Source organism: Callithrix jacchus, chromosome Y, assembly GCF_049354715.1.
Source record: "Callithrix jacchus isolate 240 chromosome Y, calJac240_pri, whole genome shotgun sequence".
Taxonomy (NCBI): domain Eukaryota; kingdom Metazoa; phylum Chordata; class Mammalia; order Primates; family Cebidae; genus Callithrix; species Callithrix jacchus.
The window spans coordinates 7,945,960-8,079,765 of NC_133525.1; the positions used below are offsets into that span (position 1 = coordinate 7,945,960).

General features: G+C 46.0%; 2 protein-coding genes, 1 long non-coding RNA gene and 3 pseudogenes across 4 annotated transcripts; all 6 read right to left on the minus strand.

Moving 5' to 3' along the window:
- Positions 1-30,062: 30,062 nt before the first annotated feature.
- LOC144581264 (short stature homeobox protein-like) lies at positions 30,063-45,409 on the minus strand (annotated as a pseudogene).
- A 24,045-nt stretch (positions 45,410-69,454) lies between these two features.
- RBMY (RNA-binding motif protein, Y chromosome, family 1 member B-like) lies at positions 69,455-83,273 on the minus strand. Its single transcript, NM_001267757.1, is given in 12 exon segments — positions 69,455-69,847; positions 70,238-70,326; positions 70,411-70,521; positions 71,381-71,498; positions 72,174-72,262; positions 72,359-72,469; positions 73,335-73,449; positions 75,418-75,570; positions 77,178-77,355; positions 79,703-79,806; positions 80,973-81,085; positions 83,159-83,273. Coding segments are annotated over 11 exon segments (1,464 nt in total). The 5' UTR covers positions 81,079-81,085; positions 83,159-83,273; the 3' UTR covers positions 69,455-69,557.
- A 7,149-nt stretch (positions 83,274-90,422) lies between these two features.
- Positions 90,423-93,397, minus strand: LOC144581318 (testis-specific Y-encoded protein 3-like). 2 transcript variants are annotated; one of them, XM_078364502.1, is made up of 6 exons: positions 93,033-93,397; positions 92,324-92,401; positions 92,084-92,195; positions 91,831-91,949; positions 91,642-91,723; positions 90,423-90,636 (listed from the first exon to the last, which is right to left on the minus strand). In XM_078364502.1, exons 1-6 carry the CDS (start codon positions 93,297-93,299, stop codon positions 90,614-90,616), a joined length of 681 nt encoding a protein of 226 aa, XP_078220628.1. In that variant the 5' UTR covers positions 93,300-93,397; the 3' UTR covers positions 90,423-90,613. The 2 variants fall into 2 exon arrangements, with proteins under 2 accessions (XP_078220628.1, XP_078220627.1); XM_078364501.1 differs by having other exon boundaries at positions 91,831-91,976.
- Positions 93,398-104,338: 10,941 nt separating this feature from the next.
- On the minus strand, positions 104,339-108,363 carry LOC144576533 (uncharacterized; annotated as a pseudogene).
- A 1,948-nt stretch (positions 108,364-110,311) lies between these two features.
- On the minus strand, positions 110,312-112,149 carry LOC144581317 (uncharacterized; annotated as a pseudogene).
- Positions 112,150-116,993: 4,844 nt separating this feature from the next.
- On the minus strand, positions 116,994-120,279 carry LOC144581319 (uncharacterized). The gene is made up of 4 exons (XR_013531935.1): positions 120,175-120,279; positions 119,733-119,884; positions 117,620-117,725; positions 116,994-117,071 (listed from the first exon to the last, which is right to left on the minus strand). It is a non-coding gene; the product is annotated as an uncharacterized LOC144581319 (long non-coding RNA).
- Between the last annotated feature and the right edge of the window lie 13,527 nt (positions 120,280-133,806).

Below are 133,806 nucleotides of genomic sequence, written 5' to 3' on the forward strand. Positions count from 1 at the left end.
AATTATAACAATGATATTAATGTTTCTTTTCTTATCTGCACATGAATTCAGAGGCCACAGAATCTGCATATAATTATAACAATGTATCAATGTTTCTTTTCTTATCTGTACATGAACTAAGAGCCCACAGAATCTGCATATAATTATGACAATATATTGATGTTTCTTTTGTTATCTGCACACGAATTTAGAGGCCACAGTATCTGCATATAATTATAACAATAATATTAGTGTTGCTTTTCTTATCTGCACAGGAATTCAGAGGCCACAGAATCTGCATATAATTACAACAATGTATTAATCTTTCTTTTCTTATGTGCATGTGAATTCACAGGCCACAGAATCTGCATATAATTATAACAATGATATTAATGTTTCTTTTCTTATCTGCACGTGAATTCAGAAGCCACCATATCTGCACATAATTATAACAATGATTTTAATGTTTCTTTTCTTATCTTCACAGGAATTCAGAGGCCACAGAATCTACATATAATTATAACAATGATATTAGTGTTTCTTTTCTTATCTGCATGTGAATTCAGAAGCCACCGTATCTGCACATAATTATAACAATGATTTTAATGTTTCTTTTCTTATCTGCACAGGAATTCAGAGGCCACAGTGTCTGCATATAATAATACCTCTACTATTGAAGCAAGCACCGTTATGTCAAGAAAAATGCGTTTTGACCCAACCATGGGGGCTCTGGCCGGAATGCGTGTAGCACAACAGAGAGACCAGAATCGCTCAGTGCAAATGACTTCCCGTGCCATGAATTTGCAATCGTCGAACGAAAACCTGTGTACGCACTTTGTAAATCAACGCTCTCCTGCCCACAGCACAGACCTTTTCAAAACACCTCGGTAATTAATCAAATCCAGAGTGGAACAGAGCCGGGGTTTTAAAAAAAGAAAAAAAAATTTACAACTTACATCAAGAAAGAAAAAGAAAAGCTTCTGGGTTCTCTTAGTGGGAAGGGTACAGGGGCCCTTTGGAAGGTCCGGCTTCCTCCACCCTGCGTCATTCTAAAGAATCGAAGGTAAAACATTTTTTTTTCATTGAGAGAAAGTCTCACTGTGTCTCCCAGGCTGGAGTGCAGTGACACGATCTCTGCTCACTGCAACCTCCACCTCCCGGGTTCAAGTGAGTCTCCTGCCACAGCCTCCCGAGTAGCTGGGATTACAGGCACCTGCCACCATGCCCGGCTAATTTTTGTATTTTTAGTAGAGACGGGGTTTAACCATGTTGGCCACGCTGGTCTCGAACTCCTGACCTCAGGTCATCCCCCAACCTCGGCCTCCCAAAGTGCTGGGATTACAGGCGTGAGCCACCGCACCTGGCCACATAGTACCTTATAAAAGGGCCAGAGAGTTACCTTGTTCCTTCCAACAGGTGAGGGCCCGCCATGCCTTCATCTGGGACTTGCAGCCAGCAGAAACATGAAACTAACTTTCTGCTGTTTTTTATTTAATTTAATTTTATTTTTTTGAGACGGGGTTTCGCTCTTGTGACCCAGGCTGGAGTGCAATGATGCGATCTCGGCTCACCGCAACCTCCGCCTCCTGGGTTCAGGCAATTCTCCTGCCTCAGTCTCCCCAGTAGCTGGGATTACAGGCACGCGCCACCGTGCCCAGCTAATTTTTTGTATTTTTAGTAGAGACGGGGTTTCACCATATTGACCGGGATGGTCTCGATCTCTTGAACTCGTGATCCACCCCCCTCGGCCTCCCAAAGTTGTACTTTAGGTTCTGGGGTCCATGTGCAGAACATGCACACATGACAAGGTGCTTTGCTGCCTCCATCCCCCTGTCACCTATATCTGGCATTTCTCCCTGTGTTATCCCTCCCCAACCTCCACACCCCCCCCGCTGTCCTTCCCCTACCCTTCCCAGAACACACCCTGTAGTGTGAAGCTCCCCTCCCTGTGTCCCTGTGTTCTCATAGTTCAACACCCACCGAAGAGTCTGTCTGAGAATGATGGTTTGCAGATTTGCCCACGTTCCTAGAAAGGACGGGAACTCATCCTTTTTCGGGGCTGCATAGTATTCCATGGCGTGCATGTGCCACATTTTCTGTGTCATCGATGGGCATTTGGGTTGGTTCCAGGTGTTTGCTATTGTAAACAGTGCTGCAATGAACATTAGTTTGCATGTGTCCTTATAGTAGAATGATTTATAGTCCTTTGGGTATATACCCAGTGATGGGATTGCCGGGTTAGATGGAATGTCTATTTCTACACCAAAAGCATTGGCAACAAAAGCCAAAATAGACAAATAAATAGACGAGACGGTCTTGACCCAGTAGATGTGAGACAGAGGAGGAGACCTGGGGCCGTGTTTATGTCCACGGACATAAAACCATCATGTCCGTGAACGGCCTTTTCTTCGTGGGTACCCGGTGTTCCCACAGTGGGAAGGCAGGTGGGCACAGACTTCCAGGCTTCAGTCCATCTTTCCGGTGCACACAGGACCAGGTGTCCCTGTGGAGACACAGCCGGGGGGTTGTGGGTGAACCCAGGGCTCAGGGTGCACGACCGGGGGGGTCCTTCCTCCTTATCTCTCTTTCTCTTTTTCTTTTTTGTTTTGAGATGGGGTTTCACTCTTGTCACCCAGGCTGCAGAGCAATGGCACGATCTCGGTTCACTGCACCCTCCACCTCCTGGGTTCAGGCAATTCTCCTGCCTCAGTCTCCCCAGTAGCTGGGACTACAGGCACACGCCATCGTGCCCAGCTAATATTTTGTATTTTTTAGTAGAGACGGGGTTTCACCATGTTGCTCAGGCTGGCCTTGAACTCACGACCTCAGGTGATCCACCCACCTCGGCCTCCCAAAGTGCTGGGATTGCAGGCACGAACCCCCGTGCCCGGCCCTCTCTTTGTTTGTTTCCTGCTCTCTCTTTCTTTTTTTCTTTGTTTCTTTCTCTCCTTCCTTCTCAGCACTTGGGTCCCAAACCCTCCAAGCTCCACACACACACCCCAGCCTCTCCACACTTCTGTGCCATTACAAGAGACACCTTTTCCCTGCCTTGGTGCCCGACCCCCATGGGCTCCCCCAGCTCCCACGTTCCCTGACTCCCTAAGGGGCCCAGCCCGAAGCTCCGTGTATTGTCCTCTTTATAAAACCCAGCCGTTGAAACGTCATGTTGAAAACCTGCGTCTGTGTTCACTTTGGGACTCGGGAAGGAGGTCCCCGGGGCCTGGCGTGGCCGTCCTCACACCTCTGGGGCCTCAGGAAACACTGGATCGAATTCCAGCCGGTCTTTGGATGCTTTGTAAGGAGGGGCCGCTTCACAGAAAGAGAGTGAGTCCCCCCAAAGCCCCCGACACATCATCGTAAAAGAAGAAAACGCTTCCAGATGCTGGAAGGGCCCCACGCGGGGGTCACGGTCCCCCAGAACAAAGCGGCCTGTGAGAAGCCGGCCAGCTGAGGCACCACGTCCCCCCTAAATTCAGCCTCACGAAGTATCATATGACAGTAAAGAATGGGCTTCCCCAGGTGGAGCTGGGAAGGGGCTGTCGGGACACACAGCCTAATGGGCTCTTGGGAAGCAGGGCTCTGTGGCTGCACACACACACGCACGTGGACACGCACACGGACACACACACAGGCACACACGGGCTGTGTGTCTACACACAGACACACACACGACCATTGACACGGACACACACAGGCACACATGGGCTCTGTGTCTACACACATTCACACACACTCATACGCACACAGGCTCTGTCTACACACATGCACATGGACACACACAGGCTCTGTGACTGCACACACACACGCATGTGGACACACACACGGACACACACACAGGCACACATGGGCTGTGTGTCTACACACAGACACACACATGCACATTGACATGCACACGGACACACACACAGGCACACATGGGCTCTGTATCTACACACAGACACACACACATGGACACAGACACACACAGGCACACATGGGCTGTGTGTCTACACACAGACACACACGCACATTGACATGCACACCGACATGCACACAGGCACACACGGGCTCTGTGTCTACACACAGACACACACAAGCAAATTGACATGGACACACACAGGCACACATACACAAGCACAGACGGGCTCTGTGTCTACACACATGCACACACACACATACGCACACAGGCTCTGTCTATACACACGCACACGGACACACACAGGCACACATGGGCTCTGTGTCAACACACACACGCACATTGACACGGACACACACACAGGCACACACACAGGCACACACGAGCTCTGTGTCTACACACATGCACACACATATGCACACAGGCTCTGTCTACACACACACGAGCACACACAGGCACACACGGGCTCTGTGTCTACACACACACACAGGCACACACAGGCTCTGTGTCTACACACATGCATACACACACATACACACACAGGCTCTGTGTAAACACACGCACACGAACACACACAGGCACACATGCTCTGTGTCTACACACACAGGCTCACATGGGCTCTGTGTCTACACACACAAGCACATTGACACAGACACACACACAGGCACACATGGGCTCTGTGTCTACACACACACAGGCACACACAGGCTCTGTGTCTACACACATGCACACACAAACACACACACAGGCTCTGTGTACACACACGCACACGAACACACACAGGCACACACAGGCTCTGTGTCTACACACACACACGGAGACAGAAACACACAGGCACACACGGGCTCTGTGTCTACACACACACACAGGCACACACAGGCTCTGTGTCTACACACATGCACACACACACATACACACACAGGCTCTGTGTACACACACGCACACAAACACACACAGGCACACACAGGCTCTGTGTCTACACACACACACAGGCACACATAGGCTCTGTGTCTACACACATGCACACACACACATACACACACAGGCTCTGTCTACATACACGCACACGAACACACACAGGCACACACAGGCGCTGTGTCTACACACACACACACACATGGACACAGACACACACAGGCACACACAGGCTCTGTGTCTACACACACATGCACATTGACACAGACACACACACAGGCACACATGGGCTCTGTGTCTACACACACACACAGGCACACACAAGCTCTGTGTCTACACACATGCACACACACATACACACAGGTTCTGTCTACACACACACACGAACACACACAGGCACACACAGGCTCTGTGTCTACACACACACACACGGCCACAGACACAGACAGGCACACATGGGCTCTGTGTCTACACACACACACATTGACACAGACACACACACAGGCACACACAGGCTCTGTGTCTACACACACACACACGGCCACAGACACAGACAGGCACACATGGGCTCTGTGTCTACACACACACACATTGACACAGACACACACACAGGCACACACGGGCTCTGTGTCTACATACACACAGGCACACACGGGCTCTGTGTCTACACACATGCACACACACACATACACACACAGGCTCTGTCTACACACATGCACATGGACACACACACAGGCACACACAGGCTCTGTGTCTATACACACACACACATGGCCACAGACACAGACAGGCACACATGGGCTCTGTGTCTACACACACACACATTGACACAGACACACACACAGGCACACACGGGCTCTGTGTCTACACACACACAGGCACACATGGGCTCTGTGTCTACACACATGCACACACACACATACACACACAGGCTCTGTCTACAAACATGCACATGGACACACACACAGGCACACACAGGCTCTGTGTCTATACACAGACGCACATTGACATGGACACACACAGGCACACACAAGCTCTGTGTCTGCACACACACACGCACGTGGACACACACACGGACATACACACAGGCACACATGGCCTCTGGGTCTGCACACACACATGCACATTGACACAGACACACACACAGGCTCAGGTGGGCTGTGTCTACACACAGACACACACACACACATGGACACAGACACACACAGGTACACATGGGCTCTGTCCACACACCCGCACATTGACACAGACACACACACAGGCACACATGGGCTCTGTGTCTACACAGACACACACACATGGACATGGACACACAGAGGCACACGCAGGCTCTGTTTCTACACACACACACATGCACACAGACACACAGGAACACACAGGCTCTGTGTCTACACACACACACATGCACATGGACATGGACACACAGGCACACACAGGCTCTGTGTCTACACACACACACTGGCACAGACACACACAGGCACACATGGGCTCTGTGTCTACACACAGACACGCACATGTACACGGACACACACAGGCACACAGGCTCTACACACACACAGACGAACACAGACACACGGGCACACACAGTCTCTGTGTCTACACACACACGCACACATGGACACAGACACAGGCACACACGGGTTCTGTGTCTACACACACACACACCCGGACACAGACACACACAGGCACACACTGGCTCTGTGTCTACACACATGCATACACACACATATGCACACAGGCTCTCTCTACACACATGCACATTGACACACACAGGCACATGGGCTCTGTGTCTACACACATGAACACATGCTCTGTGCCTGCACACACACACACAGACACACACAGACACACAGAGGCTCTGTCTACACACACATGCACATAGACACACACACAGGCACACTTGCTCTGTGTCTACACACACAAGCAAACAGACACACACACACAGGCTCTGTGTCTACACACCTACATACCTGCAGGATGTCCACAGGCACTCACAGACCCACAGGATGGCCACAGACACCCACACACCCTCAGGATGTCCACAGACAGCCACAGACCCACAGGACGGCCACAGACACCCACACACCCTCAGGACGTCCACAGACAGCCACAGACCCACAGGACGGCCACAGACACCGACACACCCTCAGGACGTCCACAGACAGCCACAGACCCACAGGACGGCCACAGACACCCACAGACCCGCACAACGTCCACAAACACTCACACATGAGACTGTTACTGTGGTTCTCTGTGACTCAAGGAAGTGTTTAAAGAATCTCAAATGCCGGCCGGGCGCCGTGACTCATGCCTGTACTCCCAGCACTTTGGGAGGCCGAGACGGATGGATCACGAGGCCACCAGTTCAAGACCAGCCTGACCAACATGGTGAAACCCCGTCTCTACTTAAAAAAAAAAAAAAGAAAAAAGAAAAAAAAGGGCCAGGCACGGTGGCTTAAGACTGTAATCCCAGCACTTTGGGAGGCCGAGGCGTGTGGATCACGAGGTCAAGAGATCGAGACCATCCTGGTCAACATGGTGAAACCCCGTCTCTACTAAAAATACAAAAATTAGATGGGCATGGTGGCACATGCCTGTGATCCCAGGTACTCGGGAGGCTGAGGCAGGAGAGTCGCTTGAACCCGGGAGGCAGAGGCTGCGGTGAGCCGAGATCAGGCCGTCGCACTCCAGCCTGGGGGACAGAGCGAGACTCTCTCTCAAAAAAAAAACAAAAGGAGAAAAACAGAAGGAATTTGGCAAGGATTTTAGGGCATTTTATTGTGCTTCCCAATGGGTTCTTAAAGGGGGGAATGGGCCCCCCGCGGTGTTTGCTTTTTGGGGGCTGGGGCCAGGCCTAGGGGCAGTGCTGATTGCTTTGCATTTGGAGCCGTGAGAAAGACATCAAAGAAACCCTCCTGATTGTCTGCGTTTTCCTTCCCCCGCCGGCTTCAGCGTTTATAACCATTATTTAATGAATTTTTATTGGAAAAGCATGACCGTACTTATGAATTTTTTTTTCTCCCCCTGCAAAAGCAGGAGGTGGGTGTGTTTTCACTGGCATTAGTCTCTGTGTGTTTTAATCACAGGTTCTAAGGAGGTTCCCTGCAGCCCCGAGCTCACCAAAGGGAAACTCTCCGGGAGAGGAAATACTAGACCCCACTCTGGGGCACGGGTGGTGAGGCGGGGGGCTCCCTTTGAAGTGAAAACAGGAAATGGAAACCTGGCTGCCCGGGTCCCCAGGGACCCCGGACGCACTTCCTCCCACTTCACACCCTTGCCCAGGTTTGGGGAAGACAACAAGGAAATCTCGGTGTGAGCTTGACACCTTCTTTTTTTCTATTTTCCTCCCTGCGGAAGGGTTAAAACACAGACGCTGACAGGGATCTGTTTTTAAAGTGAACTTTCTGTTTCTATCCATGCATAATCCATCTATCCATCCATCCATACATACATCCATAATTCATCTATCCACCCATCTATCTATTCATCCATCCATCCATCCATCCATCTATGCATCCATTTATCCATCAACCCATCCATCCGTCCATCCATCCATCCATAATCCATCTATCCATCCATAATCCATTTAGCCATCCATCCATCTATCCATCAACCCATCCATCCATCCGTCTATCCATTCATCCATCCATCTATCCATCCATCCATCTATCCATCCATCCATCCATCCATAATCCATCCATCCATCTATTCATCCATCCATCCATCCATCTATTCATCCATCCATTCATCTATGCAACCATCTATCCATCCATCCATCCATTTATTCATCCATCCATCCATCTATGCATCCATCTATCCATCAACCCATCCATCCATCTATCCATCCATCCATCTACGCATCCATCCATCCATCTATGCATCTATGTATCCAGCCATGCATCTATCCATCCATCCATCCATAATCCATCCATCCATCCATCCATCCATCCATCCATCCATCCATCCATCCATCCATCCATCTATGCAACCATCTATCCATCCATCCATCCATCCATCCATCAACCCATCCATCCATCTATGCATCCATCCATCCATCTATGCATCTATGTATCCATCCAGGCATCTATCCGTCCATCCATCCATAATCCATCCATCCATCCATCCATTTATTCATCTATCCATCCATCTATGCAACCATCTATCCATCCATCCATCCATCCATCCATCCATCCATCCATCAATCTATCCATCCATCCATCTATGCATCCATCCATCCATCCATCTATGCATCTATGTACCCATCCATGCATCTATCCATCCATCCATCCATAATCCATCCATCCATCCATCCACCTATGCATCCATCTATCCATCAACCCATCCATCCATTTATCCATCCATCCATCCATAATCCATCTATCCATCCATCCATGTATTCATCCATCCATCCATCTATGTATCCATCCATCCATCTATTCATCCATCCATCCATCTATCCATCCATCTATTCACCTATCCATCCATCCATCTATCGATCCATCCATCCATCCATCCATCCATCCATCCATCCATCCATCTATCGATCCATCCATCCATCCATCCATCCATCCATCCATCCATCCGTCCATCTATAAAAATAAAAATAAATGCTGTTTTTCAAGAAAACAAGCAGAAAGAAGGCCTTGTGTGGCCGGGATTAAAAACTGAGAAATTTGGACCCTGATTTCAGATGCCAGAAGCAGGTAAGAGGTTGTCAGACTTCAGTGGCCAGTTCACGACTCCCCAGACACGCGTACGGTTTTGGGTGGATGGTGACGCGCTGTCTCTGTGTCAGAAAGATAAAGACTCCATTTCCCTTTTAATTTGTAATTTTAAGACTCCAGAGCAAAAAGTACTTGGGAAAGGGGGGTGGAAATCTATTCAAGCCAAAAAAAATTGGAAAGAACTGAAAACCATCAGTCATAACCGAAACGTGGCCAGAGCTGTGATTCCACGGGCAGCCGAAGGACACTTTTCCACCATTCTCCCTGGGGATAAAAACGCTTTCCCAGCAGGACTCTGCCTTAGAGGCACCCACAAGGTGAGTGTTTTCCTTGCTGCGACTCCACGAGGTGACCTAACTTCTCTGCCCCGTTACTGTCCATAAGAGTCACACTGAGATACCATCTCATGCCAGTTAGAACGGCCATCATTAAAAAATCTGGGGACAACAGATGCTGGAGAGGATGTGGGGACATAGGGACACTTTTACACTGTTGGTGGGAGTGTAAATTAGTCCAACCATCGTGGAAGACAGTGTGGCGATTCCTCAAGGCCTTAGAAATAGAAATTCCATTTGACCCAGCAATCCCATTACTGGGTATATATCCAAAAGACTATAAATAGTTCTACTATAAGGACACATGCACACGAATGTTCATTGCAGCAATGTTTACGGTAGCAAAGACCTGTAACTAACCCAAATGCCCATCGATGATAGACTGGATGGGAAAATGTGGCACATATACACCATGGAATATTATGCAGCCATGAAAAAGGATGAGTTCGTGTCCTTTGTAGGGACATGGATGAACCCGGAGAACGTCATTCTCAGCAAACTGACACAAGAACAGAAAATGAAACACCGCATGTTCTCGCTCATAGGCGGGCGATGAAAAATGAGAAGACGTGGACACAGGGAGGGTAGCATCACACACTGGGGTCTATAGGGGGGAATAGGGGAGGGACAGTGCGGGGGGGGAGATGGGGTGGGATAGCCTGGGGAGAAATGCCACATGTGGGTGCAGGGGAGGAAGGCAGCAAATCACACTGCCACGTGGGCACCTACACAACTATGTCGCATGTTCTGCACATCGACCCCCCAAAACCTAAAATGCAGTTAAAAAAAAGAAAAATAAATAAATAAATAAATAATTTGGGGGAAAAAAAAGAGTGTGAACTCCACGGGGTGCCAGGTGTCCTTGGCTTGTGGGCGCGACAATCCCGCCTCTGCCTCCGTCTGCACGTGGCCTTCTCCTTGTGTCTGTGTTTCCTCTTCCATCCCTTACAAGGTCACCTGTCATTGGATTTCAGACTCACTCCCATCCAAGATGACCCCCTTTCAAGATCTGTCCCTTCGTAACCCGTGCAGAGACCTTGTTGGTACAGAGGGTCCCATTGGCAGGTTCTGGGGTCAGGAAGTGCACAGATCATTTGTGGGGGGAGGGGGGCCCCCATTCACACCACAACAGACCAGAACATTACGGTCTTCACCCCGTTCCCGTCGTAGAATTTTGCTGGATGTTTGAGACGTATTTTGGGAAACGCTTATGGTGATGGATTCACACACTCACAGTAGAAGGACCCAGAATCTTCCACTGGGGCCAAGTTTATTTTTTTGTTTTAATTGTATTTATTTTTTATTTTTTTTATTGCAATTTTGGTTCTGGGGCACATGTGCGGATCACGCAGGGTCGTTGCATACGTGCATGCCTGGCAAGGTGGTTTGCTGCCGCCACCCCCCCATCACCTATATCTGGCATTTCTCCCCATGTTATCCCTCCCCATCTCTCCCCCCCACTGTCCCTCCCGTTTTCCCACCAATACACCCCAGTGTGTGATGGTCCCCTCCCTGTGTCCATGTGTTCTCATTTTTCATCACCCGCCTATGAGTGAGAACCTGCGGTGTTTCATTTTCTGTTCTTCTGTCAGTTTGCTGAGAATGATGTTCTCCAGATTCATCCATGTCCCTACAAAGGACACGAACTCATCCTTTTTCATGGCTGCATAGTATTCCACGGTGTCCATGTGCCAAACATGTTCCCCGTCCAGTCCATCATCGATGGGCGTTTGGGTTGGTTCCAGGTCTTTGCTGTGGTAAGCAGTGCTGCAAAGAACATACGTGTGCATGTGTCTTTATAATAGAATGATTTATACTCCTTTGGATATAAACCCAGTCATGGGATTGGGGGGTCAAATGGAATTTCTATTTCTAGGTCCTTGAGGAAGCGGCACACTGTCTTCCACAATGGTTGGACTAATTCACACTGCCTGTTTTATAACAAGACAAGAGGAAGGAGGAGGGGAGGAAAGGGAAGACGGAGGAGGGGAGAGAGGGAAGAAGGAGGAGGGGGGAGGGAGAAGAAGGAGGAGGGGGGAGAGGGAAGAAGGAGGGGGGTAGAGGGAAGAAGTAGGAGTTGGGAGGGGGAAGAAGGAGGAGGGAAGAGAGGGAAGAAGGAGGAGGGCGAGGGGCAAGAATGAGGACTGGGGAGGGGAAAAAAGGAGGAAGGGGAAGGAAAGAAGGAGGAGGGAAGAGAAGGAAGAAGGAGGAGGTGGGAGGGGAAGAAGGAGGAGGGGGAAGAAGAATGAGTGGGGAGGGGGAAGAAGGAGGAGGGTGGAGGGGGAAAAAGGAGGAGGGGGAAGGGGGAAGAAAAATGAGTGGGGAGGGGGAAGAAGGAGGAGGGAGGAGGGGGAAGAAGAATGAATGGGGAGGGGGAAGAAGCAGGAGGGAGGAGGGGGAAGAAAGAGGAGGGAGAAGGGGGAAAAAGAATGAGTGGGGAGGGGGAAGAAGGAGGAGGGGTGAGGGGGAAGAAGGAGAAGGGCGGAGGGTAAGAAGGAGGAGGGGGAGGGAGGAGATGTGCTGGAGGCAGGCCGGGTGCTGTGGCTGAGTCTGTCATCCCTGCATTTTGTGAGGCCGAGGCGGGGGGTGGGGGGGATCATCTGAGGCCCCGGGCTCAGGTACCGACAGATGGGAAGCAGGTTCCCGGCCGAGCAGCGTAACTGGAGAAACCTGAGAGTGTTTCCCGGGCGGGCAGAGCGTTTCTTGTCACACTGATAAAAACGATCTGGACTGTGTCACAGTCGATAAGGTTGCACCCGGTCTCAAATATCCTGAGAGCCCCCTTGTCACGGTTCAGTAGGGTGTGTGAACGCTCCAGTGGGGTGTGTGAACGCTCCAGTGGGGTGTGTGAACGGTTCAGTGGGGTGTGTGAACGCTCCAGTAGGGTGTGTGAACGCTCCAGTAGGGTATGTGTATGCTCCAGTAGGGTATGTGAACGCTCCAGGAGGGTATGTGAATGCTTCAGTAGGGTATGTGAACAGCTCAGTGGGGTATGTGAACGCTCCAGTAGCGTATGTGAACAGCTCAGTGGGGTGTGTGAACAGTTCAGTAGGGTATGTGAACGCTCCAGTAGGGTGTGTGAACAGCTCAGTTTGGGTGTGTGAACACTCCAGTAGGGTGTGTGAGCAGCTCAGTAGGGTGTGTGAATACTCCAGTAGGGTATGTGAACGCTCCAGTAGGATATGTGAACAGCTCAGTGGGGTGTGTGAACGCTCCAGTAGGGTATGTGAACACTCCAGTAGGGTATATGAACGGTTTAGTCCAGTAGGGTATGTGAACAGTCTAGTAGGGTATGTGAACGCTCCAGTAGGGTGTCCAATTTATATCACCGCAGAAAAACAAAATAAGAAAAACAAATTAAAACACTTTTCTAAAGATCAGGGGAGGCCTCTGTGCCTGGGAGTGCAAGAAATCAGGTCATTAGCACGTGTGAGTCTAGAATTCTCCGTGACGACAAAAATCACCCAGAAAACGCCTCTCGTGTTTCCCTGTCCGTGTTGAGAAACGGGATATTCTGGAAACCGCTGAAGCTTCTGAGCAGATGCAGGTAAAACCCACACTGAGCACACGGGACACCCGAGTCACCACACGGACCTGGGAGGATTAGAAAGCAGGGACCCCCACATATCCATGCCATTTCCCCACCAGCCACAGCCCCAGAACCTCAACTTCTGGGAGCCCCAGACACCCAAAATGCAGTCAAGTAGGTGTAAGAGAAACGTCATATGCCATTGAGTTTTGCAGAGAACGTTAAGTTTGCTTTTTAAAAATTCTTCTCCAAGGAAATAAATATACATTTGGGGCCTGGGTCTGACTTTTGTATTTTCCTTTTTTCTTTTGTCTTACTTTCTTCTTTCTTTCTTTCTTTCTTTCTTTCTTTCTTTCTTTCTTTCTCCTTCCTTTCTTTCTCTGTTTCTTTCCTTCCTTTCCTTTTTTCTTTCTCTGTCTCTTTATTTCATTTCTCTTTTTCTTTATTTTCTTTCTTTCTTTCTTTCTTTCTTTCTTTCTTTCTTTCTTTCTTTCTTTCTTTCTTTCTTTCCTTCCTTCCTTTCCTTCTTTCTTTTATTTCTCTCTCCCTCTTTCTCTATTTCCCTCTTTTTTCCTTCCTATTTTTTTTTTGTTTTTAAACGAAGTCTCGGCCGGGAGCGTTGGCTCAAGCCTGTCATCCCAGCCCTTTGGGAGGCCGAGGAGGGTGGATCACGAGGTCAAGAGATCAAGACCATCCCGGTCAACATGGTGAAACCCCGTCTCTACTAAAAATACAAACAATTAGCTGGGCATGGTGGCGCGTGCCTGTAGTCCCAGCTACTGGGGAAACTGAGGCAGGAGAATCGCCTGAACCCAGGAGGCAGAGGTTGCAGTGAACCGAAATCACGCCATTTCCCTCCAGCCTGGGTAACAACAGCCAAACTCCATCTCAAAAAAAAAAAAAAAAAAAAACGAAGTCTCACTGTCACCCAGGCTGGAGAGCAGTGAGGAGATCTCCGCTCACTGCAACATCCTCCACCTCCCGGGTTCAAGCGATTCTCCTGCCTCAGCCTCCCCAGTGCCTGGAATTACAGGTGCCCGCCACCACGGCCGGCTCGTTTTGTATTTTTAGTAGAGACGAAGTTTCTCCATTTGGTGAGGCTGGTCTCGAACTCCTCACCTAATTAGCTGCCCACCTCGGCCTCCCAAAGTGCTGCGATGACGGGGGTGACCCCGTTTTTTTTTTTCTCTTGTTTTTCTGAGACAGGGTTTTGCTGTGTCATTCCGGCCGGAGGGCAGGGGCCCAATCATGGCTCACTGCAGCCTCTACCTCCCAGCCTCAAGCAATCCTCCCACCTCAGCCTCCTGAAAAGCCGGGGCTACAGACACGCACCTGCAAGAGATTGGGTATCTCTTGTAGAAATAGGGTCTTGCTATGTTGCCCCGGTTGGTCTTGACTTCCTAGTCTCAATCGATCTTCCCACCTCAGCCTCCCGAAGCATGAGCCACTGTGCGCGGCCCAGAACTTTCTTTTCTATCGGACTGTGTGAAATACTCATGACGCAGAAGTGGGCAGTTTGGCTGTATGTGGAGCAGTGATAGGTTTACCTGAGACTATGTGGTGAGCCTGTCTGTCGCTTCTTTTTATGGGCCTGGAATAAGCCAGTGAGAATCCCCGCAGCTGCGGGTGAGCTGCTGCAGGTGAGATACAGGTGAGATACAGGTGAGCTGCTGTACATAAGCTATGGGTGAGCTGCTACATGTGAGCTGTGGGTGAGCTTCTGTAGGTGCTACAGGTGAACTGCAGCGGAGCTGCATCCGGTAAGCTACAGGTGAACTGTAGGTGACCTTCTGCAGGTGCTACAGGTGAACTATAGGTGAGCTTCTGCAGGTGAGCTACAGGTGAACTATAGGTGAGCTGCACCAGGTGAGCTACAGGTGAAGTAAAGGTGAGCTTCTGCAGGTGCTACAGGTGAACTATAGGTGAGCTGCATCAGATGAGCTACAGGTGAACTATAGGTGAGCTGCATCAGGTGAACTACAGGTGAACTATAGGGGAGCTGTTGCAGGTGAGCTACAGGTGAACTATAGGTGAGCTTCTGCAGCTGAGGTAAAGGTGAACTATTGATGAGCTTCTGCAGGTGACCTACAGGTGAACTGTAGGTGAGCTTCTGCAGATGAGGTTACAGTGAACTGCAGGTGAGCTGCATGTGAGCTACCAGTGAACTATAGGTGAGCTTCTGCAGGTGCCACAGGTGAACTATAGGTGAGCTTCTGCAGGTGCCACAGGTGAACTATAGGTGACCTTCTGCAGGTGGCACAGGTGAACTATAGGTGAGCTTCTGCAGCTGAGGTACAGGTGAACTATTGCTGAGCTTCTGCAGGTGACCTACAGGTGAACTGTAGGTGAGCTTCTGCAGATGAGGTTACAGAGAACTGCAGGTGAGCTGCAGGTGAGCTACCAGTGAACTATAGGTGATCTTCTGCAGGTGCCACAGGTGAACTATAGGTGAGCTTCTGCAGGTGCCACAGGTGAACTATAGGTGACCTTCTGCAGGTGGCACAGGTGAACTATAGGTGAGCTTCTGCAGCTGAGGTACAGGTGAACTATTGCTGAGCTTCTGCAGGTGACCTACAGGTGAACTGTAGGTGAGCTTCTGGAGATGAGGTTACAGAGAACTGCAGGTGAGCTGCAGGTGAGCTACTAGTGAACTATAGGTGAGCTTCTGCAGCTGAGGTACAGGTGAACTATTGCTGAGCTTCTGCAGGTGAACTACAGGTGAGCTGCTGCAGCCGAGTCACAGGGTATCTCTAATAGGCAGTTGGCCTCTTGCTCCAGCGTAGTTTCCAAAGACCATCACCTGTATTTACGTTACAATAGAGGAAGCAATATGGATGCTGCACATGTGAGGTGCCAGGGTTGGCATGGCTGGCACAGCTGTGGCCGATGTGCCATCTCCACTCAGAGTAAAACACTGTGGTCCCCAATGATTCCTTAACATGAAACACACAAACATCTCCACGTCTTTCTTTCTGTAACATCGATATTCTGGGCAGGGCACGATAGCTCACGCCTGTAATCCCAGCACTTTGGGAGGCCGAGGCAGGCGGACCACCTGAGGTCGGGAGTTCGAGACCAGCCTGGCCAACATGGCGAAACCCCGTCTCTACTAAAAATGCAAAAATTAGCCAGACGTGGTGGCGCGTGCCTGTAATCCCAGCTACTCGGGAGGCTGAGGCGGGAGAATCCCTTGAACCCAGGAGGCGGAGGTTGCGGTGAGCCGAGATAGTGCCATTGCACTCCAGCCTGGGTGACAAGAGCGAAACTCCATCTCAAAAATAAATAAATAAAAATAAAAATATAGGAGCTAGCCAGGCATGGTGGCACGCACCTGTAATCCCAGCTACTTGGGAGGCTGGGGCACGAGAATCGCTTGAACCCGGGAGGCGGAGGTTGCATTGAGCTGAGATCATGCCATTGCACTCCAGCCTGGGTGCAGAGCGAGACTGTGTCTCAAAAAAAGTTTTAAACTAAAGTTAAACAAAAAACAAAGGGTCCTCTTGCCCCAGCTTGCTGAGTAGCTGGGACTTCAGGCGTGCACCACCATGTCTGGCTAATTATTTTATTTTTTGCAGACATAGCGGAGGTCGGGGGGGGTCTCACTATGTTGCCCAGGCTGGTCTCAACCACCCAGGCTCAAGAGATCTGCCCACCTCGGCCTCCCAACATGCTTGGATTAGGGGTGTGAGCCACGTCGCCGAGCCTGTATTTCTCTTATTAGTCTGGTGCCAAAGTAATGATGGTTTTGGCCATTACTTCTCACCGCAGACATTTAACTTTTAACTCTGAGAATCTCTAAGTTTAAACAAAAGAAATCAAACTACGTGGGTTTTGGAAAATGCGTGGAACAGACGACCTACATTATTTTTCTCTGTGTTACATCTTATTAGTTCTATATAAGCATGCTTGTGAAGTTTAAAACAACTTTATAATTATTATTATTTTTATTAATTTTTTTTTTTTTGGAGGCAGTGTTTCACTCTTGTCACCCAGGCTGGAGTGCAATGGCGTGATCTCAGCTCATTGCAACCTCCACCTCCCGGGGTCAGGCAATTCTCCTGCCTCAGCCTCCCCAGTAGCTGGGATTACAGGCACGCGCCACCACGCCCAGCTAATTTTTTGTATTTTTAGTAGAGATGGGGTTTCACCATTTTGACCAGGGTGGTCTTGATCTCTTGACCTCATGCTCCACCCACCTCGGCCTCACAAAGTGCTGGGATAACAGGCGTGAGCCACCGCGCCCGGCCCCCATTAAATGCATTTTGAATTTGAATTTGAATTTATTTTTGGAGACGAGAGTCTCGCTCTATCCCACCAGGCTGGAGCTCAGTGGCACAGTCCCAGCTCACGGCAACCTCTGCCTCCCGGGTTCAAGTGATTCTTCTGCCTCAGCCTCCTGAGTAGCTGGGATGACAGGCCCCATGCACTCTAAAAATACAAAAATTAGCCACCCACCACCACACCCGGCTAATTTTCCTATTTTTAGTACAGATGGGGTCTCACCACGTTGACCAGGGTGGTCTCGATCTCTTGACCTCGTGGTCCACCCGCCTCCGCCTCCCAAAGTGCTGGGATGACAGGCTTCAGAAAGCTTCTCTATGCGTTTTCAGTCGGTGTTTTTGCTTCGTCTGCATTTTTCTTCAAATCCCCGCATTTTCAGTTATTAAACTCGAAAGTCTTCAAATCCCCGCATTTTCAGTTATTAAACTCGAAAGTCTTAAAGCCACAGGAGCCTCCCACACAGAAGGACAGGTTTGCAGGAGGCAAAGTAGACGTGTCTAATTCCGGAATCTGAGAATTCCTCATAAGAACCTGCTAACCTAGAACTGAAAGGTCTCATTCATCTTGAAACTGTGTCCATTTTAACAAGTTAAAAAATATATATATATATATATATATTTTTTAAAGTGGTCAAATCCAGAGCAGTCTGCAGAAAAACCCATGAAAAAATCAGAAAGAAATTCTGGGCTGAGACACTGACTTTTCAGGTTGAATTCTACCCAAAAAAGCACTAAGAACATCTGGAAGAGACATTCCAGGAGATCGGGTTCATTTCTGAAAGAGCTTCCTTACCATTTGCAACCCACTATCTGTTTCTAAGGAAACAATCTCTGGGAAATCAACGGATTTCCTGGACAAGGAGGGTCTGGATTTTAATTTTCTATGGAACCCTTTATATAAAATGACATTAAAATGATTTTATAAAATGTACTGGATCTTTGACCCAATAAAAGTATGGAATTGTTTATTGTTAACAAACAAAAAAAAAAGTTGAGCATTTTACTTTATTTTATGATGTTATTTGTTTATTTATTTATTTATTTTTGAAACGGAATCTGGCTCTGTCGCCCGGGCTGGGGTGCAATGGCAAGATCTAGGCTCACCGCAACCTCCGCCTCCGGGGTTCAAGTGATTCTCCGGCCTCAGCCTCCCGAGTAGCTGGAATTAGAGGCTCCCGCCAGCACGCCCAGGTAATTTTTTGTATTTTTGGTAGAGACGGGGATTCACCATGTAGGCCGGGCTGGTCTCGAACTGCCAACCTCAGGCACCAGTCACTACGCCCGGCGAATTTTTTTTTATCTTTAGCAGACACTGGGGTTTCGCCGTGTTGGCAAGGGTGGTCTCGAACTGCCGACCTCAGGTGATCCACCTGCCTCGGCCTCCCAAGATCCTGGGATTCCTGCCGTGAGCCAGCAGTCAGCCAAAAGTGAAACATTTTAGACGTGGAATAACTGTGCGTATTAACGTTTTCACTGAGGCCCTGAGTCTGAAAAAGGCTGAACCTGCCTGCATTTGCCAATTTAAACAAACAAACAAACAAACAAAGGTTGGAAAAGGGCAGGGAGTGACATAAGGTGGTCAGCTATGGACACCCCTTCACGGCTTCCTCTGGGGGTGTCCACAGCTTGGCCAAGGCCCCCGCCTGCTACACCCAGAAAACACGGCTGGGTGCACAGAGCTCTGACCTTCAGACATATTTGGCACCACATAGATACAAAAAAAAAAAAAAAAAAAAGACTTGCAAGTTGGAGTTTGCAGCCTGGCGTGGGACTGTGGCCTCTGAGAAGCCCTTCTGTGGCCCGTGTGTCAGGAGGGACGAGGGATCCTCCAGAAAGGCATCAGCCTAGAGTCGGGGCTCGTGGTGACTGCCGGAGACGCTCACCTGTTGGTGGGTCCTGCGTCCCTTGCGAATGAAGGGGCCCCCAGCCCTGTGCACACCCCCCTGGTAACTGCACTGAGAAAACTCTGTGTGAGTGGCTTCACCCTCCCCCACTTCCCTCCAGCTGACATCTATTTCTTATCACAGCTGGGAACCAGTCAGGCCGGGCAAATCCCATCATAAACTTTTCCTTCACATAAAGACAGAAAAAAAAAAAAAAAACCTAGGCCAGAAGCAAAAAAAATGTTTTTTTTTTTTTTTTTAAGTCCATTTCTTTTTCCATTGATTTCCTCCGTCTCTTTTTTCTATTTTATTTTATTGATTTATTTATTTTTATGTGCTCTCCCAAAATGACTGAATCCTCATTGCAACCACGTCCTGGAGGATTCGTGCCATCCGTTAAAAAGTGAAAGAAAAATACAAAAGAAAAGGGACAAAAGCGGTGGGGTGCAGTGGCTCCGGCCCCGTCACCCCAGCACTTCAGGAGACTGAGGCAGGCGTATCCCCTGAGGTCGGGAGTTCGAGACCGGCCTGGTCAACACGGTGAAACCGCGTCTCTCTCTCTCTACTAAAAATACAAAAATGAGCCGTAATTACAGTTGGGCACCTCTTATCCCAGCTACTGAAGAGGCTGAGAGGCAGGAGAATGTCTTGAACCCGGGAGGCGGACCTCGCGGTGAGCCCAGATCTCGCCACTGAAGTCCAGCCTGGGTGACGAGAGCCAGACTCCGTCTCAAATACAAAAATTGGGGGGGACAAAGCCGAAGGGCTTGTCTTGATTCAAATTAGAGGTTTTCCTGTTCCTTTTTCCCACCTTCTGGGGGAATGTGGCCGAGAAGCCTCAAGGTCCCTTTCAATAAAAGTAGGATGTGTTTTCCCACTGAAACTCAAAGATGCCTCCCAGCTCTGGGGGTTCACGCCGGGTGCCCCCCAGAAACGCAGGGAGCACCCCAGTCCACTGCTGGGAAAAAGAACTGAGCCGTGTTTTCAGCTGTGGCCGGGCCTGTCCTCCGGGGAGAGGCGAGAGGTTTCTTTTCTTTTTTTTTTTTTTTAACACTTGAATACAAATATTTATAAGTTTATTTATACCTCATTTTCACAAGATGTATATTCATCCTACAGGGCCTCACAAAACACAGTCTGTGGCTGCAAGTCCACGTAAGGCCGTTAAAACCTTAGGAGCCTGAACGGTCCCCAGAGAAACACCAACCAGGATGCTCCTGCTTCTTTCCCTGGACACCCCCTCCCACCCAAAACTCCAAGAATATCAGAGGGACACACGTTTTAACAAATGTGGGTTTGGGAAACCGTGTGGGATTTCGTGCCATTGGAAGCAATGCTTGAAAAACACTCCACACACAGATGTGTCTTGTGTGTGTAACCCAGAGGCGGCCGTGGCCACGACGGGGTGAATCCCACCAGGCCTCTCACGGCTTGAAAAAGAAAAGGGGGATAAAAAAAGAGAGAAACAGCAACAGCCTGAAGAAATAGAAAAATAAACGCGAGACGGTGTCACATTTACACTCCACATAATTAAAATAATACATATTTATGCATTGGCCACGGAGGAAAAAATAATAAATAACAGCCACAGACAACTTTCCCGGGGAAGGTGTCATCCGTGGAAATCCTCCCATTTGAATAAATAGGACATTTCATCACTTTGAAACCCTGATAAGTCTCTACCATCCTTCGGCCAGTTCTCATTAAATAGCAAATGTTGAAAAACTCGGCCTATCCACTGAGCTGATTCTTCTTCCTAAATTAGGTTTTTCTTTCGAAAGGTCAAACGCATCCTATGAAAACCTCTGTCCTCACCCCAGACCTCCCCAGAAACCGGGAAGAGAGAGGCGGCTTTCAGCAAAGAGCCTTTGAATAAAAAAAAAAAAAAAAAAAAAAAAAAAAAAAAAAACGCTGGAATTAAAGTAAAACGGACACTTCTGTTTATTCGGTATTTTTTGACAAAGAGTCTCCCTCTGTCACCCAGGCTGGAGTTCAGTGGTACGATCTGGGCTCACCGCAACCTCTGCCTCCCGGGTTCAAGCGGTACTCCTGCCTCAGCCTCCCAAGTAGCGGGGACCACAGACTCCCACTGACACGTCTGGCCATTTTTTTTGTATTTTTAGTAGAGACGGGGTTTGTCCATGTTGGCCGGGCTGGTCTCGAACTCCTGACCTCAGGTGATTCTCCTGCCTCAGCCTCCCGAGTAGCTGGGACCACAGGCACCCGCTGACACGTCTGGCTAATTTTTATGTATTTTAGGGGATGTCATCCCAGCACTTTGGGAGGCCGAGGCAGGCGGATCACAAGGTCAGGAGTTCAAGACCAGCCTGGCCAACATAGTGAAGCCCTGTCTCTATTAAAATACAAAAAAAAAAAAAAAATTTTAGCTGGGAGTGATGGCAGAAAGCCTGTAATCCCAGCTACTCAGGAGGCTGAGGCAGGAGAACTGCTTGAACCCGGGAGGCGGAGGTTGTGGTGAGCTGCGATCGCGCCATTGCACTCCACCCTCAGTGACAGAGCGAGACTCTCTCTCAAAAAAAAAAAAAACGCACAAAAGCAAAGCATGATACTAACTAGAAAACGCCAAGCCCGTCACACTAACTTTATAATTGGAAAAACGGGTGTTGGATATTTTTATTATACGTATAAATCGCACAGGCACGGAATGTCTCCCACCTCCCTGTTCATCCACACTGTAGAGACCCTGGCATCAGGGATGCTTAACTCACACCCTTCTCCCCTCCCCACGCCCACCAGAGAAGGTGCATTTTTCTAAGTCTCGGCAATTTCAAGGGGCCAACGTTTTCTTTTCCTTTCTTTTCTTTTCTTTTCTTTTCTGTTCTTTTCTTTTCTTTTTTGAGACAGAGTTTTGCTCTTGTTACCCAGGCCGGAGTGCAATGGTGCGATCTCCGCTCACAGCAGCCTCCAGCTCATGGGTTCAGGCAATTCTCCTGCCTCAGCCTCCCGAGTAGCTGGGATCACAGGCACGTGCCACCATGCCCGGCTAATTTTTTGTATTTTTAGTAGAGACGGGGTTTCACCATGTGGACCACGTTGGTCTCGAACTCATGACCTCATGATACACCTACCTCAGCCTCCCGAAGTCCTGGGATGACAGGTGTGAGCCACAGCACCCGGCCCTGGAAACACTTTTGAGCAAACGACACTCTAAACTAGAGAAGCGTTTCCAAGCTAATTTTTTGTATTTTTAGTAGACATGGGGTTTCACCATGTTGACCGGGATGGTCTCGATCTCTCGACCTCGTGATCCACCCGCCTCAGCCTCTCAAAGTGCTGGGATGACAGTGGGCCGGCGTTTTCAAAGACACAGAAAAGAGACACAGACGTGGGTATGTCAGAAAGAGACTTCAACAGCCTAACGAACAAAGAGGTGGCTTTTTCTCAACCGGGTGGAGTGAAACTTCCGTGGGCTCTTTGGCAACTTCTCGGGGGAAGGGGTGGCGTAAAAAGAGAAAAAAGTCCATGTCTTAGGAGTGAACCCAACGTCTTTAAGTTCAGCCAGTAACGAATTCCTAAGAACACGCTGAGGCTGGAGGGTTCACAGGCATCTGGCAAACCAAGTCTGCTTGGCTTTCAGGGGGTATGCTCGGCTTGGCTTTCAGGGGGTATGCTCGGCTTTGCTTTCAGGGGGGGTATGCTCGGCTTTGCTTTCAGGGGGGTATGCTCGCCTTTGCTTTCAGAAGGGTGTCTTCGGCCTTGCTTTCAGGGGGATATGCTCGGCTTTGCTTTCAGAGGGGTATGCTCGGCTTTGCTTTCAGGGGGGTATGCTCGGCTTGGCTTTCAGGGGGTATGCTCGGCTTTGCTTTCAGGGGGGGTATGCTCGGCTTTGCTTTCAGGGGGGTATGCTCGCCTTTGCTTTCAGAAGGGTGTCTTCGGCCTTGCTTTCAGGGGGATATACTCGGCTTTGCTTACAGGGGGTATGCTCGCCTTTGCTTCTCGGCTTTGCTTTCAGGGGGTATGTTCTCCTTTGCTTTCAGGGGAGTATGCTCGGCTTTACTTTCAGAGGGGTATGCTCGGCTTTGCTTTCAGGGGGGTATGCTCGGGTTTTGCTTTCGGGGGGTATGCTCGGCTTTGCTTTCAGGGGGGTATGTTCGCCTTTGCTTTCAGGGGGGTATGTTCTGCTCTGCCAGCAAGCTGCCCCCCTAACGCTGTTGGGAAAGCAGCGTGACTCTGAAAAGCACGTTGTTTTCAGCAGAAAGCACCAGGAGCCGCCGACGTGTGCCCACCCGATCAGTTTTATTTCTCATATCCTTTGGGGAGGAAAGGTGCCATTTCCACATAAAACGTGCATGCCACCGTGTCTCTGCAGGGACTTCCCAGAAACCAAACCCACACACATCACATTCAGACGTCCTCGTCTCCCCATTCCGTCTTAAATATCCCATTAAAAATTAAAGAAAGAAAGAAAAGAAAAGAGAAAGGAGGCCGGGCACGGTGGCTCACGTCTATCATCCCAGCACTTCGGGAGGCCGAGGTGGGCAGATCGTCTCACATCAGGCGTTCGAGACCAGCCTGGCCAACGTGGCGAAACCCCGTCTCTACTGCAAAATACAGAAATTAGCCAGGTTTGGTGGCGGGAGCCTGTAGTCCCATCTAGTCAGGAGGGTGAGGCACGAAGAGTTGGTTCGACCCGGGAGGAAGAGGTTACAGGGCACAGCCAGCATCGTACCACGGTTCACCAGCCTGGGTGACAGCAAGACAGACGGAGAGAAAGAAGGAAAGAGAGAGAGAGAGAGAGACAGAGACAGAGAGAGAGAGACACAGAGACAGAGAGAGATGCAGAGAGAGATACAGAGACAAAGAAGAGGAAGAAAGAGAAAGAACGAATGAAAGAGAAAGAAGAAAAGAGAGAAAGGGACAAGTAAAGGACAAGAGAGAAAGAATGAAAGAAAGGGGAGAGAGAGAGAAAGAAATAGAGAAAGAAGGAAAAGAAATAGGAAGAGAAAGGAAAGAGGGAAAGAATAAAAGAAACAGAAAGAGGAAGGAGGAAAAGAGAAAGAGGGAGAAAGGAAGGAAGGAAAGAAGAAAGGAAGGAATAAGAGAGAAAAGAGAGGAAAAAACAAGGAAGCAGAAAAGAAAGAAATAGAAAGATTGAAGGAAGAAAAGAAAGAAAGAGACAGGACAGAGAGAAAGAAGGAAAGAAAGGAGACAGAGAGAAAAACAAAGAGAAAGAAGGAAAAAGAAGAAAGAAAAAGAATAAACAAAGAGAAAGAAGGAAAGAAAAAAGAAACAGAAAGAAAAAGAGATAGAAAAGAAAGAGAAAGAGAAGGAAGGAAAGAAAGAGAAGCAGAAAGAGAGAGAGAAAAAAAGAGAGAGAAAGAAAGAAAGAAAGAAAGAAGAGAGAAAGAAAGAAGAGAGAAAGAAGCAGAGGCTGTTGGTAGCAAGAGCTGCCCCCAGCCCAAGCTGAAAAACCTCATTTCCCTCCGTCCCGGAGCTTCAGGGAGAAAGCAGCAGGCGCCACACACACGTACCCCACACTCATTCGGGGACCGCCCATCAACACTACAGAGAGTCACCCCACTTCTCTGCCGGCAGAAAAGCAGAAGACCCCCCGGTCTCCACAGAAACCAGCACCCCACGCACACAGTTCTCTGGGCTGCATCTGTCTCAGGGGGGACCCATTTTCGAGGGGGAAGCCTGCCTCTGTCTCCCACATGAAATCAAACCTAAGCAAGAATATCCTCCTGGCAGGTCTGGGGACTCAACCATTCCAGCCGAGGTGACAATAAACAGCTCTTTAAAAAAAAAAAGACAGGGTTTTACCATGTTGGTCAGGCTGGTCTTGAACTCCCGACCTCAGGTGATCCGCCCGCCAGGGTTCAAGCGATTCTCCTGCCTCAGCCTCCCAAACAGCTGGGATTTCAGGCACCCACAACCACACCCGGCTGATTTTTGTATTTTTAGTAAATACGGGGTTTCACCATCTTGGCCAGGCTGGTCTTGAACTGGTGACCTCATGATCCACCCGCCTGGGCCTCCCAAAGGGGTGGAATTACAGGCATAAGCCACAGTACCTGGCTCAGTTAAGTCTATTTTAAAAGTTCAGATTCAGGACATATGCAGCAGCTCACACCTGTCATTTCAGCACTTTGGGAGGCCGAGGTGGGCAAATCCGGAGGTCAGGAGTTTGAGACCAGCCTGGTCAACATGGCGAAATACTATCTCTTTAAAAATACAAAAATAAATAAATAAATAAATAAATACCCAGGCACGGTGGTGGGTGCCTGTGATCCCACCTACTAGGGAGGTTGAGGCAGGATGAGAACCTGGGAGGCGGAGGTTGCAGTGAGCTGAGTCCAGCCCCGGGGGACAAGAGCGAAACTCCATCTCAAAAAGAAAAAAAGCTTAAAAAACAAAGATCCGATTCTACAGACACCAGGCGTATGTCTTTCTACTCACGTGGAGTGAGCTTCTAGCTGAGGGGAAATTATGATAGACGGTTATGTTTCCATTTTTCAAAACTAAGCTGTTTTGGGGAGAAAAAAAATTATATATTTAAATATATATATATATTAAATATATATATATTTAATTTATATATATAAATATTATATAAATATATAATATATATTTAATTTATATATATAAATATATTATATATATTTAAATATATATTTAATATTATATATAAATATATATATTTAAATATATAGATAGATATAGATGAACACAAGCCTATATAAGCGTTTTTCCCAAGTGTTTCAGACTCTGATGAATGAAGCTCCGTCTCAAAGATCCAAAATGCAATTCTTCTTTTAAAGAAAAATCTCAGCTTAACGGTAAAACCCTCTCTTTCTCTGCCTTTTTTTAATTTTTTAATTCCTAGGTTTTTAAAAAGAAAACTGTTTGAATGAGGCAAACTCTCGAACGCCCGGGTTAAGAGAAGCAGCAGGCGATTTAAAAACACTGTGCGTTGTCTTTCTCTCTCTCTCTGTTATTTTACAGCTGTCCTAATTTTTTTTAATTTAGAAAAATGGTGAAGGGGGTTTTTGGTTTTGTTTTCTTTTGTTTTGAGATAAAATATCACCACAAAAAAAAAAAAAAAAAAAAAAAAAAAACAGTTATCAGAAGATACAAATGACCCAGGTCCAAGTGTAGCCGCGTTTCAGCCCAGTGAGAAGGTGGAGAGTCTTCTCTGAGGCCTGGCACAGTGGCTCGCGCCTGTAATCCCAGCACTTTGGGAAGCCGAGGCGGGCGGATGACCTGAGGTCGGGAGGTCGAGACCGACCTGAGCGACATGCCGGAAAACCCGTCTCTACCAAAAAATAACAAAAATTAGACGGGCGTGGTGGCAAGTGCCTGCTACCTGAACTATTTTGGAGGTTGAGGCAGGAGAATGGCTTGAACCCCGGTGGGGGGTGGGGGGGCGGAGGTTGCAGTGACCCGAGCTGGTCCCACTGCATTCCAGCCTGGGTGACAGAGCCAGACTCCATCTCCAAAAAAAAAAAAAAAAAAAAAGAAAATGTGTTATCTTCTGTGGGAGGAAAAAAGCTTGGTCAGGGAAACGCATCTAAATGAGAATCTGGGACAGGAAAATTTCAAGGCTGAATCCGGGAAGGTGCAGCCATCATTGACCACTGAATATTAGTCAAATTTGGCTGCGAAGAAGAGAAACGTTGTTTCTCTCTTTAAAAGTCCCGGGTAACTAACTAACGTTAAAACATGCAGATAAATCTTGGAGTTCATGAAGCCCCTTTTTGTGTTCCCAGAAAACCAATGAGAACATGCGATGTGGATCTCCCAAAACCTGGCTGCAGAAACCTGAATATTTTGGGTCAGCTCATTTCTTTCTTTTCTTTATTTATTTTTGAGATGGAGTTTCGCTCTTGTTACCCAGGCTGGAGGGCAATGGCGCCATCTCGGCTCACCGCACCCTCAACCTCCCGGGTTCAGGCAATTCTCCTGCCTCAGTCTCCCCAGTAGCTGGGACTACAGGCACTCGTCACCGTGTCTGGCTAATTTTTTGTACTTTTAGCAGAGACGGGGTTTCACCATGTTGACCGGGATGGTCTCGATCTCTTGACCTCGTGATCCACCTGCCTCGGTTTCCCAAAGTGCTGGGATTACAGGCTTGAGCCACCGCCCACGGTGTTGGGTCAGGTCATTTCAAGTGAGTGTCCACTCCATGCCAGCTACAATGGCAGGTTACTATTCACCGTTTATAAAACAGGGGCCATACTGGGAGGCCGAGGCGGGCCCATCACCTGAGGTCAGGAGTTCGAGACCAGCCTGTCCAACAGGGTGAAACCCCGTCTCTCCTAAAAATACAAAAAAAAAAAAAATTAGCCAGGCGTGGTGGGACATACCTGTCACCCCAGCTACTCAGGAGGCCGAGGCAGGAGAATCACTTGAACCCGAGAGGCAGAGGTTTCTGTGAGCCCATATCTCACCACTGCACTCCAGCCTGGCCTATGTAGCAAGTCTCTGTGTCAAAAAAAATAAAAAATAAAAAAAACAGAAAGAAAAAGCTAGGAAGGAAGAAAAGCTGAACGTCAAAGTTGGAAACACACACATCTCCAAAAACCTTCAAACCCTGTGGATCTGTCTCTAGCTTTTACCCTTCCCAAGCAGAAGAAACAGGTCCTGTGCCAAACTCACAGCCCAGCAGCCCCTGCTCTGTTTTATCCCCTTCGGAGAGTCGGCCACGCTTCCACAGCGCCCAGGGCCACGTCCACACCGTGATTTCTGCGACGGCCCCGAGTGGCCGGGCCACCAGCACTTCGAGAAGAGGCAATGCCTATTTTTTTTGAGATGGAGTTTCACTCTTGTTACCCAGGCTGGAGTGCAATGGCGCGATCCTGGCTCACCGCAGCCTCCGTCTCCTGGGTTCAGGCAATTCTCCTGCCTCAGCCTCCCCAGTAGCTGGGATTACAGGCACGTGCCACCGTGCCCAGCTAATTTTTTGTATATTTAGTGGAGACAGGGTTTCACCATGTTGACCAGGGTGGTCTCGATCTCTTGACCTCGTGATCCACCCGCCTCAGCCTCCCAAAGTGCTGGGATGACAGGCCTGAGCCACCGCGCCCGGCCACAGTAATGTCATCACCTCTCAGACGCTGATGGGGTCCAGAGTGCACCTGCTATTATTTTTTTTTCTTTTAAATCTATAATATTTATAATATTGCACGTTATTCCATTCCACTCAAGTCAATGCTGCATCACTATTAAAACTTAAAACCACGCCGCATCCGTCCGTCCATGTCTCGGGCAAGTCATTTGCGTAAAATTCCGAATTCTGTAAATCAGCAAAAAAAAAAAAAAAAAAAAAAAAAAAAAAAAAAACCCAAACCGAAAATCGCACTCGACGTGGGATTCAAATACTGGAAAAACTTGTCAAGTCGCCTCTTCTGTGCCACAAGAGACCCCGACCCGTTCCCGCGCTGTGGGGCCCGCTGTGTTGGCTGAGAGTTCACGCTCCTCATTCAGGTCCCCAGAAGGTGGGAGACTCGCAACGTGGGAGGTTCGAGTCTTTCTCCCCTCCCCTTCCAAGCCAAGTTCACGTCCTCAGCCTCAGCCAGAGAACTGTTTCCTTATTGCTGTCTGGGCGGATGAGGGGTGGTGGAGGGGAACCCAGCCCCTGCCTCCTGGGGTTCCAAAGTCCACATTCAGATCCACACCGGTTCTGCAGTTCCTTGGATGAGGGAGTGTGTAGGAAATCCTTGGCAACGAAGAAATGGCGTTTCCATCGGAGACCAGCCCCGGGACCTTTGCAGTTTCCTCGACGGTAGGATCTTCCAAACGTGTGTACTTAGCCGCATGCATAGAGGGTGTTTAGCGCAGGAGGACGCAGCCAGGTGGGTGCGGGGTTCCCCCTCTCCAGGGTCCCAGGACGCACGAGGGGCCTTGGAGAGGGGCCGGGCAGGGCGCACGGCGGCTCACCCCCTCCACCTCCTGCACCATCTCCGTTCATGGACCGTCCCAGAAGCCCCCTCCCCAGGTCTCTTGCGGGAACCCCCCAGGCTTGGAGGAGCAGGTGGGTGCCAGTGCACTGAGGAGTCCCCGGGGTGCAGGAGCACTGAGGAGCCCTCCCCCACGTTTCAGAAGCACCGAGGAACCCCCCCTGGTTGCAGGAGCACGAGGGTGCCAGTGCACTGAGGCGCCCCCAGGGTGCAGGAGCCCCTGGGGTGCAGATGCAGTGAGGAGCCCCTGGGGTGCAGAAGCAGTGAAGAGCCCCTGCAGTGCAGGAACACTGAGGAGCCCCCCAGGTTTCAGAAGCACAGAGGAGCCCCCGGGGTGCAGGAGAACGAGGGTGCCGGTGCAATGAGGAGCTTTCAGGGTGCAGGAGCACCCAGGTTATAGGAGCACGCAGGATCCCCCGGGGTGCACGAGCACTGAGGAACCCCCAGGTTTCAGGAGCATTGAGGAGCCCCCGAGGTGCAGGAGCACTGCGGACCGTGGGAGGAGCTCGAAGGGGAGTTGGAGTGCAGGACGTGGTGCAGGCCGGGTGCGCGGGGCCCCAGAGTCTGCAGGCGCGCAAGGCGGGGAGGATGGCGTGCTGGGGTCAGAGCACCAGGGCCTCCGCGTGCTTGCTGCCTTGAGCCGCAGGTCGGCGATGCTGGAGTTTTTGCTGTTGCTCTTCGCGGCGGCTGCGACCACGGCGGCGGCCGAGGCGGACTCCGCCAGCGACGCGATGGGCAGCCCGAAGGGTGGCGGGGGGAACATCAGGTAGGGCGCGTGCGCCGCCAGGTGCGGGTGCAGGTGCGGGTGCGCGTGGGCCACGCCTTCCAGCTGCAGCTGAGCCTGGACCTGCGGAGCGGACCGGGGCGGGATGAGAGCGCAGGATTGGGGATTGGGGGACCCTCCCCGCCCCCACTGCAAATCCCCCAACGCGTCTCCTCTCCCTTGCGGAGCGTCACCCCTTCTCCCACTCTGCAAACCACCCACCCCATCCGACTGTCCTCTTTCCCACGGCCCAGAGCTGGCGCTGCCTTCGAGACTAGCCGGGGCCAGGGGAATCCAAACAGCTCCCCGAAAAGCGCATCGGAGTCGGGTTCACAACGGGGCGCCCATCAGGGAGTTCAAGTTGAGTTCTGTTTCCCGGGATTCAGGGTCTGGACAGCGGCTCATCCCACCGCCCCCAAGTAGGGAACACCAGCTCCCCAAGCCTCTCCCGGGGACACCAGCTCCCCAAACCTCTCCTGGCAACATCAGGTCCCCAAGTCTCTCCCACGGACACCAGCTCCCCAACCCTCTACCTGGAGACAGCAGGTCCCCAAGCCTGGGAATTGGGGGGACACCAGCTCCCCAACCTTCTCCCGAGAGATAGCAGGTCCCCAAGTCTCTCCCTGCGGACACCAGCTCCCCAAGACTCTTCCAGGGAAACCAGGTCCCCAATCCTCTCCCCGAGGGACATCAGGTCCCCAAGTGTCTCCCCGGGGACATCAGCTGCCCCAAGCCTCTCCCAGGGACACCCGCTCCCCAAGCCTGGTCCAGGGAAACCAGGTCCCCAAGCCTCTCCCCCAGGGACACCACGTCCCCAAGGTTCCATTGCGCAAAGCCAGGCAGGCCTGCGGGCTCCAGCGGCCACATTTCACCCGGTCCTGCGTCCCAGAGACTGTGTGAGAGGTGGACTCTGTCCCCAGCCTGGAGGCCACGTGCCCAGGAGGGGAGAACAGGAGGGACGCCGACCCCTCTTCTTCGGGCCTGAGCCGTGGAGACTTGGAGAGCTCCCGCTCGGGCTCCATTTCTGAATTGTTCATTTACGATTTACAGCTTTATACCTGCAGCTCCCAGCGCCACCCCAATCGCCCTCCACCCTCAGCCAGCAGAGGCGGAGGCCAGACGTCTGGGACCTGACGCCCTTCCGCAAACGAATGGGCGAATAAAAAACGCCAACTTGTCCCCTTGGAATAAAACGGTCAAGAATGGAGACCACGCGTCCCCGCTGTGTGCCCCCGGCCCCGTTCCACCCAGGCTTGCAGTCTCGACCCCCAAATTGGAGACCAAAGCGGCCGTGCTGCGTCCAGCCAGGGCGCACGTGGGCACCGTCCCAAAACCCTGCACCTCCTTCCACGCAGTTCCCAAATCCCCCACACACACACCCAATCCCAAGCCGGCTGGGAGCTGAGCAGGGTGTCACCAGCTCAGGGGTGCACAGCCCAGGATGGAGGTGGGTGGGGGGCAGAAGGAGCTGGGCAGATGCCCCAGGCCTTCGGGCACTTGAGGGATTAGTAAAAAGGACATGAGTTTCTCCAGGGGACGCCAGCTCCCCAATCCTGTCTCCCAGAACACCAGCTTCCCAAGCCTCTTTCTGGGACTCCAGCTCCCAAATCCTGTCTCCCGGGAACACCTGCTCCCCAAGCCTCTTTCTGGGACACCAGCTCCCCAATCCTGTCTTCTGGGAACACCAGCTCCCCAAGCCTCTTTCTGGGACTCCAGCTCCCCAATCCTGTCTCCCGGGAACACCAGCTCCCCAAGCCTCTTTCTGGGATACCGGCTCCCCAATCCTGTCTCCCGGGAAAACCAGCTCCCCAAGCCTCTTTCTGGGACTCCAGCTCCCCAATGCTGTCTCCCCAGAACACCAGCTTCCCAAGCCTCTTTCTGGGACACCAGCTCTCCAATCCTGTCTCCCGGGAACACCAGCTCCCCAAGCCTCTTTCTGGGACACCAGCTCTCCAATCCTGTCTCCCGGGAACACCAGGTCCCCAAGTCTCTTTCTGGGACTCCAGCTCCCCAATCCTGTCTCCCGGGAACACCAGCTCCCCAAGCCTCTTTCTGGGATACCGGCTCCCCAATCCTGTCTCCCGGGAACACCAGCTCCCCAAGCCTCTTTCTGGGACTCCAGCTCCCCAATGCTGTCTCCCCAGAACACCAGCTTCCCAAGCCTCTTTCTGGGACTCCAGCTCCCCAATGCTGTCTCCCCAGAACACCAGCTTCCCAAGCCTCTTTCTGGGACTCCAGCTCCCCAATGCTGTCTCCCCAGAACACCAGCTTCCCAAGCCTCTTTCTGGGACTCCAGCTCCCCAATGCTGTCTCCCCAGAACACCAGCTTCCCAAGCCTCTTTCTGGGACGCCAGCTCTCCAATCCTGTCTCCCGGGAACACTAGCTCCCCAAGCCTCTTTCTGGGACACCAGCTCCCCAATCCTGTCTCCAGGGAACACCACCTCCCCAAGTCTCTTTCTGGGACTCCAGCTCCCCAATCCTGTCTCCCCAGAACACCAGGTCCCCAAGGCTCTATCCCATCTCTGATCCTCAGGCCCAGGCATCCCACCTTTCTTAACCAGGCAGACAGCCAGGTGGGGTTGTGGGGGGCGATGCCTGTTGGGTGGGATTTCTCCCCACTCTGATTTTTGTAAGATTTCTGCTGAAGCTTGCATATGTCCACCTTTCCAAAGTAGGCCGTTGGAGTTTAAAGCCTGATATATCTATTTTTTTTCTTTTTTTAAGACACAGTCTCAAACTCCTGACGTCAGGTGGTCCGCCTGCCTCGGCCTCCCAAAGTGCTGGGATGACAGACACGAGCCACCGCGCCCGGTCCAGCCTGATTTAATATGTGCCAAGGCACCTGTAAATGCTCCCTTGGAAAAGCCACTGCCTCCCGCTCCCCAGGGCTAGCCAAGGAGCCTGGAGTGTTAGGATTTGGGAGCCAGTGGGGGGCGGGGGCCGGGCAGCAGAGGAGGAGGCGACGGGTCCCTGGGGTTCTTCAGAGGAAGAAAAATCAGCTACCTGTTGGAAACGCATCCGCAAAGCTCCCATATTCACGTAGTGTGCCACTCGGCAGGCGTCTAGGTGGTTGGCCGTGCCCAGGATAACACCTGAGGTGAAACGGAAGAGGTGTGAGTGTGGGGGGTCCCCCCAGGAAGGCCCCCCACCCCCACCAGCTTCAGGGTCCCACCCCCAAGCCCCGACACCCACCTTTATGCATCTGATTCTCCTGTTTCCTGCACTTGGCTCTTCGATTCTGGAACCACACCTTCGTGGGAAGGCAGACAGAGTTTGCACAAGGGTCTCAGGATTCAGCCCTGGTCCTGGACAGGGAGCACCCTCCCTGCCAGGCTGCACGGAGCACTTTTGCACCTCTGGGAGCCCAGAGGTAACCAATGGGGGATGGGGGTGCCAGCCCCTTACGGACCCTCTGTATCCACCCATGCACAGCTGCCTACCTAGAACTAGAATTTATGGGGATTTTCTTTTAATGTTTATTTGTTTTCATGGTTTTTATTTTATTTTATTTTATTTTGACACAGAGTCTCGCTCTGTCGCCCAGTGCAATGGCCGATCTCTGCTCACTGCAAACTCCGCCTCCCGGGTTCAAGTGATTCTCTTGCCTCAGCCTCCCGAGTAGCTGGGATCACAGACGCCCCACACCACGCCCGGCTAATTTATTTATTTTTATTTATTTTTTCCTATTTTTAGAGGAGACGGGATTTCTCCATGTTAGCCAGGCTGGTTTCGAACTCCCGACCTCAACTGATCTGCCCGCCTCAGCCTCCCAAAGTGCTGGGATGACAGGCGTGGGCCACTGAGGTTGGCCTCGAACCCTCTCTGCCCCAAGTCACTGACACGTGTGAGTCAATACTGATTAATTTAAGATGAAAAGGTGTATTCTGAGACATGAAACATGCACTCTGCAACTTCGCAGCGTTCTGGGTGGGCACCCGGACCCCTGATGCCTGGAGACCCTGAGAAAAACCCCGGCTTTCGACCTTCACACTTTACCCAGCAAGGCAGTGGGTGAGCAGATGGCTTAAGTGTCCCCGGAGCCCAGAAAACGTGTTTCCCTTCCCCATGGCCTCCTAGGAAGCCCTGGGGAGCTGAAGGGACTCCATTCATATTATGGGACTCGTGAACATCCTGGAGAGGTTTCCCCCCCTCCCCAGGAATAGCAGGTTGTGGCAATAGGGGCATTGTGCTCCTGTTACGCCTTCGGAGTCTCGGGGGAAGCCTCGACAGAGTGTGGTGCAGCAGAACAGGGGACCCCCCCGAGGAGCCTGGGGAAAATCACAGGCCTCATGTCAAGACATGAGTGCAGATTCCACCCCCTGGCCTGCAACAGGCTCGGAATTCAGAGTCCCCTCTGCCCCAGGCTGACCAGCTGGGAAAGGTGGGGAACTTAGGCTCCCCCTGGCGCCCCCCACAGCACCCCCTTGGCAGTGTCAGTACCTGGATTCCGTTTCACAGGTTTTTTGTGACAGCCCGACCTTCACTCAGACCCACACTCCAGTGCCCAAGAGAAATTATTTGTGCAGAGACGGGGACCCTCAGCCAAGGCAGGTGAGCTTCCCAGTGGCTCCAGCTGTTGTGGGCAAAAACCAGCAGCCACCGCTCCTGGCCCTGCAGAGCTGGGGGCCGGCGCCCCCTCTAAATCGAACCTCAGAAAACCCTGGGAGTTTGGAAGCAAAACAACCTGATCTCGAACCCAGGACCGAACCTCCCTCAGCGGTTTCAGAATAACATTTTCAGTCCATAAGTGGGTCCCGTTGGGAAAAAAACGTTATCCTTTTGCCCAGCAAATCCTCCTGACACCCCCATCAAAAAAAAAAAAAAAAAAAAAAAAACCCCAGCCTGGGGCTATAACATTGAAATTCACCCAACGTTGAACTGTTTCCAAGTCCCGCCTTGACACCCCAAAGCACACTGTCCCTGCACCCTGCAGCAAGGAACCCGGGGCCACCCAGAAGCCCCAGGAAGGCCATTCAAAAAAAAAAAAATCCTCCTGAAATCTGGAAATCCTGGTTGCGTCTCCCTTTCCCAGAGTGGCGGGGGGGGGGGGGGGGGAAGAAAATAATGATTCTGAAAAATAAACGTGATGAATTAGGTGCTTGGCGAGATGCTCATAAATCAGGGCTGCAGTGAGTGATTCGGGATCAATTCCAATTAGGCCCGAATATGGTAAAGCGAAGTGTGTTACACTGTTTTAGAGACTTATTTCTTCATTAAGAGGCAGTCACGGATTCCTTCCACAAACACCAGTAAAGCGATTTCCTTTTGATTTCCATTAGAGACAGTAAATAATGACATTTAATTTAGCCATGCGCCATAAACCCGGAGGTGGCTGTTTGTAATGAAATCACGGGCTGGCCACTCACCGCGCTCTCATAACTTTCCATTACAACGCTGACAGCTGGGCGATATGAGTTTCCAAAGACCCCCCCGCCCACCAACACCCACCACTAAAAATAAAAGGTTAATGACGACCCGCGAAGTCCCACACTCCATTGAAACTCTATCGGCTGAGAGCGGGGGACACGCTGTACCCAGAGAGGGGACCCAAGTACTCTGAGATCCCTGGGACTAAAATATCCCTCCTCGTCCCAGCGCTTTGGGAGGCCCGAGGCGGGTGGATCACGAGGTCAAGAGATCGAGACCATCCAGGCCAACTTGGTGAAACCCCGTCTCTACTAAAAATACAAAAAAAATTAGTCGGGCATGGCGGTGGCTGTGATCCCAGCTACTGGGGGAACTGAGGCAGGAGAATTGCCTGAACTCAGGAGGCAGAGGTTGCAGTGAGCCGACATCGCGCCATTGCACTCCAGCCTGGGTAACAAGAGCAAAACTCCGTCTCAAAAACAAACAAAAAAAAGTAGTTTTCACCTGTGTAAAGTAACTACTTATTGTCGCTTTTTAAAAATTGCAAGCAGGCAAATGAAAAAGGTGCTGGGCAGGTGCCATGGCTCACGTGTGTTATCCCAGCACTTTCGGAGGCCGATGTGGGTGGATCACAAGGTCAGGAGTTCGAGACCAGCTCAACCAACATGGTGAAAACCCGTCTCTACTAAAAATACACAAAATTAGCTGGGAACAGTGGCGCGTGCCCGTAATCCCAGCTACTGGGGAGACCAAGGCAGGAAAATTCCCTGGGCCCAGGAGGCGGAGGTTGTGGTGAGCCGAGATCGCGCCATTGCAGTCCAGCCAGGGTGACAAGACCGAAACTCCGTCTCCAAAACATAAATAAATAAAAATAAAATAAAATATCCCTCCTGGACCCGGTCCCTTCCACCCTTGACACCTTCCACTGTGTGGGTTGGGGGGGGAGTGATATCCCTGTTTGAACCAATTGATTTTTTCCAGGAGGACCTGAACCCTGCTGGCCAACGTTTATGACTGGACAGTTCTCCCTGCGGGCCACGGAGAATGATGCCTTTCATTCCATTCCCATATCTGTTACTATTATTATTATGATTATTTACCAGGGTTAAATTTCCCTGGACCTCCAGGATCGATAGCCCTGGGCTGTCTCCCCCCGAAGTGTGTTTATTTTACGGGGTGGAAGGGGGGTGCAGACACACCCCACTGTCACCAATTTTGTGCCACAGTTGTAAGGTAATAGACTACGGAAAGAAATAGTGTGGAATTAAATTACGAGTAATTTATTTTTATAGAAACCGTCCATCAACAGCCGGGGACGTACGAGAGGTCCCAGGCAGACAGACACACCGGGACGTGACATACATGGGACAGCCCCCCAAACCCCCAACCCCGTCACCCAAACTTTAATCTTTTCATTAACTTATCCGGGGCCGTCCAATCCATCTTCTGGGAGAGGGCTGGGGGGTGACGAAAGCTTCCTTCCCTCCTGGAGGCCACAGAGATTCTGACCAGGATCTCCCGGACCTGGACAGAAGCGTTTCTTGTGGGGGGACTACAGCTGTCACCTACACGACAGCGCCTGGAAGTCTTTATTTCACGCTCAGGATTCTGAGAAAGGCTTTTCAAGGCAGCCACTGGGGAAGACACAAGGGACCCAGGGAATCGGGGGCCAAAATATATTTTTTAAATGAAACATCTCAAAAGAGTCTCTGCAGCTAACTCATCTGTGTCCTCATCCCCTAAGCAACATGGAGGGAAACTTGTGCTTGACAATAATGTACCCCAGAGAAACGGAAAGAAATTAGCAGTTACAAACACACACACACACACAGAAATATAGACACACATGTACATACACACACAGACACACATATATATACAAACAGAGACATATATATATATACACACTGACACAGAGACATATATATACACACAGACACACACAGACATATAGACACACACAGACATATAGACACACAGAGAAATATATATACATGCACACACGAACATATATATACACACACACAGATATATACACACACAGACATATATATATATACAGACAAATATATATACACACAGACATATATACATACAGACACATATATACACACAGACAGATATATAGACACACAGAAACACAGACACACACAGACATATATATATACACAAATACATACATACAGACACACGCACACAGTCATATAGACACACACACAGAGACAGACACACACAGACATAGACACACACACAGACATATATACACACACATACAGACACACAGACATACACACACACAGACACACATATACAGACACACAGACATATATATACCCACATACATATATACACACACACAGACATACACACACAGAGACAAATATATACACACCCACAGCCATATATATACACACACATATATACACACAGACATATACACACACACATATACACACACAGACATACATACACACACACACATATATATACTGTTTTACAAGATCTTTTATTAACAATATATATTTAATTTAATTTATATATATTTTTTAATGAAACTTCTGGGAACACCTGCATGTAACACACATATGTATAAACATATGTATTTAATTTCATGTATATACATATACATTTTATATATATATGCATTTTAATGAAAGATCTTGTAAAACGCTCCCCCCATCTCTGGCTAAGCACTTTGCTTTGAATGGATGCCTCCCCAGTGGGCAATCTTAATTTCATTTATTTTCCAAGGGGTTCCCCCAGGCCCGGGGATCCCAACCCTGTCACTCTCCCGCTCTCTCCCTCTCTCTGGCTCCCTTCTGTCCTGTGCAGAACCAGGAGGAGTTTGGCTGCCAGGGGGCTGAGCTTGGAACCTGCTCTCCCACCAGCACCCAGGAAATAAACTCATACATTTAACTCAATGTGTGCAAAACCGAGGAAGCCTCTGCCCCCCCTACATGCCCATGCTCCTGGTCCCCAGGAAATAAATTTATACATTTAAGTGAATGCCACGCTCCTGGTACCCTGTGCCTGCTCAGATGGGCACTGTGGATTGGCACGTGCCTCTGGGAGACCCCCAGGCCTGGCCTAATGGTCTCCTCTCATCCAGATGCCAAAAGTGTCCTTCATTCTCCCCAGAGCTCCCGGGAGCAGGAGGGAGGAGGGGTCCTGGGGAAGGGAGGAGGGAGATGGAGGAAAGACAGGACCCTATTTCTGACCACCTAGGGTCACACTGCACCCCTCTTATTTGGATCCTAAGCATGCTGAGGAGCCTGGTAGGATTCCTGAGGACACTAAATGCAGTCGGCAGGGAAGACAGAACGGAATCAGGGGCCAAGATACATGTTTTTAAATGAAAGAGCTTGTAAACACTCTGCTTCAAAACCTATCTGTATCTATCTTCACGTCCTAAGCAAAATCGAGGGAAAACTGTGTTTGAATGGACGGACCCCACAGAAACCGAAAGTAATCACGGGTCAAAATATATAAACATTTATAGAAACAAATATATATTTACAAAAACAAATATATAAATATATATTTTCTAAACAAATACATAAATATATATTTTCTAAATAAATATATATGATATATATACAAATAAATAAATATACAAATATGCATATTTGCACAAAGAAATGTATATACAAATATGCATGTTTGTATAAAAAATATATACAAATATATATAAACAAATATATATATCGTTGTTTGCCCTTATATATATGTGTATATGTATATTTTTGCCTTTATATATATAAATATATATATTTATACGCCTTTATATATATATATATATGTCTCTACACAAATGCATTTTCCTTTATATATAAATATATCTACAAATGAATATACATAATATGTGTTTATGTATATATAAAAAGTATATCTACAAATAAATAGAAACAAATGTTTGACTTTATATATATAAATATATGTATATTTTATATGCTTTATATATATAAAACTATCTCATATACTTATATATATATATATTTTATACGCATTTATTTATACATATGTCATATGCCTTTATATATATAAATATATACATTGTATGCCTTTATATATATAAACTATTTTGTATGCCTTTATATATATAAATATATATTTTATATGCCTTTATGTATATATAACTATGTTGTATGCCTTTATATATATATACACAGATATTTTTAAATGCCTTTATATATATATATATATATATATATATAACTGTGGTATGACTTCATATATATAAATAGATATTTTACACGCCTTTATATATATATCACTACGGTGTATGCATTTACATATATAAACATACATGTAAAAGCAAACAAATATATGTATATACACATATACAAACATACAAGAGACACATACCCAAATCACAAGGCAAACATGCGTAGGCATACAGAAACATAACATACATATATGTGCGTATGCGTGTATTTGTTGGAGCTTCGCGCAGACAAACCCCGGGATACGCCACCCCACAGGCCGCAGGCGTCTCCCCAAGGCCGCGCACCACACGCACCCCGCGCGCCCCAGCTCCGCGCGCTCTGGGCAGGGCCCCCGGCGGTGACCAGGGCGCAGTTGGCGCAGCCGGTGCGCCCCGCGGGTCCCCCCCGCCAACCCTGGGGTTCCTACCTGCACGCGCGCCTCCCAGAGCCCCAGGCGCTGGCTAAGCTCCTAGCTCATGAAGGCATCGAGATAGTTCGTCTCATCGAACAGCCGCTCCAGCTCATTGAGCTGCTCCGGCGTGAAGTTGGTGCGGCTGCGCCTCTGCTTCAGCTTGGCCTGCGGGTCCTCGTCCTCCGACTTCACGTCGTCGCGTTTGTCTTTGCATTCGTAAATCCCTGCGTGGCGGCGGGGGGCGCGGCACTGAGGCGGGGGGGCACCTCTCCAAACCCTCCCGGGGGTCCCCTCCGCGAGCGCGAGCACGCGCGCGCCCAACCCCCACCCCAAGCTCCAGCGAGCAGACGACGTGGCACCGGACGCGCATCGCGGGGTGGGGTGGGGGGGTGTTATTTCCACGCCAGGAGTGTCCCGCGGTGGACACGGGGTACCCCGAAAACCCGATGCGCCTTTACGCAGGGCCCGCATATCCCCCACGCGGCAAAAGCCGCTTTTTAGGATAAGAACCTTGTTTCCTTGGCCTCCTCTCCTCCAAATCGTTTCCTCAATTATCCACTTCTAGTGTGTTGACATAACCTAACTTTTTTTTAATTATTATTATTTTAAAGGAGACTGGGGTGTCAAATCCTACTTTTAAAGAAAATTATTATTACTATTATTATTTTTTTTTTTGGAACAGTTGACGACTGTGGGGTCCCCGGCGGGGCGCCCGGGAACTGGACAGGCAGGTTGCGGATTCTAGGTCCGCGGAGAGACGGTATCCCCCTTTGCAGCGCAGCTGGGCTTCGGGGTGCGGGGTCCCTCCTGGGTCTGGCCGAGCTAGAAAAGCCCCCTCCTCACGGAAACTGTCACCAGAACAGCTGAACACCACCGCCCATGGGGAACGCACCGCCGCAACCTGGGACTCGAACCCCGTTCGAAGAAATCCCTCTTTCCCAGGTACGTGCTGTCGGTCGCGCACCCACCCCACCAGGGTGCCAGAAATGGCCCTGCATCCCCTCCAAAACAAAAAAAAAGGTGACCTGCTTTTATTTGCTGCAGGACAGGGAAGGGCATGAAAAGTCCGCTGTCGGGTGTTTCCAGCTAGAAAGCGTTTTCTTCCTAAGGTTACACATCCAGAGCCTTGCCATGCCCTTCATCGACCCAGCGCTGGTGAAAGCGGCTCCTCTGGCGCCCGTCTGTTCCCATCTCCGGGCATGCTGGGAGCAGAGGAAGAGCCCCACGTGGCCCAGGCTGGTGTCAAGGGTAAGACGTTGCCATTTGCAAGTTGAGCCTTGAAACAGTCTCAGAGGCCCCCGGTCACCCACAAACTTGCAAACCTCACAAATCCCACCTGCGTCAAGGGGAACCTGGTAAAGGCCGGCGCCGCGTTCTGTGTCTTCCTTCCACCACCCACCCCAGGGCCTCCCGCGAGATGGAATTCAGCGCCGGCCCCTCTTTCCAGCGTGGACTTCAAATTCCCTTTGGCCCCCTAAAACGCACGTGCTTCCAAGAACACGGCGTTCCTTTCCCACCCGGAATCCTTTTCCCTGGAGCTGGCCCTGGAGCTTCCTCCTTCATTTCTCTTATGAACACCAGTGATGGAGGTCAGCTGGGAAACTGGGCTTCGGAGGCTCCAAGCACCCTCCTGCGGGCTTTGCAAAAGCCACGGGATTCCACGGGTGGGTGCCCGGGACTGCTCCCCCGATTCTCCAACCTCCATTTACCTCCAGCACGGGACACAGAGCTGGTGGGGTCTTGTCCCTGCCCAGTCAAGGAGAAAGGGGAGGGGGGCACTCACTGCCTGTCCTCTCCTGGGTCCCTGAATCCTTATTTTCCGCTTTCAAAAGGCCTGGAGTACACTTCGCTGTGGTGCCATGTGGGAAAGAAGACAGAGGCCAGAGGAGGAAATTGGCTCACGCCCGTCATCCCAGCACTTTGGGAAGCCGAGACGGATAGATCATGAGGTCAAGAGATCGAGACCATCCCGGTCAACACGGTGAAACCCCGTCTCTACTAAAAATACAAAAAATCAGCTGGGCATGGTGGCGCGTGCCTGTAATCCCAGCTACTGGGGAGACTGAGGCAGGAGAATTGCCTGAACCCAGGAGGCGGAGGTTGCGGTGAGCCGAGATCGCGCCATTGCACTCCAGCCTGGGTAACAAGAGCGATACTCCGTCTAAAAAAAAAAAAAAAAGTAATCACGCAGAACGGGCCGCCGGACCCAGCGAAACGTCTGACATGGATCTCAGGCCCTAAAACTCTGAAGCTCAGCAACTGCTGAGTAAGCCGGGCCGGCTCGGCCCACGTGGCCTCCCAGCGACCGACGACTGATTTATAATTCATAAACAGCGTTCTGCGTTCACAAGCTCAAGGCCTGGGGACCCAGTCTGGTCACCCTGGACGGCGGCGAGGCCACCGATCCCCCCACAAAACTCTGCCACCCGCACTCGAAATGTAGGCCCCAGCAGAGCAGGTAGCCCCAAACTCTTCGGAGAAATTACCTTTGGGGGAAATTCACCCTCCCCTCCAACCTCTGAGAATCCATCAGCGGAGATTAGATTCCCTCTCCCTCTCTCTCTCTCTCTCTCTCTCTCTCTCTCTCTCTCTCTCTCTCTGTCTCTCTCTCTCTCTCTCTGTAATGAAAAATAATAGCTCTCAATGGTCCGCTGCAGTTGTGACCCTGACACTTTGCGCTCGTTTCCTTCTTGAGGTTTACAGAGACCAGTGGGTGTGTTTGTGGAGGGGCATGTGGGGTAGACACGGCCTCTCCCAACCCGGTTTCCACCACGGGGAGATCTCCCACGGAGGTTTCTGGAACAACAGCTGGAGGGGAGCCCTTCCCCCGCCCCCCCCAGGGCCCGCCGGGCTGCCTGAAACCCGACTGCGCGCTGAGAGCCTGGAGTAGGACGGGGCCTCGAATCCACCAGCTTCCCGGGGGCACCCTCACGCCCCATCCAGATCCCGGCCACCTGCGGGCACCAGACTGGTGTTAATTTAGACAGCAGCTTTCACCGAGATCCAGCCTCAAGGATCAAAGAAAAAAAGAAGAAAGAACAAAAGAAAGGAGAAGAAGAGAAGGAGAAGGAGAAAGGAGAAAGGAGAAAGGAGAAAGGAGAAGGAGAAGGAGAAGGAGAAGGAGAAGGAGAAGGAGGAGAAGAAGGAGAAATTGTTCCTTAAAGGAAAGGGAAGGAGGCAGATAGATGGGGGCCTTTTTGTCTGTTTCCCCCATGTAGCCTGGAGTCTAACCCGGTGTCCTGGGTGGGCACAGAGGTCCTCTTTCCGCGTGGGTGACGTTAGATGCAGGCCACAGACACAGGGACACTGAGACAGAAACCCACACCCTTATAGACGCCAGCCCCTCGGCTGTGCTGGGAGCAGCTCAACCCTGGAACCCTAACACTTTGCGAGGCGAGGCGGGCTGATCACTTGAGGTCAGGAGTTCGAGGCCAGCCTGGCAAACATGGTAAAACCCGGTCTCTACTAAAAACACAGAAAAACTAGCTGGGCGTGGTGGTGGGTGCCTGGGATCCCAGCTACTCCGGAGGCTGTGGCAGGAGAATCGCTTTAACCCGGGAGGCGGAGGTTGCCGTGAGCCGAGATCGTGCCACTGCGCTCCAGCCTGGGCGACAGGCTGCCTCAAAAATACGTATATGTTTGTGTTCATAGTAGGCCCCATGGCCGCCAGGATCCACCCCAGCCCCGTGTCTGCGCCCAGGATGCGAGGCGGTTCGAGTCTGCGGCGGGCAGCCCGCGGCCCCAGCTGCCATCCTCCTTGCACCCGGGCCTCCCACCGTGGAGACCTCCCAGCTTTTCCAACGGGCTCCAGTCCTGCCTTCGTTTCTTTCTTAGGAAAATCCTGGCCTCGGGGCCTTCTCCTCCGACCCGGGGAGCTGTAAATGTGCGTAGCGCCGCGCCCGCCAGCCGATTCCGTGGGGCGAAGCGGCTCCGAACCCCGGGAAGGGGATCTGGGGGAAGCCGCGGGGCGCGCGGAGGAGCTTACCTTCCACCACGCGCGCGGTGCCAAATTCCTTGAGCTTCTCCTTCTCGTTGTCTACGTGCTCCTTGAACAAATGCACGGTGCAGTGGCCGGTGCCCTCCGTGAAGTCCTGGAGGCTGGAATCCGACGTCCCCAGCTCCCGCGAGCGCCAGTCCGGTCTCCAAAACTTCGCGGTAGGTGATGCAATTCTTTTTCCCGCCGCAGCGGCCGCCTCCTCCGCCTCCCGCGTTCCTGTCCTTGCTCTTCTGGTCGAAAGATTTGGATACAAAGGCCGTGAGCTCTTCCAGGGCTGAGTCCGGCGGGGAGGAATCTGCGCGGGGAGGACTCCGGGAAGCTTTGGAGGCGCGGGAGCCGGTGGGTGAGCGCTTGTCCCCGCGTAGAGGAGGGACGAAGGCGGCCCGTTCGCGCGCGGGTGGATCTCCAGCGCTGTTATTTACGCCTTTCCATTGGAAATCTCGCTATTTAGACGCGCCGCCCTCGCCCAGCCCCCGGCGCGCCGCCTGTCTAGAGCAATTACGGGTGTCTCGGCCCTGCAGCGGACGCACACAGGGACGGCGGTGTCTCCCCCACCCTCCCCAAGGCCGGCAATTGGGCTTCTTGTCATTTCATCACCGTTTGGCGTCCGCTCAGAGGTGCGAAGAGGTAAAGATCCCGGTTTTGTTTCGTTTTTTTTGGCAGGGAGAGCGCGCGCACCGCCAGCGTCCCCCAAGACCGGTCCCCGCGTTTCTCTTTCCTCCGTGGCTGCGGCGCAAAAGCAAAGTGGACCAAGACTTCGCGGGGCTGGAGAGAGGAAGGTCCCAGCAGTTCCGCGGCCCCCGCCCCCGCCCCCCCCGCATCGTCTATTCCAGGGGAGGAGCGCAGAGCCCAGCGCCTGGACCTTTCCAGGAACCGCCCTCCCCCCACCTTTCCGAAGGCGGAGAGGGAGAGCGGACCGGGGCGCGCCGGGACCCGTGATTTGGGAAGTTGGAGGCTGCTGCACGTGTTTTGATGGAGGGATGGAGACCCGGGCGGAGGCCCCTCGGAGCCGGATGGAGGAGCACGGGGAGCGCGGGTGAGATGGAAAGCGTCCGAAGTACCCGCCCGAAGTGAGAAGAAGGTTCCCGGTGTCCCCAAACCTGGACGCGAGCGCTGAGGATCCGCGCGGCCGCCTCCCGGGTCTGCAGCGCCAGCAGAAGGAGCTCGGGTCCCCAGGAGGAGCGCTTCGTGCAGACCGGGTCATTTCTGCACGCGCCAGACCCCGGCAAACCCCGGATTGAGGCCGCCGTCCCCCACTTAGCGCCGCGCTGACACCCCGGCGTGTAGGATATTTACTGGGGAGAACATTTTATATATATATACTTGGTGTTTTCGGCTTTCCTGGCGGGGTTACCCTGCAGTGGAAGCCGAGGTTCGCCTCCGTGAGCTGAAATTCCTTTTCCAAGTCCTGGAAACCAAATAAAGTTGAGTTTTTTCCCCTCTCTTTTTCCCTTTCTTTTCTTCTTCTTCTTCTTTTTTTTTTTTTACCCTGTAAAATGCCCTCATTTTCCCCACTCGCCCTTCGCGTTTGGAGCTGGGGAGGGTCCCGGGGAAGGTGAAACTTTTTTGGGGGTGGGGGGGGAGAAGCTCTTTTGCGGGTTTCCGGGAGACACCCGTTCGAGGCGCGCAGCGTTGGCGCCTGGGAGTCGGGCCCTGGTCTCCTGCAGCGGAAAGAAAGGGGGCCGTGTTTCCCCGACCCCAGGGCGCAGGGAAGGGGTTCCCAGCAGCGCCGGTCAGATTGAGGTGGGGGTGCACCGTAAACGGGGAGTGGCGCGCGCTGAGGGGAGGAGGAGGAGCTGAGGAGCTGGAGAAATAACCGTCCTTATTCCCCCCTTCCATCCTCCATCCTCCATCCCTCCCTCCATCTTTCTCCTCCTGTTTCTTTTCTCCCTCCCTTCCTCATTCCTTCTTTCCTTCATTTCTTCATTCCTTCCTCCCTTCCTCCCTCCCCGTCTTCCTCCCTTTATTCCACAGGGAGAGACACAGAGATGCAGAGACAGAGACACAGAGACAGAGAAGCAGAGAAAGACAGACAAAAAGACACATGGAGATGTAGAGAGACATAGAGACAGCAGAGACAGAGACACAGAGACAGAAGGAGAGAAAGAGAGGCAGTGGGAGAGACAGGGATATGCTGAGACAGAGACACAGAGACAGAAGGAGAGACAGAGACAATGAGAGAGACTAGGATATGCTGAGACAGAGAAACAGAGACAGACGGAGGGAGAGACAGGGAGAGACACAGAGACAGCAGAGACAGAGACTCAGAGACAGAAGGAGAGAAAGAGAGACAGTGAGAGAGACAGGGATATGCTGAGACAGAGACAGAAGGAGGGAAAGAGAGACAGGGAGATGCAGAGAAAGACAGACAGCAGAGACAGAGACACAGAGACAGAAGGAGCGAGAGACAGGCAGAGACACGGAGATGCAGAGACAACAGAGAGAGAGAGAGATCCAGAGAACAGTCTCTGCGCTACAGCCACCTTCCGGGGTCCCCCGAGCCCAGATAACTTTTCTGCTCCCGAAGGCGTCCCCGCGTCTCTGCCTGCTGCGAAGCTGGGTCCCCAGGGATGGCACAGGGAGCCCCTCACAGCTGCGCTCTGGCTGCCTCCCAAAAACTCTCCCTCCTCCCAGCTCAGGGGCCTCCTGCGACTCCCAGGACCCGACTTTCCTGGGGGTCCGGTGGGTCCCTGGCCTTCCCAGGCCCGAGGTCCCTCAGCAGGGGATGGCCTGCAGCCCAGACCCACTACCCCCAAGGAAACTCCACCGTGCCAGGGTCTCCCTCCGGGAAGGACGCCGGGGATGCTGCCACACAGGAGCTGTGGCTCTTCAGACATCTAAGAACATCCTCAGAGAAAAAGCAAACCCCCTCTTTCCTTGGGACCCCGACTATTAAGTCCCACGGCGGACGAACGGCTTTGAAATAAATCGTGTCCAACGCGGGAGCCGTTTTCATCTATGCCAAAGACACTGTGTTTGCTGAGAGTTTCTGGGTGGGAAATGGAGGTGGTTCTTCTGTAAAAACCGGACTCTGTCTCGGGGACAGGCTAAGTGGGGGGCCCCACTCACCCCTGCCCCCCAAAAGCGCTCTCCCGTCTCTTACCAGAAGCTTAAACTAAATTATAACTGTGACTTTAAATTCAACTACAGGGAAACAGAGACCGAGAGACAGACGTAGAGAAAGAGAGACAGGGACAGAGATACAGAGACACAGGAAAAGAGAGAGAGACAGAGATACAGAGGAGGAGGAGAGCGAGAGGGACAGAAGGAAGCAGGGAAAGATGGACACACAGGGACAGACAGAGACACACAGAGACACAGAGAAAAAAGACAGCAGAGACAGACATGCAGAGACACACAGAGACACAGGAAATAGAGACATTGGAGACAGACATGCAGAGATACAGAGACAAAGGGAGACAGGGGAGACACATATAGAGAGAAAAAGAGAGAGACAGCAGAGACAGAGATGCAGAGACACACAGAGACAGAGAAAAAGAGAGACAGTGAAGACAGACACACAGAGACACAGAGAAAAAGAGACAGACAGACAGTGGAGACAGACGCAGAGACACACAGAGACAGAAAAAGACAGTGGAGACAGACATACAGAGACACACAGAGACACAGTGGACACAGAGACACAAAGAAAAAGAGAGAGTGGAGACAGCCACTCAGAGACACAGAGAAAAAGAGAGACAGCAGAGACAGACACACAGAGACAGAGAAAACGAGAGAGATATTGGAGACAGACACACAGCGACACATATAGAGAGAAGACAGAGAGAGCAGAGACAGAGATGCAGAGAACACACAGAGACAGAAAAAAGAGACAGACAGTGGAGACAGAGACAGAGGATAAAACAGAGAGACAGTGGAGACAGCCACAGAGACACAGAGAAAAAGGACAGACAGTGGAGACAGAGATGGAGAGATACACAGAGACACAGGAAAAAGGAGAGAGACAGTGGAGACAGACACGCAGGGACACAGAGAAAAAAGAAACAGTGGAGACAGAGATGCACAGAGACACAGGAAAAAAGAGACACAGTGGAGACAGACACAGAGAGACACAGAGAAAAAAGAGAGAGACAGTGGAGACAGAGATGCAGTGACACACAGAGACACAAGGAAAAAGAGAGACAGTGGAGACACACATACAGAGACACAGAGAAAAAAGGGAGAGACAGTAGAGACAGAGGTGAAGAGACACAGGAAGAAAAAGAGAGATAGTGGAGACAGACATACAGAGAAACACAGAGACACAGAGAAAAAAGAGACAGTGGAGACAGACACACAGAGACACAGGAGAAAAGAGGGAGACAGTGGAGACAGACACAGAGACACAGAGAAAAAAGAGACAGTGGACACAGAGATGCAGAGACACAGGAAAAAAGAGACACAGTGGAGACAGATCCCCCCACCCCCTTCTAACCTCCCCAATCCCCCCACGCCCTGCTATCCCTCCCCAATCTCCCCATCCCCTGCTCTTTCTCCCCAATCCCCCTAACCCCTGCTATCCCTCCCCAGCCCCCCACCCCCTGCTCTCCCTCCCCAGTTCCTTCACCCCCTGGTACCTCTCCCCTAGAACTCCACCCCTCAACAGGCCCCAGTGTGTGATGCTCCCCTCCCTGGGTCTGTTTGTTCTCATTATTCAACTCCCCCTTCGGTGTTTGATTTTCTGTTCTTGTGTCAGTTTTCTGAGAATGATGGTTTCCAGCTTCCTCCATGTCCCCGCAAAGGACATGAACTCATTCTTTTTCATGGCTGCATAGTATTCCATGGCATCTACATGCCCAATTTTCTTTGTCCAGTCTCATCGATGGGTATTCGGGTTGGTTCCATGTCTTTGCTATTGTGAACAGTGCCGCTAGAAACATACGTGGGCACGTGTGTTTATAGTACCATGATTTGCAGTCTTCCGGATCATATACCCAGTCATGGGATTGCCGGATCAAATGGTATCTGTCATTCTAGATCCTTAAGGAATCGACACACTGCGTTTTTTAAAAGAAAAGATTAAAATTTACAATCGGTCACATGGAAAAAGATCCTGACAAGTTAATACATATTTAGTCATTATTTATTTTGAAGACAGAGTCTTTTGTTGACAGGAGAACTTACACCGTGGTAACTTGGTTTCCCCAGAGCAAGGGCAGAGAAAAAGAGAATGAGAGAGAGGATTAAAAGACAGATTGAGGCAGGGAGATGCGAGAGAGAGAGAGGCAGAGACTGAGGGAGAGTAGCTGAGAAAGACATTGAGAATGAGATGGAGAGAGACTGAGTGAGAGAAAGGATAACACGGAGATTGAGAGAAAAGTTGATAGACGAGAGAGAGAGAGAACAAGAGGAGCAGGGGATAACTGGACGCCATGCCGACACGTTGCTTTAGAGGTGGGATCTCACTGTGTTGCCCAGGCTGGTCTTGAACTGCTGGCCTCAAGGAATCCTCTCACCTCTACTGACTAGCTGGGAACACAGGAGTGCACCACCAGGCCGACATATATATACTTATTTATGTAATGTGTATTTATTACCATATTTATATGTATTTATATAATACATATAAAATATAGTTCATATAATATAATACAACATATACTATATTATATTTTAAATATTTTATATAAATATATATTTATATATATTTATATTTCTATATTATATATATTTCTATTTCTATATTATATATGTTTATATTTATATTTATATATAGTATAATATTTATATATATATATATATTTTCCATAGAGATAGGGTCTTGCTATGTTGCCCAAGCAGGTCTTAAACGCCCGACCTCAAGCAACTGTCTCACCATTCCTAACAAGCTGGGACCACTGACATGCACCACCCAGCCCAGATACAAACAGTTATTTATATAATGTGAATTTATTAACATATTTACATGTATTTATTTATATAACACTTATATAAATATACTTATATACTTATATCCTATACTTATAATATATATACTTATATACTTATATAATATATTTGACATAATATGATATGTATAATATATATTATACAATACACATATACTATATGTAGTATATATAATATATAAATATATATAATAAATATATATTATATAATATGTACTTATATAATATATGATATATTATATGCTATTTGTGACATAATATATCATATATTATTATATTATGTACATATATATACATATATTATGTATGGTTTAATATATTTACATTATATTATATATGGTATATTTTATATCATATTATATTGTATATAATATATATAATTTACTATAATATATATAATATAAATAATTTACTATATTATATACGATATAATATATATGATTTAATATATCATAACGATATATTATATATAATCCAGTATATTATATATGATATATTATATTATATATTATTTAATATACTATATGTGATTTAAAATATGATATGTTATATATGATTTAATATGTTATTTATATGTTATTTATAATTTAATATATTATATATAATATATATAATTTAATATATTATATATAATATATATAATTTAATATATTATATATATGTTATATTTTATATAATGTAATATGTTATGTATATGTTATATATGATTTAATACATTATATATGATTTAATATATCATATATAATTTAATATATTATATATGATATATTATATCATGTATAATGAAATATGTTATATATATGTTATCTATGATTAATATATTTTATATAATATACTATATATAATTTAATACATTATATGATGTATTATATATAATTTAATATGTTATGTGTGCGTTATATATTATTTGATATATTATATATAATTTAATATATTATATATATGTTATATCATGTATAATGTAATATGTTATATATGATATGTTATATATGATTTCATATATTATAGGGTATATTAAATCATATATAATATAGCATATGGTAAATTATATATGATTTTATATAACATATAGATTCATATTATATTATATATATAATTATTATTTTTGTAGAGTTAAGCTGTTGCTATGTTGCCAGGTGGTCTTGAACTCCTGACCTGGAATCACAGGTGCACACCACGATCCCCATATACCTATGTATATATGTATGTCACATATATTTATTGCTATAATTATATACATTATGTCCTTTGATATCATGATCATATGTGATATAATTTTGCTTGAATTCTAGAGGCAGAGGTTGCAGTGAGCCGAGATCACGCCACTGCACTCCAGCCTGGGTGACAGAGCAAGACTCCCTTTCAGAAAATATTAGTGCGGCCGGGCGCGGGGGCTCACGCCTGTCATCCCAGCACTTTGGGAGGTCGAGGCAGGCGGATCAGGACGTCAAGAGATCAAGACAATCCTGGTCAACATGGTGAAATGCTGGCTCTACTAAAAATACAAAAAGTCAGCCAGGTGTAATTGCACGTGCCTGTAGTACCAACTACTCAGGAGGCTGAGGTGGGAGGATCGCTTGAACCCTGGAGGTGGAGGCTGCAGTGAGCTGAGATGGCACCACTGCACTCCAGGCTGGGGGACAGAGCGAGACTCTAATCTCAAAGTGAATTAATAAGACCAAGACTGGGCCTTAAAATAAGTAAATAAAGCAATAATTTTATTTATTTTTGAGACAGAGTCTCACTCCATCACCAGGCACCAGGCTAAAGTGCAATGGTGCGATCTTGGCTCACCACAACCTCCGCCTCCTGGGTTCAGGCAATTCTCCTGCCTCAGCCTGCCCAGTAGCTGGGATTACAGGTACGAGTCACCATTCCCAGCTAATTTTTTGTATTTTTAGTAAAGACGGGGTTTCACCATGTCGGCCAGGATGGTCTCGATCTCTTGACGTCATGATCTGCCCACCTTGGCCTCCCAAGTGCTGGGATGACAGTCATGAGCCACCGCGCCCCAGCCCAGCAATAGTATGAATAACTTAAACCTTGTAGGATTTCTTCTGTTCACAGAGTCTGCCTCACCCTCACGGTGAATTTTAGGATATCTTTATCAGCCCACAAGAAACCGAGTTCCCATCATCAGATACCCCCTCCGCATTTCCCCAATCGTGGTCCCCCCTCCCGCCCATCCTAAGCAACCACTGATCCATCTTGTTTTATCTTGAACTATTTCCCTGTTGGAAATAGACACTCGGTGCTGCAAAGAAAAAAATCAGGCCTGAGACAAAGGAAGTTTCAGCAATGCAGTTTTTACCTCCTGGGCTGCAGGGAGGGGACCCTAACTAGCCATCGTGCCACGAGAGTACAATGAACCAAGGAAAACACATACATGTATCCCTGAGGCACGTGGGGTCGTCCTTCCTACCGTGCCTGAGCTCCGTGGGCCAGAGCCAGACTCACCATGTAAACTAAAACCTGACTGGCTGACAACTTAAAACTTTTCTAATCAGGTGACAGCCACGGAGAGCCGGGACCCGCCTGTGAGCACGTCCAGCTCTGATATCTCAGTGAAAGTACAAGGACGTGGAATGTCCTACGTGCCTGTAAGCTCGGCGTGTCTAACAGCCATGTAGGATTACTATGGAATACTAAGCAGCCATAAAAAGGATGAGCTCAGCGTGTCTAACAGCTACATAGGATGGGGCCTCACAGAGAGTTACTGGCACAGTTATGATTTTTTTTCAATTGTACTTTAGGTTCTGGGGTACATGTGCAGATCATGCAGGATTGTTGCATAGGTACACACATGGCTAGGTGGTTTGCTGCCTCCATCCCCCTCAACTATATCTGCCATTTCTCCCCATGTTATCCCTCCCCAAACTTCCCACTCCCAGCTACCCATTGCCTAGCCCCCTCACCACAACAGACCCCAGTGTGGGTCCCTGTGTCCATGTGTTCTCATTTTTCAACACCCACCTATGAGTGAGAACATGAGGTGTTTGCTTTTCTGTTCTTGTGTCCGTTTGCCGATAATGATGGTCTCCAGATTCATCCATGTCCCTACAAAGGACACGAACTCATCCTTTTTCATGGCTGCATAGTATTCCACGCTGTCCCTGTGCCACATTTTCCCTGTCCTGTGTATCATCGATGGGCGTTTGGGTCAGTTCCAGGTCTTTACTCTTGTCAACAGAGACACTTTCCTGAGAGCACCCACGGGCCACCTGCTGCCAGGAGGATTTACATCACTTAATGGGGTCTTCCATTAGGCCTTTTCTACCTGTAATGACCCTCCTTGACGCTTTCTGCATATTCTCCGGGGCACGTTTGACAGCGTAACACACCCTCCGATTTTTCCATCATTCCTGCACATCTCTCGACCCCCATTCTCCTGGGACTTTACAATTCCCACAAAATCTCAGCCACACATAATTCCCAGGAAGTATCACGTCCATTCGGTTGATTAATTACCTTTCTCTCTGGCAACTGGGTCACCGGAGAAGCTTAAACAGGGGGCTTCTGGGGTCAGGGTGGCAGGAGGGGACACATATTCCATCCGAAGAGAATTCCTCTCCCGGCTGCTCCCTGCAACAGCCTGTTCATTTTGGCTTAGGCAGAGGACAGGACTTTCTCTCAGACACATGGGAGAGCTTTTCTGGGTGAAGGAGGAGACAAATTCTCTTTATTTCATACTTCCTCAGCCCCCAAGAGACACTCAAACTGGGAAGATGAAGAATAGAAATAGAGGCAGGGTGCGGTGGCTCAGGCCTGTCATCCCAGCACTTTCGGAGGCCGAGGAGGGCGGATCACAGGGTCAGGAGATCGAGACCAGTCTGCCCAACATGGTGAAACCCCGTCTCTACTAAAAATACAAAAACTTAGCTGGGCACGGTGGCGTGTGTCTGTTACCCCAGCTACTCGGGAGGCTGAGGCAGGAGAATTGCCTGAACCCGGGAGGCGGAGGTTGCAGTGAGCCGAGATTGAGCCACTGTACTCCAGCCTGGGCAGCACAACAAGACCCCTTCTCAAAAATTAAAAAAAAAAAAATAAATAAAAGCAAAGGCATACATAGGAAATGCTTCTATCTAGCCTAGAGCCTACGGACATGGCTAAACTATTTTCCCCAAATTGGTGCAAAGTCACTTTCTCATCAGGAGCATCAGAGTCAGCTTCCTCAGAATTTTAACAAGTACAATAGTTTAAATAACCAGCAAATGTGCAGCAGCCAATGTCTCTAAACACACAAGAGGTTGGGTGACCAGGGGGATAGGGGAGGACATTTCTTTCTTTTCCTTATTCTTTTTTTTTTTTGAGACGAAGTTTTGTTCTTGTTACCCAGGCTGGAGTGCAATGGCGCGATCTTGGTTCACCGCAACCTCCACCTCTCAGGTTTAGGCAATTCTCCTGACTCAGCCTCCCGAGTAGCTGGAATTACAGGCACATACCATCATGCCCAGCTGATTTTTTGTATTTTTAGTAGAGATGAGGTTTCACCTTGTTGTGCAGACTGGTCTCGAACTCCTGACCCTGTGATCCACCCTCCTCGGCCTCCGAAAGTGCTGGGATTACAGGCCTGAGCCGCCGCACCCGTCCCATCCCCATTACTTCTTAAATTCTATTTCTATTTATTCTATTCTATTCTATTCTATTCTATTCTATTCTATTCTATTCTATTCTATTCTATTCTATTCTATTCTAATTTATTTGAGACACAGTTTTGCTCTTGTTACCCAGGCTAGAGTGCAATGGCATGATCTCGGCTCACCACAACCTCCGCCTCCTGGGTTCAGGCAATTCTCCTGCCTCAGCCTCCTGAGTAGCTGAGATTACAGGCACCTTCCATTATCCCCAGTTAATTTCTTGTATTTTTAGTAGAGACTAGGGTTTCTCCATGTTGGCCAGGCTGGTCTCGAACTCCCAACCTCAGGTGATCCTCCCGCCTCGGCCTCTCAAAGTGCTGGGATGACAAGTGTTAGCCACAGAAACATCTGAGTCACTGTCTGAGGGCTCTGCCTGACCCTTGGGGACTGGGACCCACCTCTCTGTAGACCTACCTCCCCGCAGCACATGACCCAGCCCTCCCCCACGACCCCCTTTTCAACATCTTCCCAGTGTGGATGAACTGCAGAGATAATCGCCAAGAGCAGAGTCAGAGGGTTGGGGGAGGACGGGGGAGAGAGAATGAGACAAAGAGAGAGAGAGAGAGACAGAGAGAGAAAGAGAGAGAGAGAATCAAGACTCAAAATTACCTATCACTGCTGGCTTGTGACAGGTGACCTGCATCTGCTAATTAATTCCACACTCGGGCCAGACACGGATTTTTTTTTCCTCTGTCTCTCTCTCTCGACAGCAAAGACCCGGGTGTCTCTTCATCCTGTTTCTAGGACGTCCTGGAAAATTCCAGAAGCGGGAGGCTTCGACCCCTAATCTCCAAGCACCTGTGGACTCCCTAAGTTCACCAGGGAATTCAGACGGGGTTTCACCATGTCATGCAGTCTTGTCTCGAACTCCCGACCTCAGGCGATCCACTTTCCTCAGCCTTCCAAGTAGCTGGAGTTAGAGGTACCTCCCACCGCACCTGGCTAATTTTCTTTTCTTTTCTTTTTAGTAGAGACGGGGTTTCACCACGTCATCCAGGCTGGTCTCAAACTCCCGACCTCAGCCGATCCCCCTGCCTCAACCTCCCAAAGCTCTGGGATGGCAGATGGGAGCCACCTTCCCTGCCCACCTGCCCAGATTCCGGCTGCATCCTGAAAAAGCTGCCAGACAAAGGGCCCCACAGTAAATTAATAAAAAATAACGCTTGGTGGAGACCGCCCTCCTACAAGGATGTCGGCTGCATCCCAGGGACAGGTTTCCAGGGTAACTGTTTTCCTTACCTGACATGTTGCTGAAGCCCGGGGGGGGGGGTCTGGGCTGGACCAGCTGGTGCTGAGGCTGAACACCCCATGCCCAGGATACCCTCCCACGTCAGCTGCGCCTCCTGAAATGTGTCAGAAAACATTACATCAGGAGGGAAAGGCCGGTGTTTGTGGATTCCCACAGATTTCTAGATAATCAGGTCCTCAGTGGCAGCCTGATGGCAGAGACGGGTGGAAGAGGTGTGATTGTTGGGGGGTGGGGGGTGTGGGGGTCAGTGACCTGGGCTTGGTGGGGAGAGGAGGAGGCTGAGATTCCCATACACACATGGAAGGTTTATTGGGCTAAAATATATGCAAAATTAGCCGAGTGTGCGGATGGGCGCCTGTAATGCCAGCTTCTCGGGAGGCTGAGGCCGGAGAATCGCTTGAACCCGGGAGGCAGAGGTCGCAGTGAGCCACGATCATGGCACTGCCCTCCAGCCTGGACAACACAGTGAGGTGACGTCTCAAAATACATAGGTAAATACATAAATAAAGAGGTAGATAGACACATAGAGAAATAGGTAGGTAGATTTTTACATGGATACATACATACATACATAGACATGAAGATAGATAGATAGATACATAGAAAGACACATAGATAGATGATAGATAGATAAATAGACAGACACATAGATAGATACATTTATACATATATAGACATGTAGATAGATGATAGACATATAGATGAACAGATAGATACATAGATAAATACATAGACAAACATATAGATAGATACATAGACAGATACATACATAGACGTGTAGATAGATGATCGATACATAGATAGACACACAGATGGATAGATAGGTAGACACGTAGATGGACAGATAGATACATAGATAGATAAATAGACACGTGGATAGATACATAGATAGATGGATAGATAGATACATACATACATATATAGACACGTATGTATATATACACATATGTATATAGATAGACACATAGATAGATAGATAGATAGATAGATAGATAGATAGATACATAAATAGATACATAGATAGATACATAGATAGATGGATGGATTCCTTTTAGTTGATTTTTATTTCAGGTGGAATGTCTATGAATTGAGGTACTCTAATTTCTTTTTAAATTTATTTATTATTCTTCGAGTTCTGGGGCACATGTGCAGAGCATGCAGAATTGTTACACAGGTAGACACATGCCAGGGTGGTTTGCTGCACCCATCAACGCGTCATCTACATTAGATAGGTCTCCTAATGCTGCCCCTCCACAATCCCCCCACCCCCTGCTGTCCCTTTCCTAGCCCCCCACCCCCTGCTGTACCTCCCCTAGCTCCCCACACCCTGCTATCCCTCCCATAGCTCCCCACCCCCTGCTTTCCTTCCCCAATCTCCCCACCCCTGCTGTCCTTCCCCAATCTCCCCACCCCTGCTACTCCTCCCCTAACCCCAACCCCACACAGGCCCGAGTTTGTGATGTTCCCCTCCCTGTGTCCATGTGTTCTAATTGTCCAACGCTTACTTATGAGTGAGAACATGTGGTGTTTGGTTTTCTGTTCTTGTGTCCATTTGTTGAGAATGATGGTTTCCAGCTGCATCCATGTCCCTGCAAAGGACAGGAACTCATCCTTTTTCATGGCTGCATAGTATTCCATGGTGTGTAGGTGCCACATTTTCCCGGTCCAGTCTATCATCAATGGGCATTTGGGTTGGTTCCAGGTCTTTGCTATTGTAAACAGTGCTTCAATGAACATGCGTGTGCACGTTTTGTAACCTTGACCCTCTGCTGACCTGTAAACCATGCTGGAGGTGAAAAAGCGTCGAATTTCAAATACCGGCTCAGGAGGACGAGAGTTACATAGGAACCTTTATAACAAATACACGTCTACTGGGCCTGGTGGCTCCGTAATCCCAGTCCTTTCGGAGGCAGAGTCAGGAGGAACGCTTGAGGCCAGGAGTTGAAGACCAGCCTCACCAACAGCAGAAAACCCCCATCTCTATAAAAGAAGAAAAATACAAAACTGATTGGTCCGACGCACTTGGGAGGCTGAGGTAGGAGGATCGCTGGAGCCTGGGAGGTGGAGGCTGCGGTGAGCTCAGATTGCACCACTGAACTCCAGCCTGGGCGACAGAGCAAGACCTTGTTGAAATAAACATATTTTTGTTTCTTCTTGAGACGGAGTCTCACGCTGTCACCCAGGCTGGAGCACACTGGTGTGATCTCGGCTCACTGCAGCCTCCACCTCCCGGGTTCAAGCAATTCTCCCACCTCACCCTCCTGAATACCTAAGACCACAGGCACGCACCACCTCACCCAGGTAATTTTTGTATTTTTAGAAGAGATGGGGTTTCACTGTGTTGGCCAGGCTGGTCTCGAACTCCTGAACTTGTGATCCGACCGCCTCGGCCTCCCAAAATGCTGGGATCACAGGCTGCAGTCATCTCGCCCGGCCAGAAATAAATAAACGAATTGAACGAACACTCCTCTGTCATCACCGTCACACCCCAAAAAGCATGTCTCTAGGGCCAGGCGCGGTGGCTCACAGCTGGCATCCCAGTACTTTGGGAGACTGAGGCGGGTGGATCACGAGGTCAAGAGATCGAGACCATCCCGGTCAACACGGTGAAACCCAATCTCTACTAAAAATACAAAACATTAGCTGGGCATGGTGGCGCATGCCTGTAATCCCAGCTACTGGGGAGACTGAGGCAGGAGAATTGCCTGAACCCAGGAGGCGGAGGGTGCGGTGAGTTGAGATCACGCCATTGCACTCCAGTGTGGGTGACAAGAGCGAAACTCCGTCTCAAAAAAGAAAAACCTGTATGATCATAAATCCCAGCTATAGAGTTTGACCGTCCACCATGACCGGCTAATTTTTGTATTTTTAGTAGAGACCGGGTTTCACCATGTTGGCCAGGCTGGTCTCGAACTCCCGACCTCAGGGGATCCTCCAGCCTCGGCCTCCCAAAGTGCTGGGATGACTCTATTTCCATGTAACGTCCGATTCACAGGTGCGCAGTGGGATTTGTGTTTTCCGGGGCCACCGGTGTGAATGGTCCCAGGTGTCCTCCCCCGCAAAAACACCCCTGGATGGTCCTACCCGATTTCAACACCATGAAATAACAGACTCACTGCTGGCAACTCGACCCACCCATCACCACCACGGTCCTGCCAGGATGATGATTTTTCCAGAGGCACCCTGGGCACCATCTGTGCTCACTGTTTTGGGGCGCAGGCCGCCAGGGCGAGACCAAGGACACGCAGGTCTCCATCCTGGTGACATCTTGGCCCGAAAGTGCAGTGAGGACTCAGGGCACAGTTCTCTTGGATTCCAGAGGCGGGTGGTATGGTGGGGGGTGGTCAAAGGCATTTCCTGTCCACACAGCAGGTGTCCATGGGCGCGTGGCATACAACGCATGGTTCTTAGGGGAGTCTGCCTGGCTCAGACCCTGACTTCTGCTTTTGGGGATGTTCTGCCTCCCATGAGAAGTTGGCCCCAGTGAGAACATGTGGGGAAGGATGGGGGTGCCATGGGGGTGCCATTAGTTGGCCGGAGGTGGGGGCCACGGAGAGTGCAGGGACAGGGCTGTCCGGGGGTCCAGACCCCTCCGGGACCCCGAGGCATGGTCTGCTGGTTTGCGGGGGGGGGGAACAGAGCGTAACGGCCCAGGGCTCCTTCTGCCCTGGGTCAGCACACATGGTTTCCATTACCCCGGAGCTTGTCAGAAAGAAGCAATTTCCTCTCCACTGCGGCGTCTACGCTGGGACGGCGGGTCCTGCCCTGTCTCAGGCTTTTCTCCTACCCTTGCCGTCTGCTGCGTATTCCTCTTTGTGTCTCTGACTCTCTCCTGTTCTCCTTCTGTTCTTCTTTCTCTCTCCCTCTTTCTCTTTTCTCCCTCTGACTCTGTCTGTGTTCCCTTCTCCTTCCTTCTCTGTCTTTGTTATTTTTTCTTTCTTTCTCTCTCTCTGTCTTCTCTCTGTCTCTCTCTGTCTGTCTTTGTCTCTCTCTGTCTCTTTCTCTCTCTGTGTGTCTCTCTCTCTTCTCTCCTGTCTCTTTCTCTTTCTGTTTCTCTGTCTGTCTGTCTCTGTCTCTGTCTCTCTCTCTCTTTCTCTCTTTATCTCTCTGTCTCTCTCTTTCTCTCTTTCTGTCTCCCTCTTCCTCTCTTTCTCTCTTTCTGTCTCGCTCTCTTCCTGTCTCGCTCTCTTTCTCTCTCTCTTTCTCTCTCTCTCCTTACCTCTTTCTTTCTTCTCCTTTCTCAATCTCCATTTCTGTTTTTATCTGTATCTCTATCTGTATCTCCATTTCTATTATTATTTCTGTCTCTAAGTTGACCTTCTCTATCTCCATCTCTGTATCTATCTCTATCTCTGTTATTATTTCTATTGAAGGTCCTTGACACTTGTGAATTAGACACTTTTAAACATCCAGAAATATTCATTTAAGTTTACGTGACTCATACAAATATTTAATAGATAAAAGTAGTTTAAAATTGTTCAATACAAAAACTTACATGGTACTCAGAGAGGAGACCCTCTCCACTCCTCCAGCTTCCTGGCCTCAACCTCCTCCTTCTGCCCTCTGGATGGAATGTTGGGTGAGAAAATAAATAAAATTCCAAACAGTTGGTAAAATGACTCCCTTTATAGTTCACAGAGTCTCTGCTATCCGTAAGCATTGAAAGATTTGCAAATGAATGTTATCTGTCATGGCTGAAGCCCAGCACTGGGTCACCACCACCACCACATCTGCACGGTCCAGTCTCCAACCTGGAAACACCCCTGCCAACTAATAATTTGCTGGTCTTTTCTCTCTAAGCCCCCTCCCCTGCGTGTTCATGCTCAAGCTGCATATGAATTAGGAAATCAGTGAAGCCAAAAGTTTGTACGGTTGGATATTCAGTAAATACCCCGTGACATAGTTTCCCCTTTAGCGTTGTAAGCCTGTAAAGGAAGAGACAAGCTACTTCTCGAGGAGTTTAGTGAATGAGGCTGTAGCGCCCCACAGCTCCCAGCCAAATAAAAAGCCACTTCATTTTTCAGTTCAATGTTCAAGAGGCTTCTTCCTCATCACTCCTGCTTCATTTTGGTACCCTGACCTCACAGGAGGCAGAAGAGGACACGCAGACACAGAGGAGAGGGTCCTGTGGAGATGGAGGCAGAGAATGAAGTGATGGGGCCACAAGCCTTCTGACTAGCTGGGAGTACAGGTGTGTAGTCCCACAGGTACTAGGACTAGAGGCTCTTTCTACTATCTTTTTGTTTTTTTCTTTTTTAAGAAATGTGGTTGTTGCTATATTCCTTAAGCTTCTTTTGGACTCCTGGCTTTAAGATCTTTCTGTCATGGCCCTGCAAAGTGCTGGAATTAGGCGAGAGCCAGTGCATCCGGCTAGAGCCTCATATTTTTTGGTAGTATCAGCGTGGTTTGCTTTGAGAAGCAAACCCCACTTTCAGAAGAAAACCCCACTGGAGAGGTGTTACACATTCTGATAGAGTCAGCTTTGAAAGGTCCATTTGTCTCTTACTTCGCTTCCTGATATGTGGAAGGGCAGCAAATCCTGTCCGTAAAATTTACACTTACTGAAGCCTGCCACATGAAGGTAACAGAGCACATGATGACCTCTTTGTACGGTGCATCTGAAAGAAAACTCAAAAATGTGTCTGGGTGTGGTGGCTGACACCTGTAGTCCCAGCAGGTTGAGAGGACGGGGCAGGTGGATTATTGAAGTCAGGTGTTCGAGGCCAGCCAGCACCCCTGGACAAACCCTGTGTCCAATAAAAATACAAACATTAGAGGCTGGGTGTGTTGGATCCCTCTTGTAACCCCAGCACTTTGGGAGGCTGAGGTGGGTGGATCACCGGAGGTCAGGAGTTTGAGACAAGGCTGACCAACAAGGTGAAACCCTGTCTCTACTAAAAACACAAAAATTAGCCGGCCGTAGTGGTGAGTCCCTGTAATTCCGGCTCCTTCACACGCTGAGGCAGGAGAACGCTTGAAGCAGGGAAGAAGATGTTGCAGTGAGCCGAGATTGTATCTCAGAGGTTATTTTCTGTTTCCCATTCTATTAAATTCTTATGAACGACTTTCACATGGAGATGATTTAGGAAAAATATTCCTATGGTCAGGGTATCATAGACACTATTTGTATAAACCGCGTCTCACTTGTCTCTGAAAATAACATGCAGTGGAGCGAGCTAGCAAGCTCACTGCAGACTGGTCCTCATCTCCTTAAGCTACATCCCAAAAAGTAGGAGGTACACTGACGCACAATGTCAGGCAGCACCGGGTTGGCTTCCAGCCTCCTGGAACAGGGCATGTGGGGAAGGAGAGCCCAGAGGCAGGACCAGAGTGTCAGGACGGTGAGGGGGTAATGGGTGCGGGATACGGAGGGGAACTGAGGCCAGGATCCTCTAGAGAGGAGGGCAGCTGGCTTGCCAGTGCCGTGAGAGCAGATGGTCCAGGCCAGGAGACAAGTACAGCACTCGCAAGGGAGAACAGCAGTGCCAAGGATGCTTCATGGCCAGCAGAGAGTCCAAGGGCACATTTCGCTGACAAAGGAGTAATGGGAGTCCACATGCCCATGCCAGCCCCTGAACCACCCCTGTTCCCTGTGCCTGTTTCCAGCAAACTCACCACAAAAACGCAAGTGACTCAGGACACAGGTTTACCGTGCACAAGGCTGCTGTCCTCTGTCAGTGCTGCACACAAAGCGGGGTAGGCCCAGAACAGTATCAGCTCCCTCTGTTGCACCCATGTGAGCCCAGTGGGGAGCACCGGACACAGCCCTGCAGTCCCTGCGACCCACAGCGGTTCCCTCCTGGGGAAATGCCCACCCCTAAGGGAGACCAGGAGAAGAGGACATGGCATACCCAGACGGCAGCAGAGCCTGTCTGGCACACAGCAATTCAGGGGCCACCTGCAGGTCAGGAATGCTGAGGAAGCAGCAGCCTTACAACAGACAACACCACCCCCACTACCTGCTGTCCACTTATTCTGCGCCCTGCCCCTGGTCAGTGCAGGCTCTCTCAGCCTGGCTCCATCAGCCCCCAAAACCACCACAGCCATGACGGTGTTCCCCAACACAGGGCAGAGGCAGAGGACCAGCATGGGAAGGTGCCAGGCCAAAGGGCTGGAGGATAGCCCTGCCCCACACTCTCCAGCTCTTGCAAAGCTCCAGGGTGTTTGCTGGCACGCCCACCACCCAATCATCTGGAGGCTCCTTGGCCAGAGGCAGACTGTGCAGCACACCCAGATGTCAACCTGCATCAGAAACCATGATGAATTCCTGCACAGCTGCATGCTGGGTTTGCAGGTCCAGTAGGGGGAGCCTGTTTCTGGGGGAGGGGTCCGAGCTCTGGGTCCCATTGAGGTTCCCCTGGTTGGATGGCGGGCGGGTTCAGCGGGAGAGCTGGGAATGGGGGAACACATGCTTCGCTCTGGCTAGTGGGCCACCTCAGCCCAGCTTGGTGGGCGAAATGGGCCCTTTGAGTCCCACTTCTTTCTCTTCCTTGGCCAGGTAGGTGGAGAAACTCAACCACCCCAGGTGCCGGCGCCAGAACAAAGTTTTCCATTTGTCACAAACTTTCCTTCCACAGGGAAGTAATCATTAAGGAGTATGGCATTGGCAACCATGGTAATGAGTGCCTCCGGCCTGGTAGGGGAGGTGGTGTGAGGGAGGTCAGGCCTCCCATGAGCCTTGCCGACTCCTCTCCCTCCTGGATACAAGGTATCTAGTTCCACTTCAGTCCAGTGCTTCTTGGGTCATGAAGCTCAAGCCCCCACCTGCAGGCAGGACATCGCCTGTGTGAGCTTCTTCAGCTGTTTGGCTGACTGTGACTGCCCAGGGTCTGGAGGGATTTCTCAGGTGGGGCCACCGTGAGGCATCATGGGAAAGCACCTTGCTGGTTGGTCACTCTTTGGCCCCTGGGGAATTGGCTTTCCACCATGACCCCACCTGTCCTGGACCCATTTCTGCAGTCCCCCAAATCATCAGTCAGGGCCTGGGGCTCAATCCCCTACTGCACTACCTGAGGCATTTAGACCCTCAGAGAGAGGCAACAGGGAGGAGGCCAGGTGAGCTCCCCAGGGCTCTGCTCTGAGAGGCCAAAAAATGGGTCAAAGAGAACTATGGCTAAGGTGACCTTTATGTCAATCAGCTAAACACTAATAATACAAAAATCTTTGGGGCATGGTAGTGCACCCTCGTCATGCTGGCTCCTCAGGAGGCTGAGGCAGGAGAATCTCTAGAACCCAAAGGACCGAGAAAGCAGAGAGCCAATATCCTGACACTGGACTCCAACCTGGAGTGAGACTACATCCCAAAATAAATAAAGACGTGAGAAGAAAGAAAGAAAGAGAAAGAAAGAAGGAAGGAAGGAAGGAAGGAAGGAAGGAAGGAAGGAAGGAAGGAGAAAGAAAGAAAGAAAGAAAAAAAGAAAGAAAGGAAGAAAGAAAGAAAGAAAGAAAAAAAGAAACTGTGTCACAAAGAATTGGAGCCAAGCAAGGTGACCATTATCTAAACCTGTCCTTGATTTCGTCCTGGGGGTTCATTCTTGTAGACTCATCAAATGGAGAGGCCGTCGCAGGTGGATCACCTGAGTTGAAGATTTCACGACCAGCATGGACACCATGGTGAAACCTCATCTGTACTAAGAAAAAAAAAATTACCTGGGTGTGGTGGTGGGCACCTGAGATCTCAGCTGCCCAGGAGACTGAGGCATCAGAATCACCTGAACTTGAAAGGCAGAGACTGCAGTGAGCCGAGATTGGGCCACTGCACTCCTGCCTGGATGACACAGCCAGACACTGTCCCAAACTAACAGACGAAAAACGTGAGTGGCTAGAATTTATTCTCAGAGTCATGGTACCTGATCTTATGCCCCTCTGAACGCTGAGCAGATGGAAATACCATAGTGGAAGGTGCCTGTAATCCCAGATACTCTGAAGGCTGAGGTGAGAGAATCCCTTGAGCCCAGGAGATTCAGGCTGCAGTGAGCCGAGATTGCACTACTGCACTCCAGCCTGCATGACAGAGTGAGACCCCGCCTCAAAAAATAAATAAATTAATTAAAATTCCATTTGAGGGAGAAGTTAATTAAAGTCCACACTTCAGCTTTGAAATTACTTCAAAATCCTTTTTATTTTATGATTTGGGACAGTGTCTGGCTCTGTCACCCAAGCTGGTGTGCAGTGCCTTTATCTAGGCTCTCTGCAAATCCACTGCCTCCTAAAGAAGATTCTCTTGCTTCTGCCTGTAGAGTAGCTGTCATTATTCGTTCCTGGCAACACACACGGTTAATTTCTGTAGTCTTTTAGGAGAAATGCGGTTTCGCCACGTTGAGCAGGTTGGCCTCGAACTCCTGACCTCAAGTAATCTGGCTGCCTTGGCCTCCCAAAGTGCTGGGATTATAGGTGTGAGCCACTGCGCCCGGCCTCCAGTTGGCATATCTTGCTGTTAGGTTTGAGCCTGAATGAGCCCAATTTGACAATAAAGGATGGCAGTATCTCTTTCCAGATGCAGAGAGTGTCACAAATGAATTGAAATTGATCTTCAGTATTCTAGGCAGTCGAATGTATTCTGGTTTTCAATTTTGACTAATCTGGTACGTTTGACTAATCTTTTTGTTTTTTAGATAAAATCGCAATTGCACATCTCACGAGTGCCAAAGAAAATGCATGTTTAATATTTTCCAACAAATTATGACATTTTTGTGGTAGAAGTATCATGTACCAGAAAATCAAACCTTTGTAAAATCTCAAATGCATATTATAGTTAGCATACATGCCCATTGCTGTCCAGTCATGAGGTAATTGACGTTGATTCAAGTTCAGTCTCTAAGAATGTGTAACAGCTGTTCAGCGGGTTTTACTTTTTCAGGTAATTGTATTTATTTATTTATTTTTGGAGACAGAAGGTTCTCACTCTCACCCAGGCAGAAGTGCATTGGTGTGAACTGAAGCCTCATTGCAGCCTCAGACTCCCGGACCGAAACAATTCTCTTGCCACAGCCTCCTGAGTACCTGGGAGTACAGGTGTGTAGTCTCACAGGTACTAGGACTAGACGCTATGTCTAATTTTCTTTGATTGTTATTGGTTTTATTTTTTAAAGAAAGGTGGTTGTTGCTATATTGCTTAGGCTTCTTTTGAACTTCTGGCTTTGAGATCTTTCGGTCTCGGCCCCCCAGAGTGCCGGAATCAGGCGAGAGCCAGTGCATCTGGCTAGAACTTCCTATTTTTTTGGTAATATCAGCGTGGTTTGCTTCTCAAAGCAAACCCCACTTTCAGAAGGAAACCCCCACTGGAGAGGTGTTACACATTGTTGGAGAGTCAGCTTTGAAAGGTCCATTTATCTCTTTCTTCAACTTACAGATATGCGGAAATGCAGCAAATCCTGTCCGTATAATTTACACTTACTGATGACTTCCAAGTGAAGGTATCAGAGCACATGATGAGTTCCTTGTACAGTGCATCTGAAAAAAAACTCAAAAATGTGGTTGGGTGAGTTAGCTGATGACTGTAGTCCCAGGAGGTTGGGAGGCAGAGGCAGGTGGATTATTGGGGTCAGGCGTTCGAGGCCAGCCAGGACCCCGAGAAGAAACCCTGTCTCCTCTAAAAATACAAACATTAGAGGCCGGGTGCGTTGGATCACTCTTGTAACCCCAGCACTTTGGGAGGCTGAGGTGGATGGATCGCCTGAGGTCAGGAGTTTGAGACCAGGCTGACCAACATGGTGAAAGCCTGTCTCTACTAAAAATACAAAAATTAGCCGGCCGTAGTGGTGAGTCCCTGTAATTCCGGCTACTTCACACGCTGAGGCAGGAGAACGCTTGAAGCAGGGAAGAAGATGTTGCAGTGAGCCGAGATTGTATCTCACAGGTTATTTTCTGTTTCCCATTCTATTAAATTCCTATGAACGAATTTCACATGGAGATGGTTTAGGAAAAATACTCCTATGGTCAGAGTATCATAGACACTTTTTGTTTAAAACGTGTCTCCCTGGCCTCTGAAAATAACCTGCAGTGGAGCGGGCTAGTAAGCTCACTGCAGACTGGTCCTCATCTCTTTAAGATATCCTGCTGCCTTAGCATCCAAAAAAGAGGAGGTACACTGATGCACAATTAAATGCAGCCATTTCTGCCTATTTCCTAGAGACTCTATTTGTCCATGTCGCCCAGCCTTTGTCTCAAATGCCTCAGGTGAAGCGCAATGCCTGCCTCAGCCTTGCAAAGTGCTGCCATTAAGGACCCGAGTTACCACACCTGGACAGACACTATATCTTGATTTGCCACTGTGAAGACACACAAGACTAGGGAGTTTTATCATTTTATTTAATCTTCAGATTTCTACGCTGTATGTGAACGAAAATGCAACATCATAACATGAATAACCCACCCGAAGGTCAAAGGTGCTAACTTCTCTCTTCTGAAATTATTTGCACATTTTTACCCTAAAAAACAAATCTGGTCCAATTTTCTCATGAAAATACTTCCTTCCACAGATTAGTTTGTTACCTCTAAACACTACGGATTATAAGAGTTCTGTTTCAATGGAAAACTAAAGAGCACTCACGTAAGCATTCTTACATGTTTAGTAGTTATTTGTATCTTTGAATAGCATATTCATCCATTAATTAGATTTTTATTCATTATATATTCCATTTCGTCAGGCGGTGTGATCCAGTAAATTAATTGGTTTACCTACTGGGGTCCAAATCTTTTTATCTGATAGCATCATTGGGTTTCTCCACCACCATTTTTATTTTGATTACCAGATAATTTCTTGAACCTTTAAGCAATCTGGACTCTGAAACTTTATGCCGATTTATTGTACACTTAACTGTCCCAAAGTGACGACTTTTAAAGCACTCCTGTCCATAGTAAATTAAACCCGATAGGCTGAGCATAGGGGAAAGCTGACAGGCTTTGCATGCTGGCTTATGCCTGTATTAATAGCACTTTGGGAGACAGAAGAGGGTGGATCCTGATTGAAGGGAAGACCATTCCCAACAGGGTGAAATGGTCTCTGTACAAATTACAAAATACTAGCCAGCTGACAGACACCTGAAATCCCACTTACTAAAGATGCAGAGGGAGAAACATAGCTTGAAAACAATACGTGGAGATGGCAATGAGCTAAGTTCAAGCCACTGCACCCTAGCTTCAGTGACAATGCTAGTCTGCGTCACAAAAGAAATATATGAACAAGTCAATAAAATAAAAATAACTTCACAAAACACCAGCCCTTCTGGATCATACGTATTTGTGAGAATGTATTGCTACACACTTATTTATAACCATTGCAAGTATTTCAAGAAATAATTAATGTTAGTTCATGAAAGACATTGATTTTCCAATTTTTCGGAACGATTAATATCATTAAGCTATGTATTTAGGAAATTTAGCTGGCTCACTTTTGAGTAAGGTGGAAATAGTTTTTCATAACCATTGTGCCCTCTAGTCACAGAATGCTACAAGAAGAATGTTCTGGGTACCTTCAACTTCAGCAACAAAACCCACCTAATGCTTTCCTTTATCCTTTAGTATCCCTTAAAGGGCAAATCGTTTAGTTTGAGATTAGTTCAGTAGTCTTTCTGAAGCCTTCTGAAAATTAACCTTTTGATGTGTCCAATGTGTTGGGGTTACAGGAGTGAGCCACCTGGCCTGGCCAAAACCGCTACATTTTTCTTTGAGACACATTCTCACCCTGTCCCCCAGGTGGAAGTGCAGCAGTGTAATCCTAGCTCACTGCAACGTCCGCCTCCTGAGTTCAAGCAGTTCTCCTGACTCGGCCTCCAGAGTAGCTGCGACTACAGCCATGTGCCACCATGCCTGCCTAATTTTCTGTATTTTTATTAGAGACTGGCTTTCACTCTGTAAGCGAGGATGGTTTCAATCCCCTGATCTTGTGGTCCACTTGCTTAGGCCTCCCAAAGAGGTGGGCCGCCTGCTGAGTTCAAGCAGTTCTCCTGACTCAGCCTCCAGAGTAGCTGCGACTACAGCCGTGTGCCACCATGCCTGCCTAGTTTTCTGTATTTTTATTAGAGACTGGCTTTCACCCTGTAAGCGAGGATGGTTTCAATCTCCTGACCTTGTGGTCCACTTGCTTAGGCCTCCCAAAGTGCTGGGAATACAGGGATAAACTAAAGAAACACAGCCCAGGTAGGAAACCTGTACACATTCCAACGGAATCTGGACAGAGATGCCTAGTCTTGTTTCAGCTTAGGTGCAAACAAATGAAGAAATCTCTCAACACCGCAGTTTACTCTCCTCCGTCATTTGCGTTTAAGCATGTGTAGCAATAAAATCAGGCATTTTATATTACATGGAAAATTTTATTCCGGAAATGTTAAAACGGACATTACATCAAAGCAGAATAGTTTTCAATTCAGTTGGCACTAACAGTTGTAAAATTACTTGCAAAAAATAAGCTTTTAGCTTAATACCTCAAAAACATTCATGAAGGAAGTATCTCCCCTTCCTCCCCAAAACAACCTATTTCTTATAGTGATACTCAGGTAATAATGCAGAAACCACATATTGATTTGCCATTCAACAGCAAGGTCTGGTATGCAATAATCATGATTTTTAGCAGCACCTTCAGTCTCCTTTTTCAGATCGCCTTCCCCCATCCTCTCCCTTAGGTGTCCCATCTCTTGAGCTCCCATGTGCTTCAGGAGAAGCACGGTTCATTCTCTCCACAGACGGTGGACACGTTGGTTCTTTTCTGCCACAATGCTCAGCATCAGTGGAAGAGAAATCACCATGGCTCCTTGAGTACTTCTCCCGACTTCTGCCATACCTATCTCGCGCATTGTTATCATCAGGGAAACTGCTTCCACCATAAGTCTTCCGAGGCCCCTGTGCAGGTGCTGCACCACGAGACGTCCCTGTGGGGTTAATAAAATTACGGAACTTATGTTAAAATACATGTAAACATTTTTACTGGCATCACTAAAGCATGAATCAGATAAAGTACTATTTGGAAACATTAGCATTCATCTGTCTTTATTGACAGGAGACTCTTTATTTCTGCATTGTTCACAAGGCTCTACTGAAAAGAGCCGTAAGAGCAGTATTTCCAAGTTCAAGGAATTTCATTCTGAACCGGCCCTCAATTAAAACTGAGGTTTTAAGCTTCGTACCGTTCTCTAAGCTTTCTACTGTTCAGAACGCTCAATATTTAAACATGTTGTACGTTTCCTTTATACTTTCTCGTTTAAAAACTCTGGTCTATTCAATATAATTCTGTAACTGGAAAATCAAACGTGGAGTCTTACTATGTATCTGATATGACGCTCTGTTAGAACTGCTACTACGACGTTCAAAATGATCTCTACCACCATGCCTTCCGTGGCCATCATGATCACTAGATTAAACAAAAAAAGTTTGACACTGTCAGAATGAACAATTTAAGACATCTATTGGACAAAACCGAAAAATGTTATAATACCTGTATCCTCTAGTGGAACCTTTATCCTGTCTAGAAGGAGCGTGATCACGGTATGCATTGTGTCTACTCATCGAAGCATATTCCATGGTGTCTCGGAAACTTGGATTATTTCTGATTGCAAAAGTTGAAGAACAAATTTTAAGTTGTCAACTTCTAGTATCAAAAACACAACTTATCTACAGGTTAAATACAATAAAGGCCAGACATATATAAAGGCCTAGTCACTTCTCCAAGTACAACATGCGAATACCCAAAAGACAGGTGGAACTGATACCCATAATTGGTTATTCTCAAAATGCATTTCAAAACCCAAGAGATATCGTATTTCAGCCATACTAAAATGGCTATACATTTTAAAATGCTAGGAACACCAAGACTGTCAGAGAATGCAGATAAACTGGAATCCTGATACAATGCTTGCCGGAACGGAAAATGATGCTGCTACTACGGAGAAATGTGGTGGGGCCTCAAAACAAAAAAATTAACATCAGACCAAGAATTATCCCTCGTACATACCCAGCACTGAGTAAGTGTACTAAGACAAACGTGTGTATAAAAGTAGTGTGGAGGAAACACACAAACAAAAGAATGGCTTAACAGCCTGTGAAACAAGGGAAGTGCTATGATGTGAATGAAAGTTCAGGACATGAGGCAGAAAGAAAAGAGATACCAAAGTCGAGTCGTGTTTGAGCCCAATACCATGAAGCAGGCAGAACAGGTCAGTTCACGAACAAAACAGACTGGAGTTTTTTAGCAGCTGAGGGAAAACAGAAGATGAAAGGGACTGCTTAACTGGCAAGGGAGTTGCAGTGCGGAGTGATGAAGAGGTTCTGGAACTAGAGGGACGTGGCTGTCGCACAACGCAGCGTGTAATAAATGCCACTTAATGGTTTACCTAAAAGTGTTCAATTTCCTTACGTGAATTTCATCACTAAAACCACAACACACTAGTTTTTCATTTTTCTGTTACCTAGTCTTAGTTGCATAACCATCATCTTTTCCTGACACACGGTCACGTCTCCAGGAAGAGACTGACATTCCGCGTGAAGGGCCTCCTCCGTAAAACTCTCTTCCACGTGATGGGGGACCTGCAAATTTAACATGATTAAACGTTACGGAAACAGCAGAGAACCTGAAACACTATTACCTGTTCACTGAGACAACTGTTATATTTCTTCAAGGAATCAATTCTTCTTTCCCTAAGTCGCCAGAAATGCATGACATCATGAATACTTTTTACGGCTCTGAATTATCCCTTGATTCCTACAAGGCCAGTTCTTACAAACTTAAGCCACACGCTAATACTTGGGTAGAGGTTCACTTTCTATGGCTTATAACTATTAGTTATCATTTTCCTTCTCATATGAATCGCCCACGTCTATTAATGACACAGGCAAAACACGTAAAACCATCAACGTCTTCGCTGATTGTAAACATTCCACGTTCGTGCTTTCTCGGCTCAAGAAAGGAAATTTACCCATGTTGTTCAGTGCATCTCACTCACACACATACTGCAACCCTCGAATGGCTGCATGCTATGATTCCAACTGAATGCTCTCCTTGGTCTCTACGTGGTTGCCCCTATCTTAAAGGTGGAAAAACTAAAATGTACTACTGCAGTTTCGTAAAACTCTCTAAGCCTTCTACTGTTCAAAACTCTCGGTGTTTAAACATGTTATATTTTTCCTTTATCCTTTCCCTTTTACAGACTCAGGTCTATTCAATATGATTCTGTAATTGAAAAATCAAACGTGGAGACTTACTATATGTCTGATATGACGCTCCGTTAGGACTGCTACCAGGACGTTCAAAATGATCTCTACCACCATGCCTTCCGTAGCCATCATGACCACTAAATTAAAAAAAAAAAAAAAAAAAAAAAGATTGACACTGTCAGAATGAAAAATTTAAGAAATCTGTTGGACAAAAGCGAAAAATGTTATAATACCTATATCCTCTGGTGGGACCTTTATCCTGTCTAGAACGAGCGTGATCACGGTATGCACGGTGTCTGCGAATCGAAGCATATTCCTTGGTGTCTCGGAAACTTGGATTACTTCTGATTGCATAAGTTGAAGAAACAAATTTTAAGTTGTCAGATTCTAGTATCAAAAACATAACTTATTTGCAGCTTAAATGAAATAAAGGCCAGACATATACAAAGGCCTGGGCACTTCTCTAAATGCAACATGGAAATACCCAAAAGACAGGTGGAACTGACACTCATCAATAGTTATTGAGAAAATTCACTTGAAATTCCAAGTATGAGATCATATTTCAGCCATACTAAAATGGCTATACATTTCAAAATGCTCGGAACACCAAGACTGTGAGCGAATGCGGATAAACTGGAATCCTGATACAATGCTTGCCGGAACGGAAAATGATGCAGCTACTACGGAGTGCATCAGTGGTGGGGCCTCAAAACAGAAAAGATTAACAGTAGACCAAGAATTATCACTGGTACATACCCGGCACTGAGTAAGTGTACTCAAACAAACGTTTGCATAAGAATAGTGTGGCGGAAACACGCAAACAAAAGAATGGGTTAACAGCTTGTGAAACAACTGAAGTGCTATGTATGATGTGAATGAAACTTCAGGACATGAGGCAGAAAGAAAACAGATACAAAAGTCGAGTCGTGTTTCAGCCCATGACCACGAAGCAGGCAGAACACGTCAGTTCACAAACAAAACAGACTGGAGTTTATTAGCAGCTGAGGGAAAACAGAAGATGACAGGGACTGCTTAACTGGCAAGGGAGTTGCAGTGCGGAGCGATGAAGAGGTTTTGGAACTAGACGGAGGTGGTTGTTGCACAACACAGCATGTAAACCACTCGACGGTTTACCTTAAAATGTTCAATTTCCTTACGTGAATTTCATCACTAAAACCGCAACAGACTAGTTTTTCATTTTTCCTTTACCTATTCTTAGTTGCATAACCACCATGTTTTGGTGACATACGGTCACGTCTCCAGGAAGAGACTGACATTCCGTGTGAAGGACCTCGGTAATTCCCTCTTCCACGTGATGGGGAACCTGCAAATTTAACATGATTAAATGTCATGTAACCAGCACAAAACCTGAAACACTGTTACTTGGTTTCTATGACAACTGTTACAAGATATTTCTCCAATGACTCAGTTCTTCTTTCTCTAGGTCGCCAGAAATTCATGACACCATGAATACCTTCTTACGGCTGTGAATTATCTCTTCATTCCTGCAAGGCCAGTTCTTACACACTTAAGCCCTACACTAATACTGAGGTAAAGATTCACTTTCAATGGCTTATAACCCTTAGTTATTATTTTCCTTCTCACACGAATCGCCTACGTCTAGTAATGACACAGGCAAAACCTGTAAAACCATCAAAGTCTTCGCTGATTGTAAAGTTTCCACGTTTGTGCTTTCTCGGCTCAAGAAAGGAAACTTACCCATGTTGGTCAGTGTATCTCACTCGCACAAACACTGCAACCCTCGAATGGCTGCATGGTATGATTCCACCTAAGTGTTCTCCTTGCTGTCTAAGTGACTGTCCCCATCATAGAGGTTGAAAAATTAAAATGTACTAGTGCAGGTTTTCTAATGATGGCCAAGAATTCTTCTCCTGGCAATAAGCAGTACTATTACAGTGCTAATTACATCATTATGCTGCTCTCAAAATAGAAAAAGCCTCTTTAATATACTCTTCATGTGCAGATTCTTAGAGGTCAGCCTTCTACCTATGATGTGTCCGGTGGCTAAAGTTTTAAAGAAAATGTGCTGACTTGTGCATGTTGAGGTCGGCAGATACCTAACTTCACTGATCCTCCACTACAAAAGATAAAGTTGAAAATGCAATGTTTTCATTTTCTCCATATTATCATGGAGGGCTAAGAGTAAGAATTTTAATGTGTTCTGCCTAAAATTCTCTGCTGAGAGCTGTTACTTTGCTTAATGAGTTCTTTGCTGAGAGCTGTTACTTTATTGTCTGGTTTTCTTCTGTTCGCTCTGAAAACTTACACTTCTCCTTCGCACAACTATTACTTCTATTCAACCCTACTGCTTGCCTCACGTTGCTTAGTTCGGAAATCTCCCCTCAAACAACTTCAAGTCCTACACTAAGTATCTTGTGTTAATGTTTAAACATCCCTGTACCGTCTTAATTGACAGCCCTTCCTATATTTCACAACTCTGCACTTCTGTGACATGCACATAGCTCAAAATGTCGGACACGCTCTTGTCCAACATGCATGTCTGAGGATGCTCTTAGCATCCTAAAAACCGGTCAGAATGCCTCTCACATAAGCATTGCTGGGGTCTCAGAATCTGGATGGCCAGGCACAATGGCTCACAGCGTGGGCCAGTGTGGGAGACTGAGGCAAGTCGACTGCTTGAGCTCAGGGATTTAATGTCAACTAGGACAAGGTAGTGAGATCCTGTCTCTACCAAAATATGTATTTAAAAAACAATTTCATAGGTGTGCTGGTGCATGCCACTAGCTGCAGCAACAGCAGGCAGCTTATGGAGAGTAACCGCTTGAGACCCAGAATGTGAGGCATCAATGAGCCATCATCTGGCCAGTGCACTCTGGCCTGGTGAAGGCAGTACTTCAACCCAACAAAGAAACTGAACATACAATTTGGACATCGGAACACCAGTGGTCCAATGCAAAGGAACCTAGGAAATGGAAGAATTGATAGAATTAAGAAGATGACCTCAAAGTATACTACCAGGAACTTCAAGAAAAATTAAAAGGCATTCTCTAGCGAATACAGCGTTAAAAGGAGTGTTGCCCTCACTGTAATCCCTTTTTTATGTGACATTTGAAGCTCAAGTGTTTCTTCACCATAAAGCTGTAACTTAGGCAGTGAGATGGAAAGTGTTATATCAAAGTGTTCAAACAGTAAATATGCCAATGTATGTGTCACATCTGTTTTGTTTCTCGAACTTTAAGTTAAGCCTTCAGTTCAAAGGGCTCATTTTCAGTCATACAAAAATGACGGAATTCCATCAGGTGGCATTTACCTCGACCTCCCATCCCACTATTGCTTCTAGCCACAGTAAAAGGAGCAGATCTTTTAGGATGAGGACCTCCGCTCGCTGAAGATGGACGGCTCTCGACTGGAAAAGTTCCCCTGAAAGAACTCACGTTGAGATCACGAGTGGATTCACCACCATCTGTATTTCAAAGAAAATCTTGTCAGTTCAGTAACACCAACATTTCTTAAATGGCTGAGCAGGAGATACTTCTAAATCTTCCCTACGTATTGTAATCTTAAACATTCACGTTGGTCTATGCTAAGGAATGTAGAATTGGTATACCAAATCAGTGCAGTTTCAAAATATCAAAATCCATTTAAACATCTATAAAATAAACACTCAAGGAACACTGTATATTGGTGTGAGAAAGACAAGTGGGATAAGTGGAGAGGGAGCTCACAGCAGAAGCCTATTGCCTAAATACAAAAATATAATCAAACAAAAAAAAAGTTAGGAGATCAACGATAAATTACTGTTCATATCCTTCTGATATTATGAAACCATTTTCAAATCATATAATAAACATAAACCTAACTACACTCAAGGAATCTCAGTTATATATACAACGATACAGTGACACCTCAGAAAGATATGTCATCTGCAAATTTATGAACGTAACACAGAATTCTTATAGTTCTTTATAACATACCACTTTTACTCTTAGCCCATGATCAGTTTTAATAATCTTTAAGAATCACGTATTAAATAATAATATTCTTTTACGTATCTACAAACAAGTGTGAGGCATATTCCAATTCCTTGGTGGTGTCACATGTAAAAATATACACGTTCTCATGCATGCACAGTATTAATAATCTTCACCCTCGAGATTAATTGCAATCAAAAATGACAAAAAGACCTGCCTCTTAAAATGAAGTGAACACCGCAGTTTCAAATTTAGAAAATATCTCTCCCATATATTACATGGCTAGCAATTAAAATTCCAAACTAAATATTAGATCTTTGATGGTTGGTTAATTGATAAAACAAGTTAACCAACAGGTATTTTCTCAATACATGGTTTCTTTTTCTAAGTAAAAATTAAGCCCTCTGTCCTACTGAGTAAACCAATCTTAAATACCATTTTCAGAAGCTCTTCCTCCAGCAAAGAAAGACACATACGTATCTGTGAAGCCACGGTTTCTGGCATTTCTGAGTCACAGAATCATTTGAGACGTTGCAGTTCTATACTCCATGAATGGAAAATGCTTTATGGCAGGCCTATTTACACATTCTCCGTATCAAAACCGAAACGGTTCTGTATTGTGTACATGTTTACACACACACAAACGCGCGCGCACGCACGCACACTCACACACACAAACAAATATTGTTAAGTAAGTCCTCTACTGCGCAGTTACTAATGTCCCATTGGAAGGGCTTCTAGGTTTCATGGTATTTGGATAACACAACCCACATGAAATTCTGAGACCCAAAATAAGAAACTCTAAAGTACAACTAATGGAAACGTGTTGAGTGGAAAATCTGTGGAGAACATGTAATCAAGATTCATAAACTCCATTCAATTTGAAACGTGTCTTACTTCGATGCAAAGTAATTCGGAGTTTAGAACCAGTTTCAGATATTAGTTTAATCATTCCACTTTTAGTATTCATCAATAATGTTGCTCATTAACAGTTAGTTTTCTGTTCATAAAGGATATAAATAAATTTCAGAAATTTCCACGTTTTCAAGCTTTTTGTCTTTCAGTCCTGTGCTTCCGACTTTATATTTTATAACGTTACCCAAGCGTTCTCCACGTGAGGGATGCCGACGTCTCGTCTGTCCTCTACTTCCACTTGCAGATCTCTGCTCTCCTGTGGGTCTCCTCTTTCTTGAAAAACGCAGTGTTCCCTGCCTGCCACCACTTTGAAAAAACGGTTCCTTGGCTTGTTCTACTTTCATTGTTTTTCCATCCACAAACTGAAAGGATTAAGTATACCATCAGCAACAGTGCCACATTTGAACTAATCATATTTTACAGACGTTTTTACATCAACTGTATTAACATTCTAGATGTCGTCTCCTAAACAAACACAAACTTTCTTTTTCCTGAAATGCCCACATTGCGAACACTGCAAAACCTGCAACAATCACTGGGACCATGCATTCTGTTAAGAAATGAACACCAATTCCATTATTCGATTCCCTCGAAAAGGCCTCCGCTACTAAAAACTGCACCTAGAAAAGTTAAACCATGACAAATTGTACGGGACAATGTCGCCCATCTCTTCTTCACAATACAGAATCTCTTTCACCTTTGCACTCACATCACATATTTAAAAGCCTCGGTGTCTGGAGCCCATACGAAAGGATGTGTCATTTGAAAACATAAGGTTATTTATTCAAAGTGATCAGTCACATTATACATTATGAATACTTTCTTGATCCTGCTGCTGTCAATCACACAAAATGTCCCAATATGATTTACAGTTCTGTATCTACTCTAGTTCTTTCTCAATAAACGTGATCCCTGTTTAGTCTCATTCATATTTTCTGCCTTACTCATTTCTTACTTTGCCTAGAGGTGTCCTTAAAACAAGACCCTTAATGTAGTACTTCATGCTATTTCTGAGAAATGGTTTACTGTCCTAATTAAATTCACAAAAACTTTCTTCAGTTCCATCTTTTCTGTAGGCCCAAGTAATGTTTGACCGAGTTCTGCTAATAACTCTATTTGAACGTTACATGGCTTTTGTTATTTGGGAAAAGATCTTAAACTCCGTCCAAGACTTGCTGCATCCAAATCAGCAGTTCTTCCTATCTTGAGACATCTTGTGTTATTTCTCGGCCCAGAATAATTTCCCCAGTTTTGCGCATGGTCGCTTCCTTCCCAGTGTTCCAAGTCAGACACAATTTCTTAAACTGCAAGCTCCCTGTGAAAACTCTATAGGATCTTCTTTATTTCCCTTCTCAACGTTTGTCTGCATATGACATTTATATTAACTTTTCCATTATAAAATATGTGAGACAGGTAATTTGGAAAAGATATCTACACAGATGAACTCTGCTTGAGCACGAAACCTGGGGGGAAATACCAAAATATTACGATACCTAGGTCAAAACTGTCCCCATACCAAGCATGAAACCACGAACCGAAGCAACTATCAGGTTGTACCACACCTTAAAATATGAGAGGATATGGGTGAATAGAGATAAGTTAGTGATCAAGTGATTAATACCTAATACAGTGAGCACAAAATTTCTGTAACAGACACTGAGGGAGAACACAGGAAACCTAACTTGTTCTTAAAGGATAAACTGCCATTTGCGCAACATTTACGTGGAAGAGTAATACTCAAGAGGTCCAGGAAAACATACTGGGAATGGCATCCATATAGCAGGAACTAAAAACCGATTGGGATAACGTTGTAAAATAAAAAAGCTCCAGGGCATCTCCAAGGGAATGATCCTGAATGCAACGTAAAGGAATTCAGTAGGTAAGAGACTTGCATAAAAGTTTAAAGCTGTAACAAATACAGAGTCCCTAGAATTTAAGACTCCACAGGACGTGATGCACTGTTCGGACCGAAGCAAGTGCTGGAACACACTGGAAGAGTTAGCAACAAGGTATGCATGTTACCTAGTGACGAGGTATGCATGTCACCCCGGTTACAGAAGGAAAAAAAAAAAAGTTCTCAGGAGAAGGGCGCAAGGATGGGCAAACATGTCAGTTGCTTGTTGTGTTATCCGGCTTCAATGTTCTCGCATTATTTTCTATTTTCAAGTACCTAACACTTCCTTAAATGTAACGGTCTTGTTTAAATGAACTTTCTCAAGAATGTATTTTCAGAAAATGGCAGAGAATCGTTACTTCTTGTGAGAGTCTGTCTAGACGTCGATCTACAAAAGACTTATATTTTCTACGTCTGTCTAGATGTCGATCCACCGTTTCTCTGTGCTATAGACGTTTCCCTACGAGTTGGACGTGTGATTCCTTTAGCAGCCATTTAATAAACTTGACTGATGTTTCTTATTTTCGTCAGAGTTCCTTCTAAGTTTTAAAGCTGTTCAAAAGCTTTCAAACCCTATTTACACTCAGACTGAAATAAAAACATAGAAACTGGATTACCATAACGCAATTTATATAATGTTCCTTCCAATAGCCTTCCAACTACACTTGCATTGATATGTCCAAGAAAGAGGATAGCTAATCCATTTCCATTCATACGTCATTATATTATTTTCAAAGTGTACTGGTACTGAAAAGACCTAGATATGCTGTTAATTGAAGAACAGGCTTAGAATAGCACTAATAAGGGAAACTTACCTTTCCATTCAACTCGCTGGCAGCAAGTTCAGCATCTGCAGGGTTCTCAAAAGTAATGAACCCGAAGCCTCTGCACTTCATGCTTCCATCTTTCTTCAAGAGAACTAAAATATATGAAAACCTTTTCATTTATAGAATGGACCTACTACGATAGTACTAACTATCTGAATGTTACATCAAGAAACAAGAAAATTCCAATTCACATCCTTCCTGTGATTCTTCACACTGAGTCACCCCTATCAACAGCCTATTTTCTTCCATTTTCCTAACTGACTCCATCTTAGCTGTGAGCCTGACATGCTCCATTTAGCTTCTCCCTCCCTGCCTCGGCCCCCTAGAGGTGCATTCCTAGGTCACACTGCATTCAAAGCTACTCCCAGTACCTGTAACCACTGTAACCACATCCTGTTTGGCAAGTCTACCTGCTACTCTCAATACCCTCCTCGGGGTTTGAGCCTATGAAAAGTTCCCCCTGCTACCTCCTCCATGCTTGGATGCAAATACCCTTAGCAACCAACCATCCTGGGAACCTCCTGCCCCCTGGGTACCAGGTTCCTTATCTAACTTGCTTGTTCTGCGTCTGTAAAATTCTGCTTCAGCTAGGCTCCACCTCCCCTACCTAACGCAAGGCATAAAGGGAAATCAAGCCCCTTCGTCTGGCCTGAGAGATTATCAGGGTGAGCTGTCTCTCAGACAAATAATGGGCTCTTAATTTGGAACTCAGAGTCTCCTTCTCCTTCTCCCTCCTCATCCTCCCCCTCCCCCTCCCCCTCCTCCTCCTTCTTCTTCTTCTTCTTCTTCTTTTTGAGACTGAGTGTCTCTCCTTACCCAGGCCGAAGTGCAATGGCCCCATCTGGGCTCACCGCAACCTCCGCCTCCTGGGTTCAGGCAATTCCACTGCCTCAGCCTCCTGAGTAGCTGGGATTACAGACATGTGCCACCGTGCCCAGCTAATTTTTGTATTTTTAGTAGAGACGGGGTTTCACCGTGTTGACTAGGATGGTCTCGATCTCTTGACCTCGTGATCCACCCGCCTCGGCCTCCCAAAGTGCTGGGATTACAGGCGTGAGCCACCGCGCCCCACTGGCCGTACTATGCAGGTGAACTTTACCACAGACCCTTCACCTGCTGCCATGAGAATATCCTGAATACCGAATAGAAACTTCAAAACAAGAGCTTAAAAACAAACAGAAAATTAAGTAAACTATTACAGATATTAAGTATATGTTTACTTTGGGGACAAAACCTGTATGTTGGCTTTAAGGGTTACCTTCAGAAACGGGACCATGTCTCTCAAATACTGCTTTTAGCGTCTCTTCCGTGGCTTCTCTAGTGAGCCCACCAACGAACAGCTGGCCAAGGCAACCTGCTTCCATAATTTTGCTGTAAATGGTAAAAAAATAAATCTATATTTAGATAACAATAACAAGGTGAAAATATTAAATATTTTTACATCCTGTGTTGAAAACTGATGTGAAATTCCCTTAACGGGGCTGTCCTATTTTAATGTATCTTACTTCCTATACCGGTAACATAAAGAGCACAAGGGGGAATGGCTTCATGGCTTAATGGTACATTTCACTGCATACCTGAGAAAATCTCTTTAGTAAAACCAGAAAAGGGAAGCTATTCTAATTTTACAAAGTGGAAATACACAGGATTCCCCAATTTAAATAGTTTTCGTTGAAAATTGTAGCTTTTATGAAGTACAATCGTTGTAAAGAGGTAAGATTCCTGATGCCAATGTGCACTGCTCCCTGCAGCCTCCTCCGGCCAGCCTCAAGTGATCCTGTCACATGTCAGCTTCCCAAGTAGCTGGGACTACAGTGGCCTGCTACCAGAGGTGGGGTGTGCGTGTGTGCGTGTGTGTTTTCAACATAGATCCAGGTGGCCCCATGTAGCTAACAGAGCTGTGTAGGTGTGTTTGTGTGTGTATGTGTGCAGGGGTGCGTGCAGGGATGTGTGTGTGTGTGTGTGTGTGTGCACGCGCGCGCGTGTGTGTCTTTAAATAGACCCAGGTTGTCCCATGCTGACAACCTTTGAATCTTCTGGGCTCAAGTGATATGCCAGCAAGAAGCTACCAAGGTGATGGTTTCTTTAAGGGGGAACTGCCACAGGAAACCACCTGATATCTTGATAAATGATTTAATGACACGCTTAACCTACATGCTTTCTTCGGGGAGAACATTTTAAATATTGTACAATCTTTTGGTGATTGGAAATATACACGAGATCGGGTATCTACAAACTCTGGCTTTCTGCCATAAATATCTTTGGCCTTTCAGGGACCGGGCTGCAAATTAAGGGGTGAAGCACTCTAAGTCTCTGAGCCCCGCCTCCGTGAGGTCGGCAGAGGCTAGGAGCAGTACTCTGGCCTAGGCACGCGAGAAATCTCAGTGGCCATCTCCTTATGAGAAGGTAGCATCTGAGAATGACGTGAGGTGCCACAGCTGCATGACACCATCCACCCTATCACCATGCTGTCACACACTGCACTCCATTCCACCCCGCTGCCGCCAAAACTGCCCCATCACGCCGTTCTGAGCAGAAGCCCCGCCGCACCCCGTGCCCCTTGGCAAGCGGCCGACTCTCCGCTCGGCAGCATGTCCACTCGCCGCCTTCTTCCCCCTACCAACCCCTCGTCTGTGAAAAAGCTGCCTTCCTCCAAACCGGTCCCTGGTGCCTGAATGGCAACAGGTTATAGGACCCCCGTTATGTTACTCAGGCTACTCTCCAACTCGTGACCTCGTCATTCTTACATCTTCACTTCCGAAAATGTTGGGATTACAGGAGTAGGTCAGTTTGCCAGGTTAATACAAAACCTTAAGCACATCTCTTTGTTTCCGTTTTCGGCTATCTACCGCCATTTATCTCCCTTACAAACACGTCTTCCATTTAAATTACTTACGGTAGCAGAGATACATGAAAAGCCTTTCAAATACTGTCATCGATTACACGTTTAAAAGAGGCAAATTTAAACTGATTATTCATGGTTCCAGACTTGTACATACCCGAGAGTAATGCAATTTATGTGAAAATTTGCTAAGTCCTGTGAAGAAAATCAGAAATTTGCAATGTGCTAGGTAAAAGTACAGGTTGTTTGTTTGTTTGTTTTTCTGATCACAGTGCTTAAGTACACTGCCTGTGCATTTGACTTATGACCGCATTCACAGAGAATAACCGTTTCCATAAAAAGTGCACGGGACAACAATGGCGCCCGAGGTCCGTCTCCCACACCTTGCCCCCACATCGGACTTGTCCAACCGTAAAGGGAAGAATCCTCAAGAAACATCAATGAGTTTAACCAACATGAGTTTCTCACGAGCACTAAGGACGACCCCCTCTCTACCGTCTCCTCCCATATTTCAACACCCACACACTGAAAACCACAGCAGCCCCTTTCACTGAAGACGTCCGAACACCTCGCTGCGTTTGTATTCTTGCCGAGAGACCAACCTGAGCGGAGAAACAAAACCACAGGTGCTTCTCAGTAGGACAAACAGCCTCTGGGTCACCGGGCCCTCAGGGTGCTGGCACCTGGCTCTGGAACGCCTCTAGCCCCGCTGCCGTGTGAGACGCCTGGAACCGGACTGCGCGGGAAAGAGCCCCCGGCAGCCCAGCGGAAGAAGCGGAAACTGCGCCTCTCCGCAGCAGCCAATCAGTGCGACGGTGGGTGGGACGCGGTGGGGCGCGGTGGGGCGGGGCGGGGCCGCATCCGGGTGTCCTGCAGCTCCACCCTCCTCGGGCAAGCCACGTGTGACGAGCTGTCAGAGTTTCCGCCCAGTGGCGCTGGGTTCACGCGCAGGCCTGGCGGGCAGGGAGCCCTTTGGAATTGCGGGCATGGAAGTCCCACGGCCTAACTGCCATCATGAGTGTGGCAGGCCACTGACCCACAGCCAACACATGAAACATCTCACTTCATTAGGCAGGCCAGGCAGATGGTACTGAATGTTGCAATTCCAGAGGAGAGGGGGAGGGACCAGCGCGGGCTGCCGGGGCAAGGGCGGCAGCGGAGCAGGCTTGGGGGAAGTGGGGCGGGGCAGGCCCCTGGGAGGAAAGCCGCCTGGAACCTCGTTGGGGTGGAGTTTGTCTGCACCCCTGGCAGGTCTAGGCGAGTGCCATGCTTCCTCCCTAAGGATGCTGGACTCCTGGAAGCATTCCGCTCGTGCTGGGTCCTAAGCACACCTGAGGCCAGCTGCCAGGGTCACCCATGGATGCACTGTGTACACACTGTGGCATGCAAGATACTGCATTACCGACCCAGAGGTTCCCGCCAGCGGGCAACAGCAGCGTGCACTTCTGCCATCAGGGCTTTGCAAGTCCAGGGCCTGGCCCTGTGTACTCTGGGCTGCTGGGCATAGCTGATCCCGCTGTGGCCCAGGACCCCGAGGTGCGTGCGTGGGACTGCAGCCCAGTGGGGCCTCCCAGGTGCCCTGGGTCCACGTAGATTTAGCAATGGTTTCTCAGTCCATGTGTTTTTCAAGGACTGCTCCCCACAGTGTAGGGGTTCCCTGGCGTGTGTCCAGCAGCAGAGGCAGGTGTCTTTGGGATGCCAGAGGAGGCCATTGTGTTCAGCCTGCAGGTATGGGAGGGTGACTAGTGTACAGAGTCAGGGGGCGGCCTTGTGGTGGGAGGTGCTGCTGGCGGTGGACGACGTAATGGCGGTAGTGGATGTGGTGGCTGTCAAAGGCGGAGGCTGACATGCGGCAGCAGGAGGGCCAGTGGGCACAGCATGGCCCCGGCCCCAGCACTCCTGGGCCAGATGCAAACTCGCTGAAGCCACTTGACTTGAAGATGTGCTCTGGGGATTTTGGACCAGAGCAGTCTCCTTGCAACTGCCCATGTGGGATGGCTGGCAGCAGAGGGTGAGCTCAGGCTTCCCAAGGCAGGCTTTGGTGGGGCCAGGCCAAAGGTGCAAGAGTTCCGCCGCAAGCCCGGGTGGGGGGGCGGCGGGGGGGGGAACCAGAGGGGGGCCATTGCTAGAGTCCGGTAGGTAGGATGGCAGCTTGTTTTTGCCCGCCTGAGAGCACAGGGTAGGGACGGGGAGCCAAGCTCATCCCTAACAAGGGGGAGTAGCCTCATCAGGAAGCCTTCACCCCCAGCCGAAAGTTCAAGGACACATTTCTCTGGCAAAGCCCCTGGAGGAAAGGAAGTCTGGTTGCCTATGGCAACCTCTCAACTACCCCTGCTCCCCATGCCTGTTTCCAGTATGCTCACCTCAGAAAGCCAAGGTAGTCCAGACTGTTCATGCTGCACGGGGCTGCTGTCCTCTGCAAGGCAGGCACCGGCACCCCGCACGCATTTTATTCCCTCCGGCACACTTTTTCTGTGCTGCACCTAAAGGGGTGCAGGCCCTGAACACGTGTGACCTCCGTTGCACTCCTCAGGGAGGCCGGGAGAACAGGACACTGCACGCCCGGACAGCAGCAACACCCGTGCAGCTCAGGAACCCTTAGGAAGCAGCTACCTCACACCAGGCCACCGCGCCCACTCACTTTTTCTGTGCCTGGCTGCCTGTTAGTATAGGCTTTCTCGGTCATGCTCCACCTGCCCCCAAGACCACCACAGCCACATCAGTGCCCCAACTCCGGACAGTGAGAGAGGACCACCACGAAAGGGTTCCAGGTCAGAGTTCTGGGGATAGCCCTGCCCTACACTCTTGGTGCTCCGGCAAAGTTGGAGCACCAACCTTGGACGCACCAACAAAACTTCTGTTTTGTGGCACGCCCAGCCAATCGTATGGAAGCTCCTTAACTCCAGGCAGATTGTGCAGCCCACCCAGATCCTGATGCTTCCCGCATCAGGAAGCACAATGAAGTCTTGCTTAGCTACATGATGCATTTGCAGGTCAGGCAATGGGGACTGGGTCTTGGTGAGGGCTCATGTGTCTGGGTCAGGGTGGGGTCCCCCTGAGGCCCCAGCATATGTCAGGGGAGAGCTGGGAAGGCGAAACACATGTGCCACCTCAGTCCAACTAGATGGTATGGTCCCTTTGAGTCTGTCCCCTTTCTCCTCAGCCATGCAGGCTGAGGAACTCAGACATCTCCAGTAATGGGCCACAGGATGAGGGGTTTTCTTCTCCTTACAGCCTTTACCTCCACAGTGAAGTGATCATTAAGGATTATCCTGTTGCACTTTCAGTAAGGAGTGCCTCCCGGCATGGTATAGGAGGTGGTATGTGGCAGGATATGCCTGGCATGGGCCATCCCGACTCCTCTTTCTCCAGGGTACAGGGTTTCTCATTCCACTGCAGTCCAGTGGTTCTGGGGTCATGGAGGTAAAGCCCCCAGCTGTAGGCGGAATACCGCCTACCTCAGCTTCGTCAGCTGGTTGGTGCACCATGACTGCCCAGGGTCGGGCAGGATTGCTGAGGTGGGGCCACTGTGGGGATCCTGGGAGAGGACCTTGCCGATTAATCCCAGGCCTCTGGAGAATTGGCTTCGAACCACGGCCCGATCTGTCCCCCAAAATTTCCCCAGTAGCCCAGATCATCAGCCAGGGCCTGTGTCTCAATCCACTGCAGTACCACCCAAGGGAGTTTGGCCATCTGAGATGGAACAGAAAAAAATGTCAGGTGAGCAGTCCAGGTCTCAGGGCGCATCTGAGGTCAGAAGTTTGAGACCAGGCTGACCAACACGGTGAAACCCCATCTCTACTACAGATAGAAAACTTAGCCGGCCGTAGTGGTGGGTGCCTGTAATCACAGCTACTTGGCAGGCTGAGGCAGGAGAATCGCTTGAACCAGGGAAGCAGAGGTTGCAGTGACATGAGATCCTGCCATTGTACTCCAGCCTGGGTGGCAGAGTGAGACTCCATCTCAAATATACAAACATATATATATAATATGTATAAAATATACTATATATAAAATATACTATATATTATATGTTAGTATATATATATATATATACTAAATATATATATAATATATATAAAATATACTAAACAAATATATAATATATATAAAATATACTATATATAAAATATACTATATATATAAAACATATGTATATATGTTTTAAATGTTGGGCAATGTTCACTGTTGCCAGCTAAATGCTATCCTTTTCCACAAAGAAAGCATCTTTTCCTGTCAATAGCAATAAAATTTTTCAACATTGTGGTAGAGCACAGATAATGTGATGCCTATCATTTCAGCCAGTTTACAGTCCAAGTCACTGGTAATAAGTACCTTGAAATAATTATGCAACCATCATCACCATCGCCTTCCATCTTCCCAATCAGAAACTCCGTCCACAGTAAGCACCAATTTCCAGGCCGGGCAAGGAGGCTCAGGCCTGTAACCCCAGCAGATCAGGAGGTCAAGAGGTCAAGACCATTCTGGCCAACAGGTGAAACCCTGTCTCTACTAAAATGCGAAAATCAGCTGAGCGTGGTGGCACGCACCTGTAATTCCAAGCTACTCGTGAGGCTGAGGCAGAGAATTGCCAATTTCCAGGCCGGGAGACGGAGGCTGCACTGAGCCAAGATGGAGCCACTGTACTCCAGTCTGGGTGACAGGGCGAGACTGCCTCTCAAACAAAGAGAAAGAAAGAAAAGAAGAGAAACACCAATTCCCCATTCCACCTTCCTAGTCCCTGCCACTCAAGAGTTCTAGTTTCTGTCTCTGTGAAATCTGTGGCTGTTCTAGACATTTTAGATAAATGAAGTCATATGCTATGTGGCCTTTCATGTCTGTCGTCTCTCACTGAGCCTGCTGTCTTCAAGGTTCATCCACACTGCCACCTGTGTTTGAGCCTCATCCCTTTTCCTGGCTGTATAGTATTCCACGATGGAATGTGCACAGAGCCCATTCCATTCACCTGTTCATCCATGGATTGACACGTGGCCTACTTCCATCTTTGGGCCGTTGTCAATCATGCTGCTATGTATGTGGGTGTAGCAGTGTGCTCTGTCTTTCTAGGAAAGCCTGGAGAAATACGTGCACACATGACACCATGTCCTTTGCGAAGACGTCTGTGGAGCTGGAAACCCTCATTCTCGGCAAACTAACACAGGAACGGAAAGCCAAACACCGCATGTTCTCACTCCTAAGTGGGAGCTGAAAGATGAGAACACATGGGCACAGGGACAACAATATCACACACCAGCACCTCTCAGGGTAAGTAGTGGGAGGAAGAGCATCAGGAGCCATAGCTAAATCGTGGTGGCCTTAATACCTAGGTGATGGTTTGGCAGCTGCACCAAACCGCCGTGACACACTTTTACCTATGTAACCAAGCTGCACACATGTCCGTGTTCCCCAGAGCTTAAAATACATTCTTTTTTAGATGGGGTTTCAGCCTTGCTGCCCAGGCGGAGTGCAGTGCTGTGATCTCGGCTCACCTCAACGTCCTCCTCCAAGGTTTCAAGTGATTCTCCTGCCTCAGCCTTCCGAGTACCTGGGATTTCAGGCATGCACCACCACGCCTGGCCAATTTTCTGTTTTTAGTAGAGATTGGGTTTCTCCGTGTTGGTCAGTCTGGCCTCGAACTACAGATCTCGGCTGATCTACACACCTTGGCCTCCCAAAGTGTTGGGATTGAAGGTGTGGGCAGCACACTGGCCAAAGTAATATTTTCCAAAAGTTTACATAGCACCAAGAAAAGATGTCTGATTGTTTTTATTAGACCGATGGTACAGTTGAGCACTTTCTCTGATAAGACATTATGACTTCGGGACCCATGTGAAATCACTAGACTGAATTGCAAGCAGGAGTCGAAGAAGGCCAGTCAGCTGCATTCACTTTGAGGGGTGGCCAATATGCCTGAGGCACCAGGCCCTGGCACTCCCGTCCACAGGGACAGTTGCTGGTTTACTCTCTTCCCTGGGGCAAGGTCTTCCCCTACCACCACTTTACAACAGACCAATCCCAAAACAAGTCCTGGGATTTACTTATGATCTTCTCGTTACGTAGCTCCCTCCTAGAAAAATCATGGCAAGACCCTTTCCTCACTTTTTTCTCAGGCACTAAGGTTGGGGCAAGACCCTTCGTGATGTCCTGGTAACAGGCAAGTCCCTAGACATTTCCCAGTCTGAGCTGCCCTGAGTGTACACACCAATCTGCTGCCGACTCCCACCGTCGGGCTACTCTATTGTGCAGGAGTGTCCTTTGACCAGCACAGGGAAGCATAGAGGACAGCTTGAGGGAGCCAAAGAGTTCCCGCTGTTTACAGAGTAAGTTGCTGAGAAAACCCGTTTCTCCTGCCTTGGTGGGTCATGGGGACAGCAGTCAGAGGAGGCCAACGCTCTCACTCAGGAGCCTCAGCTGTCTGCATGGGAACAGGGGCAAAACTGGGCTATGGATTTTCAAAGCTCAACTGCTGATACCCAGCAGGAGGTCCGTAATGCATATGGAAGGCAGCACAAAAACTGCAAGAACTTTGACTGTTCAAACCCTCTTCCCTGAGACAGCACAGCTCTTCTCACAGAAGCTGTGGTGACCAGAGTCCGTACGGCACAGGAACCTTAGCACTCCCTTAGTGCCTCGCCAACGCGGATGCTCCTGTTGGAACTGTTTTATCTGAGATCGGAGAAGCAAGTTCTGGACCCGCCACTGAAATCCCCCTCCCCCTCTGCGGCAGAGACAACTCCTTGTCCTGTGCATGGACGCAGATGTTCCTGGCTACCAGTCACTCACTCCGGAATGAAGGCTGTTATGTTTTGTCCTCCTGCGTGAGGCCTGTAACACATGATCTGCCACTTCGGGTTCCTTCTCTTTACATTATTAACCTTCTGCAAAGTACGCTGGAAAAAAAAAAGCATGCCCACAGAAAGTAAAAGGGCCCTGGGCTCCAGAAACAATATACAGTGCCCTGCATTAGCGAGAAGAGATCCTCACTATACTTGGCAAGGAACAAAATGCACCCGCAATGTGTTAGTTACAAACAATATTGACTCCTGACCTAATAATCTTGGAGAAAAGCTTAATCCATCTGAAGATGTAAACATCAACAACACTGTCCATATCCTGGGTCATCAAGGGACAGAGAGTCCATGCATGGACCCGCTGGCATTCTTGTATTTCATGGATCCACCCCCATTACCCTCACCTCTGCATGTCTGTGTTTTCCCTTAGTCATCTATGCTGGAAAAAAAAAAAAAAAAACAAACAGAAATTAAAAAGAGAAAGGCATATCCCAAATGCCTTCCCACATGCGTCTGTATCCTTTCTCACAGTCCCTACACACACCTCACATGCGCATTTCTTACCATGTTGCTGGGACCCGAGAGGATGATTGTCCCAGAAAATCACCAGAGAGGTGATTATGCATTCACCAATAAAACAAGAACATGTGAACTCAACGCACAAGTGAACTTCAAGATTCCCATCATCCTTGTCTAGCTTAATGTGTCTTATGATACCCCAAACAAAGGACTGTGGAGGTACCTCCGCCCAGCAAACTGGGCCCTGGATATCTTGGTGCGCACTATCCCCTTTCCTTGAACCACTGCTGCTTTTGCAGCACAAAGCAAGCCTCCAACTGCACTTCCTTTGCTTTCTTTTGCCTCTCCAACTCTGGCTTCTAGGAAGAATCCCAAAATGCGCCACACCCAGTCACTCTATAACTTTAGCGGCCCGTCTCCACTGCAGATGATGCAGAGAATGAAACACATGGAATCCACTGGGTACACACACACACACACACACACACACACACACACAGACCCACACAACCCTCCCCCCCCGCCCACAGACACACACACACAAGAGTCACACGTCCTTGACAGTGTTTATTTTCACTCCATGAAATCCAAGTTTACCCCCTCTTCCTATCTGCATTTTTCTATGACAGGATCTGTCTTTCTTTTGCTTCCTGTGCATAAGACCATGTTGAGTACTGACATCCTGAATAATGTAGTAACTTTTCAGGAGTTCTGCCGTTTCAGGTGAAGTCCAACGCACCATCATATTCAACCCGAAAAATGGGAGTCCCCTAAAGAAACACAACTGCGTGTCAAAATGCATTTCCTCTGAGCAATAGTTTTAAATGCTTTAATTTTAGGGCCCGCCCAGAAAAGACTACCCCTTCCCCGTTTGTGATCTCCTAAACTTCCTCCTACCATATGTTACCAGCTGTTCTCTGTCATACCTGCCCCACTGCCAGCATTTTCTCCCTGTGACGGAAGTCAGCTAACAACAGTGACTGGGTGTGGCGCAATCTGGGATTCTTCCAAGAGGACAGAGTTGGAGAGGCAAAAGAAAGCAAAGACAGTGCAGCTGGAGGCTTGCTTTGTGCTGCAGAAGCAGCAGTGGTTCAAGGAAAGGGGATAATGTGCACTAAGATATCCAGGGCCCAGTGTGCTGGGATGAGGTACCTCCACAGTCCTTTGTTTGGGGTATCATAAGACACATTAAGCACATTAAGCTAGACAAGGATGATGGAAATCTTGACGTTCACTTATGCGTTGAGTTCACATGTTCTTCTTTTATAGGTGAATGCATAATCACCTCTCTGGTGATTTTCTGGGACAGTAAGAGCACACAGAAATCTGATCGGGCTATAGTATAAGAACAGCAGTCTAAACAGTCATTGTGGTTTGTGGCAAGGAGGCATATCCAGGGAGCCCAATCTTAAGGGGCTGGTAGGATGACTGCCAGTGGGGTTGGCAGCCATGGAAACAAGTGCCACAAATTGAAGGTAATGATTCAGCTTCACTTCTCAGTGAGTCTGGACAGCGACTATGCTTGGCTGGGCTTAAGACTCCCCAGCTCTAACCTGCCTTGCAGTGCCGTCTCTGATGTGCCTCTTTGAGCCCAAATGCCCTGGATGTACTGGATTCTGTCACTCTCTGTCTCCCTGTCGAGGTATTCCTACGTGTATGAAAGGAGCCTCAATTTCTACATTTCCGAATGCAGCGTCCAGGCTCCCTGCATACAGGCATGTCCACCTTCCTCATCCTGAGGATCAGTCAGCTCTAGCTCCAACTGAACGGCTTACCTGAAATCTCTGTTCCCTCTTCGGGTGGCCTGGTCCTCGTGTAGTATTGCAGGGGATTGCGCCACAGGTCCTTACTTAGGATCTATCACAGGAATCAATTGGGAAAGGCCTCATCAGGGCTGAGACTGGTGAGCCAAGCAGCTGGGAACACACCGGGGTCATTCCTGATGTTTTCCAGCGAGGACCCACCTCAGCGATCCTGTTAGATCCTGCGAAGTTGTGGTCAGAAAACCAGTTGAAGAAGTTAAGGCTGCTGTTCTGGTGTCTGCGGCGGTAGGCCACACGTTCATAACGCTGATGCCACTGAACTGGAGTGGAATGAGAAGGCCTGTATTCTACAGAGAGGGGATTTTGTGGGAAGTGGGCTGGATCACGTTGGCAATGATCCATCCACCTACCCACCACCTTCCTTCCACTGCCCCTCCTGGGAGCCACCAGTCACCTGTGAGGTTCACGAGATACTCCTTGGTAACCACGTTATTCTGGAAGTAGGGGTTGCTCCGAAAGAACAACATGATCTTGCAGACGTGAATAGGTTGCTTTGTTTCTTTCACCTGTCAGGACAAAGTGGAGAAAGCTTACGTATCTTTCCAGGTGAGGTGCCCACTGTTGCTGACAGCAAGGAGTTGCTTCCCTTCCCCCTCCCCACTAAACCTTCTAGCCTCAGTCCTCGTGGCCTCACCTCCAAGTTGATCATGTAGCTAAGCATGCGTACATCTTGGTCAGTGATCAGGGCTGACATCTGGGGGTGGTTTGCAATCTGAATTAGGTCAAAGAGCCTTTACAGGGATGGAAGGAAGAGGTACAAGCAACAGGGAAGCAGGTCTAAGAGCCAGAAGGAACACGGAAGAAGCTCTAAGGCTGGGGTACGGGATTTCTGAGATCTGCTTCAGTGTGTGACCTTCATTTCCCCACCCCCTGCCCGGAATTAAGGCCTCGTGGGTTCTCGGAGCGTGTATAATTCTGAGGCTGACTGGGGCAATCTGCAGAGGGCTGCTGGCGTCTCAGGAGGGGCAGAGCCAGCTTATACCCGAAAATGTCCTGTCCCAGATCTGACTGGCAAGGGGGAGCGATCACACTCCCTTATCAGTAGCTTGATTCTCCGAAAAAGAAACTCTGCTGGGGAGAACTCGCTTCTGCTCTTCAAAAGGATGACTCAACCACCTGCTGCTCGGCATCTCGAAGGGTTTCTGTGCCGCCCGCAGGCAGGAAAACAGTACCTGCGACCGCTCCGGCCTTCTAAAGCCAGACTTTCACGCCGCAACTCGCATCTCGCAACTCACCGTTGTTTCCAGAATAGACATATCCATGCTGAGCTGCCCCTAAGTTATTTACAGTTCCCCTAGAGCATCTTTCAACCGGACGAACAGAAAAAGTGCTGAAAAGGATACGACATTGGCCCAGAAGCCGGGGATGCCCCGGATGATGGCGCCTCTGCGATCCAGGTGGGGCTTGCGCCTGCGCTCCAGCTTTTCCCTCTGCTGAGAAAAGGCCCTCCTGGCTCGGGCGTTAACAGGCTCCAGCTCCACCTGAACAGCCCGGAGCTCGTCCAGTGCGGACTCTGGCGTCAGGGGCCCAGGCCCCGGCTGTGCCCCTTTGTCCTGCCGCTCCCGCTCGACATCGGCTTCCTCCTCGGCCGCCGCTTCCACTTCCGCCATTATGTCGTCCTCCACCACCAGCACCGCCTCCTCCTCCTCCTCCCTCAAGGCGTCCTACTTGCTCTGCTTCCCTTACTGGAGCCTGCGGGTGGCTTGGCGGACGCCCAGGGCGCATGCGCGGGACTTCCAGGCGCCGCCGGGCCCCCCGCCGCCAACCCGTTACTCTGCCGCGCTTACGGGAGCCTGGGCGTGGCTTGGCGGACCCCCAGCGCGCATGCGCAGGACTTTCCGGGCGAACCCGTGGCCAACTGCCTCCAAATGGGTGGCCGAGCTGGAAGCAGGCTGTAGGCCTCTCCCGGCGGCCAGTCAGTGCCAGGGCGGTGGGCGTGTCCATGGAAGCCACGCCCCCGGCTGGGCCTGCAGCCGCAGCCTCCTCGGGTAAGCCTGGGTGAGAAGCCCTGGGAGCTCGCGGCAGGCGGCGGTGTGTGCGGGCACACGCGGGCTGCCCGCCCTTTGGAATTGTGGGCATGGAAGCCCTGTGCCCTAACTGCCATCATGAGTGTGGCAGGCCATTGATCCACAGGGAACACATGAAGCATCTCAGTTCGTTCGGCAGGCCAGGTAGATGGTACTGAGTATTCCAAGATCCAAGATCGAGAGGAGAGAGAGAGGCACCAGCGCTGGCTGCTGGGGCGAGGGCTGCGGAGAGGCTTGAGGAAGTGGGGCGGGGCAGGCGCCTGGAAGGAAAGTTGCCTAATATCTTGCTGGAGTGGAATTTGTCTGCTCCAGAGGTGGAAACTCTCGCTCGGACTCCTGCAGGTCTAGGCGCATACAGGCTCCGAGTACCTTGCTTCCTCCCTGAGGATGCTGGACTCGCAGGAGCATTCCAAAGCACCTGGCGTCCAGTGCCCTGGACACACCTTGTGGACCCAGAGGCTACCGCAAGCGCAGCAGCGGCCGTGGTACCTGCTGGCTGGGCTCTGTAAGACCAGGGCCTCCGCCTCCTGCTCCTGGGCCCCGGTTGGGGACCTGGCTCCTGTTGGGGACCTGGGCCCCACGGCAAGTGCCTAGGGCAGCCAGCCGGGTGGGGCTCCCCAGGAACCCTGGGTCCAGGTAGGCACGGCACGGGGTTCTCAGCAGGGGAGTCTAGGGCTGCCGGGGTCTTGGGGAGGACGCCGCAGGGCATGGTCTGTGAGCGCCCCCAGGAGGGGCCGAGTTCAGGCTGGAGGCTCTGCAAGGGTGGGCGGCTGGGGCGAGGAGCTAGGAGGCAGCCGTGCGGGAGGAGGCAGTGCTGGTGGTGGACGACGTGGTGGTGGACGACGTAATGGTGGACGTGGACGCGGTGGCCGAGGAGGGGGCTAACACCGAGGAGCGGCAGCAGGTGGACCAGCGGGCCCAGCCTAGCCCTGGCCCCAGCAAGCACTGGCTGGCAACGGACTCGCCGGAGGTCCTTCAATCGGAGCTGGGCTCCGTTAATGCCCCAGATGGCAGGGCATCTCCGGCTTCTGGGGAGACCCATATCCTTGCAGGTTTCAAGACTCGGGTTCCTGGGACACGGGGCTGCCCTCCTCTGCAAGGCAGGCACCAGCTCCCCAGACACGCTCTCCTCCCTTTTGCTGGCCCTGCCCCCAAAGGGGTGTCGTAGGCCCCTTGGGAGCATAGATAACCTCCGCCGCACCCACGAGAGCCCCTTGGGGAGCACCAGGCACAGCCCTGCAGCCCCTTCTACCCTCAGCGGTTTCCTCATGGGGAGTCATCCACCCCTCAGGGAGTTCGGGAGAGGAGAACACCATACAGCCAGAGAGCATCAGACCCTGTTCAGCAGCCAGCACACGAGGGCCTCGTGCGGCTCCGGAATCCTGAGGAAGCAGCCGCCTCATACCACCCAGCCCGCCCCCTAACCTCCTGACCACTTCTTCCGTGGGTGGCCCCTGGACAGCGTAGGCTTTCTCGGCCTCGTTCCACCCACGCCCAAGTCCACCACAGCCGTGAAGTGCCCCCACGCCGGACACAGTCAGAGGACCACCAAGAAAGGGTGCCAGGCCCAAGGTCTGCCGGAGACCCCTGCCCCACACTCTCTGCCCTCTTGCAGAGTTCCACTGTGTTTTATGGGACATTCACTCAATCATCTGGAGGCTCTTTGAGCAGAGGCAGATTGTGCAGCACAGCCAGATATTTCCCCCCCAGATCGCAAGCCACCATACAGTCTGGCTTACTTGCTTAGCTACATGATGGATTTGCAGGTCAGGCTGGGAAGCCTAGGTCTGGGGGAGAGGTCAGGACTCAGGGGTCGGCCTGGATCCGGGTGCGGGGGTGGGGTTTCTGGGGGGAGGGGCGAGCTGGGTGGAGGAAATGCCTGCTTCTCTCCAGCAGCTGGCAGGCCGCTTCAGCCCAGGTAGCTGAAATGGTCTCTTTGTGGCCCTACTCCTTCTCCCTTCGTCACCAGGCAGGTGGAGGAACTCAGCCATCCCAGGTACCAGCAGCAGGATGAAGTTCTCCTTTCCTCACAACCTTTACTTCGTCCGTGTGGTGATCATTAAGGAGTATCCCCTTGGTGTCCTAGGTAAGTAGTGCCTCCAGGCTCCCCAGGGGAAGTGGTGCGTGAGAGGCTAGGCCTGGCATGAGCCTTCCCCACTCCCCTCTCTCCAGGATACAGGGTGGTTGATTCCACTGCACTCCAGTGGCTCTAGGTTCATGAAGGTGAAGCCCCCATCTGCAGGCAGGCGGGACACCAACAACCTGAGCTTCTTCAGCTGCTTGGCTGATAATATGATAATATAGGGAAATAGACTCAAGAAAAGTTTTGAGTGACCTTCAGATTCCTTTAGAGTACTTACTTGTACATTTTTAACTTCTTTCCCCTGTGGCTCTGTTTATTATTTGTGATGTATATTTGTTTTCTTACTTGCCTCTTGTGGAATGTTTGTTTCAAAGGATTTTTTTAAAATTTTCCTGTTGGATATGTGAGTTTGCCTGTGAGCACTTTTTCGTGAACAGAATATGAACTTATGTTTATTTTTTCAGATGGAGTCTCACTCTGTTGCTCAGGCTGGCTGGAGTGTAGTGGTGTGATCTCAGCTCACTGCAACGTCCCCCTCCCAGCTTCAAGCAATTCCCCTGCCTCAGCCCGCTGAGGAGCTGGGATTACGGGTGCGTGCCACCATGCCCAGCTAATTTTTGTCATTTTAGTCAAGATGGGGTTTCACTATGTTTGGCAGGCTGGTCTCGAACCCCTGACCTCAAGTGATCCACCCACCTGGGCCTCCCAAAATGCCGGGATTTAAAGGCATGAGCCACCATGCCCGGCCTCATTTGTTTGTTTACGTATTTTAACTCTTGTTCTGTATTCTTCACGTACACATATTGTAGAGTGATTGTAATATTTTATCTATTGACTCACTACTTTAGTAGGATTTGAAAAGCAATGTTTTCATTCACTGAATACAGTGCTGCAAATAGGTTGAACCTTGCTTGGGTAGCACTGTCATTCTTTCCTTCATAAATTCTTCAGGAACTCTGATACTATTTTCCCCCACCTGAGGAGAACGTGCAGATATGAAAATTCGTGTGAGTGAGTAGGTGTGAAAATATAATCTGAAAGACCAGTGAAGTTCAGAAGTACAATTTCGCAGTGTTTGCATTTTTAATTCACATCGTTTTGAAAACGCTATTTGCAGAGAAATGAAATCCTGTATTCACGTTCATGTTAAAGACACACTCGTGAATCGTTTTCAAGAATGAAATGGAAACAATCCAAGGCCATGCGTTAGTTTAGGAAGTAATAACACGGCAGTTGTTATGAAGAAACACCATATTTATTGAATGTATGTTTAGAGAGATTTTAGAAGGCTTAAGTCAATATTTTAGCTTTTGTTGCTCTGGGGTTTTATCAGACTGTGACCAGACTGTAGCGTGACTAGTTATAGTCGCTAGGCTACCAAAGTCTCTGGGCTGCAGTAATTATTGCTGAAGAAAGTGGCAATGAGTTTGGCTGTTTAAGGAGAGTAGATGAATGAGCAGTTTCTACCCGAGGCCTGGCTTACTGGGTGGCCTTCTTTTGCTGACGTAGATAAGATCCAGGGAGCTGTGGACTCACTATAGTAGCTAGGGCTTTGAGACTGGCGAAGCCTATTTGCCTCCAACTGCCATAGCCAGTTATTGGCCTGCACATAATGGCACTTCCTGGACTCACCGACTCCTGTGAATTCAAACACAGAATTTGGATTTAAACTCTATCCCAACTTCTAAAACTTAGATTTAAATTTAAGTGGATAATAAGGATCTATTCAGAAGAAAGGGAGACATCAGTTAAGTGCATAGGTAAATTATCCTGATCAAATACATTCAAAAATATCACTGACAACTAATCCTTAAAACGTTATTTTCACTAGGGAAACGGAAAATGTTAAGCTCACCTTAAGCTCTGAGGTATAAAGATAGAATTATTAGAATAAGGGAATTATGTAAAATATCTATTTTGTTTGAAGAGCAGCATACTAGTGATTTAGCATGGCTAGAGATTAACAACCCATGTAAGAAAACTCAGATATTAACAAAGGTTTTTTTCAGAAAGTTTGTTCTGTAATTAAAGAATTTGAAAATTTATTCCTACTGATCAATGATTCATTTGTACTTCTCATTTAGGCATAGGCTCTATATCCATTTATACAGAAACAAAGTGATAGTTTCTAACCTGTTAAAAGACAAAAAGAATGACCGCATACCACATTTGCATCAGAGTCTTTGGCCTGAGTGATGAAGCAAAGGACAGAACTGCCTATGTCAGGGTACAGATGGGCACAACTTGAAGCTTCCATCACTTGCATCTTTAACATCCTGGACTCTCATCGGTCTCTCCTAGAAAGACAAATGGACTATAACTATCCCAAAGAACATACGTTACATGTAAACACTAAGCATTGAGATGAGACCACGATTTGTCTTATTCCTAATGTCCTGTAAACACATTTGCATCTGTAACTTATACAAAGAAATTCAGTTTATTTTATCATTATTATTTTATACCCTACATTAATGTATTTCATTCTTTTTCTAGTCTTTTTTTTTTTTTTTTTTTTTTTTTGAGATTGAGTACTGCTCTGTCACCCAAGCTGGAGTGCAGTGGCGTGATCTCAGCTCACTGCAACCTCCACTTCCTGGGTTCAAACAATTCTCCTGCCTTAACCTTCTGAGTAGCGGAGATTACAGGAACACACCACCGTACCTGACTAATTTTGTATTTTTAGTAGAGATGGGTTTTCCCCCATGTTGGTCAGACTGGTCTCGAACTTTTGACCTTAGGGGATCCACCCGCCTCACCCTCCCAAATTGTTGGCACCACGCCTGGCACTTTTTCTTGCTTTTTTTTGAGATAAGTTCTTGCTTTTACACCCAGGTTGGAGTGGATTGGCATAGTCTTGGCTCACTGCAGCCTTGACCTCCTGGGTGCAAGCTATCCACCTGCCTCAGCTTCCCACATAGCCACATAGCTGTGCAACATCATCCCTGATTATTTTCCTTAGGTGAAGTCTTCCTATATCTCCCAAGATGGTATCAAACTCCTGGGCTGAAAGGCTCCTCCTAGTTAAATCTGCCACAGTGCTGGAACTATCCATAGCTCAGCCACTGCGGACAGCCTACTCACATTTTCATCGCTTTATAGATGCCACTCTTCAAAATTAACAAGTCAAGTTTAAATTATGCAATTTGAAATTCCGAGTGAAGTTCCACTTCATTTTCATGTAAAGGTAAAAAGAAACAAAATAACAAAACTCCTGTTTTTCCTTTGTCCAAAAGTTGGCCGAGTTGGGAATCAAATCATCTCTACTTTGGTTTATAAAACTTGACTGTACAGAGAAAGATTTTCATATAATTTTTTTCAGATCTGAATTCCTGTGACGTTATCATCACTATCATCGTCGTATAAAACATATACAAATTTCCTAGTGGGTATCTGATGAGGATTAAATGTATTATAGTTAATAATGAATACAGTTGTACTCATAGTTATTCTCTGAACCATAATATTAAGAATATGAACCTCATGTCTTTGAGCTACTACCCTAATGAGAAAAGTAACCGCTGACCTGGAATAAGATTTCGTGGCCCAGCGAGCCAGCATTCTGCACCATTCAGGTTCTTCAGATAGCCCAAGGGTGCTAAGAGCTGAGTGGGAGTCTGGACCTCTTGAAGGAGAAGTAATGCCAGGTCATTCCTTGCTGCCCCACTCCCCATCCGGAATCTCTCATGCAGTTAAATGGTAGACACCTTAACAAGTCTCAGGGATGCTCCTGGGTACCTCAGGCCCAGTGTCACAGCAGTGCCTTCAAGATTCCTGTGTATGTAGGCAAAGGTAATTAAAGTACATCCACTGGAAAACCTGAACCCTTCAAGACGACACCAGGATTTCCAGCATATATTTTTAGCCATGATACAGTAGGCAGGTTCCGAGTTCATCAGAGAAATCGGAAGTTTATGAATGGAGAGTCCACACACAATGGGATTGCAGAGGAATTAACCAACAGAAGTACCAATTAGCCAAACACAGAGAGGCAATTTATTTTTAGCCTAAAACAAGAAAGTTTTCTGTGTAAGTGAGATGGACCACTTGAACCAGGGCCGGGGCTTGTGAGATTTTTCTCAGAAAAACAATCAAGAAAGAGTTTTATTATTTCCACATTTCGATGTGAAAAAAGCCCGCGAGGTCGTGTGAATCAGATGAAGTTCAAGTAAGCACTCATGTACAAATAGCAGTTTCGCACTACGGAAGTTAATTTGCACGGAGAATCCTTCAGCAATATAATTAAGGGATAATGAATTATAGGGTATAGGAAGAGGCGCACAAACCTACATGTTCCGGACACAGTGGGCAGCTGTGAGAACCCAAGAGCTACTAATTGTGGAACCACTGCAGATCTGACTGCCACAGCTGATGATCACAGCCTGCCAAGGCATGGCATATCACAGAGAAATGTGATTTGCCAAAACTGAGGGGAAAAATAAGCACAGTTAATCTGTAGACCATTTTTTAAAGTTTTCCATCCCTCCTTGTAGGAATTCACTCAGGGTGGTGGCACAAATACTAAGCGAAAATATTTAGAGAAAGTTATTGAATAGTGTCGCAAACCCCTTTGGAAGACCTAAGGGTTTTTCTTTTTTCTGTAGTTTTTGGCTGAAAGCAGCCTAAATTCTTTTAAAATTTATTTAATAAGCAAAGCAAATAGCTAAGGTTTAATGGGGCAGTTTAGTTAATATCTTGTTTACTCATGTGGTTTTAAAAGTAACTTCTGAGCTGGATGGCCCTCTCAAGGAGAGGTCGACCAGGAAGATTACCATGTAATGCTGTTTACTGTGGGCATCAAAACCTGCACTTTTAACATATGGTGGTGTTGACTCAAGTTTAATTTGTCAATTAAACTTTACTAACTAAAAGTGAGTCTCACTGGCTGGTGGGAGTGTGGGGCGACAGTTGCAACTGTTATAGTGCTCTCCAGGGAGTCTTTAAGAGGCCATGGACCCTTAGCCAAACTGGCAAGACATAATATCTATGTGTCAGTATACTTCAGTCATCCATGGCTGAGTCAGGTCAGCAGGACAGACCCCGCGGATGGTAACCCCAACAGTAGTGCACAAATATCGGGCAACTCTGACACCTCCTATTTCTGCAAAACCAGGTAAGCATCTTTAAATATGACTAGCAAAAAACGAATGTCTGCCTATTTTTGGTTAGTGCATATTTCTTGAAAAAAAAAGTGTTCCTCTTACTCTTTTTCCAAGTTTATAATTTCTTTATGTCTTAGCTTACATTTGTTTAGCTGAAATGTTAGGAGTCATTCCACCTTTCTCCCCCACTGCAACATTTATGTAAGTACGTGAAAGTTCTTGAAGTAGGTAGACCACAAAAAAATAATTAAATTTGAAGAAATTAGAAACGTGAAAAATTTGGAGATAAGTCACCTTTCCCCCAATTGGAGGGGGTTTGTCTTACTAAACTGATAATCTTAGGGAGATATCAGACCAAGACTTTAAGTGAAAATTCAAGTTTGAGGTTCAGGAAGGAGGTCATATTTTCATGAATATTTTAGAGTTCCTCAGAAAACTGAGTTGAGGCAATGCTGGTCAATAAATATATCGAGATAAAATGAGAACGTAATTTGTCAATAGAAGGGATAATAAAATAGATGAAATAAGAAGCATAACTAACATCTTCAGTGTAGTTGTCATTGAATTAGACTTTCGAGGATGTGAGCAAATTATTTCAGCCTACTTTGTATTTTAAATGCAGTATTCACTGTAGCTAGGGCAATAGGAGGTAGCTATAAAATAGCTGTGGTTAAGTAAAAATTTAATACAGGAGACCAAAAGAGATCCTTGAATTTCCAAGGAAATAACTGGAAATAAAGGAATGTGAAACAGTCATTGCTAATAGTTTTTGGTTTTTCTTCTAGCAGCCAATGGCAGGAGAAAAATGATCATCACAATGTAACACATTCTACTACATTGACAACTAAAACACTTTATTTACCAACTCCTATTCTTTTTCCAAACATCAGAATATCTTTAACTGAAAATTACATTATTTTAGAAGAATTCTATTACAAACGTAAGGTACTATGTGGTAGTGAAGAAATAACTTTGTGTTAGGAGAGTGAGTCATAATGTTAGCCCTATTCATCCTTTGCCATAAGAACTTGTTCAATCCATTCTACTTTCTAGTATCAGAGTAAACAATTAAGGTAACTATAATAAAATCAAGTCATATGATCTATATCCTAATCTTGATGATACAAAAATACTGTGGAAATTAAATCATATTTAAGGCATGAAATGTCTTTGTAAGCCATGAGAAATTAATTTCTAAGATTTGGTAGATAGAAATCTCATGCATTTCTCAGGAAGAGCTTTCCCTCTCCTTTCCTCTGTTCTTTTCTATCTATCTCCCCTACCAAGTTTCTTTTTCTCTTCTTTTTCTACTTCCCCTACCAAGTTTTTGAGCCTTACCCTGACGCTGTGGCAGAGAGATGAACGGCGGCCGAATAGAAGCAGGAGTGGAGGTGAAAGCTGAGGCATTTTCGGAGGTGGAGAGTGCAAGAGACGTGGAACCAGAGACAGTCATGGGCCCTTGCTGGTACCAGTGTGCATGGCTAGGCCGTATCACTCCCTGGAGCCAGAAAAGGAAAGAGTGGACTTGCCTGAAGACACAGGGCTTTGTGCAGTGCTCATCAACTGAGTCAAGATTCCCACTTGCACCCAAGCGTCCTTTTGCTGTAGATGGCACGCCAAAGGTGCCCCAGGTCACCCTGAAAGAAAACAGAAACAAGATATCGATAATTATTTTGAGGGAGGGCCAGAAGTAACTCTTGGTGTTTCAGTTATTCCTCTTTCTCCCTGATATCCCCACCCCATGAATTTGTCATCTTACAGCCAGCCTCCCCTGTAGCTTTTTTTTTTTTTTTTTTTTGCCTTCACACAGAAAGTGAATTCATTCAGCTTGGGCCAGAATTGGGCACAAGGGCTGACTCGTAGGACGCTCAGATGCCTTTTTTTGCAGAACTCCAGGACTTCATGATGGAAAACAGAGAAAAGATCTTTGTGTTTGTTTATTTTTAACTTTAGCCTAGATAGTAGAGGAAGAGTATGGTGACAGGAAAGACAAAATCTTGTATTATTCAAGGGAGGATACTATTATCTTTTTAAAGATGCTGCTCTTCCATCCCACTGTCTTCTTCAATACTCACCCCTCATAAGGGACCAACTGGGTAGCCAACAGTCATATAGTTGTATATTTTTCTCTTGTTTCAGACTTTGAGCTAGCCATATAGGAGGCAGTAGGGGTTGAAAATGAAGAGGCTGCTTCAGGAAGATCAACCCAGGTCCTAGAGGTCCCATCGTACCTAGTTAGGGCATGGCGTGATCAGTGTTGACAGTCTGAGCTTGGGCGGGATCCTGGAGATCAATAGGCCCCACTTGGATCAGGGCCAGGGCTGTTGAGTTTTTTTTCTGGGAAAAAACAATCAGAAAAGAGTCTTAATGTTTCCCTGTTTCAATATGAAAAAAGCGCTGGACGTCATGTGAAACAGATGAAGTTCAAATAAGCACTAAAGCACAAATAGCAGTTTGTAAACAATTTTCAAGCATAATTGGAGACCAGATGGGCAACTTGGAGAGACTGCATCCATGCAAAATAAATAAATAAATAAGTAAATACGCAAATACAGTGGTGTATGCCTGTGGTTCCAGGTGCTCAGGAGACTGAGGTCAGAGGGTCCTTTAATGTTTGGAGTTTGAGGCTACTGTGAGTCAAGTAGCCTCCCACGTATAGATACCCACTCCACGTATAGATAATAGAGTGAGACACACACACACACACACACACACAAATATATTAATAAAAGAGAAATATATTCATTAATAATCTCAATGCTTTAATTTCTTTATAATAGTGTCTTAATCTTGCAATGAATTACTCAGAGTTACATTAAATTGGCACATCTAGCTGTGCTAAGGATCCACTGTTCATTTAGTATGGAGCCAGCACAGAAATGAGAGAAAGACAGCTGCACAGAAACTATCCAAGGGAAGTCACCAATTTCTGCCTCCCAGCAGTCGGGACAGTTCGAGATAAGACCAGGGTGTGATGCACAGTCTGCGGAAGGGATCCGCATGTGGGATACAGTAAGATTAGTGTTAATAGACTCCTTTCTCTGAAATCTAATTTTAGGTTTTTAGGAAAATGCTGGAAAATTCTGTATCTTCATTTCTGAGAAAATACTTGGAAAGACACATTATTTACCCTACAATTTTAGGTATAGCACTAAGGTGATCTGCAGACTTTTCTTTCAAATAATAATTTAATTTGTATATATAGATATACACACACACACACATATACGTATATGCATATGTATACACACATACATATATGCATATATATACACACATATACATACATGCATATATATACACATATACATACATGCATATATGTGTGTGTATATATATATAGACACACACAAACACCCACATATGCATTATTGACATTTGAAATATTAGTATCCAAAATATCATAGTATTATTGTTATCCAAAAATGTCTGTATATGTGTATATACCTCAAGTGGAGTAGTACGCCATTTCTTAGCAGTAAGACTGTTTTTAAGGTACCGATAATACCATGTGTAAGAAGTAAGACTATCCTTAAAGTACTGTTTCAGAATAGAATTGTGTTTATAAAACACAGCTCATAAGCCCTGTTTGTCTAAAATAAGATATTCTCTAAATATTTAGACATCTCTGATGAATCATACAATAATGTAAATTTTGCTATTGCAAAGATCTGAGAACATAACCTCTGATTTTACAAACTCCAGTTTTGGTCTTCAAAAAGAGTCTTACTACCAAGTACGTTAACGCAAACATATGGCCTGACTAAACTTGCCCGTGGTTTCATGACAAACAACTGCCATCTTGAAGAGCCAGAAAGCCTGGAAACTTTCTTTCCAGATCACAGCTGGTTGACACTCAGCCAGGGAAACCTTGACTTCTGAATGCCTAAGAGGTTGTTGTCCAGGCTCGTGTCCGGATTGAGATCCAGGCATCAGGAGACGTTGTTTTGTTAAAAGTGTGGCTGGAGCAGCATGCAAGGATGATAAAGAATGAGGAAGAATGGACTCGTCAGTAAATGTTGAGGAAGATATTTCCTGAAGAGGATTAGCAGAAGAGGCTATGGATGGGAGAAGAGGAGAGAAGTCCACAGGAGAAAAAACTGAGCAAGATGGGAAAATGCACAATGAAGGACAGGTGCAAGAAGAAAAGACTGAACAGGAAGGAGACAGTGTCCTTGGAGATGGAAGAGAACAAGAGATAAGAAAGGAAAAGGAGGAAGAAAGAGAGGTAAGAGAGGTAGAATGGAGGTCAGGCCTTTCTTCTGTCTTGTTATTTTTAATTTCCTGCCATAGTGCTGGCAAACAAACCTAGGAAGCCAAACACTTCTAAGTGGGCTTGGTTGCAGAGAATCGATTTTATCTTGGCTTTCTGTGGCAATTACGTCAGTTGACAAAGCTACAAAATACTGATCTGGGGAAGAAACAGATTTTACAGGCAGAAAGGGTACACGTTTAGATAGGAAGCCGAAATGACTCTTTAATAGTGTTCCTCCATTAGGCTCAATGTCAGGAGGTGAAAATGATGCAGTTATGTCAGGCTTATTATAACGGGTTCTGGGTCTTAGTATTTCTCTTTCAGGCTGGATCCACATTCTCACTTTGACAGCTTTGAAAACAGCAAGGGACTCAGTATCAGCTTCAGACTGGGTCAAGGGTCTGTCTGCTTGGGTTCCAGGCAGTATCCAAGACATGAGTGTTCTTTAAGCAAGGGTCGTGGTTTGACTGCTGGAGGTAGAACTGTGGGCTGGGATCCTACCAGGGAGGTTTCAGACTGGATAAAAGGTTGAATTATCCAGGGACTGACTATATGAGATTCAGGCTGGATGCAGGGACTGACCATTTGAGGTTTTGATTGAACCCATGGTCTGCCTTTACTCATTTGAATGTAAAATGAGGGTCTGACTAGATCAGTTCCTGCTTGATCATGGGTCTCACTGCTTGGGTTTCAGGCTGAGTCCACATTCGATTTGTAGCAGCTGTTTCTTGGACTGCTAAAAAATATACCAACTTCAGCATGGGTCCAGGGAGACAGACAAGACACCGACTCTCAGGATGAATGCAGGGCCTAACTGTATCATGTTGAGTCTGTAAGCAAGATGCGACTGTGTCAATTTCAGTCAACTTTTGAGGTTTTATTACTTGGCTTGGTGTCCAAATTTGGAATCCTTCAGTTTCAAGTTCGCTGCAGGGTCTTATTGCATTCATGTGAGTCTGGAACCAGTATCTTATTACTGTACTGGCTTCAGGGTGGGTCCAGGCATGAATCTCAGAATACATCAATGATCTGATTGTAACAGGTACACGTGGATTCCAAGGGTAATTTATGCTAACTTGATTCTGCTTCCAGGAGTGTGTCATTAGAGATTCTAGTTGGGTCCAGGGCCAAATTGCATCGTTTTGCACTGGGGACCAAAGTGTGAACTTACCAGCTTCAGGCCATGTCCCAACTGCTTGAGATTCAGGCTCATTCTGTTGTTTTACTGGTTTCAGAATGTGTCCAGAATCTGACTGTCCTGGTTTCAGCAAAGGTCCAAGGCTGGACAACATCACCTTCAGACTGGGTCCAGGGTCTGACTGCATCCTTTTCAGATTGGTTCCATGATTTTAATATTTGCCAGTCTGGCTGCAACCACATAGTCACTGGTTGAGAATCAGGTTGAATACCATTTCTAATTATATAGTTTTGAGTCTGAAACCACGGACTCACAGTATTAATGTTCGACACAGTCAAGCATTTTTGCTGTTTCCATTTCAACATGATTCAATAGTGTATCAGACATGGACAGGGTCCAAGGGCTGACTGCTTGAAACTGCACATGAGTCAAAGGTCGGATTTGCTTCGTTTTAGCTTGAGTCCAGTGGTGCGTTGAGCCTGCTTCAGTCTGCACCCACAGTTTTACTGTATCACCTTCAGAAATGGTCCGGATCTCACCGTACCTTCTCCAGGTTGGGTGCAGGCGTAGAAGTTACCAGTTTCAGATTTGTATCCCTGTCATAAATGTAGTAGTTTTATATTTGGCACTGGGGTCTGTTTTACCAGGTCCAAATGGAGTAAATGTGCTTAGTGTTTCAAATTCTGGCTGAGCTCAGGGTTTTATCTTCTCTGTTCGAGTTTTAAACAAAGTTCTGCTAACGAGTGCTTCAGGCTGGGGCCATGGTTTTGCGGCTTGCAGCACAGTCACTATCCAGGACATAGGTATTCCAAATTCAGACACGGCCAATTGATTAATATTTTCAATTTCATGATGTGTCCATAAAACAGACACTTGATTTTCATCTTGGATCAAAGGTTGTGTGGTATCAGGCTGATGTTGTGTTAAAACTCTACATAATTTAGCTTCAGGCAGTGCCCACAATGTCCTAGCTCCAGTTGTAAGCATTGTCCCCATTGTGCCCAAACCGTTCTGTGTGTAAGAACTTACATTTGGAAAATCATGAGTCTGCTTTGTGACCGTGGAAGCTGCAGCCTCGGTCAATGTGTTTATTACTGGGAATTCAGACTGGGCCCATGTGGTGATTGATTCAGACACAGGTAGTGTCCAGGAATTTCCTGCTGAAGGGGTAGCTTGGGTCCGTGGTAAACACTGTGGAAACTATGGCCCATGCTCCTGGATTTGCTGCCAAGGATTCATGATAGGTCCTTGAAATAAGTAGATCAGACACAGTCTGCGTAGTCCAGAAAATTCCTGCTGGACGCTGGGCCTGCATCCAAGGTGTAATCGTGTTGGATACTGGCTGCGTGGAGGTAATCAGTGCAGAAGATTCAGCCTGGGTCCACAGTGCAACTATATCGGGTCCAGGATGTGTCCAGGGCTTTGTTGCTAGAAGAACAAGCTTTTGTCCATGGTGTGACTATGGAAGCTATTGCCTCTATCTGCGTATTTACTACTAGACATACACCCTGTTAATGTATTAGATGTAGGTAGTATCCAGGGATTTACTGTCAAAGGTTTAGATCGGATCAGTCCTATGTATGTATCAAATGCAGACTGTATCCATGTATTTAATGCTGGATATTTAGATTGGGACCATAATGTGGTTGTATTAGATGAAGGTTGTGCCCAGGTCTTTACTGTTGGAGAGACAACCTGGGACCAGATTGTGACTGTATAAACAACAGGCTGGATCCCGGGATTTAGTGCTGGAAATTAAGCCTGGGTCCTGGGTATAACTTTTGAGGTGACTACTGGTAGAAATTTAGTGTGAATCCATGCCTTCAGTGTAACGTGTAGAGTTTGTGAAAATAAAATTAATGATGCAGTTATAGGCTGGGTATACCGCGTGAGTGTATCATCTATAGTTATAGGCTGGGTACACAGTGTGAGTACATCATCTACAGGCTTTGTCCAGGAATTTACTACCAGAGATTCAGTCTGGGTCCATGGTATGACTGTATCAGTCTCAGCCTGTAACAAAGGACTTGGGGCTGGAGATTCAGACTCTGTCCAGGTTACAATTAGAGACTAACGCTGTATCACAGGATTTACAGCTGGAAATTCAGCCTGGTTCCAAGTGTTTACTGATGGATATTTTGCTTGGGTCCATACTTTCACTGCATCAGCTAGAGCCTCTCTCCTGGAGAGTATTACTAGAGATACAGCCATGTTGTGCAGTGTGACTATACCACTTATAGGCACTGTTAAGGGATTTACTGCTGGTAACAGATCCTGGGTCCATGATGTGACTATTTCAATTTTTGACTGTATCACTGGATTTACTGTGACATAAACCTTCTTAGCCAATGGTGTCACCCCATCAACTGGAGTATAGGTGCAGGGATTGCTGATTTTAGAATGAATGACCCTGGGTTCACAGTATGACAATTTCTGTTTCAAGCGTTGTGGAGGGATTTACTCCTACAGATTCAGCTATATAATTAGTGGCATTACTATATCAGGCATAGGCTGTGTGCAGTCTTTTACTTTTGGAGATTCAGCCTTGGTCCACCACGTGAACATAAGCACTTTCATATTGTTTCCCGAGATTTATGGACTTGGTTCCGTAGTTTCATTGTAAAAACTATTGCCTGTGTCAAATGCTTTAGTGCTGAAGATTCAGGTTGGGACCATGGTATGAGTGTATCTGATACAGATTGGATCCAAGCCTTCACACTTAAAAATTCAAACTGGGGTTGGGCACGGTGGCTCAAGCCTGTAATGCCAGCACTTTGGGAGGCCGAGGTGGGAATCACGAGGTCAAGAGATCGAGACCATCCTGGTCAACATGGTGAAACCCCGTCTCTACTAGAAACACACAAAAAAATTAGGTGGGCATGGTGGTGCGTGCCTGTAGTCCCAGCTACTCGGGAGGCTGAGACAGGAGAATTGTTTGAACTCAGGAAGTGGAGGTTGCGGTGAGCCGAGAACGTGCCATTGCACTCCAGCCTGGGTAAAAACAGTGAAACTCCGTCTCAAAAAAAAAAAAAAAATTCCAAACTGAGTCCATGGTGTGAATGTGTCAGCTACAGGTTCTGTCCAGTTAACCACTACTGGCGATACAGCCTGAGGCCATGGTATGTCTGTGTCATACATAGGCTGTGTCCAGAAATTTCCTGCTGGAGATTCAGACTGTGCCCATAGTGAGATAGTATCAGCCCGAGGCAGTATCCATGGGTATCTTGCTGTTTATGCCGGCTGGTTCCAGAGTGTGATGGTATCAGCTATGGATGTTGTCCAGGCGTTTACTGATGGACATTCAACCTTGGTCCAAGATACAACTATGGAAGGTATAGACTGTTTCCATGGAATTACTGCTGGAGATACATTGTGCAACTGTGGAAGTTACAGCTTCTGTCCATGGATTTACTGTTGGAGACTCAGCCTGTGTCCTCAGAATGATGTTATCAGATACTGGTAGTGTATAGAGATTACTGCTGAAGATTCATTGTGGGCCCATGGTGTGGTTGTATAAGATACATACTGTGTCCATAGTTTTGTTGCTAGGGACTCATCTTGAATCCATGGTATATATAGTACTATCAGCGACAGACTTTGTCCAGGGATTTATTACTGGATGTTCAGGCTTGGGCCACAGCTTGTTTGCATCAGCTATTGTATGTGTCCATGAATTTACTGCTGGAGAATCATTCAGGATCCACTGTGTGACTACATAAGTTTCAGATGGTGTCTGTCCAAGAATTTCCTTCTATAAATTCAGCCTGGTTCCATGGAAGGACTGTATCAGCTGTAGCTTTTGTCTGGGGATTTATTGCTAGAATTTCATCCTGAGTCCATGGTTGAGTCCGGCATACTGTTGGTCTTTCAGCAGTCCATGATATGAATATATAATGTGCCCAGGGACTTACTCCTAGAGTTTCAACCAGAATCCATGTTGTGAGTGTATCAGTTACAGACTGTGTCCAAGGATTTAATAATAGTGGATCAGGCTGGATACACACTGTCATCTTATGAGATAAAGGAGGGCTTATTCATGAATTCATTATGAGTGATTCTGCAAGGATCCCTAGTGTGATCAAATCAGTTTCAAACTGTTTCCAGGAATGTATTGCTGGAGACTCAGCCTGGGTCCACAGTGTTACTTGGTCAGTATCCAGGAGTTTACTGCTGGCAAATAAACCATGGTCCACAGTGAGACTGGATTAAATTCAGATGGGAGCCAGCTGTTTACTGCTGAATAATCAGGCTGCAACTTCGTACAGGGATTTATTGGTGGCATTTCATCAAGGATCAATGGTATGACGGTTTCAGCTATAGTTTTTGCCCAGGGATTCATTGTCGGAAATCTGTCCTGGATCCGTAGTGCGACTCTTTGATCCATAGGCTCTGTCAAAGGTAATAAGGCTGTAAATTCCTCTTGGTTCCAATGTGTGACTTTTTCAGAGACAGAATATGTCCAGAGATTCACGGCTGGGTAGTGAATAGTCCCCAGTATGATTGGATCAGTTTCAGACTGTCTCCAGGAGGCTATTCCTTGAAACTCAGCCTTTGTCCATGTTGCAACTGTATCTGCTAATATTTTTGTCCAGTAGTTTACTGTTGGAATTTCAGCCTGGGTCTGCAGTGCAACTGTGTCAGTTTCCAAGTGGTGTCCAGGGATATAATTCTTGAGACACTCCCTGTATCCATGGTGTTAATGTACCCATCTTGTACCCAGGGGTTGATTACAACAATGTGTTTCTGAATCCAGGGTTTCAAAGTGTCAGCTTGAGATTGGGTCGGGGATCTAACTTTATCACTTTCAACTTCACCACAGTGTCTAAATACATAAGCTTCATGTTTTATTCAGTCTCTTAACTTATTAGCCACAGGATGGTTCCAGAGCCTCACTATTTCAGTTTCAGACTGCATCCATTGGTGATCTGTCAAGAGTTGCTGGTTCTCTCGCCTGTGTGACTATCTCTGCTTGAGACTGACACAAAAGTTTGGTGATATCAGCCTCAGTGTGATTCCAAGGTCTGGATATATCACCTTCAGTTTGGGTCCAGGGTGCCACTGTTTGCATTTCTGTTTGGGCCAAGTACCTAACTGGATCTGTTTCTGCTTGGGTCCAGCATTTTTCTTTACATTCTTCATTCTGGGTGCTGGGCCTCAATATTTTAAAGTCATGCTGAATCTGGGTTCTCATTCTTTCAGTTTTAGTTTGTAACCATGGTTTAATTGCATCAGCTTTCAGGTCAGTCAAGAGTCTTCCTGCCTGAGTTTCTGGCTGGGTCCAAGTTTGGACTATGTCTGTTGCAGGCTGACTCCAAGTTCTGATTATATCAACTTTAGAGTGAATTAAGGGCTCAATTATATTCATGATAGGATGTACTAAGATACATGTCTGCATCCTGTGTTTGTGTATAACAGCTTTATGTTTATTCAATGGACTAATTTTGCCTCGTATCTGTGATTTGAGAGCCTGATCATATCAGTTTTATGCTGGGTCCCAGACCTAAGATTGTCACTTTTTGACTTAGCACATGAGTACAGTGTATCAATTATCAAAGAAATCCGGAACTGAGTTGATCTTAGGTTCAGCGAGAATCCAGTGTCCGTCTGTCTTTTCTGTAGTTTCTTTGGACCCAAATAGGTTCAAGACTGGTTCAAAAATATGGGCTACTGTAGGATACTGATATCCACATGCAGTGAGGGAAGAGTGAGCCCAACAATTCAATTTTATTAACTATGAAAGGTCCCTGTGGAATCAAACTGTAGGTTACTCTTTCAGCACTGGGGTTAACTCTATCAGCTACATGGTACATTTGGTATCTAATATTCTCTTCACTGAATTGAATCTGCATCACTGTTCCTGTTTCATAAGATACAAATTGTTTCCAAGTTTCAACTTCAGGAGTAATTTCCAGCAAGAGTCTAGTTATAAGTTGCCCACTAGATGAAACCTTAATAGACTGAACTTTAGACTGACCAGTATCTACCTTAGAAGGAACTGGAGATCCATCTATGCCACTTGAGAACAAAAACCAGGCTCCACCAGCATTAACTAATGGTAGAGTATAAAACCTAATTATATTAGCTAATATATTAATAAAGGATCTTGCTGAATCAGTCACAGTTTGATATTTATAATTCAATGTAGTTTTCTGGGGAAGATTCCTGGATATAGCTATAATAGCTGTTTGGAAGTTCTGGGATACAGAAAAACGTAAGATTGAGAAGTATCCATTTCTGGGGTACTCCAGTGTTCAGCTCTATCCAAATGATCCCATAGTTTAGCATCAGGAGAAATCCGTGATTGTATCATTGGGAATTTGCTAGCTGAGGAGAGGTGACCACTTTGAGAGTGTAATAGCCTGTTGTCATGAAAAAAGTCTGTATTACTTGAACCAAAAAATATTGAATAACGATTCCGGTGCTTTCTGTTCAGTGGAGAAATGCTTAATCTCCTCCATGTTTGGACTGAGAATTCATGGGAGGCCAACGTCCAGAGCCTGTGTTAGAGCTAAGTGTGTTTTGTGGACCATTGGCTACTGCAGGAGTAAAATAGCAGGGTATAGAGGCAATAGAACCCAGTGGCTTTTGGGATGCCTTGATAAGCCATCTCATCCAAGGTATGTATGGGGCTGCCCTGATGACAAGAGCAGGGTCATAGCAGGTTTCTGAGGTGTGACTGACTAAGCCTACCGGTTCCCAGTGACTGCCAAAGAGGCAAAGAACAGGACTACCTTGCTGTACCTGAATGGGTGGAAACAGAGATAAACATACATATTAGAAATACATATAGACATATACTATAGATACGTTATATAGATAGATAATGCATAATTACATATATGTAATACATAGGCTTTAATTATAACATATATATATAGCTACATACATTGTATATGTTTATGAATACTTATATTTATAAATCAGTTATCTAGCTTATATGGTTTATAAATATTTTCAATTATAGGATATCTACATTATATATATATCTATATATAATGTATATATAAAATATTACGCTTTTCATTCCATGTTGCTTGATGGACAGTAATAAATTTTGCATGGTACATACTTCAAGAATTCCGTAAAACACTTAAGCATAAATTATTGTAACTCTGGAAAAAAGAGTGAAATCATATGGTCGAGGGAATTTAGAGAAAAGTTCTAAACAACAAAAAAATCAACTCTGTACTCAACTGCATTACCTGAATATTACTTACATCCTTAGTCAAGCAAGTTTAGATGAAGCACGACTTACACAGTCATATGACTGTGTGCATCACTTCCACTGCCATTACATTTGTTCAGGCCATCGTCATTTGTTTGGTCTCTGTGCTTGATTCTGACACCCACCTACACCTTACAGGTTGTTCTCCCATTAGCCAGAATTATACTCAGAGTAAAAGCAAAAGGATTTGCCTCTGATCTCACTTAAGAGTTTTCCTTTGTTCATCTTGCCGCATGATGGGAGTATGTCTTCTTGCTTAACTCTAGTCTCAGGGTGATTTCAATGGTAATTTTGTCTCCCAGCAATTCTCTTCCCACAAACATTTGCATAGGTTAGTTCCCCATGGGCTTAGTCTTTGCTGGAGTAAAGTATTTTTAAAGGCATGTAGCTCCAAAAGTACAGTTTCCAACATCTTTACTTATGAATGTATTAATTTCTAACCTTTCACCTATTAATTTATCAAAATATATTTTACCACTGAACACTTCACTTTTGCATTGTTTCCTGCCTTCCTGTAGTAGCTTCATGATAGTAAGCATACTTACATGTTTTTAAAACCAATAACCCTTAGCAAACACGAAATACATGTTTACACACTTAATATATTATGAACGAATGACCCCTCATTGCTTTTGCTCTATGCTGGATCATTATGTTGAAATGTAAAGAGTATAAACTTCTTTAATACACTGCTTAACAGATTGTTAAATGTGATTCAATTTTTAAAGGTCATCTTGTCTACCATCTTCCAGAAGAAAAAAAAATGTTTTATTTTTTTTAAAATATGCGAGTTTTGCCTTGAAATATTTCTGTGGGAAAATTTTTCTGTGGCTCCCACTGATGAAAAGAAACAGGTCTAATATGGTAATGTCAAATTTTGTGGATCCAGCTAATTTTTCTGTCATCATGCCTTCTGTATCTTTTTACCAACTTTCTTCAAAAAGCACACTTTCCTGTCCAAATATTTATTGTGTTAAATGTTCTTAATATATCTGTAGAGCTTATTTCTGTAAGAAAGAGCTGCTTTTCTGACAAAGCCCATTTTAAAAATGTAATCAATCCAGACAGGTAGCAACTCATGTATTCAATATAGTCCTGCTGTTTGTGATACAGGTTTCTTCAGGATCATTGACCATAATATCTCGTAATTAATTACTGCACTATGCTGTACACTTGATTTATTTCTTATCAAACAGTAAGTTTACAAACCATTGGGCTCAGGGTTGGATTTTCTGAGAACCAGGAGAAGGGCTGTTTCCTGTAAGTACCCTATTAAGATAGAATACCCTGCCTGTACAGGTATTCTGTCTAATTGCAAGTTTCTTAATTACAGATTTTAAGATTGTTTTATGTTAGTCTTTTAAACTGGGAAAATGCTCTCACAATGTTTGTTAGGAAAGAATATTGAAATGATATAATATTCCTTCTCCATCACGAATTTCATTCATATTTTAAATGTTTTAACTGTGTGTGTGTTTGTGTATGTTTGTGTGATGGTCTCTCTCTCTGTCCCCTAGGCTGGAGTACAATGGCAAGATCTGCTGGGATTACAGGTGTGTACGACCTACGCCCAACTAGCTTTTGTAATTTTACTAGAGACCATGTTAGTGAGGCTAGTTAAGTTGTCTTCTACGACCAAGTGTGGTGGCATGTGACAGTAATCCTATGCACTTTGGGAGGTTGAGGTCCAGGAGTTCAAGATGAGCCTAGGCAATGGCGAGACCCCACCACTAGAAAACGTAAAAATTAACTGGCTGTTGTGGCAGGTATCTGTGGTTCCAGCTACTGGGACCGCTGAGATGGGACTATCACCTGAGCCTGGGATTTCAAGGCTACAACGAGCTCTGATTATGTCACTGCACTCCAGCTTGGAAGACAGAGTGAAGATCCTGTGTAAAAACATAAATAAACAAATAATAATTATTTTATCTTCTTAAGTGTGGCTATCTTACATACTAAATATTATCTTCTTCAAAATGTACTACCTGATATGCTACATTAGGCTTTAAGAAGAAGACCCTTATATTCTTTCAAAAAGTGGTTCTTTGTAGACATGTGTCATTCATGACTAATTTTGTTGTGTTATGTTGGATCTTCATAACTGATAATAAGCCCTCATAACTGCAGATTTTCACTTTTATAAATTCTCAGTTTATATTTGCTTAATTAGATGATATTTTTTTTTCTAACAACCGTGTCCGGGAAACTAACCATAACTCTGTTCTTCCCATTGTTTCTAAACACTTTTTATGTATTGTAGTTATTCATTTTTATTTTTTAGGAACATATTCACCCAGATCGGAGTGAAGTGATAAGATCATGGGTTACGACAACCTCTAACTCCCAGGCTCAAGCAATTCTTTCACTACAGCCTTCCAAGTTGCTAGAGCTACAGGCACAGTCCAAATACCCAGGTAATTTTTTTTTTTCCCTAGAGACAATGTCTTGCTGTGTTCACCAGGCTCATCTGGAACCCATGGACTTTGAGTGCTCCTCCTGCCTCAGTTTCCCAAAATGCAAAGATTACAGGCATGGGCCACTGTTACCTTCAATGACCTTTTAAATAAGTTCGCTACTTCTCGTTTTTTTTTTAATCTGAGTTTTTAAGTGAAAATGCTTCTTCCTTATTTCTGATTAAGAAAAATACATGTCATTATGCACCTTTGTAGCATTGTTAATATGTTTCACCAGGACTGGAGTACAGTGACTTGATCATGGCTAACTGTAGCCTTGATATCCACAAGTTGTGCAATCTTGGCTCAACATTTGAAAAAGATACTATAAATCTCAACCACCCAACAATGCTAATTTTCCCTTTATATAGTACGTACCCAGCAGTCTTCTTGTGGCAGAGTCCAGATACATAAAGTATTATTTCTAGCCATGTGAATATGTTGATCGTGGCAGAATGAGAGGTCTAGAAGCTGAACTGTCAACTTCTTGATACTGCCGCCAAAGTTATCGTGCTGTGAAGGAATAGAGATGAGAAGGATATGAGATATGCGTTCTTCCATTAGTCAGCACGTAACATGGCTTTCCTATAAGATTTTATTTTATAGCTTTCAATTATGACAAATATTCCTGAGATAGTTAAGATTCTCCCTTCCCACCATTTCCTTCTGATACATGCTTACTTCATAGACTCTTAGATTTTGGCCAATCACTTTTTTTTTTTTTTTTTTCAGAAACTTTGGTCTGCTTTATTTATTTATTTATTTATTTATTTAATTTTTTATTGGATTATAGGTTTTGGGGTACATGAGCAGAGCATGCAAGACAGTTGCGTAGGTACACACATGGCAGTGTGCTTTGCTTTTCTTCTCCCCTTCACCCACATTTGGCATTTCTCCCCAGGCTATCCCTCCCCACCTCCCCCTCCCACTGGCCTTCCCCCTTTTCCCCCCAATAGACCACAGTGTTTAGTACTCCCCTTTCTGTGTCCATGTGTTCTCATTTTTCATCACCCACCTATGAGTGAGAATATGCGGTGTTTCATTTTCTGTTCTTGTGTCAGTTTGCTGAGGATGATGTTTTCCAGATTCATCCATGTCCCTACAAACGACACGAACTCATCATTTCTGATTGCTGCATAATATTCCATGGTGTATATGTGCCACATTTTTCCAATCCAGTCTATTATCAATGGGCATTTGGGTTGATTCCAGGTCTTTGCTATTGTAAACAGTGCTGCAATGAACATTCGTGTACATGTGTCCTTATAGTAGAACGATTTATAGTCTTTTGGATATATACCCAGTAATGGGATTGCTGGGTCAAATGGAATTTCTATTTCTAAGGCCTTGAGGAATCGCCACACTGTCTTCCACAATGGTTGAACTAATTTACACTCCCACCAACAGTGTAAAAGTGTTCCTTTTTCTCCACATCCTCTCAGATGCTGGCCAATCACTTTAAACCAAGTACTAGAAGACAGAATAATTTCAATGCCTGACATTGTGACTTTACTTCCATTTTTACCCCTACAAAGTGGAGCAAATGGATTCAATTGCTTACAAGATTTTTATGTACTTCTGATTGTATTTTTCCATTAGTTCACCTGAATTATATTAATGATATAGAAAATATGACTCGTGGCTTACTCTGATATTGGTATACCCTGCAGTGTCTCTACAAGCAATTATAACATCTCTTATCCATCTCTTCCAAAACGTGTTATAAGTGTGAGCATCTTCCATTTCTTCATTTCTGAAAGGGAATTGGAGAAGGACCATTCGTATATCTCCCATTTCTGGATCTGTTCCAATTTGTGGATTAAAACTTGGGTGCAGGCAGGTTTTGTGACCAAGTAAAAAAACTTCCTGGTCAATAACTCCTGAAATGTTAGAGTGCACATGCTTCCTAATGAAATGGAAACATAGAGAATGTAATAAAAATTAAAATGAGAAAAGCATTTCATTTTACCTCAATTTAAACTTAAATGGTTGCTGTATATAATTTTCCTAGTTCGCACATGGTTGGTCATGCCTGTAATCCCAGCACTGTGAGAGGCTGAGGAAGGCACATTACTTCAGGTCAGGAGTTTGATACCTGTCTGGAAAATATGTTGAAACCTCATCTCTACTAAAAATACAGAGAAGAAGAAAAAAACAAAAGCTAGGCCGAGTGGCATGCTCCTTTAGTCCCAGCTACTAGGGAGGCTCAGCAAGAGAATCACTTGCACCTGAGTTGGTGGAGGTTATAGTAAACTGAAATTGTGGTACTGCACTCCAGCCTGGATGACAAAGCAAGACTCTGTCTCAATAACAACAGTAATAATGACAAAATAAATTAAGTAAATTGTTATTTGGCAATTTAATCCAACAAATTTCTATTGTATATTACTTTATACTGGTGCTCTCTATTGTACACCAAATAGTGTTTAACTTGTAAAGCTTCAAAATTCATTCTTCCTACGCTTTATTTCGTACTTTTTCTTTGTTTGTTTGGTTTTTAAGACAGGTTCTCACTCTGTCACCCAGACTGGAATGTAGTGCCTTGATCATGGCTAACGGTAGCCTTGACCTCTCTGCTGAAGCAATCCCCCTACCTTAGTCTCCTAAGTAGCTGGCACTACAGGCATATGTCACCAAAACTAGCTAATTTTTAAATAAATATTTTTTTGAGACAATGTCTTTCTGTGTTGTTCAAGTTGGTCTTGAACTCCTGGACTCAAGTGATCCTCCCACCTCAGCCTCCCAAGCAGTTAGCACCATAGGTGTGTACAACCAAGCATGGTTAATTAAAAAAAAAATTACACACACACACACACACACACATTAAATTAATGTGTAATATATTAATATAAATAAATAAAATATATATGTATACTGGTGCTCTCTATTGTGCACTGAATAGTGTTTAACTTGTACATCTTCAAACTTCACTCTTGCTACAATTTGTTTTGTTCCTTTCGTTGTTTGTTTGTTTGTTTTTAGACAGGTTCTTACTCTGTCACCCAGACTGGAGTACAGTAACTTGATCATGGCTAACTGTAGCCTTGACATCTACAAGTGGTACAATCTTGGCTCAACATTTTATAAATATACTATAAATCTGAATAATATAAAAATATGTAAATATATATGTAAATACTACATATCTAAATATTACATATTATTTTTGATATTTTAAAATATTGTTCAATATTTTCTTTTAGTTTGCATTTTTTGTTGGTTTGTTTTTTGAGCTAGTAGGGTCTCACTTCCATTACCCAGGTTGGAGTGCATTGGCATGATAATGGCTGAATACAGCCTCGAGTTATCAGGCTCAGGTGACCCTCTCACCTCGACCTTGAAAGGAGATGAAACAGGTTCTCAATCCACTTGCCCAGGCTTGAGCGCAGTGATATAATCTTGATTCATTGCAACCACTGCCTGTCAGGTTCAAGCCACCTTCCTGACTCAGCCTGACAAGTATTTGTGAGTACAGGTGTGCACCCTCATCCAAGTTAATTTTTGCATTTTGGTAGAGATGGCATTTCACAATATTGCCCAGGCTGGTCTCAAACACCTGGGCTCAAACAATCCTCGTGCCTTGACCTCCCAACACACTGGGATTGCAGGCGTGAGCCACCATGCCTGGCCTAATATTTTCTAAAGAACACCAAAGTCCCTTTCATGTACTGAAATCCAATGCAAATATAGTTAATGAGATGAAACAGATCTAAAAAGTAAAAATAAGCATGATTCCCTGCTCATGGTTCTAAATACTTACAGTTTAGTCAGACAGCTGGCTGTAGAGAGGATCCAGAATCATGCCCTGGCAGCATTCAGCCATGGACGCTAACCATGAGATGTTGCTGGGTGCTGACAATGGGGCAATCATTGGGGCCAATGAGTATCACCACTGCTTTTGAGAATAAAGTACTGGAAAGGGTAGGTGGAAAGGTAAATATAACATCAAAAACAGTATCTTTTCAAACAATCATATCAAGAACAACATAGAGAAGGATGATAAGTAAAGGAAAACATGATCAAAATGTAGAATTAGGTGAAAGAGAACTATTAAAAATAGTAAGTGACAAAAAAACACAGGTATATTTTAAAAGGAAGATATTTTAAAGACAAAGCAAAAAATTAAATACTAAGATGAACAAGTCATACATAGCAAAGAGACTTGCTTGAGAAAAAAACCCTCCCACGTATCTGTAACTTACCACCAGAACAGTGAAGAAACAATCCCCAAAATTGGTAGAAGAGAAGTAGACCTTGCATGTTGGCTCAAGTGTGTGTGAATAGAAGATAGGTTGCAGGAAACTACCTATGAAGGTGGAGATTGAAATGGCAGGATATAGAACGTCTGACATCATAAGCGGTCCTTGTGAGATAACTGCCTTCCATTATGACCAAGCAAGTGTAATATGCTAGAAATTTAGCAAAGTTAAAGGGGTGCTAAAATTATAACTTTTTCATTAGTTTAGTGTTCACCATTACTTTTGGAGTGGAGACATATAAAATCACAGTCCCACCCCTTGTACAAACTTCAGTGTCTATTTTGTGTCAGTATGTAGCTTTTTTATTTCTTTTCTTGAGATACAATCTCATTCCTGCTGGAGTGCAGTTGTGTAATCTTGGCTCACTGCCCCTTCTGCTTCCAGAGTTCAAGACCTTCTACTGTCTTGGCCCCCTGAATAGTTGGGATTATGTGTGCACACCAGCACACCTGGCTCATTTTTGTATTTCAGTAAAGACTGGGTTTCACCGTGCTACATATACTTCACCATCCTACTGCTTCCGCCTCCCAAAGTGCTGGCATTACACATATGAGCCACCATGCCCAGCCAATGTATAGCGTTCTTTATCCACCAAATATTGCTTAGTAATTAAACACGATTAGATGATCTGCATTATTTGACATATTTTCTTACAGAAGTTAAGGAAATATTTATAATTATTTTAAATAACCCACAAATCAATATAAAAAAAAAACCGTAGCACATTTCACTCAGTTATCTGTTGACATACTGACATTATTATATCTCTACTCTGAAACACTCACCTTGTACATTTACGGAAAGTATCTCAAGACAAATTGTCTGGCTTTTCTTTAATGGCAATCTGAAGCAAAGAGCTACAATTCAGTAAATATTTCCCAAGCCTCTCAAATGAAGTGTGCTTTATGTTCGACACATATATGACGAGAACCAGCCCTTGCTGTCAGGGAGTTCTCAAGGCAGGAAAGAACAATTCATTTACAGTAAGGGCAGTTCCTACTAAGGAAAATAGAATAGCTAAAATCAATTGTATATGAATAAATTTGTATACCACACTATATAAGCTGTGAGATAACAGACAAGGCAGGTTAGGTAAAGTAATGGTTTTACCCTAGACCCAAATTTATTCTATCATTCCACTTAACAATTGTAGCACTTTATTTTCAACTTCAACATGACTCGCTGTACCTGTCTTTATGTCCTTGTGCAAAATAGCAAGAAAAGAGCAAAGAAAATGGGCATTCTTTTTGAGACAGTGTCTTACTCTGCAGCCCAGGCAGGAGTGCAGAGGTGTGATATCATCTCATTCTAACCTCCCTCCCCAAGTTCAAGTGATTCTCATGCCTCAGCCTCCTGAGGAGCTGAGATTACAGGTGCACACTATCACTCCTGGATAATTTCTGTATTTTTAGTGGAGGCGGGCTTTCACCATGCCGGCCAGGATAATCTCACATTCCTGCCATCAACTGATTCACCCGTGTCGGCCTCCCAAAATGCTGGGATTACAGGCGTGAGGGAGCCACCACGCTCAGCTGAAAAACCTTACACTCATAAACTGAGCAAAACTTACTAAAAGGACTCCTACAGGTTGGGCATGGTGGCTTATCCCTATAATCTCAGCACTTTATAAGAGAATGAGATAGGCAGATCATTTAGGTTCAGAAGTCTGAGACCAGCCTGGGCAGTATGGTGAAGCCCCATTGCTGCCTAAAAATGCAAAAATTAGGCAGGCATGGTGGTGAGTGCCTGTAATCCCAACTTCTCTGGGAAGCCGAGGCAGAGAATCGCTTGAACTCTGGAGGCAGAGGTTGTTTAGTGAGCTGGGATCCTGACACTGCACTCCAGCCTGGGCTGCAGAGGGAGGCTCTCTCAGAAAAGGAAAAAAAAAAAAGCCTCCCACAAAAGTATCAACACGTAGACTTTGCTTTAGTTATTCCACTGATTCCCCCTCTTCCTTTGTTCTTATTATGTGAAAGGCAGTACCGTTAATGATCCAAGCTTTATATAATTGTCAAAAATATTTAAGTAACACATTTGTTATCTAGCTTTTAGCTAGATATCTAGCTATCTCAATGTTGTGATAACAAATAATGGAAAATAATAAAAAAGTATTAAACTAATACTTGAATTTGCATCTGAATAATAAGTAAAAATAAAGTGAACATAATGGGACAAGTAAAATAATGTTCAAGACTCTTTGGATAACATGTTTGGGGACCTGTGTCAGGAAGTAAAACGTGTAGTATTCAATTTATTTAGGTAAAGCCAGTGCAAATAACATAAGAAAGCAGGAAAAAGGAGAAGCAGTGTAAAGTTCGAGTGGAATGTATATACCCAGTGCAAGTGTGTGGACATGCAAAATGCTGTCTTCCTGCAGCAGTAGTCTTGGGTTTGTAAGTATTCTAAAAGGAATTTGAATAAAATCTAAAGGACTGAAGTGACATCAGCTTGGTGGCAGGCTAGGAGCTCCAGGCTCCTATGTAACACCAAAAAACCAACAGATTGGCTACACCGTACCTTTGCTTGGAGGTAGGAGATCCATAAGCCAGTCAAAGAGTAACTAAACCCCATCTAACAAAGGATAACAACAAAAAAATCCATGCTCACAGCACTAAGTAATCCATGGCACTTTTTGCTCACTCTTGTTCTGCCTTTCTGATTTGACCCATGTAGTGGTGAAGACTTTGGGGAGAAAACCACTCATTTTCTACTCCTTCCTCAGGATGAAAGGAAAAGAATTCAACTTGTTTGTAACATACTGTCTAACTGAAGGCTACCAAAGAGACTAGTTTCTGTCTTGCCTAACTTAAGTGTCAGGAGATAATTGATGTTTAATAGTTTGGGGGAGGCCAGTGAAATAAATGGCAAGCACTTTGCGACATGTAAAAACTGTTTGACAATGGGAGCAAAACAATGGGAACATGTAGACACAGGGAGGAGAACGACACAAACTGGGGGCCTGTGTGGGTTGAGTAGGACAAGAGGGAGCATGAAGATAAATAGCTAATTCCGGAGGGACTTAATACCTGGGAGTAGGGTAGATAGCATGATAATATTGAGACTGTTAGGGAAATAACCTCTCTAAAACCAGCCGTGAGTACAGAGGAGTAGGGGGAAAAAATGTGCACATACTTAGTGAAGACAGATACACTTGGAAATGGCCTGAGAAGTCCCAGACTTAGCACCGTAGTGATTCTCACAGCAAGTATACAATTACAAGAGGCAGCTGTTTCTTCTCCTGAAATACCCAACGAAAGAATAATGCATGCAAAGGCAGAGGTAAATATGGCAAACTCAAAACAAAATATAAGACTTCAGAAACCATTGCTAATGAAACAGAGGACTGAGAGTTACCTGACCAAAACATTATTTTTAAACTTGTATTTATGTTATGTATGTGTATAGAACTGTATGTATTTAAAATGTAGAATATGAGGCTTGTATTTATAAATTGTGAAACGTTGACTAGAGTCAAGCAAATGAACATATCCATCGTCTCGCATGTGGTAACCCCAATTTTATGGCAAAATCTAAGTACATAAATCCACTGTTTTCAAATGTATCATATACAGTATGATACTGTTGTCCTCATACTGCATCTCAGATCTCCAAGCTTACTTATTCTAAATATATGCAACTTTGTTCCCTGTAACCTGTAAGTTCTCATTTTATCCCCATGTTCACGACCCATATAGTCAACATTTTATATATGTGTATTCAGTTCTTTTTGTTTGTTTTGTTTTCCACATACATGTGAAATGACAAGTTATTTTGCTTTCTGTTGCTTTATTTCAGTTAGCATGATTTTCACCAGGTTCATCCATGTTGTCACTAATGACTGACACTCAACTTTAAAGGCTATATAATACCCTGCTGTGGATATGTGTGTTTCTCTTTTGTGAATATACCTAGCAAAAGGATTGCAGGATCATGTGTTAGTTCTATTTTCAGATTTCTCTAAGGAGCCTGCATACGATTTTCCCAAGTTGCTGTGCTAATTTGCCTTCTTTCCAACAGTAATCAATGGTTCACTGTTCTCTACATCCCCATCATCTATTCCCTTTTGATAATACCCATGCTACCAGGTACGAAATGAGATAGCACTGAGGGTTTACATTATATTTCCCGGATTGTTAGTAATGTTGAATACCACTCATATACATGTTGGTCACTTATATATCTTCTTTGAAAGAGGTCTATTCAAGTCAATTCTTTTTTAAATGTGTATTTTATTCTTTGCTATCAAGTTTTCTGAGTTTCCCATGCATTTTGGATATTAACCTCTTATGACATGTATGTTGGTAATCATTAGCTCCCTGTCTGTAGGCATTCTTTCCATCCCGTTGACTGTTTCCTTTTGCTGAATGTATCCTCCCACAAAACTTGTGTTTCAAATTAAATTCCAGTATAATAATACTAAGAGATGGGGTCTTCTGCAGGTAATTAAGTCAAGAGAGCGGCCTCATGAATGATATTGTAGTAGTATAAAGTGGTTAGATGGAACTATCTAGGCTGGTTTTGCACTTCTGTTCTTTCCACCATATGAAGACAGGGTAAATGTCTTTGGAACATCCTCTTTGGAAGATACAGCAACAAGCAAGTGGCCATCTTGTAAACAACAGCCCTCATCAGATGACAACCTATGTTACTGATTAGTAGGTAAATTAATACAACCACTATGGAAAACATATGGAAGTTTATTAGATAGCTGAAAACAGACCTATTATTTCACTCAAAAGCTCACTACTGGATATCTGCCCAAAGAAAAATAACTCATAGTCTCCAAAAGACATCTGAACGTGTATGTTTATTGCAGCACTAGTCAGAGTAAAAAGTCATGGAACTAACCTAAGTGTCCATCAACAGAGGAGTGGGTAAAGACAATATGGAGTACATACTCATCATGAAATACTATGCATTCATAAAGAAGAATGAAATCACATTCTTTGCAGCACATGGATAGAATGGGAGGCTATATTGTCTTAAGTGACACAACTCAGAATCACATTCAAAATGTGTGTTCTCACTAATAAGTGGGTGAGCTTTTATTGCAGACCAGTGCTGCAATAAACATACAAGTTCAGATGTCTTTTGGAGACTATGAGTTATTTTTCTTTGGGCAGATATCCAGTAGTGAGCTTTTGAGTGAAATAATAGGTCTGTTTTCAGCTATCTAATAAACTTCCATATGTTTTCCATAGTGGTTGTATTAGTTCTCACTAATAAGTGGGTTCTAAATAATGTGTACACATGAACATATAAAGTGGCCTAACAGACACTGAAGACTCAGAGGATAGGAGAAGGATAAATGATGAGAAACCACTGAATTGATATAATGTATACTAAACTTGTGCTGGTTACAGGAAAACCTCAGACATCATCACTATACACTATACATATCAAAACTGTAACTGTACTTTGTATTTCCTAAATATATACAATGATTATGAAAGCATGATTAATATACTTTCAATTAATCAATTAACACGGTCACATACCATAACAAAGAGGAATATATAGTGTGATGTGGGGATGGGGCAACATATGCAAACCAGCCCATATCCTATAACATAATAAGATAATTTACAATGTAATTGTCTGACCATTGTAACAGGTGGAGAAAAATTATTTACTAAAATTTGGCCCTGTTTTATCATACAGACTCTCAATATGGGTATAGAATAAAGTTACCTTGACATAATAAAAGCCATATGTCATAAGCTCAGAGCTTCATCATACTCAGTGATGAAAAGTTGAAATATGTTTCTCTAAGATAACGAAAAGACAAGAATGTCGATGATCACTACTTCCATTCAACACAGGAATGGAAGTCTTAAAGTGAGCTATAAGGTAAGAAAAATAAATCAGAGACTGATCACAGTGAATCATGCCTACAATCCCATCTCTTTAGGAGGCCGAAGCAGAAGGATTGCTTGAAGCCAGAAGTTTGAGACCAGCCTAGGCAGTAAAATGAGACACTATCTCTGTAAGAAATCAATAAATATGCTGTGTACCGTGATGTTGCACTTGCAGTCCTAGCTACTCAAGGGGCTGAGATGGGGGAAGCTCTTGAGCCTGGAAGTTAAAGGGTGTAGTGAACTGTGATTTTGTCACTTCACTGAAGTTTGGACAACAGAGTGAAAGCTTCCCTCAATGAAACAATAAAATGAAATACATTCAAATAAGAAAAGAAGAAAAACATCTATTTGGTGACTGATTTATGCATATAAAATCTTGGAGACTCCATTTAACGTTTTTAAGATTACTCAGCAGGGCCAGCTGCATTGGTTCACACTTGTAATCCCAGGAATTTGAGAGGTTAGGGTGGGAGGGTTCCTTAAGGTTAGAAGATTGAGACCAGGCTGGGCAACATAATGAGACCCCATTTCTGTTTTAAAAGGACTAATACATTTAGTTTGTTACGAGACACCAGTTCAGTATAAGTAAACAGTTACATTTCTGTGCACTAAAAACAAATCATCCAAAAAATTCCAATTTACACAGAAGTTGACAAGTAGGATTTAATTAAACTAAAGGATTTTTGGACATAAAAAAAAAAAACAAAATCCGTCAATGGAGAAACATACAGTGTATGAAATGGGAGAAAAGTTTTGCAAATAATACATCCAACTAAGGTGTTACCTGCTAATCTATAAGAAACATAAATTAACAAACAAAATATAAACGATCCTAATAAAAAGTGAGCAAAGGTCATTAACAGAGAGACTTTTAAAAGAAGACATAGGTAGCCAACAACATATGAAAAATAGTCAAATTCACTATTGGTTAGATAAATGAAAATAAAAACCATGATGAGATACCACCTTATACAAGTCAGGCAATTGTTTAAAAGTCAACAAATAACAGAAGCTAGCAAATTTGCAAATAAAAGGGAACATTTATGCATTGCTAGTGGGAATATAAATTAGTTTACTTATTGTGGAAAGCAGGCTGATGATTTCTCAAATAAAACAGAATTATGAAGCGACCCAGTAAAGCCATTTTTTGTGTATATACAAAAATAAATACAAATGATTTTACCATAATAAAGACATGCATGTAGATATTCACTGCAGCACCATTCACAATTGCAAAGACATAGAATCAGTCTAAACCCCCATCAGTGATAGAATGGATAAAGAAAATGTACATAGACACCACAGTCTACTATGCAGCCATAAAAATGAAATCATGACCTTTACAGTCTTGTGGATGGAGCAAAGGCTTCTATCCTAAGCTAGCTAACATGGGAACATCAAAGCAAACATTACATGTTCTCTCTTATCAGTAGGAGCTAAATATTGAGTATGCATGGGTACAAACAAGGGAAGACCCATGGGGTTTACTTGGGGATGGAAGGTGGGAGAAGGGAGAAGATAAAAAATAAATGCCTATTAGATATTATGCTTAATTTCTGGGTGATAAAATGATCTGTACACCAAACCACGATGATTTGAAATTTACTTATGGAACATGTTTAACAAACCTACACATGTACCCGTGTACCTAAAATGGAAGTTCAAAAGGGTAGAAACAAATAAATGCATATTAATAATTTTAAAAATAAAATTCCATTTATAATATTGTTGAGTAACATAAAACATTTAGGAATAAATTTAACAGTTAAAGATATGTATGGCGAAAATATAAAGAAAAATAAAATCAAACACAAATATATGGAAAGATACATTCATGGACAGGAGTAAGTAATGTTGTTAAAATTTCTATTATCTACAAATCCAGTGGACTCCCAGGATCACTAAGCTTAGGGTCAACTGAGCCAGGGAAGCTGAGGCTGCAGTGAGCCTTGATTGTGCCACTGCCCTCCGGCATGGTCCACAGGGTGAAACGCTGTCCCAAAGACAAAACAAACATGCAAACAAACAAAAAACTCATTTTCATGATCAGTAATTTTGTGAAGGCAGAATACACATCTCACACAAATGAATCCAGCTGTGACCATATGGCTATCTGGCAGTCTCTAAATTATACTGCAGCGGATAAAAAAAAAAAAAAATACAGGTTGTTCTCAATTGTCCCTTTTATATTCTGGGACAATAAACTGGAAGTTTTTAACTATAAGATAAATGAAAAGCAGCTAAGATCTTTACTTCTTGTAGTGTGACTGGAATAGCTTTATGGTCCAGTAACTTGGTATGTTTATCAGCCACCAAATTTATGTTTGCTTAACAGTTTCGGCATAAGTATGACTTCAGTTTTTAAGTATGTCTTTTTCTTTGGTATTAACAAAGCATCTGAAAGGCCAGGCACCTGTTATATATTTATTTATTTGTAACACGGGGTCTTACTCTATATCACTGAAGCTAGAGTGCAGTGACATGATGTCTGCTCACTGCAGCATTGACCTTCCAGGCTCAAGCTATTCTTTAACCTCAACCTCTAGAGAAGCCAGAAGTACAGGTATATAACACCTTACTCGGCTACTTTATTGTTGTCGAGATGATGTCTCACCCTATTGCCCAGTCTTGTCTCAAACTTTTGGGTTCAAGTGATATGCTCACCTCAGACTCCCAAAGTGCACGAGTCACAGTAAACAGCCAGGTTTTTTTTTTAATTGGTGCCCCACATCATCATGCATCCTTCTGTCCACAGCATACTGAAATCATGTACTATGCTGAAAGCATATCACTGCTGCATAGATGCTAATCCTTTTGGTGGTTCTGAGAGCCAAAAATCAAATACAGAAGGTGACTTTCCACCTGGTACAGTCTAATCTTATACAATGCTTTGAAAATCTGAAATGGTCCATAGTGCCTAGGAACTTCCCTCTGAGGTTCTGAGACATAAAACATCAACAAAGGATAAAATCTAGATGTGCAAGGAGGATTTCTCAAGGGTCATTGTGGTAATCGTGAAGCTTGAAAGGTCTCGGTTCAGGCTTTTTGTGTTTTCGCCAGATAAATAATTGAAATTTTGAAAGAAGGTAGGTTGTCAGGAGTAAGCACGTTAACTTCATAAAAAGCTAAAAGATGTTGACTGTTTTCAATTAGGAAAGACGTCCTAATTCCATGCTACGTGAAGTGCATTTTTAGTGAGGTAAGATGACTAATGCAGTTCTCATGATTCATGTCAATAGGAAGTGGTAAACTATGTGTGTGTAGAAAAGGGAGTTATTCAGGGAACGCTGTGTGCTTTAACCATCTGAAGTGATGCGCGTGTTAATTCGTTAGAGTTAACCACTGCAGAATGTATATATTGCCTCATCTTTTCAGAAGCCATGAGGAGTTAATTCCAGGATACCCACGGATACCAAAATTTAAAGATACTCTTGTCTCTTAAATAAAATGGCATAGTATTTGCACATAACCTACACGTATCTGCCTCAATACTTTAAGTTACATCTAGATTGCTAATAATACCTTACAAAATGTCAATGTTATATAATAGTTATAACATTAATATTTTATTTATATCATGTATGTTGTCATATTGTTATTTTTTCCCAAATATTTTTTTTTTTATTTAAAATGGGTTGATCCTTTGGAAGCAGAAATTCAATTTCTCAGATACAAACATCATGTCTGAAACCTTTGGGCACCAGTGTCCAGTTTCCTGCAAGATATTTTTTCCATAGATAGGGGGTTAGGGATATGGCTTCAGGATGGCACTGTTCCACCTCAGATTATCCTCAGGCATTACATTGTCATAAGGAGACAGCTACATAGATCCCTCGAATACTAAGTTCACAGTAGGGCTCCAGCAACTGTGAGAATCCAGTGCCTCCACTGATTTACAACAGGTGAGGTTCAGGAGGTAATCGGGGTGGTTCAACCCCTGCTCCATAGCTGAGCTCCTGACAGGCCACAAACTCTACCTGTTTGACGCCAGGGTTTGAGAATCCCTTCTGGCAGAGCATGGTGGGACACATCTGTAATCCCAGCACTTTGGAAGGCCAAGGAGGGTAGATTGCTTAAGCCCAAGAATTCAAGAGCAGCCTGGGCAAGATGGTGCAACCCTCTCTTCACCAAAAACAGTTAGCCAGGAGTGGTGGCGTGCACCTGTGGTCTCAGCTACAGATGGCTGAGATGGTAGAATCTCTACAACCTGGGAAGTGGAGGCTGTAATGGGTCTTGATCAGACTGCTGCACTTCAGCCTGGGTGACAAAGCAAGAACCTGCCTCAAAAACAAATAAACAAGCAAACAAATAAATAAAATTTTATTTTAAAAATATTATTTGACAATTTAAAAAATAAATTTAAGAAAGAATGCTTGGACCTCAGATTCTGGAAGTATATTAAAATTAGAGAGCAAATGTATTTGTTTTCCATTGCACAAATTTCCTTTTTTATTATATGTAGAGATAAGGATGGCCATCAGGGATTTAGTGGAAGACAGGCAAGTGCATGGGTGACTAGGAGGAAAAATAGGGCTGCTTTAAGTTTTTCTCTCTGGAGTCAGCCAATTCTTTTGAGAATTGGGACGGTTTTCTGAAACGTTGTGTTACTGAATTGTTCAAATATTTGGTGCCATATAAACTTTAGACAACAACCCTCATTCATCTCTTTACTTTTCTCTCAACTTACTAATACTTAAGGAACCAGGTTGTTGGACCTATATTGGCTTCTGTGGTTTGAATTTTGCTTCTTACAGCTATCCCTGTAGTATTATTCATTATGTTCTTCTCTCCATTATTTTTCCTCACAAGAGTCAAATTTATTGATTATTCTTCGATTCGCAAGTTATTCTAAAGTGCTGGTTGTTCTCTTACTATCAACCACATAGTGTCCGTTCATCACTCTTTGTGTGCACCAAATAACTCCAGTAACCATGGTTCTATAATTCTATTTAATATCCAGTAGGCAAGACATTCATCAGGATATCAGGGAATATTCCGAATGTTGATTTTTTTAAAATAATCTATTTGTGTAGGTATATGCCTGCGATTGTATATGCATTTACATATTTAAATACACAGATATGTAAAATACATATATACCATATAAACAGTTATAAATAAATATGTATACACATATAAGTTATGCTTATAATTTTAGTCACATTGATATTAGTTTTATATTTTGTTACTTACAGACATGGTAAAGTGACATTATAGCATTATCTCCAATTACACAAGTTATTTTTCTAAGTCTTAAGACATTTACAATTTCCTTCTTCAAATAAGTCTTCAAACACACAGAAAAAGTTTTAATCAGTATAATGAGGATAAGAAAACTTCATAGTTTTGGCAATAAATGATGCAACAAGAACAACAAACAAAAGTACCTTATACCACAGTCATAACATGGTAAGCATTTATTAGGTTTTTATTATACCACTTGGTCTGCAGTATATATTCCAATTAAAGAAGGGGCTTTGTTTCTAATTTATTATGACTGATATTGCCCTTAATATGCATAAGCTTCTTGCATGATGTTTTTATAAGTTATATTTCTAAAAAGAATTGGCACATTTAGCTTTTTCCATCTGAGTTTTATGAAAGTTGAAATAACGTATAAATAATTTTACCAGCTATGGTGGCTCACACCTGCCATCCCAGTACTTTTGGAGGCTGTAGCCATAGGATTTTGGATGTTGACACAGGATGATTACTGTCGTGAAGTGTTTGACACCAATGTAGAAATATAGCAAGACTCCATCTCTACAAAAACAATTTATTTATTTATCTATCTATCTATCTATCTATCTATTTATTTTTGAGAAAAGAGTCTCACTCTGTCACCCACGCCGATGTGCAGTGGTGCAATCTTGGCTCATTACAACCTCTGCTTCCTGGGTTCAAGTGATTATCCTGCCTCAGCCTCCCAAATAGCTAGGATTACAGGCTCCCACCTCCACTCCTGGTTACTTTTTTTGCATTTTTATTAGGGACAGAGTTTTGCCACGTTGGCCAGTTTAGTCTCGAACCCCTGACGTCAGGTGATCTACACACTTTGGCTGCCCGAAGTGTTAGGATTGCAGGTGTGAGCCACCACACCCAGCCAAGCAACAATTTTTAAAATATAATTAACCATGAATAGTGATGCATTCCTTCAGTGTTAACTATGGGAAAGTAAAGGAAGACAATATGATGGCACCACTGCACTACAGCCTAGAGCTGTGAAAAGAAATGAGAAAAGAAAGACGGAAGAAAGCAAGGGATGGGGGAGAAAGGAAGGGAGGGAGAGAAGGAGGGAAAAAAAGAAAGGGAGGAAGGGAGGGAAGGAAAGAAAGACAAAAGGAAAGAAGGAAGGAAGGAAGGAAAGAAAGAAGGGAGGGAGGAAGGAGAGGAGGGAGGGAGGAAAGGAGGGAAAAAGGAAGAAGTTATTCATCAGCAATATAGTGGCCCTTAAGGAGATATTTCAAATTTGTTCTCCAGAATTCATTGCATATGGATTCGGTTTGATTGTTTTGTTTTGTTTTTGAGCCAGGGTCATGTTGTATCACCCATTCCAGAGCGCAATGGCATGAACTTGGCTTACTGCAAACTCCACCTCCCATGTTGAAGGGATTCTCCCAACTCACAACCTGTGGCTGGGACCACAGACCTACACCACCACTCCCAGCTGTTGTGTGTGTGTGTGTGTGTGTGTGTTTGTGGTGTGTGGTGGTGTGTGTGTGTGTGGTGTGGCGGTGTGTGTGTGTGTTTGTGTGTATTTCTGTAAGACACAGGGTGTCAGCATTTTCCCCAGGCTGGTCTCGAACCCCTGGCCTCAAGTTATCTCCCCACCTTGGCCTTCAAAGTGCTGGGATTACAGGCATGAGCCACCAAGCAGGGCCTACATATGGTCTTTATTACTTTCCAAATAATCCTTGATAAATAATGCTTTATGGAAATTATTTGTCATCTTCCACATCACTATGATAATAGTGCAAATAATTTCTTATAATTCTTTTATGTTTTTTCTCTTGATAAATTATATTCTTGTTTTTTATTATTCCTGTGTGTATGTGTATGTGAGTATGTGTGTGTAATGATGCGCATGTGTTTCTTCATTTCTTTCTTTTCCTTGATTAGAATTATATAAGTGTAAATATACACTTATATAATTACACTATTGGATGTTCTTCTTGATGCAAAACATCCAAAGCAACACAATTTTTAAAGTACATTTTCTAAGGTGATTTTTTTAACCGTGTTAAAAAAAAGATGGTGCATTTATTGCTACATAAGTGTTATGTGTATGTTGTGTTTTCAGTTACAGTGACAGAAAAAAAATTGAAATTCTTGCTTCTGGTTGAAAATTTTATCAATACCTTGAATTTGACACAGGATACAAATCTTCTGTTAATGAACAGTAGAAAGTAGAGTAAAAATGAGAAGCAATCCGTCTCCTACAAGTAGATCTTACAATACTCCATAGGTACTACACGGTATGCTAGAATCCTACTGTAGGTTTAAAATGCTATTGTAAATTTCTGATATTAATGAGCAGGTCATGGCAAATGACCCTGAATTTTTACAACCTAATAGAATAAAAGGAAGTAAGAAACTTTTTACTATTTTTTTTTGTTTCAAGTATCTAGAAATGGTAGTGTTTAGAATTCCAGAAATTCACTTACAAGATTATAATATAAAAGACTAGTTATAGTCAAAAATAAGCCAAACTTTTTTT

Excerpts from the sequence above, each read along its gene's own strand:
- LOC144581318 (XM_078364501.1), bottom strand. The coding sequence starts at position 93,299 with ATGGCGGAAGTGGAAGCGGCGGCCGAGGAGGAAGCCGATGTCGAGCGG. Across the intron at positions 92,196-92,323 it reads GCTACATGATCAACTTGGAG|GTGAAAGAAACAAAGCAACC; the intron begins GTGAGGCCACGA and ends TTGTCCTGACAG. Across the intron at positions 90,637-91,641 it reads AGAGGGAACAGAGATTTCAG|GGGACTCCCATTTTTCGGGT; the intron begins GTAAGCCGTTCA and ends GTGTTTCTTTAG.